Source organism: Suncus etruscus, chromosome 7 (genome assembly GCF_024139225.1).
Source record: "Suncus etruscus isolate mSunEtr1 chromosome 7, mSunEtr1.pri.cur, whole genome shotgun sequence".
Lineage (NCBI taxonomy): Eukaryota > Metazoa > Chordata > Mammalia > Eulipotyphla > Soricidae > Suncus > Suncus etruscus.
In genome coordinates, this window is record NC_064854.1 from 6707331 (window position 1) to 6851509 (window position 144179).

General features: G+C 48.1%; 1 protein-coding gene across 1 annotated transcript; it reads right to left on the bottom strand.

Moving 5' to 3' along the window:
- Nucleotides 1–33925: 33925 nt before the first annotated feature.
- On the bottom strand, nt 33926–105210 carry ZNF831 (zinc finger protein 831). The gene is made up of 14 exons (XM_049777033.1): nt 105095–105210; nt 102558–102612; nt 101879–101993; nt 101763–101791; nt 101504–101591; nt 96781–96837; nt 93675–93745; nt 86409–89495; nt 85570–85709; nt 71856–72007; nt 35276–35421; nt 34833–35018; nt 34469–34711; nt 33926–34153 (listed from the first exon to the last, which is right to left on the bottom strand). The coding sequence occupies exons 1-14, from the start codon at nt 105208–105210 to the stop codon at nt 33926–33928; spliced, it is 4713 nt and encodes a 1570-aa protein (XP_049632990.1).
- Between the last annotated feature and the right edge of the window lie 38969 nt (nt 105211–144179).

The window sequence follows — 144179 nt, forward strand, 5'->3', positions numbered from 1 at the left end:
TGCCACTTTCCCAGGGCTCGCCAGTCTATCTCGGTACTGCGCAAACAGACCCCTGAAACTACCAGGCATCTTGATCTGTTTGTAGAAAGAAAAAATTTTTTTTCCAAAAATGCCCATAATCCTTCCATGAATTCTGCCCCAAAGCTGCATTTTGAGCCAAATGCCTCCGTCTTCTAGAAGGAGCTCTGTGGGTTTCGGGTTCGAAAGAAATAAAACCTTCTGGTCTTAGAAACTCCAGAATTCAGAACCACCTTGAAAGCAGAGTGTTGTCACTCGCAGTGTTAGGGTTCGAGGTGACAGGCAGTGCTGAGTCAAAGACCACCTTTGATAATGCAAGGGGCAAAGGGGAGTTTACTTGGTTAACCAATGTCCGAGCCTCATTCCACTAGGGAAGTCTCGACAAGGACAACGAATCAAATCTTCAGGAAGTTTATATAGAAATTATAAGCATTAACAATACAATCATTTCATTGTATAGATGTCTTCATTAATCACTGATTTTTTCAGCTCAATCTTGGTTGTCTAAGGAGACTCTTGACTCAAACGTTGGTCATCAAAGGATATCGTAATTCGAATCCTGGTTGTTGTTGTTGTTGTTGTTGTTGTTGTGTGTGTGTGTGTGTGTGTGTGTGTGTGTGTGTGTGATTCAAACCTTGGTTGTCAAGGGATATTCTAATACAGAACGTAATTGTTGGGGGGATCTCTGATTCAAACCCTGGCTATCAAGGGCTACTCTGATTAAAACTTTTGGTTGTTAAGGGAGCTTTTTTTCAAGCTCACTCAACCCCTAGTTCCTTATTCCTGGAGGGCACCGACTTTGGTTTTATATCTGAGTTAACTCTCTCTCTACCTTCAGTCAGGAGTGAAAAATACACTTGACTAGGGTTTGGGCTTGTCTTAGTCTAGAGTGCTTATCATAGATTTAGGGGGAGGAATCTTGGTTCTTACAACAGGCTGAAAGTCAAATCAATTGGGATGACCCCTCACTTATTCCTCACCTTAATCAGGTCACTTTATTGTGTCCTCTTTGACCTAAGGTCCTGGCAGGAGATACCCATGGAGTTGCAGTACAGATTCAATGAGAGGATAGAGATGTGGTCATGAGAACCAGCCATGAAAGAAAGAAGCAGCCTCATGCAGTGGCAGCTACAGAGGTGAGAGCCACGTTTGAAGGTCAGCTGGGTTCACGGCCAGTTGACACTGTGGGATGAGAATGGTACACCCCCACACTGGGCCCAAAGTGGATGCCTTGGAAGCTGGCTGGATTCTGGATCCTGAACAACCAAGATGGCAGCACCTAGTGCATCTCCTGTCCTCCCTCAATCCAGCTGGCCTGAGCAGGAGTATCATCCAGAAACAGAAAACCCACATGAGGGAGGGACCCACAAGCCATGAGCGTGAGAAGGCAGCACTCACTGGTGAGGCCAGGGAGGCCAGAAGATTCTACCCCAAAGGATCAGGGATCCCACTAGAGGCCTTGCAGGCCATGCTGCAGTCTTCAGATCCATCATTAATATGGGCCAGCTCAGCCAGGTGGGATCTCCTTAGCTCCAACTCTAAGGAGTCAATAGCACTTATGATTGAACATAGAATAATTAAGGCTGGAGCAAACGCTCAGCAGGTAGGGCATTTACCTTGCACACAACTGACCTGGGTTCAATTCCCAGCATTTGATATGGCATTCCCCAAGCCTGCCAGGAGAGATTTATGAGCACAGAGCCAAGAGTAATCCCTGAATACCACAGGGTGTTTTGAGGTGAGCCTCAAAACAAAAACATAAGGGAAAAAAAGGAATTGAGCCAGGGTGGTCATGCAGGTATTAAGGCACTTGCCTGGGGTCCTGCTCAACACAGATTCAAATCCACAGCTTGATACATGGTCCTCAGAGCACTGTCAGAGGTCACTCCTGAACACAGAGCCAGAAACCACCCCTGTGCAATGTTGGATGTGGCTCCAAAACTAAAAGAAAGAATGGAAGAATAAATTACAGGAGGTGGAGTGATAGTACAGTAGGTAGGGGGCATTGGCCTTGCACATGGCTGACCTAGGTGCAATCCCCAGCATCCCACATGATCCACTGAGCCAGCCAGGTGTAACACCTGAGCAGCACCAGGTGTAAATCCAAAAGCAAAAAAAAAAAAAAAAAAAGAAGAAGGAGGAGGAGGAAGAGGAGGAGCAGAAGGAGGAGAAAGAAAAGGAGAAGGAGAAGGAGGAGGAGGAGGAGGAGAAGGAGAAAAAGATGAAGAAGAAGAAAAGAAGAAAATAAGAAAAAGAAGAGAAGAAGAAAAAGAAGAGAAGAAGAAGAAGAAGAAGAAGAAGAAGAAGAAGAAGAAGAAGAAGAAGAAGAAGAAGAAGAAGAAGAAGAAGAAGAAGAAGAAGAAGAAGAAGAAGAAGAAGAAGAAGAAGAAGAAGAAGAATTACAAGCTTCAAGTGATAAGATGTTACTAGGGCCAAGATCTCAGCTATGTGTGTCTCACATGGAGTGATTTACTTTTTCTTCCTGGGCTCACATGTGACTGTTTTGTTGTTTTGTTTTGTTTTGTTTTATGTTCTCTGTGGAACTTCCTGAGACTTTCTAATCCTCTGGGGCCCCTTCACAGGAGGCTTTGTGGGGAAGTTAAGTCTGTAACCTAAGCATTGGGTTTTTAACAAGCACCACATTTTCTGGTGTGAGAACTATTTCTTCCCAAGACCCAGAGGCTGCCTCAGTGGGGCGTCCCTTCAACAACAGAGAGAAAGAAAGAACTAGACCCTGCCAGGATGCGGTAACTTGGGCTCCTTTTGGGAGACCTACAAGGGTCCTGTCTTCTCACCAAGGTGTAGGGGAGGTAGGTCAATGTTTTTTCTTAACTCCCACAAGTGAAGCTAGCTTCTAGAAACACCCATATGGGTGACAGGAAAAAGACAAATGGAAAGGCCCTAAACAGGCCCCTTGATTCCTTCTGCAGCTCTTGGTGATGTTCGAGCTTCAGGCTCCTGCTACTTACCTCAGAATGGGAGGACACCCCACACACACAACAGGGAAGAAAGTTGGTCAAGGATGGGCTGGCATTGACTCAGCTATGTGGGTGAAGGGCCCCTTGAACCCTTGAGTGAGGGGCACAGGATCCTGGAAAGACAACCAGATCCACTGTTACTCACCCATCATGGAACCCTCGGCCAGTGTGGCCAGGTCCCACAGGCTTACAGGATGCTCATGACTGTCCAAGCTCAGAGAGATCATTTCTCTGATAAGTTGGAAGGATCTCTTGCCTCTGACCTCCCTCAAGGGTGCAGAACCATGTCTCAGTCCCCCTCAATGACTCCAATACCTAATTTTAGGGCCTGACACCCTCAATACCTATCCCCAACTCTATCCCACTCACTTTAATCCTCCATGCTACCTTCCCAAGTAGTAGCTGCCAATAACCTCAGTTCATAGACAAGGAAATGAAGTTTGCAGTTCTGAGGGGCAAAGTGATTTGCCTGAAGTCACACAGAGAGGGTGTCGGGATTCACATCCAGGCCTGTTGGATTATGGATAAGGGATTGATATACATGATTCATTGGCACAAAACTTAAGAGTCAGGCGTGGTCCGAGCTGGCACTTGAGCCTGGGACATGCAGAAAGTGGCTGCAACTATTACTTGCTAGCCAGGAACTGCACATATGGCCAGTGGGGCCATACCATCCTGGAGTCTGTCTGCGCCATGTTTGTCTCAGTAGCTTGGTCAGTGGGTTGTGTGTGGTCCACCATCTTCATCTGCAGACCTGACTTCTGGGCGTTCCCCCACTCCCAAGGCACTCACTCAACAGCCGTTTTCACACACACACATACACACACACACACACACACACACACACACACACACACACACTCTCCAAAGTCCCATCTTCCATGTTTCAACTCCACTCAGAGTAGAACCAGTCCAGGGACCGAGATGAGGAAATTACTGGAAAGCGAATGCAACAAAGGCTCCAAAATGCCCTTCTTAGGTGTCCCCTGAGACTCACTCCTGTCCCAAAGGCCAGCTCTGGGCCGGCCCTCATTATGTGGGCACACACAAAGAGGCATGCAAGGTTCGCTCGCTGCAGAGAGAGGTTGTGTGGGCCAGCCTTGGGAACCCATGCAAGGGAGGCGGTCTAGGAAACAGTTAGACATGAGATGGAATTTGAGAGATCCTGGTCTTTTGTGTATGAGCTGGCTTACTTTGTACCAGTGAACATGGATGGACAATTATTTTGTGCAATCCAACACCTTCATGTGGTACTGTGGGCAAATATGGGCTGTGAGTAGGTGGCTGAGAAAATGCAGGGACCATAAGCATGGGTGGCAGGGGTTCTCTGGAGAAGTCTGTACATCTCAGCGACTTGGTGCAATGGTGCACATATGAGAGGACAGTGGAACCATACATGGCTCTAGGGCCCCTTTGGGTTAGTGGCATAGTATGGAAACACTGCCTTGGTGTAGACATTGCACTGGTGAGCATAGTACCTTATCATGAAGCTTTGCCAACATGGGCAAGATAAGAACCATGAGGTGCTGGTGGCTAGCATAAGCCCTTATAATGAATCTGGATGCTCTGGTCTGGTGACCCCACAGATGTGACCTAGCAGGGTGCAAAGGGAAGGTGGAGGAGGGAAGGCATGGGGTGCCAATCTGTAGGCCTGCTGAGTGTCCATCCAAAATTTCTGCCCAGTGTCCTTTCTCTACCTGGGCTCTGCCTCCACCCCTGAGGTGTGTCCACACAACCCTGCTGTGCTGCTGGTTCCAAAGGGCAGCTGGGGCGGTGCCCGCCTTGCCCAGGTGAAATACTCTGTCCCCTCCCATGAACCTTGTACTCCATGCAGAGCTGCTCCAGACACAACCACACAGCCACAGCTTGTGACCAGCGGTCCCTCAGCCTCTAAAGACATTGGCTCTTCTGTGAAGTAGAGGAGCCACTGAGGAAACTTCTAGAACTCATCATAACAGAGCCGCAGAAAATTCCAGAAGGCAGTCAGAATGAAGCATGCAACTTGGCTCCCAAAGTCTATCTTGAAAATAGCATCCCTCCACAGTGGCAGTTGGGGGATGCAGATGGGGCCTGTATCGGGTGGAAGTTTAGGGACATGGATGGGATCCTGGAGATGGGGCTGTGGCCCTTCCTCAGAACTGGAGTCACCTACGATGATGCTGAGAAGTCCCCCCAAATTTCTGCTCTGTGCCAGGCAGGCCCTGACTCTTGCCTCTGTGGACTGTGTTCAAATTGATCAAGGAGTGAATATTCTGGGAGTGAATATTCATTGCCCTCTGGGAAATGGGGCCACCCAGAAAGGAAGTAAGTGGCCTAGTCCAGCAAACAAAGGAAACAAGAAAGGCTCTGAGCACATAGTTTATTTTGGTCTATTGACCCTCAGATCCGGGACTAGCTCCCTCTGCAGGGGCTGAAACCTGCCCTGCTATGTCCCTTCTGACAGCAGAAAGGGAGTCTGGATGCACCGGCCTCACACTGGATGGTTCAACTCATGTGCCCTCTGCAGAATGGACACACATGCCCACCTGCCCATGAGCACTGGGGAGCTGTGGTTGGTGCCACGCTGAGCCCAAGTCTCAGATATGTGTGAACAAGGAAAGGAAATAACAGGGGGACCCAGCTGTGGGACCTATGTCCCTATGTCTACCGATGGTGCCATTTCAGGGGAGAGAATAGGAACATTTCAGATACCATGGATGGTCCCTCTGTGGAAGTGTGACCTCCATCTCCATTCCTTCAGATCCACACAACCATAAGCTCCAAAAGCCAAGAGGAAAAGCTCAGAAACCTTCGGTTTCTGAACAAACCTGGGGGTAGTTCTAAACACTGCCCCTAAGGCCTCCCTACAAGATAGAGGCTGGTAAGTTGCCGCTGTAGATAATGGGGGAAGCCACACTATCCCTGAGGGGACCCCAGCTGAGGACCATTCTGGCTTACTTGCCTGCACAGGTGCCAGTCATGGCCACCTCCACAGAGCCCCTCATCCTAGAATAATGACGCCCTCAGCCACTGAGAACTTGTTAGGGACCCTTGGCCACAAGAGGAGGAAGTCAGAACAGAGACCAAGAGGCCCAAAGGGTCCTAATGAAAATAAGACCAATTTGGAAAACTCCAAGACCCATTAGACTAATGACAAAATTCAAAGATAGAGATAGAATGTTGAAAGCAGCAATATTAAAAAAAAAAACCTAAAAGGAACTTCCATGCAAAGGAAAGCTCAAAATGTGTACGAAAAGATCAGTCAAATGAGACTTGAGGACTGGAAGAGTGCAGAGGAAGATAGAATGAAAACTCAACATAACAGACCAATAGTACTCTATTCTAGGTCATCAGAGATAGATCATCACTCAAATCTAAAGCATATCTATAGAGCTTCATGGACAGGCAACAGATTAGGGGGTCCATGACTTAAAACCAGTTTTGTTAGAAGTTTTAAAAGAGCTACAGACTAGGAGAACTGTCCCAACATGTGGCATTAAGTCTGGCCTCCCTCACATATGGTGTCCTTTCCTAAACTAAGATAGGTTATGAATATATAACCATTAATCATCACAAGTTGTCTTTTCTGAGTTATTTTTAGATACTTCCATTTGCCATTCCTTTATGTTTTATTGAATTAAGTAAAATGAAATAAATTTGTTATCTGCCTTCCAAAAGGTCAGGTTTCAGGGACATTGGTGGAGAGAGAGGGATGCTGGTGTTAGAACATTTTATGCCTGAAACAACTCTATGGTGAACAACTTTGTCAACCAAGGTGTCTCAACAAACATTCCTGAAAGGGGAAAAAGAAACCAACAATATCCAGCATTGTTGTTGAGAGAATTTTTGCCAGTCCCCCTATCTGTGAATAGACTCTGTAGAAATTATGTGGAACATATTCTAACTTCCCAACCACCACAGAGAAGAGTGGAAATGGCAGTGGGTTTAACATTCACTAAAGAAAATCAGGGAATGAATCAGTAGCACCTGGGGCCACCAGCACCACTGGGGGACCCAGTAGGAGGTGCCTGAGGGATGGTGCTGTTGATGGCAAAATCCAGAGCAAAATCTCGGATTGAAAGCAGGATCCAAACTTCTGATCATCGAGGTGTTCACAGTAGCTTCATCACAGAGCCAGACCTTGGAGGTATCCCTAAGTGTAACTACGCACCCCCAGCAAGCACAAAGGAAAGGGTGTCCAGCCTTGCAAGATGAGAACCATGGCAGAGAGGGGAATGAGGTAAAGGTCCCATTTGGTGTGGGGATCCCTCCAGCATAGTGAGGGGGTGAATCTCAGGCTGCCTGTGTTTCTCTCCAGTATTCAAAGCTCACTCAACCTTGAACTGTTGTGACCCTTTAAGTGATACACTGCAGGATCACCCCAAAATGAGGGAGACAATTGTACCCCAACTCACAGTGGCTTGTTTCCAAAACCACAGGCTTTGACAGAGTACGGGGATGGGAGAAAACCCTCTCTTTTCTGCCCTTCTCAGAGCCCCAGCCATTTGCAGGGGTGCAGGTGGAGTCCCCCTAAATATGCTTTCTCCTCCTTTCCCCTTCTTCCTGGCCAGCGAGGGAAGTGAGGAGGAATCCTTTACCCCCAAGTAGCCCCTGGATGGGGCACCCCTCAGAAAGCTGCTCTACCATCACCCACAGAGAAACAGTCAGGCCAGGGGGTCATGCAAAGCTCACATTGTTTAAGAAATGGAGCTCAGATCCGACATTTCCTGCCCCTCCACAAAAGAGTCCCCCTTAGCCCCCATCAGTGAGAAATGGAGACTGCTCAAGTGTACTGAAAGAATTGCCAAGAATTTGGGGCCAGAGAAATGGTGCAGCAGTAGCACATTTGCCTTGCATGCAGCTGGCCCAGGACTGACCGCGGTTTGATCCCCTGGTGTCCCATATGGTCCCCCAAACCAGGAGCACATAGCCAGGAGTAACCCCTGAGCATCACTGGGTGTGCCCCCCCAAAAAAGAGTTGCCAAGAACTGACTCTTTGTTTTCGGGGTTCCATATTGGAAATGGGGGGCTATGTTGGAGTGTCTTACAAGACTCTCAAGCATTGGGGGTTCACTTCCTTCTAATCCTTGAATCCTGTAGCCTTGCAGTACCACCCACCCTCTCTCAGGGTTTGGGGGTCCATCCATCCCACTACAGGGTGCCATCCAGGCAGAGGAAGCACAGAATAAGAGAGGCTTTCATGCCTTAGTGACATTTAAAAATGCTCCCAATGGAAAGACATGTGAAGTCCAACACACAAAGGGCTTGTTGGCAGCAGGAAGTTGTACAGTTAACTTCCTGTGAGAGCCCATTTGCCTCAAACCTCTCCTCCCTCTTTGGGCTGTTTTCCTTAAAAACTCAACTCTCAGGGTGGAGAGACAGTGAAGAAGGGACTTGCTTTGTATGTAATTGGCCCAGGTTTGATCCCCAGTACCACATAAGATCCCCTAAGCTCCACTAGGAGTAATCCCTAAGTACAGAGTGTGGTATATGTGGGAATGACCCCAAAGAAAATAAACCAAAGGAAACTTTTTCGTGGGAAATGCTCACATCCAGCAGTGCTTGGAGGGACGAGGACAACCATTCCCAGCTCAGTACTTGGGGGTCCTCACTCTCAGGGGTGCTCTGGGGTGTGTCTGCTGCTAGAAACCAAATCTGGTCTCCATGCATAAAAGCTCTTGATGACTCCCAACCCTCAGTTTTTTTCATATAAAATTGCAGGGAATGGGCTGGGTGGGACCACTGGATGGTTCATGGGTTGGACCCAACTTTTTCAGTCTGTGCATGTAGGCAGTGGTCCTTGCTGGGGCAGTTTTTCTTCTGGTTCTTGAACCCAGTTGAAACTGTCTTTCTAGAACTCCTGATGGTTGTTTGGCCCTGGCTGGCTGGACACGCTCTTCCTCCTGGTGCAATCCTTGTGTTTAGGCATCTGGGAATAAGGAGGAGGAAAATCCCTGGAAGCTTTTGTAGGGGAACAAAGGGAATTAAAACGAAGCGGTGCGTGATGAAATAAAAGATGGGGGCCAGGAGCCTTCCTGGCCAGACTCCCTGACAGGCGGCTCCTCATGTCCAGCTCTCTGACTCTCTTTCTGGGAAGTAGAAAAGTGCCTGAGGCCAGGTGAGTGGGTCCTTCTTTTACTTCTGAGGAAGTCTGTGGGACCTTTATTCCATCCCCAATACTTTAAGGAAGGCTATTTCATGATTAGAAGTGGGGGGGTCAGGGGAGCTGGCCCAGGGCCCCTTGAAGAAGCTGCTACAGAAGGCCCTGGGAGGTAGACCACTACCACCATCACCTGGACTCAACATGTTCAAGAGACTGGCTAGACTGCTGCAGGGCTCCTAGCTGTCCTGTGTTCATGACACGACAGTCCTTGGAAATCCCTGAAAGCCCACCATGCTGAGGGCTGATCCAGGAACATCCTGGCAGGCATTTCCGGATGGTTCCACCTGCACTGCTGCGAAGAAGCGCTTCTGCATGACGGGCCGGCCCGCTAATTACAGGATCCATTCAGACACTCGGAGACTCCACACAGGCAACAAGCAAACTTGTCATCTCAGGAGAGAGGAATCCGACATTCCAAATAAATAAGTAGGATCCAGAAGAGAAGCAAACTTCTGCCTATTTAAACCCCTCATTATGGAGAGAGAGAGAGAGAGAGCGAGAGAGCGAGCGAGAGAGCGTGATTAAAACAGAAAGCATTAGGCAAAGCAAACGGGGATTGTGCCTCAGAGGAAGAGAACCCCAACCCATTCATCTCCCAGAAGTTTCTGGAATGGGAGGAAGGAGCTCAGTACCAGTGTCTCTCTCTTTCTCTCTCTGACGGTGGCAAACCTTTTTTGAATCATGAATGACACAAGAGGCAAAAATCTCAACCCTCGTGTCACCTTATTGGTGGGTTTGTTTTTTGTTTGTTTATTTGTTTGTTTTGGCACTTTTCCCTGATCCAAATAGTATTTTTATAGGGATGTTTAATAAATTCCTCAAAGCCAGCTATGGCTCCTCTGGAGATGGCACTACTGTACCCTGGGCATGGTTGGCACGACCAGGGCAGTTTGCAATGACACACCTGGTGTGCTGTTCTGGATCACAGCATCCTGGGAGTCGGGCCCAGATTTATGACACCCCCAAATTGATAAGGCAATGGCCCCGGATCACACTTCCTGCCCCAATGGAGAAGGGCTCTTTCCAGCAGAACGCAGCTGCCAGCTGTGTAAGCAATCAGGTACAGCTCCGGATTGCAAGGAATAAAACCCTGCTCAAACACACTCAGGCCAAGAAGCCCATCCAGGGCCTTCGGGGTCCCAACTGGACACTCCTGTCACTCTACCATGTAGCTTCCTTCAGTCACTACAAGTCACATCTTCTGAAACTGCTGTCAGTAACTTCATCACCAGCCATCTGTGGATTTTGTTTCCATGGCCAATAGATTTAGTAAAATACGGTCTATGGCTTCAATCACTACAACCTACAGTTCTCGGCATGACCGCCTATAATTTTTGTAGCCACAAGTTACAATGATAAGAACCACGTTCTATAAGGTTTTTTTTTTTGTTTTGTTTTGTTTTTGAGGGGTCCACACCCAGTGACACTCAGGGGCTCCTCCTGGCTATGAGCTCAGAAATCACTCCTGGCTTGGGGGACCATATGGGATGCCAGGGGATCGAACCAACCAAAGTCTTACTGCTTGTGCCACTGCTCTGGCCCAACATCCTATAACGTTTGTTTGTTTCGGGTTCTAAGCTACATCCTGCCACAGTCAGGGATGGCTTCTGACTGTGATCAGAGGACCATCTGGGGTGCCAGGAATCAAACCCAGGTCAGTCACCTGCACGACAAGAGACTCGCCTACAGTCCAGTGGTCCTCAAACTATGGCCAGCCGGCCACATATTGTATTTGTATCTGTTTTGTTTCTTCATTGCAAAATAAGATATATGCAGTGTGCATAAGAATTCATTCGTAAGTTTTGTTATTACTATAGTCAGACCCTCCAATGGTCTGAGGGACAGTGAACTGGCCCCCTGTTTAAAAAGTTTGAGGACCCCTGCTCCAGACCCACATTCTCAAGTTTTAGCAACTACAGCAGATCGCCTGAGTAACTCGAGTTTACAACTTAATAGCCACAATCTGTAGCCTAAGTAGTTACAATCCATTGCTTGAGTAGCTACAAGCTATAGCTTTAGTGACTACAGTTTATAATTTAGTAATCATAATCTAGAGCAGGGCTCCTCAAACTTTTTAAACAGGGGGCCAGTTCACTGTCCTTCAGACTGTTGGAGGGCCAGATTATAGTAAAACAAAAATTATGAACAAATTTCTATGCACACTGCATATATCTTATTTAGAAGTGAAGAAACAAAATGGGAATAAATACAATATGTGGCCCACGGGCTGTAGTTTGAGGACCATTGATAGAGCCTTAGTGACTACAGTCTATACCCTTACTACTGACCATCTGTAGCCTGACTAATAACAAGAGTTCTTGTGGCCCACATCTGCCTCCTCCCTAGGACTCAGCTCAGAGTGGTAGAAGCTCTCTGTAGCTTCTGGAAGATGGCTGCAGTTGGACCTTGTCTTTCTAAGGCCAGTGCCGGGTGGGACTCACCTGACTTTCATCCACAGCAGGTGGGAGATAAAAGCAGGTGGACCTCTTTTTCTCCTACTGTGACTGCAGGATGTTTATAGAAGGCTTGATCTTCATGAAATGCTAAGCTCTCCCCTGCAAAACAGTGTAGACACGCTCCTATTTGTGTGTGCCAAAAGTAAAGCTGGACTTGGTGTGATTTCTGTGCCATGGGTGTGACCATGGGCTGAGAGATTGGGTGAAGCTGGTGCCTGGCCAGCACCAGACCTTTGTCTTTATTATTATTATTATTATTATTATTATTATTATTATTATTTGTTTTTGGGCCACACCCGGCAGTGCTCAGGGGTTACTCCTGGCTGTCTGCTCAGAAATAGCTCCTGGCAGGCACGGGGGACCATATGGGACACCGGGATTCAAACCAACCACCTTTGGTCCTGGATCGGCTGCTTGCAAGGTAAACGCCGCTGTGCTATCTCTCCGGGCCCTATTATTATTTTTTTTTAATTTGGGGGGTTTGGGCCACACCTGGAGGCTCTCAGGGTTTACTGCTGGCAGGTTCAAGAGATCCTATGAAATGCTGGGGATCAAACCCTGGCCAGCCACATGCAAGGCAAATGCCCTTCTGCTGTGCTATCACTCTGGCCCTAGCCCATTACCTTTAAACTCTCCCCAAATTGCATCTCCTTCATGTAAATTTCCCCTGTGATCCCAGAATGCTTTAGTGACTAGGAAGTGCTTCGAATATTCTAGCAATTGCTCAGAAGAGATAAGACAGCGGGTAATGCTCTTTTCTTGCATGCAACCAACCCCAGATAGATTTCTGAGCTCACTAGGTGATCTCTGAGCATTGCCAGGCACACTCCTCTAAAAAAAGAAAGAAAGAAAGAAGAAAGGAAGGAAGGAAGGAAGGAAGGAAGGAAGGAAGGAAGGAAGGGAGGGAGGGAGGGAGGGAGGGAGGGAGGGAGGGAGGGAGGGAGGGAGGAAGGAAGAAAGAAAACAAAAAATTTTTAGCAATTTTAATGAGTAACACAAATGTTTATCTATCTCTGTTCTTCTGCTATAAAAATAAGAATAACTGGGGGGAGGGGCCGGAGTTGTAATACAAGGGTTAAGGCATCGGCCTTGCCCGTGCTAGCCTAGGATGGACCATGGTTCGATCCCCCGGCATCCTATATGTTCCCCTAAGCCAGGTACAATTTCTGAGATCATAGCCAGGAGAAACCCCTGAGCATCACCAGGTGTGACCCAAACCCCCCCCCCAAATAAAAAGAAGAATTGGGGATCTAAGCCAGAGTAGGAGTACAGCAGCAAATGGGAAGATATTTGCCTCACACACTGCAAACCCAGGTTTGTTTCTCAGCATCTCCTATGGTCCTCTGAGCCCACCAGAAGTGATTCCTGAGGACAAGACCAGTTGTAAGCCCCAAGCACCCCAGCTGTGGCCCAAAACAAAAGCAAACAATCAGAATAACAATAATAACTTATTTGAGTCGGGCCCTTTGCTTAGCCAAAGCTGCCAGGAAGATTTATTTATATCACTACCCTGGACAAGGCAAAGACAAGAGCCTGAGTTTTGGAGTCACTGTCCCTGGAAGGTCCTGACTACAAACCTGCCACCTCAGGTCATTGTCCCCCAGAAAGTCCCAGCAAAGAACATGTCAACTCAGACTCACTCATTTCTTGGAAGAGATGAAGGCGGTTTCTCATGCATCATGTGGGGGTGGGGGGAAACCCACCCCAAGAGTGACAAGCTCTTGCAATGTCACACGTTGAAGGCGAATTTATCATTCTCCTCAGCACACTAGGGGACAGCTGAACCCTTTAGTCCTATCCCTCAGGGCCCAACTTGCAATAGTCTGTGGGACACGAGCTTGATGCAGACCCCCGAAACACACAATGAAGCCCTCCCAGGCAGCTGTAGGGCCTGGGCTGACATTTCTGGAACTGCAAAACATGTTCATGAAGTGTTGGCTCCCATTTGCAAATGTGCAAAAGAATTGGGTCTCTCAATGGGACTCATCCTCACCCAGTGTGGTGGGGAGGGTTTGTCCCCAAGGTCCCACATCCCCATCACCTCACTTGACTCCCCTTCCAGTAACTCCAGTAACTCGGTCATCACAGTCTCTCCAAGGTTTCTCAGAATCAGACCAGGAAAAGCAACAGGAGCATCAGCATGTTCAGAACTCAGTGTCGGGGTAGGGGAAGCAGCTACCAGATGCCACATACATGCAAAGAAGCCAGAGGGTTGGGTACTAGTGTCATCTGTCCCCCACATGTCCTCTGCTCCCCAACGGCCTCACAGAAATGCATGCATCAGGCTTCAGTCCTTCCCAGTCCCTGAACCTTCCAGGCTGTGGGCCTCAGCCAGGGGGACCCTCAAAGACGCTCCTGCAATCGAGGCACAATGGCAAGTTTCGAGCTGATCTGGATCAAATGATTACTATTGTGACCCGGCTCAAGATCTTTGATGCCACATCCTCGGAGACTGTGACTCTGTTCTGTCTTCGTCGATTTTCATTCCCTAACGGCTTTGTCTACTAAATTCTCTTTGGGTAACTTGCCAAAGTTTCTGGAAATCTCACAGAATGAGGTGGCTTGCCTAGCTCATGGGTCCAAAGGCCCCTCCAGGGCTGGTACTTATGGGCCATTTTGTCCATAAACATTTTGGTTCCTTTCAGGCAAAACTCAGTCCTTCAGTCCTGATCTCCCACCCACTAAGAGCCTTCATGGTTCCTTCACCATCGAATATGAGGGAGGCCAAGCCCAAGTGGGGAGTACCTGGCCATGGGAAAAGAGATAATCTATCTTTCCTCTACTATCTTTCTCCTCCCCTCCTTTCCTCTCCCTTTCTCCTTCCCCTCCTCTCCTTCTCTCTCCCTCCTTCATCTCTTCTTCCTTTTCTTCCCCTCTTCTTCTCTCCGTCCTACCAAGGCCAGTCCTACCAAGCAGGTACTGAAGACTTGCACCCAATACCATGAGCTGTATGTCCTAAACCCACATGTCTTGGGTCTTAGACACAGAGGCCCACTGTTGTATTTTTTCATTGTTCTAATGATCCCCACATCATTGCATATTTTCCTCAAGACTCAAAACCTACGGGAGAACCTGGCATTGGCCAAAGGAGGCACAAACTTGAGGCTGCCTCCCAAGGAGCTAGAAGAATAGCTTTGATGGCTCTCCCTTCGGCTCCTGAAAAGACTTTGGCCACAGAGAACAGTGCAGTATAAAAGTACCCCACATTGGGGCCGGAGAGATAGCATGGAGGTAAGGCGTTTGTCTTGCGTGCAGAAGGACGGTGGTTCAAATCCCGGCATCCCATATGATCCCTGGAGCCTACCAGGAGTGATTTCTGAGTGTAGAGCCAAGAAGAACCTCTGAGCACTGCCAGGTGTGATCCCCCCCCAAAAAAAAGTACCCAACATGCCGTATCTTCAACCCCAGGTGAACAAGCCTGAATCAGGGTCACACATGAAATAATCCAGACTAGGCTGAGGGTAGAACAGGTGTAGTCTGACAGCCTTCTACTTCATATGGTGAGCAAAGTGCCTGCTGGAACTGCCATTTTTATTGAATCCAGAGACCACCCTTCAGTGGGGCAGTAAGGACAGAGTAAGGACAGATAGCTCAGGCTCTCCTGAGCCAGTCCCACCCAGGTTTACAAGAAGACAATCTCTGTTGGGGGGGGGGGTCAATACAAGTTGTAAACAATCATACAAAGGAACCAGGGATGATCTTGGTTTTAGGTAAAATAAGGTGTAACATAACAGTGTAATATGCGGAGTCTCACTACCACACTGCTCTGACAGGTCTGGAGGTAAGGAGGTATAAGACCTAGAAGGGTGCAGGGCTCCAAGTGCAGGCTGGGAAACCTATCCTGACACCAAGACCAACTACCCTTGAGGAAGCACAGAGCTCTGGAGACAGCAGCAAGTTGCAAAGCGAAAGGTGAGCTCAGAGAGGGCTGTTTCCAGCACTGCTTACTTCTGGTCCGGTTCAGTCACTGTTAGGTGTGTGCCAGGTAAACCAAGGCACGGTTTTGCATACACGCCCACCCCCAGCTGAGGTCTCCGTGCAGCAGCAAGATGGGAAGAGCAGGGGTCCCAAAGCTCTTGATTCCCAGTTGCAAGTTCTGAAAAGCCATTGGATTGAGTTTGGGAATGCAAGAGCAAAGTATCCCATTATGAATGCCTTTTCGTTTTCTTCCTGGCCATTTGTGATTGAATCTGGCGTGTTTATCCCCGATGTGGGGCCTTGGTGGCAATGAAGCGAAGTCCCTGGCTCCTATCCGTGGTGAGTTCCACCCAGGGCGAAAACTCCATTCAGCGGGGTGTCGCAGGCGAGTGGGCGGCAGGCCCGAGGCTGGGAAGCATTATGCAAATGTGGGTGCGGTGGCATTGTCAGCCGCTTTGTGATGGTCCCTGGTGGTATTGATGATTTTTCATAGAACAAAGATCTATGCCTTGTCTGGGCTGAATTAATAATTCACTTCTGCTAACAAAACAAAGCCTTCCCGTTGCCAGTCTCAAAAACAATCTCATTTCTTCCCATGAATTCTAATGGGTTCATCTTGTTCCCCTCAAGCCCATCCTGATTTCTATTTAATTGGGGAACAGGAACAGGTGAGCCGCAAAACCTGTGGTGTACTTAGAACAGAAATGCTGCGTTGGGAACAGAAATATAGTGTGAGAAACGCACCCCTTGTGCCTGGCCTTGTACCAGGCCCACTGGTCTGGTGGTGGCAGCATGGAGTTGACCACCTGGCTTGAAGAGGCTGAGTAGGACTCTCAGAATTCAAGGTTTCCAGAACTTTCCAAGTCATCAGATAGACTCCTTGGGAGTGACTTCTAGTCCTGAATACACTGTGAAAGGATTTTGATCATGAAAACAGGGTCCTCATGAGGAAGACCACTTCCCTCCTGATTCTCAGTCCATCTATCAGGTCCTGGGGCCTGAGAGGAGGGGTCCCACAGCAGGGGATGGCACCTCTGTCCTCTGCCCCCTAGCTGTTGTGAGTCTCCGGATTCCTGCTATTGCTAAAGTTAAGGATTCTGTGGGCAAGAGGGGGGCATGGGAGCAAGTCGTCCAGAGAGTCAGCTCGGTCTGCTTCCTCATGTGGCCTTGGGCAAGCATCTCTTTCTGTGCCTCTGTTTCCACATCTGCAAAATGGTGCAAAGGGCAGTGCCAAGCCCAAAGGTGTTGGCCTGAAAAATAGAGTTCACTGTTTCTTGGCCTTCTCCCACTGTGGCCCCTTCTGACCTTTTATCTGTCCTGCTGGGGGTCTCCTACCTGGGTCTGATGTGGCCATATCCCATTGGAATATTGGGACACCCTGGAATTTCCTGGGATGTAAAATCACCCCACACACCATATCTTCAACCCCAGGTAGTGAATCTGAATCAGACCAGGCTGAGGATAAAACACATGTAATCTGGCATTCTTTTAACTCTTCTCTACACCTCCTGCCTGCCAGAACTGCTGTTTTTATTGAGTTCAAAGCCCACCCCTGGGTGGGGCAATAAGGACAGAGTAAGGACTGATAGCTCAGGCTATCCTGGGCCAGTCCCACCCAGATTTCCAAGGAAGATAATTGTGTTTTGGGGTCCATCTAAGTTGTAAACAAACATACAATGGAACCAGGGATGATCTTTGTGTTAGGCAAAAATAAGGTGTAACCCAATACTGAGGGATCTCAGGGGGCTCCGGGTGTCCCTGGCTGAGAAATGTTGATCTCATTAGCCATAGCTCTAGAGACATCTGGGTCTCCAGACCTTCTGAGGGCCTCAGTCACTTCCACCACCACACAGACTTGAACTGTTGGTACCAGATGTTGCTCACACACTGAGGAGGTCCAGAGACAAGGTATCATGTTCTTGCCTTGCATCTGAGGGATGCCAGAGACGCAGCTGTCCCCTCCCCTCAGCCAACGGAGGCTGAACATGATGGATGCTTTCCAGAAGGATATTGAGATTTATTACCACTGCTGAACTGCAGTATTTTTTTTTTATTAAAGTGGTTTTATATGATACCACTCTCTAAGTTTCAGGTGTGTATCATGAAAAACCAATACAATGGGGTTGGGAGATCAGATAGGGGCGAGGACACTTGTCTTTGGAGCCCAGAACCACATCCAAATCCCGAGTTCTGCCAAGACTGAACTCTGACCACAGAGCCAAGAGTCAGTCCTGGGAGCCTCCAGGTGTGGCCCACAGTCTCCTCCCAGCACCTGGCATTAGTGACCCTCACTGAGGTTTCTTCTCTGCTTCCTGGACACCTCTCCCTTTTTTTAATGAATTTATATATAATGTCAAGGTACTTGGGGCTCACCTGAGTTCAGAAAATGCCCCTTGATATCTTGTAACAGAACCTCATTCTGCTTCGTGGTTTTTGTTTTTGTTTTGTTCTGGTTTTGGTTTTGGGGCCACACCTGGTGATGCTCAGGGATTACTCCTGGCTCTATGCTCAAAAATTGCTCCTGGCTCGGGGGACCATATGGGACGCTGGGAGATTGAACCGAGGTCCATCCTGGGTCAGCTGAATGCAAGGCAACACCTTGCCGCTCCACCACTCTGGCCCCGTGCTTCCTGATCTTTTTTTTTTTTTTTTTGAGTAACACCCAGCAGCACTCAGAGGTTTCTCCTGGTTCTATGTTCAGAAATTGCTCCTGGCAGGCTCGAGGGACCATATGGGGTGCCGGGATTTGAACCACCGTCCTTCTGCATACAAGGCAAACACTTTACCTCCATGCTATCTCTCTGACCCCATTTCTTCCTAATCATTTTTAAGGGAATCTACATGTCCTGGGGCTCAAAACCACTTTGTTTATCATGGGGACCCCCATCTGGCTCAGTGGTGGCTGTCAGCACAACTCACCTACCTGCTGCCAACTTTCAGGAGGCGACACAGGTGTGGAGGCATCTGGAAAGCAGAACTGCAGAGTACAAGCAGCCTCGGGCCTGGAGAGACCAGCATGGTGAGTTTTCTGGATGTATGAGAGCCCCTGTCAGACTGAGGCTCTCGTGGATGGGCCACAGGGCTGTGCATGTGCTGGAGCATGTGCCCAGGTGAGTCTGGTGGCATCACATGGGCATCAAGTGCCACATTCAGAGTTGAGTGCAGGACACATATGGGGGGGGGGTATCCACTGCTGCCTCTGAGCAGGATCAGAGCAGCCCATCTCTCCTTCTGTCTGGAAGGAGACAGACCTCATAGCTGAGGCTCACAATGTCTTTTGAGGGCTTGTTCTTCTTGCTACAAGGGGTGACCCTCCAGTCACCCCTCCCACTGCACCCCCAAATTCTGCTCTTTGTTTTGGACATGAGAGGAAAACTCTGCATGCATACCTTCCAAACAGGGACATCTGGGAAGAACTTTATTAAAAAAAAAAAAAAAAAGAAAGTTGGGCCGGAGCAGTGGCACAGTGGTGCAGTGAATCAAAGCATTTGCTTTGCACGCACTAACCTAGGACGGACCACGGTTCAATTCCCTGGCGTCCCATATGGTCCCCTGAAGCCAGGAGCGATTTCTGTGTGCAGAACCAGGAGTAACCCCTGAGCGTCACCAGGTGTGGCCCAAAAACAAACATACAAAAATAAAACAAAACCAAAATAAGTTATTTCAAATCACCTGCCTTGGGCCTTGGAGGTAAGGTCCAGCTCTTTCTGAGGATGCCCAGGGATTTCTGGAGCCCATGAATTCCCTAGGCCAAGACAACTGCAGGGGCTTTTCAGGAAGAAAGTACACCCTCCTCAGGTGACTCCCCTCAGGCCAGGCCTTTAACCATCCCACATAGCTCCCCACCTTCTCCAAGGGCACCCTTTCTAAATTTTGTTTGTTTTTTCATTTTGTTTTGTTTTGTTTTTGGGTCACACCCAGTGATGCTCAGGGGTTACTCCTGGCTCTGCACTCAGAAGTCGCAGGCACAGGGGGAACATATGGGATGCTGGGAATCGATCCAGGGTCCCTCCTGTGTTGGTCACGTGCAAGACAAACTCCTTACAGCTGTGCTATCTCTTCAGCCCAAGGGCACCCTTTTTGGAGTGCTCAGTTAAGCCCTTACATGCTCACAAGCCTCCTGGCCAGACACCACGAAGTTCACATTTGGAACTGAAAATTGTGCCCAGGAAAAATCCGGTATTGAGCACAGTGGTGGTAATTAATGGGGGGCCCCAGTCCCCAGCTTCATCCATAGGATAGAAGTCAGTTCTATTTGCACTGTGAGTTCTCTGCTGCCCAGAACACATATATCATTTTCTCCCATCTGTCAGTAATGTCCAACTAGCCATTATAACCCCCCAGCACAATCTAGGGTTTATTTATACCCCCCCACCTACCCCACAGGTCCTGATTCTGCCAGATGAAAGAGTGTTGAAATCTGCACAATGAGGCCCTGATTTTGCCTGACGGGCACCTACCTACCTCTCTGTGTCTCTGGGAAGTGCATCTCTGACTGCTCTGTGAATCTGGAGGCTCACCTGCACCCCAGAATAGGGGATAGGACTGTAACTTCCCCATTTTGGGGTCACCAGCGAAAATGGTTGCTCCCCATCCTGGGGGGAGCGGGCAGCTCATCCTCCTTGCTTCCCTGAATGGAAGCACTTTTCCTTGGGTCCCTCCACACAGGCCAAAGCAGGTGAGGGACCTCGGGACAGCAGGAGTTGGCGACTGTGCCAATGTGTGTTGTGTTGTATTGTCACGGGGACCCTGATGGTTTCTGGTGTCTGTGTTCTTTATTCCCAGACATGTCCTTGATGAAGACTGTAATATCACCCCACTTGCCGTATCCCCAAGCCCAGGTGAATGGGTCTGAATCAGGGTCAAGCATGAAATAATCCAGACCAGGCTGAGGGTGGAATGCGTGTAGTCTGGTAGTCTTTTACTTCATATCTCCACTTGGCTGACTGCCAGTATTGCCATTTTTATTGAGTCTGGAGACTACCCCTGGATGAGGCAGTAAGGACAGAATAAGGACAGAGATAGCTCAGGCTCTCCTGAGCCAGTCCCACCCAGGTTTCCAAGAAGACAATCTCTGTTTTGGGGTCAATCCAAGATGTAAACACATACAAAGGAACCAGGGATGATCTTGGTTTTAGGAAAAATAAGGTATGACCTAACAGAAGACCACCTTGTTCCTCTTTCCCCAGGTTCCTGCCTCCCTCCAGAGACACCTTCTGACCTAGCAGACAGGATGTTCCAATATGTTTATCTTTCCCCCTAAATCAGAGAAGACTCAGCCACCCTGACTGGGAATGGGTTGTCTCCTTGGGGAGACTCAGTGCCTCACTGCCTGGGCTGAGCTCTTCCAACTTTGCATCTCGGGTAGGTAGAGATAGAATTGTACATAGTAAAGCTAATGCTGAAAAGCTCCATTTGCATCATGGTCTGTCCCTCTATGGCCTTGCTGTCACCATCAGCATCCCCTGAAAGGGAAAAGAAGACAGAATAGGGGCCAGAGTGACAGAGTGACAGCATAGCAGTAAGGCATTTTCCTAGCATGCTGCTGACCCGGGAAAGACCCGGGTTCCATCCCTGGCATTCCATATGGTCTCCCCAAACCTGTCAGGAGCGATTTCTGAGGGCAGAGTCCAGAGTAGCCCCTGAGCACTACTGAGTGTGGCCCAAACCAAGAGAGAGAGACAGAAAGAGAGAGAGAGGAAGAGAGAGAGAATAGCAGGAGGGAGAGAGAAAAGAGAGTGAAGAGCAACTCTGAATTCTCTGGAACAGCAGGGTTCAGTAAGAGCATGGTGAGGTTTGAGCTGTTCCTAAGGCTGGAAGGAAGTTCTTACCTCCCACCACCTGGCACAATAGATCCCATATCTTTGGCCCGTCACCGACACTTTCTCTTTCCCCTTTGAGTGGGTGTGACCACAGTCACTAGCTCCTGCATTAGCGTGCGTGGAGACTGTAAAGCTTGAATCCTGGGGTGACAGGCCTTGAATTGGATTCACAACTTGAATGACGATGTGTCCAAGAGCTTTTATGACAATGACAAGTGTCAAGCTCTAAGTAGCTTCCCTGGGGGATACTTGGAAAGAAGCGCCCACCCGTGCCCACCCACAGCGAAAGAACAGTGTCATCTTTGTCACCAGAGAGGCCACTTACATTCTAACTTGAGGCATTCCAGCCTGAGACAATGCTTCTTGCTTGGTCCCTAACATGACATTGATTTTCTTGGTTTAGTTTAAAAGTTTTAGAAAGGGACACACGCCTCCACGCTATCCACAAAAGTTTCCAGAACCTTCCTCACTTAAGTTTCAGTGCTGGTTCTCCCTGGGCCCAAAGCTCACAACACACTCAGTGTCTGCACATCCTCCTCTTCCTCCAGCTCAGGGATCTCCACCTAGAATACAAGCTTCCTCTAATCCTGAGGGAGGGAGGGAGGGAGGGAGGGAGGGAGGGAGGGAAGGAGGGAGAGAGGGAGGGAGGGAGGGAGGGAAAGAGGGAGGGAGGGAGGGAAAGAGGGAGGGAGGAGAAAGGAAGGAAGGGAAGGAAGGAAAGGTGGGAAGGAGAGAAGGAAGGAAGGACGGAAGGAGGGAAAGAGGGAAGGAAGGAGGGAATGAAGAAAGAAAGGAAGAAAGGAGGGAGGGAAGGCAGGAAGGAGGGAGGGAAGAAAGGAAGGAAGCAGGGAAGGAAGGAAGGAGGGAAGGAAGGAGGGAATGAAGAAATGAAGGAAGAAAGGAAGAAAAAGGGAGGGAAGGCAGGAAGGAGGGAGGGAAGAAAGAAAGGAAGGAGAGAAGGAAGGAAGGAAGGAAGGAAGGAAGGAAGGAAGGAAGGAAGGAAGGAAGGAAGGAAGGAAGGAAGGAAGGAAGGAAGGAAGGAAGGAAGGAAGGAAGGAAGGAAGAAAGGAGAGAGGATGGAAGGAGGAAGGAAAGGAGAGTAAGGAGGGACAAAGGAGGAGAGAGGGAGGTCACCCCAGGTGAGCCAATGGAGAACCACTTATACCTGCAAGTGCAGCCCCTCTGCAAATGGTGCCCCAGAAATTAGGAGGAACCGGCCCTCAAAACTCGGTGTTTGAGGGGCTAATGATCATCCCAGCCTCACAGTCTCTGTAGATGCAATAAGACTTCAACAAATGCCCAGAAGAACCGTGCAAGCAGGCATCTAGAAGCTTCTTCCCCGAGACTTAGTCCTGTCAAAGGATAAAAAGTCACAGAAAATATCGCCTGTGCCTGGTAGCCACTGACCACAGGCTAAATGTTTGCTGAAGCAACCAAAGCTACTGGGCCTCATGTTCTGTGAGTCCCCTAAGAATTTAAAACCAGTTAAAGATAATAAGACTAACACATTCGGCCCCATGCCGTTATTTTGCTTCAAATCACTTGTGTTGAGCACAAAAGGAATAACTACTTGTGATGTATTTTTCCATTATTTCCTTTGTGAGGGAGATTTTTAAATGCATTTATTCTCGCTCTCGGCATCAGCCTGTTTCATAATTGGAGCCAAGAAGTGGATCTCTCCAAAGGTTGGCAGTGATGTCCTTCTTGCTATTAACATCTTCTTTGTCTTCTCTGGCCACCCTTGCCAAATTGCCAGCAGCCAACTTGCCAAAGAGCCAGCAACTCAAGTGCACAAATTACAAGACCACAGAGGCACCACTTTGTAGCTGTTTGAGTTGGAATTGTCTTCGGAGAGAAGTTTCCTTTTTGCAAAGCAAACATAATAAAACCTTGGTTAACTAGAACATTCGGGGAATGGGCTTGTCCAGATAATTCAATATTCTGGGTCATTTCCGGCTATCCAGAAACCCATCCGCATTTCCAAATCCTTTAGGAAAATTCTTAGAAAATATGTTGTCCCCTTGGTGAGGCCCATCACGCAAAGAGTGTGTGGGGTTTTGTTTTGGGGGGTGACAAAATGAATCTCATCCAGTCACATTTACTGGGACAGTGACTGAAGCCTCAATGGCGGTCAGAGCTGAGCCTTTAACTTAAGCCCAGAGAGAATCCTAAGGTGCCCCAAAAGAGAAGCCACACATCAAGGAAGGGGACCATCCCAATCCAATGCTGAATAGAGAGTGCCTGATTCTCCTTAGGTTCAAAGGCCGCATAAGCCACACTTGTCCCACCTGTTCCCATGTCCTGTATCTTTCCCATCACGAAGACTGAAGGGTGAGAAGTGGATGGACTAAAACAACCCTACTGGCCTCTGCTCTGGTAGTGCTCAGGAGTTAGCTCACAAGAATGGTGAGAGATCTCTGCAGTTATAGACAGACATCAGTGCTAGAACACTGCTAGTCCTGCTCAGGGAAGGCCTTCTCCATGTCTCCATGTTGATATGGAACTGAGCAGGGTCAGGTGCTGAAGTGAACTTTGTCTCCCATACTCAGATCCTGGGGTCTTGGGACTGTCGTGGGGAGTATTCCTTGCCCCTATCTCCAAGTACCAACAGTGCCTGAAACCCAAATGTGATATCAAACTGTCCCAGACATGGCCCAAAGTCTCCAGAGTGGAAAAAACTAATACTTTAAAGGTGGTCAAATCTGTTCTGAGATAAAGAGGTCAGAACATCAATGATCTGATGATGTGTCTCAAGGAATTTAAAATAGTACCCAACAGGATTACTCTGCTACCATAGTATCCAGGAAGGGAGGAAGGAAAGAATGTAGTAAGGAAGAAAAAAAAGAAAGGAGGGAGGAAGGGAAGAAGAAAAGGAGGGAAGAAAGAAGAAAAAAAGGGAGCAATAACACAGCGGCAGGGTATTTGACTTGCATGTTGCCAATCTGGAACAGACCAAGTTCACTCCTCAGCATCCCATATGGTCCCCCAAGCCTGCCAGGACTGATTTCTGAGCATAGAGCCAAGAGTAATCCCTGAGGGGCTGGAGAGATAGCATGGAGGAAAGGCTTTTGCTTTGCATGCAGAAGGATGGTGATTTGAATCCCGGCATCCCATATGGTCCCCCGAGCCTGCCAGGATTGATTTCTGAGCATAGAGCCAGGAGTAACCCCTGAGTGCTGCCAGGTGTGACCCCCCCCCCAAAAAAAAGTGTAATCCCTGAGCGCCACAAGGTTTGGCCCCAAAACTAAAAAACAAAATGAAGGATGAAGGGGAGAAGGGAAGAAAGCAAGGGAGAAAGGAAGGGAGGGAGAGAGGGAAGAAGAAGAAAAGGCAAGAAGGGAGGAAATAAGAAAGGAATGAGAAAAGAAGGGTTGGAAGAAAGGATGAAAGAAGGGAAAAGGTGAAGGAATGAAGGATAGGTAGAAAGAAGGGAGGAAGAGTAAAGGTGGAAGAAAGTTAGGAAGGGAAGGAGAGAAGAAACATTCCTGAAAGACTTGGTTCCTGGTTTTCATGTTCAGGACAACACTGGTGCTCAATGACTTCTAGCCTGGGACTCACAGGCCTGCAATACTGCGGTGAGAAGGCAGGTTGTTGGCTTGAAGCACAACAGAAGTGTTTGAGACTCAGGATGTCTTGGGACTCCCCAGGCCAAAACAAAGTGTCTGATTGCCTTGAATGTTTGAACAAAGGAATATCCAACTCCCTCCGTTCCCCTTCACTGCCTTAGCCAGAAATGCCATCTGATCTTGTGACCTTTATGTGTTGGTTTGCCTAAGGGGATCATAAACTAACACCTCCGCTCCCCAAATCAAAGCTCCATAGCTCAGACCCAGCTCACTCCTAGTAACTGCTTAAAGCGCTGGGGCAGTCTACAGTTGCTGGATGATGAATCAGCAAAGTACAGCTAGGTCCAACTTGGTGGATGGTAATTTCTTGGGGCGCTCTTACTCACATCAAATGATCTATCTCAGTGAAGAAAGGGATCAGGCTTATCTCTTCTCCTCAGAATCTTTTTCCTCTTCTTCATTTCTGATGGGGTACTTAGCAACTGTGGGTGGGAACACACATGCTCAGAAATAGGTGTGGATGTTCAGAGCACCAAAAGGTACTTCCATGGGCTTCAACTCCCTCTTTTATCAGTAGAGGCCTTTGGATTGGTCCTCCTATTGCCTTCTAATTAGATGTCTCTCAATTGGTTCCTTTGGTTTTTCTGTTAAAAAGATGTTTCCCCCATTGCCTCCTCATCTGCCTTTTTCCCCCTACCCTTGGGGTGGGCTTTGTTTATCCAAATAAAGGCTACTCAGGCGGCCTGGAGGGTAGGCTGCCATTTTGGATCATGGTTCCATGTGGTGGAGCGACTGGCTTGTGGGTGAATAGCTTGCTGTGTGAGCTTCTGGCCTGAGGCTCCTTCCCAACTGTGTGTGGATTATTTTCTGCATCAAAGTTGCTGCCAGACCTGTGTCTCTTGTCCTACTCGGTCAGGGGCCATGGGGATCCCTTTCCCTCTCTGGGGGTTTTGGAAGGCACAATCCATCATTCAACACTCTCCTAGCCTTGCTTTGCCCATCTCTTGAATTGAATATCAACAACACAAAGGAACATTTTAATTTGGTCCTCAATGGATGATGTGTGTATATGTATATGTGTGTGAGAGAGAAATTCTTAGACCCTAGGTGCATATATATATATATATATATATGTGTGTGTGTGTGTGTGTGTACATATATATATACATATATATATATATATACATAAAGGGAATGATGCTTAGAGAAAATGCATCTGACCAGAATACTGTCTGCAGCCAGTTTGCCAATCTAAATTTCCATATAAAATCAGTCAAATGGCTTCACTTCTGCCCAAATTCCCTTGTAGCACATCAACAAGTAGTGCTCCATGGTGGCCTGAGACAGAGCTGGGTCACTTGAAGTCAGATGCTGCACATTTAAAAACCCCAACTCACTCCCCCCACCCAAATCTAGTGACAGAAACAGATCTTCTAAGAATCTGTTCACTGCAGCCATCTTGCCTATTGAAGTTGTCATTTGTTAAAATGCACCTTATTTTACCCAAAGCAAAGATCATCCCTGGTTTCTTCATATCTGTTTGTACACAACTTGGTTTCACCAACTGGGTGGAGGGACCTGTCATCTCCCTGTTGATGGTACTCACAAATGGAACTTTCTCTTTGGCTTCTACCCCATCAGTGACCTCAATAAACTGATGCAGGTTGGGGGCCTGAGGTCCTCACAAAAAGTGCCTCTAGTAGAAGAAAGGTAGTGGGCATCAGCATTTGAGAAGCTGCCCAGAGTCCTCAGCTCTCTCCCCTTCACTGCCTGCTTCTGTCCTGCCTGAGGGAACCTCTGCTACCATCTGAATGAGGTATCTGAATGTGGGTCTGAATGAGGCCAGGGTATGAATAGGCAGAACCCTATTTTGATTGGGAGCATATAGGTTACCTTTCATTGGCAGTCTGCCAGGTCTGGATAAATTAGCAGCTTTTGGTCCCCTTTCTCCTTTCACGACATCAACCCCACAGTCTCCCCATCTCCAGTGCTACACAGAAGCTTCCAGGGATTGTTTCTTTTCATAGCTGTCCAGTGAACAAAGATGTTCTTTGGTGTCATTTCAGACATTGAATCATTTGACAGCGCTGAGGACTTGGATTGCTAGTATTGACTTGTCAATTGTGGATTACTGGTCCCACCCAAATCAATATTCATATTCCACCCTTCTGTGTGATCTGGTGATGGGATTATTGGAGTATTTCCTATTTGGTATGCCTCTCCCACCCTAGGGTGTGGCCTGGTTCTTGCGAATAAAAACAGGGGTCTGAGGAGGCAAGCACTCATTCTTTGGTCTTCCTCCACTAAGCTGCTTTCATTATTAGGAACAGAAGGCTTGTGTGGTGGGATTTTTAGCTTGAGTGTTAAATTTCCTGAAACTGATCTTGTACCTTTTCTCTTCGTGGATTATTTCCTTTGTGAATCATTATTAATGTTTGCTTCCAGACCCACATCTCACCAGATCCTCATTTTGAAGCCTGGGGCTCCAGTTATAGTCAACCTGACTCCAGGCTTGGAGCACAGGGGTATCTCTGATTGAGCTGTCTTCAGACTCTGAGTCTGCAAAGGTGGTAGCCAGTTTATCATCTTGGGAAATGGGGGTCTCTCTGGTTTATTGTCAGTAGTGAACAAAAAGTTATCAGCCCTGGAAAGGCCTTTAGAGAGAGAACTCATTACAACAGGAAAGACACCCATCCCCTCTTGAGGCATGTGCAAAGGAGGATCTCTAGGGAGCCTGGCACGTACAGTCCTGAGCAAAAACATGCATGTATATGGACCAGAATAACATGAAGCTGTTCTGAACAGGAGGCATGTGCGTCAATGTTCCAGTGAAAGGCACGGTACATTCAGACCAGCTTGAGGGGCCATCATGGTGATTATCCACCAGAGAGTCATCACTCATTGCCATTGGGGTTTTCTTGGGTTCAAGCACCAATTGTAAAATCACCCCATACCCCATATGCCATATCTTCAACCCCAGGTGAACGAGTCTAAAACAGCGTCACTGCATGAAATAATCTAGACCAGACTGAGGGTGAAACATGTGTAGCCTGGCAATCTTCTACCTCATATCAAGAGCAAAATACCTGACAGAAGGTCGTTTTTTATTGAGTACAGAGACCACCCCCAGGTGAGGGACTAAGGACAAATAGCTCAGGCTATCCTAAGCCAGTCCTGCACAAATTTACATGGAAGACAATCTTTGTTTTGGGGTAAAACCAAGTTGTAAACAAATAGATACAAAGGAACCAGGGATGACCTTTGTTTTGGGTGAAACAAAATTTTAAACAAACAAATACAAAGAAACCAGGGATGATCTTGGCTTTGGGTAAAATAAGGTGTAATCTAATCGTTGTTCACCTGCTTCTGGGCTGAATTCACAGGCTGAACCTCAAAGTGCTTGGTCTCAGTGGCATTGAACAAGCCTCCTGTAGAAAGCTCAGGAAATGATCAGAAGACATGGGTCATACATGAAGACAAAGGTCCCAGAGGCACTGGGGGAATCCTGAGCCTGCCATCTAGCCCTGCTACTATCATGGACAGGCTATTCCCTGTTCTCATGGCCACGTTTGCTTCCACATCTAATCTCAGCCTGACAGATTTCACCACCATCTCCTATTTCCTGAATCCTTGTTTCCCACTCACCAATCAACTAGCCAACCGAACAAGCACGTAGATCTCAATCTGCAATTAGATGTTGCTTCTTTCTTTGAGACTAAAAGATGTGATAGTCCTTTGAGTCAGCAAATCAATGGCTCATCCGTCCAGTTTAACTCAAGAAACTTCTGGATAAACTTCCAATTCTATTTTTCATTGGCAGTTCTAATAACTTGGGAAAGGAACTGGAAAAAGAGCCATACTGAAAAACTGCAGGAAGAAGTGGTAGCCTTGAGGGTAGAGCCAGATTTTCTCAAGCATGAGGATTGTACCTCAAGGAGTTGAAAGGAGGTACTTAGTGCATGGATAAGCAAAGTTAATTGTTTTATTTTATGTTGATGCATGTCACAAAGTATACAGAAGTATCAGGCTAAGACAGATTTCATAAATATGACTTAGGGGGAATAACCACTCTTTTTAAACAGGTGGTTTAGAGGTCAGAGACATAGAGTAGCAGGTAGTAGGGAAGGTGCTTGACTTGCACGTGGCCTACCTGGGTTCAATCCTTAGCACCGCAGATGGTCCCTGGAACACCACTGGGAGTGACCCCTGAGCACAGAGCCATGAATAAGCCCCAAGACCAGCCAGGTGTAACACAAACCATTCCTTCAGTAAATAAATAAGTGAAACAAGTTATTTAATGAAAAGTATTAGCTGAAAAACAGATCCATGTGTGAACAACATGGTAGAAAGCATCAGATGGCTGTCCAATGACTGAGATGTGCAAATAATCTATTCTTTTTTTAATCATTATTAGAGTTTCATGAGGTCATACAATATTAAGTTCCATCAATCAGTATTTCCACTTCCATTTTTTTCAGTCACTGAATTGTGCTCCATTGATGGCTCTAGACGATAGAGACAAAGAAGAACATGGTGGTGGCCTATAAAAGAAGTCCATTTATCTTTATGAAGAGTACAAGAATGTTCTACATAAGGAGATCTTGTTTTCAGTTAAGGAGGATTTCTCCATTCATGAATATCCAGAAGGCAAGAGACATCCATTCTAAGGGGTAAGTGTTGCATTATTGCACTGTGGATAGTGCCCTCATGTGGTTCCAACGTTTAGCTACATTCCAAAACTTAAAAACCCACTTCCAAGTCACAAATTCAAAATTATGGCCAACATTAACAAGTGAGGCATGCTGGGAAAGGAAGTTGCACCAGAAATCATGCCCATTGCTCTACCCGAGTCTTCTGTTGAGTAGCATGAGAACCAATATGGCGAACTCATCTCTGTCAACTGCTTGGGAATTATCAAAGACCCAATATTTAGCTTGTTGTGTGTAACAATTCTGGATACGAGGTTAGCCAACCACACAAGAACTTTTCGTTTTCATTTTATTTTTATCAAAACAACATAATTTAAATATCCAAAGAAGGAAATAATCCTCAGCCACTAAAAGTCAAGCATTTCTCTGATTGTGAACAACCAATGGAGCCAGCCATAAGCTCTTAAGAGATGACGTATAAAGTATTAAGTCAATCTCAAGAGCTCCATGGGACAGAGGCTGACTACTTTCCCTGTTGCCTTTTATTTTCTTTTTTCAACAGTTTTGACAGATACTCATATGCTCCTATAGTCTTACCCAACTAGAAAACAATGGTGGAAAAAGTTGTTTAGGTCCATCCATCTAAGCGCACAAGATTTTCTGGGTCCAGATCATCTCTAGAAATGATCTCCGATAAAGAAGGGCGAGAAATTGTGCTTAAGTGTTTAGAAATGTAGTGTTTCAATAGACAAAGAATCCCCTACAAAAGAATTCTGGGAACCACAGGGGAATGAGAGGAAACACAGCCATGTTGGCAGCTGTGCAGCACCCAGGCACCACAGAGCCAGACCACTGAGTCCTCACCATCCTCAGTTCTACCATGGAACTGAGTGGTGGCATATTCCCATTCTGATGACCCTTCCCATAATTCGAACTCTATAGCATCAGGTGAGTTTTGTGCAAAATGCAAATATCGATGCCGGGGATAGAATGACTAATGTGATCGTTCTAAGTGTTGGATGTCAATGCAAGAAAAAGACTTTTTGGCATGAGGCAGGCTCTGATCATTCCTCTGTATGCCAAGAAGTGTGGTCATCAAGCATGTGTGCATAGCTACTCCACCCAGCCAAGCTTCGGAGGAGAGACTTGAGGAAGGGATCGTGCAACCAGCCTCACTTCCCCACCTTACTGTGTGCATGATTGGGTAAGAAATCAGAGGCACCCCTGGCCACTTTTTTTTTTATTTCTTGGCAAATAAAGGCCCATGCTTCTCCTGGGTTGTGAAGCAATGGGATATCAGCTGCATCAGCATCTCAAAGTTCATTCCTGAGAGAAGGGCTATTGTCCATGGCAAAGGGACTCAGGATGCCCAAATCATGTGACTTGAAGAGTCACTTAGCAGCATAGGGTGCTGAGAGAAGGAGGTGAACCCTCTCTTCATCATGCATCATTCAACTGGGGAGATGGGGACCAGGTGTAGGTAGGTTACCCTGGAGAGAGAAACCAGGTGCCAAGTCTGGAGTATTGTGGGCCCCTATACCTTGCCCTGAGAGTCTAGTCATAACTTCCAAGTATTTTTTATCTTAGACCATGGAACTGTTCTCTGTGGAAAAGCTGAGGTTAAGCTGGTTACTTAGTTAAGACCTTGAAAATACAATAAGTTTAAGGGCACTGGGAAATGGCTGGGGGTATTCATCTTGAAGAGCTGCTCTAAGATAGGCTTGTTTTCCTTACTCGTCATCCAGCTCACACTTGGAAAGCAAAATACTGCAGCAAGAATCCAAGGAAATCATGAACATTTACCTTTCCAAATTCCAAATGGGACTCCAGGTTACTGAAATGACCCCCAAAAAAATCACCTTTTCACAGTTGCATTCCATTGAAGAAAACCTATAGGATTCTCTCCCAATAAGAGGACTTGGAAATGTATGAAACCTAAGTTGATCCGTCCCTTTATATAAAAGGATACTTCAATGGAAAAAAAATTTGCGTAACATGATTTTCAGTAGAAAACTCTAGCAAGGTCATTAAAAGTCCATTTTCAAACAAGCTTTGCTCACCAAGACACAATCATACGTACACAGTAAGGGTGTGTTTAGTAAACACCACCACTGCCTGGCTCAGTGGCTGACCAAGAGAGGGATCTGGAAAGCTTCCTGCCCTGGTAAGAGAGACCTCATTGAACTCAGAGGTGGACAGACCACTGCCATGTCCAATTCAGGTTTGGGGCAGTAGCCAGAGACAGGGCTTGTCAAAGTTATGGGTGGCTTGTTGTGGAGGGTTGCCCCCACAAGTGTCACCCACTGTGGTCAGTGGCATATGGAACTATAAGAGGTCCACGGAGCCCAGAAACAAGGACCCAGAAGATCATTTTCACCCCCAATGTCTCCCAGGACCATGTTCTGGCATAGTTCAACTCTGGCATGCACCTTCCACACACATGTGTTCTGCTTGTGCCATATGAGCTATATACCACTCAGAACATGAGGTCAGACCATGTTGTAAACTTGGGGGCCAAAGTAGGTACAGGGTCCCTGAGCTCATATGTTGGTGTTTCACGGCAGTTGTTTCAATGACTACAGAATCCTCCACCAGTGGTGACCACCCCCTGCCAATGAGGCCCCATATAGGGACAGAGGGAGGCCCAGAGCCTGCAAACTCAGTCAGGAAAACTGAGGCACCTAGGTTGTGTGTTAAGCAAGATCTCCTTGTGATTAAGGGCAGAAGTGGGGCCACCCTCTCCTTGTCCTGCCCCCTCGATCTCTCATTGCTGTCATAGAGTTACTTCACTGTCCTTCATTTTAGTTGTCTAGAAATGGGAAGAGGGATGGACCTCACATCCTCCCTTCTTCCCTTTATCCTCCTCCACAAGGTTGGAAACCTCTTGGATATGAACCCAAGGTACCACAGGTGCATGCCATACCATGTTGCTGGGGCAGTTGATCGGACCTGGATGTTTGCACAGCCTTCAACTCTGCACATTATATGGGGTTGCTTGGAACAGGGGGATCCTTGGCCATTGGAAAGGCATCTTCAAGTCACTTCTGCAGTGTGCTATGTTCTCATCGCTGCCTTGGCTGTTAGGCCCCACATGCATGTGGGAAGCATGACAGCAATCATGGTGCCCAAAGAGCTTGGTTTAGAAATGTCAAATTGTCCCAAATCAGACCCAAAGCAGTAGAAAATGGGCCAGCAAGGTGGCCATGTGAGCTACCTTGGGTCTGTCCTCTTCCATTGGGAAGAGAAAGAAAACACAGCTCATCCAAGTTTGAGTCAAGGGCTGCGCTGGCTGATGCACATCAGCTGGAATCCTGGAATTTTATCCATGTGCTCTGACTTGCACAATACAGAGGCTGATTTAATGTGACAGCAAAGTAACACCAAGCCCCCAAAATAAAATTACTGAGATGTAAAACAGCGTCAAAACTCCAATTAGTTTTGTATCCTTGAAGCTTCTGGAAGAAATCTGAAAGGCCCCCGTCACGCTGAGCAGGCATCAATTGAAGCTGCAGAGATTATAAAAATGGAAGTCTCTAATTGAAATTACTCAGAGCACAATATGACAGAAAGAATCAAGAGGAAAAGAAGTGAAAAATTTTCCCCCTCAAAAAAAAAAAATGACTCATTACAGAAGACTGTTCAGTTAACTTCGAAGACAGGGATCCTTGGCAGGAGTTGACAAACCTGGGACTCCAGAGGTTTCATTAAAAAAAAAAAAAGGCACAGGCACTTGGGCACAGAGGTACCCTTGGATCAGACATAAGCATCAACCATTGATTTGTGCCACCTGGAAGGCTATCAGCATGTCACTTGGCAAATGGCATTCTATAGATATTTACAGCTTCACTATAGGGACATACCAAGCCTTCCTACCGCAACTTGGATTTTGGAGGGAACCTTTGGGCCTTTGCACTGAGCACAAATGTCCCCAAGATCCTGTTAGAGGCCATCTTCCTGATGCAAGTGTGTTCAGTATCTTTGAGGCAAATGCTCAGCAGACTGACAGGATGGCCTTGTGCTCAGTCACATCATTCAAGAGCATGGGGGAGGGGGGCATCAAATGCTCTGACTTCATGCCACGCCAGAGCAAGAGGCAGTGGTTGGCTGTGTGAGGGGGCAGGAAGTGGGCAAGGCCAACCCAGTCACTGTGTCACTAGAGCATATGGAGATGTCATTTCACTGGTTCCCTGACCCTGTCTGGTACTGGGGGGGGGGGGCACCAGAAGGCCTTTGTGGGTGACTAACTGGGCAAGTGGGCTGTGCTGGAGGTTGAGAGTGGTATGAAAACAACCCAGAAGTTTCCAGGGGCAGAAGAATCAGGGGCACAGATGGCATGGCGGATGAGCACGGGGCTATGGATGCCATCTTGCTCTTGTTCACAGCTCGATGACCAGTCGGTCTTCATCATCGCTGCTGGTGTCACTCAGCTCCACTCGGTTCTGTTTCCTCATGCCTTCCACACTCCTCCTCTTGATGGTTTGGGAAGGTGTTTCCGGGATAACTGTGGGTTCTGCTGAGTCCAGTGAAGCTGGGCCACCTCTTGGCACCATTGCCCCAGAGTCCCCATCTTTTCTCCCACAGTGATCTTCTCCCACTTTCTCACACTGTATTTGACCACTGGGGGAAAGCCAGGGCTCGTGTCTCACTTCCTCTTGTGGCATACTAGCTGATGGTTGGGATTTCTTGGCAGTGTGTTCCGATGAACTCCCGGGACCAGAGTCACAAGCCCTTGGTCCCAGGAAAGAAGTGGCCAGGCTCAGGAAGAGGGAACCACCCTCTGCTCTGGCTTTCCTGTCCTGACAACCTGGGGTCTGGTTCTCCCCCATAGCCTGGCTGTGGTTTCTGGGCTCTCCCCTGCCCATTCCCAGGGCTGCTGGAGATACTCTTCCCCCAGAGTGAGCACAGGTGCCTGCTGTAACAGAGCTGCTGCTGGGCTCTGAGAAACGAGGCTTTGATGCATCTGGAGATGTGTGTAGTGGTGGAGAGTCTTGATGGGCTTGCTCCAGGAAAGGCAGCTGGGGGATCTCGGCCAGCCCCAGATCAAGACACTTGCCCTGGAAGAGGGTTCTGGTGTTGTCCATGCAGGAGTGGGATGTCAGGGAAGCTCCTGAGCCACTCTTGGGAGTCCGGTCACCAAGCTCACTGGCAGAGAGGGGTATATCCTGCAACAATGTGCAAAGAACAATGTGGGGTCACTAAACTTGGGGGAAGCCCTCTGTGTAAGACAAGTGGGACTTGGTAGAATCTAACATTTCTTCATTAGCCATGAGCCTCCCTTCTGACGGTTTTCATCAGCTCCGTGAACAGCTGAAAGTTCCCCACTAATGTGGCAGAGGAGGTGGACATGAGGGGGTATCTGCCAGCCTTGGGGGGCCCAGGAGTTCCCAGGAGAACACAACAATTGGTCCCAATTGTTACTTTCCAGAGTGAAACCTGGATGAGAGTGTCTATGTCACCCCCTGTTGGGCACTAAGAACAAGAGACAGTCATACCACAAGACTGAGACCTTTGCAGACAGGCCTCACTGTTCGACAAGGTCTCAGCACACCCACTTCCCACTCGGAACCCCTTCAAGAGCACTAGGGACTCTGAGTTAGCTGCCCTCCTTGGTTCAGTGCCTCCACTGCTCAGCCATCCTTTGGCCTTTCAGGGTCCCATAATATCCCTACGAATAGTGCGGAAGAGAGGGAAAGCACAAAGGGGAGAAGACCCACCACAATTCCCACCTTCACAGACATCGGGATGGATGAGATTGGCTTGAATTGGATACTTCCTGAGGTTTGGGGGTCACCATCTTCCAGCATCTCTTCATTCCCACCACCAGGGACTCCTGCAGGGGTTGGGAGAGATGACTCTCCTCGCATAGCACGACCTAAAAGAGGAGGAACCCATTTACACATCTCTGTTGATGTGACATGACAGTTGGGCTTCATGTAATAACACTGTAATGACAGTTGAACCTAGAAATGCTGCGCTGGACATGCCCCCTGGACATGCTCCCTTGGACACGCCCCTTGTCATGCCAGGTATAAAAGGAAAAACTTGAACAGTTGGAAGATAGAGTGGCAAGAGAGTGCCTGTTGGTCCACAGGGGACTAGAGATAAAGCATCAGAGAGATGCTGCCTGCTTTGTATCTATTCCTCCCTCTTTTGAGAACTTGAACCTCTCTTCAGCTACCTCTGGCTGGTGTATCTCTCTCTGTCTCTGTCTCTCTTTCTCTCTCTCTGTGTGTCTCTCTCTGTGTGTGTCTCTCTCTCTGTCTCTCCGTCTCCCTCCCTCCCTATCCACCCACCTCCCAGTCCCAGGTAGGTGGTTGCTACACATACCTTTGCACCCCTAACTAGCAAGTCTCTAGGAGCAGGAGAAACCCCACTCCCTCACACAGCTCCCCAACACCCACTCCAACTGAGTCCAACAGAGTTGGTCCAAGACACCATCCTGGGGTGAAAATCTCCAAATCACACAATTCCTGTGGAAAACAGTCTGGGAGTCCTCAGTAAATTTAGTCAAATGGCTATTTGACTGTTGGGCATCAACCCCAACATTTATTCAACATTCATGAATAATGTGCACCCCATTATTCATTGCTGCACTTGGTAGGATAGCTAAGATGCAGGATCAACCTCAGTTGTGTCAGGCCACAGGTGAATGGACTCTGAAGATGAAGGAATGTGGAGCTATAAGGAACAATAAAACCAAGTGATTGGCTCCAACCTGGTTGGAATGAGAAGATATTCATGATAAGTGAAGAAGTCGGAAGAAGAAAGACAAGCAAACATCTATACTTCAAAGGAAAACTTTTTGGGAACTTTCAAGAAAAATCTTTGAGATTTGTAAAATAATCTTGTCTGAAGTCTGTAGCTGGTTCCTTGACTCATGTTTTTGGGTAAGGACACCTTGGTATTAGGCCTAAATATTTTTTTTTTCCTTTTGCTATGTAAATATCTGTAAATGCTTTTCCTATCTGCTATTTATTTAGTTTCAGTTTTTCCCGCTTTTTCTTTTCAAAGATTCTAAGGATTTATTTTATTTCATGCTATTACTTATTTTTTTATTTTGTTTTCATTTTTTATAGCTTCAAGCAGGGAAAAATGTTGATAGAGGCCTTTCAATTGGTCCTCACATGTATCTCAACTGGTTTCCTTTGGTTTTGTTTCCCCATTGCCTTCTCATCTGACTTTTCCCCCTCCCCTTGGTGGTAGGCTTTGTTTGATCTGAATAAAGGCTACTCAGGGAGAAGATTTCACTTCTCTGTGGTGTAGAGAATAATTGGATGAGGAGATGGCATGGAGTAAAGAGGGGTTACCTAGATTCCCCTTAACTCCAGAGTAGATGAAGGAGGACAGAGGAGGAAAGAAATCAAGGTGGGAAGGAAGAAGATGAGAAAGGGCAGTAACTAACAGGGAAACAAGGGTTGGGTTTCAGGTCATTGAGAATGGGGCAAGGAGTGTAGCAATAAGTCCCAAAGCACTGACTCAACAGGTCTGATTGGGCTGTAACTACTCAGTTTTGTAATGTGCATGTCAAAGTCTTGGGAGGAGATGGAAAAGAGAGTGGGGGAGGAGGGAGGGAGGGAGGGAGGGAGGGAGGGAGGGAGGGAGGGAGGGAGGGAGGGAGGGAGGGAGAGAGAAGAGCAAGATGAATCTGACTGATGCCTCTTAGGCCCTGTGGGAGGCCCCTGACCCACAAGCTCTCCCCTCCCCAGTTTCTTCCTGGACCTCCATTCTGTGATGCCTCTCATTTTATACCTCAGTCAGTTGAGTTATAGGGGAGTGGGTCCCAGTCCTTTGAGAGTTAGAGAGGGTCGTTTTATAGCATCATCACCCCTTAAAGATATAATAGCATTTATACAGCAACATTATCCCCCATTTTTGTTTCATAAAATAACTAAGTAATATATAAAAATAATAATATTGTCCAAATATTATTCTAGATTAGTTCCAGTAAATCCAATCTGGGGAATTGCCTTCGAGTATTGTTCTATATTAGTTCTACATAAATCTAATCTGAAGGGTCATCTCAGCAGTCAGTGAGAGCAATAAGAGTCATGATAGTATTTGGCAAGTCCTCAAGACAGGCTGGGTGCAAACCGCATTTCATCTTCTCTAGTAGTGCAAATTTGAAAGTTCCAGAGTCTGTAAATCTTAAGGATGCTCCTTGCTATTTTTGTTTGAAGAAGTATTTGGAATTTTTTTGAAAAAAAAAATCACTTGAAACGATTTTGACTGGAGACCAATATGGATTATTTTGGTGTGAATGAATGTTTTTACAAGACTGTATTTTGTTTCAATAAAATGGTATATTCTGTTTATGTAAAAATAAAAAAAGGGGCCCGGAGAGATAGCACAGCGGCGTTTGCCTTGCAAGCAGCCGATCCAGGACCAAAGGTGGTTGGTTCAAATCCCGGTGTCCCATATGGTCCCCCGTGCCTGCCAGGAGTTATTTCTGAGCAGACAGCCAGGAGTAACCCCTGAGCATCGCCGGGTGTGGCCCAAAAACCAAAAACCAAATAATAATAAGAAGAAGAAGAAGAAAGGAAGGAAGGAAGGAAGGAAGGAAGGAAGGAAGGAAGGAAGGAAGGAAGGAAGGAAGGAAGGAAGGAAGGAAGGAAGGAAGGAAGGAAGGAAGGAAGGAAGGAAGGAAGGAAGGAAGGAAGGAAGGAAGGAAGAAGGAAGGAAGAAAGAAGAAAGAAAGAAAGAAAGAAAGAAAGAAAGAAAGAAAGAAAGAAAGAAAGAAAGAAAGAAAGAAAGAAAGAAAGAAAGAAAGAAAGAAAGAAAGAAAGAAAGAAAGAAAGAAAGAAAGAAAGAAAGAAAGAAAGAAAGAAAGAAAGAAAGAAAGAAAGAAAGAAAGAAAGAAGAAAGTTCCAGAGTCAAGAGGTAAAGTGTAGGAAATAAATGAAACCACGTTCATATAGGGATAATGTTAATAAATGGTAACATCTTAATCTATAAAAGCTATGACTATTCTAAGAAAATGAAAACTCTGATCCTTTAGTAATGGGGATGCTTTCTGCTGACAAAGGACACAGATTTTTTTTCACCTTTTCTCTTTTTTCTTTCTTTTCTCTTTTCTACCTACGGGGCAAATATCAAAAGGAGAGAAAGAGAGAGAGATTATCATTCACTAATATATAAATCCAAGTGTATCTTGTACCTGCCATATTCTCAATGAATTTCTATTTTCATCTTGAAATATTATATGCCTAAACTCAACTATCAATAACTTTGTAAGCCAAAGTTCTTTGAATTAAAAATTACTTTAGTTGGGGGCTGGAGGGATAGCACAGTGGAAAGGGTGTTGCCTTGCATGCAGTTATCCCAGGCTCAACCCCTGGCATATCATAGGGTCCCCTGAGCCCATCAGGAGTAAAAAAAAAAACAAACCAAAAAATGATAAGAAAAAAATTATTTTTGTTTAAAAAGAGGGGGTGGAGCAGGTCAGGCGCTTGCCTTGCACATGGGCAGACCTGAGTTTGATCCCCAGCATCCCATATGGTCCCCAGCACCCTCCGGGAGTACTTCATGAACACAGAGCCAGGAGTAACCCCTAAGCCCTGCCAAGTATGCCCCCCCCCAAAAAAAACCTAACTAAAAAAAATAAATAAATGAAAATCTCTGAACCACAGGGGTTCCATGTGTTTTCTCTGTGACTCCCAGCTGAGCTCCTCGCCAAGGCTCAGGGTGGCCTCTGTGGTGATCTCCTCCCACACCACTTGACACTGATGTCTGCTGCCCTAGCAGGGGGCCCAGAGCCAGTGAGTCGGGTGGCTACTGTGACTTGTGGGAAGGGACAATGCCCCTCGGGGTGGCCTGGACAAGACTCCACGCCAGCCGGCGCCAGCCTCACCCTCACCCCCCTGCCAATGTTTCATCCAGCCTGGACACGGGTCAGAAGTACCAGGGAAGTCTGAAGGGGCGATGACTTCATGGGATGAGATCAGAAGGACATCCCGGCACCACTGTCACTGGAGAAAGAAGCATGCGCCCTCCTTGAACATAGGCTCTTACTTTGATCGATGGTTGATCGATGGCGCAAATGTGCAGAGTTTGAGGGAACCAAACCTTTCTACTGATTAACAACACAGAGCCCTGTGGAATTTCTCTCCCTTGCTTCCAACCTCAGGTTTTGGGCCACCGCTTGACTTCCTGTCAGTGAGGACAACTGACAGTTCCCTGGGGGGAAGAAAGATTCTCCTTCCCTTCCCTCCTCTAGCCCCTCAGCTCCCTGAGCTGCACCGAGGAGCTAAATTGAGCACTGTTCTGGGAGCCTGCTGTCCTTCACAACACCACTTTGCCAAAAGCCCATCATTGTTCTGCTTGGCCTTTCTCCCCTTTTGGATTCCTTTTCTATGGCTTGTTCTCAAAGGCCTCCTCCTTTACTGTCTGCGATTTCTCTTCCTTAGCAAAGATCATTCTAGAGCCTCTTTCCCCAGAAAAGCCAGGGCTGGGGCCTGCCTTTTCCCTCTTCTCCTGGATTCTTATCTGTTCCCTCTTCCTCTTCTCCCCAATGCCCAGATTCTTTTTCTTCCTTCTTGGGGTACTTTCCTGCCTCCCCATCTCAGGCCCACGAGGTAGGGTGCAGAGTCCTGTCACAGCCTCAACCTCCTGCTGCTCTGTGGGTGTGGTTCTGAACTAGAATTCACGTTCATTGTTGAGGGGGACCCCTGGCTCTCTCCCTCTAGAGTACTCTTCTCAGAAAATCCAGCACGTGACCTTGCTGAGTCATTGGCTAGGATGTCAAACTTTTGGTGTCTTTCTCCATCTGGAAACTTCTAAGTCTCTTTTCCCAGTGCTTTTTGTCTATTTTGATCCATCGATCATTCCATGGATTTGCCAACCTTAATCCCACCCTTCACTTAAAAACAAAACAAAAACACCCTCTCATTTCTTTGATTTTATTTTCCCCTTTCTATTTATTCTTCCTTTCTAAAACTCTTATCACCTTCCAGTATAAAGCTTTACATGTCTGTTTGTTTTCTTGCATCTTTTCTATTTTTATTTAAATCTTTTAATTTAATCAATTTAAATATAATTAATTTATAAAAATCTTATAACATATCTATATATTTTATAATTTATAATATTATAAACCTATAATATTATACAATATAATTTTAATGTAAAGACTTATAAAATTTTATGAAAATTATTTATAGAATAAATGTAATGGATAATCTTCATTAATCAAAATTTAAAAAAATTAAACTATTTTTATTTGAAATCTCTTCAACTTTATATGCCAGTTCTTAGGAGTCTCTTTCTACCATCCATTTTGAGATTTTCTTTGTGTGGTTTCTTTGGCCCATACCAGCTAAAACTCAGGATCACTCCTGGTGGGCTTAGGGACCATATAGAATGCTGGGGAGCCAACCTAGGTCAACTGGGTGCAAAGGGAAGCACCCTGATTGCTATACTATCTCCCTAGCTCCCCATTTCTGAGTCTTGAGAGCCATCCACTCCCCGTCAGCAGGCCTGCTCCTCTCTCTTGGTTCATCTTTTTATTTATTTATTTATTTTTTTATTTCACTTTTTTGGGTCACACCTGGTAGCCCTCAGAGGTTACTCCTGGCGATGTGCTCAGAAATCGCTCCTGGCAGGCTCAGGGGACCATATGGGATGCCGGGAATCAAACCGGGGTCTGTCCTGTGTTGGCCAAACTCATAGCAAACCCCCAACCACTGTACTATCTCTCCTGCCCAAGGTTCAGCGTCTTTGTAAAGTGGTCTGCGCTCAATGTCTCTCTCCACTTTACCTCATCCTTCTTATTGCATTATATAATTAAAGAATGAGCAGGATGGTGATGGATGGATCGAGGGATTTTTCTCTCCCATCCCAGGCCACGTGGCTCCGCAATCCCCATTCAGCTGGCGGGTCCCAGGTTTAGGTGAACGGCGGAATCACTCATCCAGAGACAGGCATCAGGAAGCATCAACTTTATTCATGCCCTATTCACCACATGTGTGTGGCCTATATCATAACCTTTCAAGCACAGCCATTCTTAGCTACCCTGCATCTTAACTCCTTTCAGCCATCTTCCCTTTGACCTCCATGCAGGCAAAGACCAAAAGGGCAAAGACCCAAAAAGGGGCCAAATCCCCTGGGTCAAAGGCTTTATCTATCTTTTCCAAGACCCCTCCCAGGAATGGGCGGGGTCTTGCAGGTAAGGTCAAGTTACCTAGGGAGAAAGGGTGGGGGATGAGGCTTCACTTCTGAGTCCTCACATCCCAATTTGCTTCTGCAAAGCTCAGAGGCCAGGCCCAGCCATTGGACTTGGGTGTACAGAGAAGCTGGCTGGTTGCTCCCGACGGACTGGTCCATGGCACTTTTAAAGCTTTGCCCTGGAGGATTCACAGGACCCTGGTGAAGGGTCTCAGACTTCTTTAGAGACAAGCTGACCTCTGCCTGAAGTGCTAGAAAGAGACCCCAACTTCTGCTAGCCCTGGAGTCAAATCATGATGAACACTGAGCGACACAACATTCAGTGAACCATTTGGTTTTCCGCACCGTTCCCTCATTCTCTGCTGAAGTGACAGTGTCTGTACCAGGGCCACCACATTATGGTCATGTTCCGGAGACAAAGCTCTCCCCCAATCCCCAACACATACACTAGTATTTTTCAAGAAGGAGGGAGAAGAAACTCCAAATCCACAGGAAGGGTGAGGTGGAGACTTGGACATCTGGCATTATCTAAGTCCTTCAATTAATCTTCCTTTTTTAACCCCACTTGGCACCCAAAATTATATAATTGGGGGGGGCACACTGGCAGCACTCAGAGATTACTCCTAGCTGACTCAGGAGACCATATGGGATGCAGGGGACTGAACCTTGGTCAGCCATGTGCAAGACAAATGCCCTCTCTGCTGTGCTATTGCTCTGGCTCTCTCATTTCTTTTTTGTTTGTTGGCTTTTGTTTAGTTTGGGCTTGGATGCCACAACAGCTGTGTTCACAGTTTACTCCTGGCTCTGTCCTTATGGATCACTCTTGGTGGGTCTCAGGGGACCCTACGGAATGCCAGAGATCAAATCCAAGCCTGCTGTGTGCAAGGCAAGCACACTGCCTGCTGTATTAGCTCTCTGTCACGTTTCTGAACAGCCTGTCTTCGTTGTTCCAAGGGAATTACTTCTCCTGGGAATGCTCAGTTTCCACCCAACACTTTGCCCCTGAATTCATTTCCTTATGCACTCCCACCAATGATAATTTACTCACTTCTACAGGGATTTTAGAGACAAGAAGAGGTTTTAAAAAATGGAAATGTGTTTCACCTTCCAGCTTGATCCAAAAAGAACAAACCAATGTCTAGGGGAGTCTCCAGTGCATTGGTGATTGAGAGGAGAATGTGTTGGGCAGGAAAGAACAAAGTTTCCTCAAACACCATCCCAGCAGGACTGTCTCCGGCTCATTTGCTCCACAAATGAGCCCTGGATTCGCTAAGAACCAGCGCTGTAGGATCCCAGGACATGGCAAACGAGTTCTAGCCCTTGAGAGTTTTTGTGAAAGATGAGAAAGAGGATGATGAGAGGGCCAGCTCCTCCCAGGATGCGATGGACATTGCAGCAGGCATGAGTGGGCAAATCCATGGAGTGATCAAAGTGGGCATCAGAGAGAGGAGAGCATGGCAGCTGATGCCCAGAGACATTATAGGAAAGGCAAGAAAGAAGTTGCGACCACAGGCCTGGACTCTGTCAGCATACAGTCTCTCAGCCTCTACTAGAAGTTGATCCCTAAGCACAGAACCAGGACCACGGCATTTTCCTTGTGCCAGGTCAATACCTGGCGTCCGATAAGGTTCCCTGAGCACCACCAAGCGTGATTCCTGAGCACAGAGCCAAGAGTAAGCCCTGACCACCACCAGGCTTACTCAACAACAATAAAACGAAAACATTGGGGCTTAGGGGTTGGAAAACTCTTGTGGAGGGAAGTTGACACTGGTGGTGGTACTGATGCTGGAACATTGTTGATCTAACCTCAACAATGAATAACTTTGTAAAGCATGGTATTTTAAGAAAAGAAAGGGGCCAGAGTGGTAGTACATGGGTGGGGTATTTGTCTTGCAAGTGTCCGACCCAGGTCCAATCCTGGCATCTCATATGGTCCCTTGAACACTGCTGAGTGTGACCAATAAACCAAAAAAGAGAGAGAGAATATTTTGTAGAGGAAGGAAGGAAGGGAGAGAAGGAGAGATGGAAGGAGGAAGGAAGGGAGGGAGGGAGGAAAGGAAGGAAATAAAGGAGGAGGAAAGGAAAGAAGGAGGAAGGAAGGGAGGGAGGAAGGAAAGGAGTGTGGAAGGAAGGAAGGGAGGAAGGAAGGGAAGAAGGAAGGGAGGAAGGAAAGGAGGAAGGATGGAAGGAAGAAAGGAAGAAGAAAAGGAGGGAGGAAGGAAGGGAGGGAGGGAGGGAAGAATGGAAGAAGGAAGGGAGGGAGGGAAGAATGGAAGAAGGAAGGGAGGGAGGGAAGAATGGAAGAAGGAAGGGAGGGAGGGAAGAATGGAAGGAGAAAGGAAGGGAAGGAGGTACTGATTACAAGGAACCTCCTATAGAGCTACCCACCCCCATAGAGAGGCCCTGTGATGGGGAGGAATTTGAGAAGCTAGAGGATTAGGGTATAATGTAGCAAGAAAGAAAGCCAGGCAGGATAAAGCCTAAGTTTGGGATGGCCAGTGAAAGAATCTAGATCTGAACTCCACTCAGGGAGAAGCCATTGTTCCCTGGAGCAAGGCTACATCTCTGAGCCAGCACATGGCTACCCTTTGAGGACTTAGTGGGGGTACAGGAAGGCCAACGGGTAGCCTATGAGTTGACCTGAATGGCAAGCACCACTTGGGCAGCTAATGCAGCCACGAAGGAAACGGCTGGCTGGCTCAAGGCTCTATTTTCATTCTCACCCTTGAAAAATCACCCAGAGATCATAATGATGATAAACGACCCAAAGTTTACCACACACAAGCCCCCCCCCCCTCACCACCACATCCCTATCTAAGTGGATTAAGCTTCTTCCCCACAGTGACTAAACAGCCAGGCAATTCATTCCGTTCAATGAAAAAGTAAAACCAATTAGTCTAGAGAAAGTAATCAGATTGCCTACATGTCTTCTCAACAGGTTGTTCGGTTTTGAAGCTTCAGGGAAAGGCCACGGACACATTTGACCAATAATTCTGATTCGTCTGAGAAAGCCAGGGAGGAAAATCGATTGATTGAATTTGCTTCTGACCTACAGTCTAAAGGGAAAAGGGAGTTATCTTTAATAATGGTGAAAAATGCTGAAATCGGGCCACTGAAGTGTGTTAAACTCATTTGGCTGATTGGAAAAGCAGGCTAACTTGCTTTTAAATCAATGGCCTTTCTCCAAAAAGCGGGGTGTGGGAGGGGGGCATAGCCTGGTCCAGATGTGGGCACGGTTCTCGGATTGAGAAGCTTCTGGAACTCACAATGGATGGCTTCCAGGCTCCTCAGCAAAGCTGTATGCAGACAACCTCAGCCCCTGTGGCACCTATATAGAGCGAGCATCTTATTAGAGAGAGACACGCACATCACCAGCTCTGCTTCCCCTGATTAAAGGCTGCACCCTTAATCATTTTTCTCTGAAATAATTGCCAAGCCGCATTGCGAGAAGGGGGGGAGAGAGAGAGAAATAGAGAGAGAGAGAGAGAGGGAGAGAGAGAGAGAGAGACCGCTAAAAAGTGTTGCAAATTTCAATTGAGCCATCCCAAAAAGGCTGTGGTGAGTTGTCAAATAATTAGAAAGAAAATCGAGTGAAGCAACCCCACTGGGCAGGAAGGCAGCAGACACTGCTGATGTCAAAGCTCTTCCTGGCAGCCTCATCACGGGGCCTTATTACACGACCAACAGACATTGTACTCTAATATCATTATCTGAAATTGTAAGTCATTTGTTACCTTCCTTCCATGGCCCTTCTGCACCCCAAACTCCATTCATTTCAAGTCCCATGAGTAAATTAGGAAAGCGGGAAAAATGGGTGAGCACTCTGGCAATCAGAAGAAAGCAAAGGAACATCCTCTCAGGCTATTCCCTCACCTGCAATTTGGTCCTTGTAGAAAGGTTTCTGGGTCCCTGAAAGATAACTGAGATTAGGGGCTAGCTACTCCAAAGGGTCACTACTTAACTTTTGGAGAATTCTACCGGGGCATACTGTGTAGACAACTTTGTTTCTTTAAAGAAGTTAGAGTCTATTTTGTGGATCCTCAATTTCTGTGCCCTCATTTACTCAGTCATGTGCAAGGCTGAGAGTGTGTGCCTGGAATTGAACTAACCACACACACAAGAGATCTGGTGGACAAGAAAGCTTACACCTTCTGGAAATTCCAGTTGAATGGGGAAGATTAGCTTGAACTTTGCTGATGCCATGGGCTGTGGATGGGATGCCCACCTCTCTCCATGGACTCTAAAATGGCCCAGAACAAGATGCCACCCAACATCAGACCAGGCCATCATTGGGTCTCTTTGTGCCATTTTTCCTCTTTACACTGCAACACTTTTCACACATTTGGAGATTGCACACTGGCTTGAACTGATTGATTTTTGCAATCCAGTTCATTAGTTTCCGCCATCCTGCTTCTGTTCACCTTTATAGAGCCCCTTCAGGCGAGAACATAGAGAGATCCATAGCTAAAAGGAATAAGGCAAAAAAGCAACATGCTGATCCATGGACAGCCATGGACAGCATCACGCTGACTGAAATGAGTCAGAGGGAGAGGGACAGACATAGATCTAAAATATAGTCTGAGAATAATATCCAGAGACCATAGAAACATGTAACAATGGGGTATGTGTAGTTAGGACAGAGAAGGGACCACTATGACTATGATAGTTAGAAATGAGCATTTTGGACAAGAACTGAGTGCAGAAAGGAGAAAAAGTGATATGCATAATACTCCTTCAGTAGCTGTTAGGTTCCACCTTATTTTACCTAAAAAGAAATATCATCCCTGGTTCCTTGGTTTGTTTACAACTTGGATTTACCCCCAAAATAGAGATTGTGTTCCTTGTAAACCTGGGTGGGACTGACTCAGGATAGCCTGAGCTATCTGCCCTTACTCTGTCTCTGTCAAGAGACCAGAGGTGGTCTCTTGACTCAATAAAAATGGCAATTCTGGCAGGCAGTGAGGGATATACAAGGTAGAAGAGTTCCAGACTATATGTGTTTCACCCTCAGCCTGGTTTAGATTATTTCATGCATGACCCTGATTCAGACTTGTTCACCTGGGCTTGGAGATATAGAGTGTGGGGTGATTTTACAGTAGCAGTGTTGCAAAACTTGGTACCTAAAAGGAAAGAGAGAGAGAGAGATGTCTGCCATAGAAGTAGGTTGAGAGCAGGGGCAGAAGGATAGGAGAGAAAATGGGGGCCATTGGTGGTGGGAAATGAGCACTGGTGAAGTGACGAGGTGTTGAAGATTGTATGACCAAAATTCAACTATCAATAGCTTTTTAACTCTGTATCTCACAGTGATTTAATAAAAATATATTTTATAGAAACAGCCTTGCTGCTGCAAGGCAGAAGCTAGGGGGTTTTCAGAGACTATCAGGGACAACTGTACAAATGGGGGTGGGGTTATGGGTTTCCATGGTGGCAGCCCCCCTAGACAAGGGGGGCTCTAGAAAGGACTAGAAAAAATGGAGTTGCCATTTGCTGCCTCCATGTCCCCAGACAGTCCTAATTCTCTCTCTTGAAAGTTTGCCTTTAAGTAATCTCCAGGGAATCTTTGATTCCAGAAGCCACTTTTCCTAGGGGTGGGGTGGGGGGCTTTCATCTCTTTTCTATATCTTTGATGAAAGGCAATCAGGATGAGAATTCTCCATGCACAGAAAGTCTTTGCCCATGATATTGTGATATGTGATATTTCACATCTCGCTGACAGTGCCCAGTTTGATGGTGGGCAGGCAGGTGTCAGGAGAACAAGCGTGTGTGGGTCTGCCAGAGAGAGCAGGGGACCAGGAAACCACGTCACCACGACAAAAAGACCGAGAAGGAGCCCGACTCAGCCAGGGGATGACTCATCCTTTAAAACTTTCTGGTGGTTGGAATAGAAACTGTCTGTGAGGGCCTCTTCCCAGGGACATAATTGATATACTGGCCACGGCTTCTCATCTTTCCTCAAGATTTACATCCTCAAACGAAGGAGAAATTATTCTGCTTCAGCAATTCCAAAGCGCCGTGACTTAACTAATAGCTCTGGGGAAAGAATTAATACCTCTCGATTAATTCTAATGAGGAGAGATGGAGGAAAGCCATCAGCTTCTGTCAGGGGACCAGGGCCCTCCTGGCCTCCTCCTCTTCCTTGCCTCAAGGGGCCTTGCTGGAGCAGAGCTACCAGGGGTGAATGAGGGCCCTGTCAGGGCCACCTCAGAGCTGAGCTCATGACCAAAGTGTTGAGAAAAAGCCAAGGAACGAGGGTACATCTCCCTTGATTCCACCCTTCATCCATGTTAAAAATGGAGTCTTTTATGTGCGTGAGCAAGCTTCTCCTTCGGAAGCTCCAAAGTGTCATGTCTGACTCCACCCACTTCTTAGCTCCTGAGGTAGAATGAGGATGGGTCACACACCAGCATGGAGGAGTGTGAGCAATTCAGGAGAGGTAAGGTCCAGGGTCCTCACCAGAGCAGTGTTCAGGAACTCTAGATTGACCTGATTTAGGGTGAAGGGACCCCCAGTGCTCTGGTGGGCAGAGCGATCAACAAATGACCACAGGAAAGGCCCTGCAGGGGCAGCAGGGCTGGGAGGGAGCACCCTGGCTTCATCGTCACACACCCCCCCCCCCCCCGAGAAGGGGAGACTTGGTGAGGGATGACATGGTGAGGAAAAGACATGGTGAGGGGAGAACATGGTAAAGGGACAGACATGGCTGGTCCCCCAAGCTTCGGCCCACTGCCACTGCTCCAGTGCCCCATTTTCCTAGAGAGTCCAGAAATCTGCATTCCAGGTGTTTCTAAACATGGGTAATAAATTGATTCTCAAGTCATCACATGTGCTGAGCCACCTGGAGTGCAAAGGTGCCTTGGAGAGGCAAGTCTGGGAAGTGAAAAATTAGGGAGCTGGACCAGATGTTAGGGGTCACCAGGCCTTTGTTCTTTCACTAGAGCAAGCTATTTTTCATATGCTGTGAAAAATATTTATGGAAGAGTCAACTGTTTTTTTTTAAAAGCAATTTGTTAGTATCATATAAAATAAAATCAATAATTATAAACCACACTGGGATCCAGCAATAACACAGTGGAAAACTGAACACGGATTTTTTTTTCTGGCGGCAACAGTTGTGATGAAAACACTAACAGTAATCAATAAGATTGCCCATCCAAAGGGGCAGAGGAGAATGAAAACAAGCCCTCTCCACCCTGGGATTTTAGGCAGGGATAGATAATTTATATAATTTATACTATACAATAAAATACAACATACAATTTATTTAATAGAGGCCCTAAGTGGTCTAGGAAGAGATCTAGGAAGAAATAAAGCACTGTGGATACGTAACTCTGATATGACCTATAGGCATGAAACATAGCCCAGTAAGTGCTAATCTGTGTTTATGAGACCAAGAAAAATGTGGGACAAGAAGTTGACAGGGAATTGGTGCGGTGGTGCAAGCTTTGCAGACACTAACCTAGGACGAACCTTGGTTCGAACCCCCAGCATTCCATATGGACCCCCAAGCCAGGAGCAATTTCTGAGCTCATAGCCAGGAGTAACCCCTGAGAGTCACCAGGTGTGCCCCCACTCCCCAAAAAAAGGGAAGATGTTGGAAGACCTCTGACAGCCTTGGGGGATCTTGAGGCTGGGATATTGAAGATACCTCAAAGTGCTCCATGGGGCTTTTTCATCTGTGGGTCCCATGCTACTGCCTTATGATAATGAAAGAAAAACTAAGATACATAACAATCTGGGCCCAAACACTCAGACTAGAAAGAATGGGCAGAGTCTCCATGTACGAAGCATGTTTAGGCCAAGTTCAGAGTCAAGCCGAACCAATCAGAACCCAAGGAAGATAAGTCCTTAACACCTAGTGATGGACCTTTGGTTTCTCCAACTAAAAAAAATGGGGCCATGCACAGAAGAAAGGGAAAAATCATTTTTACCACCACTAACCAAACTTGGAGTATTTTTGTACTATCCTAATTTTTTTTGAAATTGGCCTCTTCTGAGTAATCATGTCTCAATATCTTTTTTCCCAGAAACCACTTTTCTCTCTGGTTCGCATTTCTCTTCCCTTTCTTTGATGAAAGGCAATCAGTTTGAGTACTCTTCACTTACCATTTTCTCCCAGAAAACTATTTAGTGGGAAAGTGTACTTAAAATCTTGGGCAAGTTGAAACTTTAACCATGCTCAGACAATAAAAGAATGCTCTAAAATAAAGAGGGGACAAATTGTGAGCAGAAAAACCAAACAAAAATGGTTAATATTATTTAAAACAGTTTGTGCCAAAACTTATTCAAAAGAACCTACTTTAGGGATGATTAGTTTCCAACTTTCTTAACTCTAAATGAGAAAGTGCAGAGAAAAAAAGTTGAGGCGTTGGAATATAATTGATGTGTTTAAGCAACTGCTTCATCATTTCTTAAGATTTATACTGTGGAGAAGGAGGTGTTAGCCTGTTTCAGCAATTCTGTAAGCAATATTACTTAACTAATGGCTTTAGGAAAAGAATATCTCCCCATTAATTCTGACAGGAAAAATAATGGTACAGAGCCATTAGCTCTAGTTTGAGAAGCAGGGAGGGAGAGAGCAGATGCAGGAACCCTGGCATTCAGGCTGCCATTTTGTTTCTCCTTAGGAAAACAGTGTGAGGTGATTTGTGACAGAGCAACCAGGGCCAGTAACACCCAGGGAACTGCCTGCCCCACCTCTTCTTCAACCAACTGATGGCAGATGAAAGGCTAAACTGAAAAAGAAAAAGATCCAATCTACTTAATTTCAGAGAATTACCTCACCATCCTCCCTTCATATTTACCTAGTCTACCTTTTCCTCATGACAAGGTAAACCTTTTATCTCAGAAAGCAGCTGTCAGAAAAGTTCTCTTTTTTCAGTGAAAGACAGTTGCTTTGATAATGTTAGCCTCAGAGGAATTTTCCCCTAAACTAGGAGTTAAAAAAATGAAGAAAAGAAAAGAAACCCATTAGAATAGTTTAGTCGCTTAAAAACCTAGTTATGTGAAGAATTTCAAAGAAGGAATTTCTGTGAGAGAGTCAATGAGGCTGGGAGAAAAACAGAAGGATCTCCTCACCCTGGAACTGAATTTGGGGTGATCACCAATGGATGAAAAGTTTGCTTGTACCTCATGGTGTAGCATCCGGGGCTGAAGACATGAAAATGAGGACATGTTCTCAGTATCGTGGCTTCTGTGGGAAAGTCTGTGGAAGAGGTCATGGATGCCTCATGTCTGTAGATCAGGACAGAAGGGGCTAAAGTATAACCTTCCAACCATCCTAGGAAAGCCCATCCACTTGCTCAACCAACCTTCCACTTGGTTTTTCAGACAGGACCTCTCAGGAAGACCCCTCAATGCAAAAAATTCAAATTACTGACGATAGTTCTCTCTCTTTAAGCAATTTGCCCAAAATTTGTCTTTTCTAAGCAATCATCAAAAATGACATTTATCTACGTGTGTGGGTGGCCCAGGGACATTTCTATGTCCTCAATTAAAGACAATTTAAATGTTTTCCTTTCAGAGATTTGTTCTTTTTCTCCCTTAAACATGTTAATGGAAACCTATTTTTAGTTGTTTGCGAGCCTCACCCAGTAGTACTCAGAGCTTAGTTCCAAATCTGTGATCAGGGATTACTCCTTGAGTGGTACTCAGGAGACTCTATGGGGTCACTCCAAGCCCAGGTCTGCCATGTGCAAGGCAAGCACCTTTCCCTCTGTACTTACTAACTCTCCAGCCCTGAAAATGATGTTTAAAATCATCTGTCAGTGAAAAGTTAACTATAAGCAAGTACCTAACATTTAGAGAGATGGCACCAGGTAAAAAAGAAAAAAAATGCGACCATTAAAAGTACATCTAAAATCTATAATACTGAGGCAGAAATCGGGAATATCTACTCTGTGAATTATTATTTCAGCGCATCTTATCACTAAATGTGTGTGGAGGAGACAGTCCATTTTTCGAAATATAATTGAAGTATTTGAATGAGCTCTTTTTTTTCCTCAAGATTTGCATCCTTTAAAAAAAGAAGAAGAAATTGATCCATTTTGATGATAATGGCCAGGAAGAAAGATCTTCCCTCTTCTCCTTCATTAATCCCGTTAAAGGGGAAAAATGAACTAATTTTCAAACTCGAAACCAAGAGAAATGATGGGAGTTGGTCTCATCCATCCTGGCTGAAAGTCACCTCAGGATGAATCCCATCTAAGTCCAGTTTCCAGGACAAGACAGGAGGAGCTGGGAGAGCTCTTTCTTCATGCCCAGAAACCCTCATTTGACAAGAATACTCAATATGAGGAGGAGAGACTCTGTCTCAGCTTTTGCCCCTTCTTGCTAAGGTAGTGCCTGCTATTGCTCTGCCCTTTGCTTTCTTCTTCATTTTGTGTCCTAGAGAAAAGACAGTGTGTGGAAAGCTGAAAGCAAACTCTTCCATTCAGACATTTTTCCAAACCACATTCATGGAAGTGCCCATCAGAGCTAGTTGAGGGCTAGAGCAATAGTACAGTGGGCAGGGCACTTGCCTTGCATGCAACTGACCCAGGTTCAATCCCTAGCATTATACATGGTTGTCCCTACCCAGTTCCTCTGAGTAATAACTCCTAAGTGCAGAGCCAGGAGTAAGTCTTGAGCACTGCCAGGTGTGACCCCCAAACAAATAAAATAACCCAACTATTTGAGTCATGAAAAATCTTGTCCTTGCACAGCCACCAAGCACATTTCTTAGGAGACAATAGACCTGAGATAAAGGGGAGAATACTCTTTTAAAAACTTTCATGCCAAAAAATTGGCTCAAGAGTGTAGGCTCCCTGGCTTTTCTTTTCCTAAGTGGAGTTTTCTTCATCATGAAAGAAATATAAGGCCATAATGAAAAACTCAAGTTTGGCGCCTCCAAAGAAAGAGCTTTGTCTCTCACTCAAGTGGTATTTCTGAACTCAAGTTTTTCCATGGATTCTCTGGATCCTGACAAAAAACAAAGGGGATAGCAGCAGTTCTTTCAACTCCAAGCTGAGAAAGTATCTCAAGAGTGGGTCTGCCTGTTTGGCGAAAAAGTCAGCTTGGACGTCATGGCTTCTCAGAGTCCAGTGTCAAGAGATGGCTCACAAAGAAGAGAAGTGTTGAAACCAGAGGAGAAGGACCAATTTCTCACAGAATTCTAAGAGCTTAAGTCTTTTTGTGTCCACAACTAACCTTCGAGTTGGTTTTATGATGTAAAACTTGAATCACAGAAACAGTGTTTTGTTTTGTTTTTTACTTCAGAAACCCTCTCCTCAACTCAAAGTAGACCCTTTCTCTTCTCCATGGAAATCAATTTGGTTAAAAATCTCTGGAAATAGGCTACGCACTACTGATACGTCATCTCAGAAGGCAGGTAGGCTGCCACAGCAGAGAGATAGAAGGCCCCAGAGGGCCACTGCCCCACGCATCATAGGGAATACAAAAATGCTCATATTATTTTCTTTTTTTTTTTTTTTTTTTTTTTTTTTGGTTTTTGGGTCACACCCGGCTGTGCTCAGGAGTTACTCCTGGCTGTCTGCTCAGAAATAGCTCCTGGCAGGCACGGGGGACCATATGGGACACCGGGATTCGAACCAACTACCTTTGGTCCTGGATGGGCTGCTTGCAAGGCAAACACCGCTGTGCTATCTCTCCGGGCCCCATATTATTTTCTTTTAAGAACACAATTAGACAAATTAGAATCATCTAGAGACTAAGTTTTGAGACATGGGAGTCTCCCTCAGCTACCCTCAGAGTCCACTTGGAATCCTAAAGTCAGAGAGAAACATAACTCATGGTCCCAACACATCTGCAAAAGAGTATGAACCAGGGCTGGAGAGATAGCATGGAGGCAAGGCGTTTGCCTTTCATGCAGAAGGTCATTAGGTCGGGTCCCGGCATCCCATATGGTCCCCCAAGCCTGCCAGGAGCAATTTCTGAGCATAGAGCCAGGAGTAAACCCTGGAGTACTGCTGGGTGTAACCCAAAAACCAAAAAAAAAAAAAAAAAAAGAAAAAAAAGAAAGAGTATGAAACACATTGTGCACTAGAAGATTCTGCCTGGAGAAGGAGTAGAGATGGCATGGAGATGAGTGTGGAAGCAGATGTATGACTCTGCCCCACAAAAGCTAAGGTGATGATGGGAAGAACAGAATTTAAAATACACATAAGCGTAGGGCCTGGAAACAACTCAGTGGTAGATTCCCTACCTTCTTTAGAGACCTGGAGTATACACATATATGTAAACACAAACACACACATACACAAATATACTTGAAAAAATATGCAAAGGTTTTCCAAAAGTTCTCAAAGGTTTCCTAGTGGTCTTGGTACTGGTTTCCTGCTGGATTAAATTCTTAAATGAAAGGCCAACAGGGGGACAAGATGACCTCTCTGGAACTTTCACACCACTGAACAAGTCTAATACCCAGAGAGAAATGATGATGAAATCAAGGATGTGGAACCAAGGTCCAAGCAAAGGAGTGTAAAGAAGGGAAAGAAGAAAAGTTATACACACTTTGTCATGGACACTTTGTCATGGACAGAAATTCTTAACTTATCTTTAAAAATGCAGGCCTGGAGAGATAGCACAGCGGCGTTTGCCTTGCAAGCAGCCGATCCAGGACCTAAGGTGGTTGGTTCAAAATCCGGTGTCCCATATGGTCCCCCGTGCCTGCCAGGAGCTATTTCTGAGCAGACAGCCAGGAGTAACCCCTGAGCACCACTGGGTGTGGCCCAAAAACAAAACAAAACAAAAAATGCATTGTGACTAAATCCAAGTCAGGAAGAAGAAAGAAAAGAATTTTCTACTTAAAAGATGGTGGAGTAAACATATGTGGTGTTTCTGAAATAAAGTCACTCATACTATTTCTGTGAATGCTGACAGGAATTTCATAAGGAGATGGCATGAACATCCATCAGAAAATAAGAACTGGGAGTGAAGAAAGCCAGTTTATTGGGATCATCACTCAAAACCTCAGGACAATAAAGAAATAAGGTGGTTCTGAGCAAAGGTCTTCGAGGCAGTAACCTAGTCCTCTCATCTTTCCCTCCCCTATTGGCTTTGGGTCATGCCAAGAAGTTTCCAACATGTCTGCATAAACCCTTTAAAACCACCTCAATTTTGAACAAATGATTCCTCTATTTTGCCTCAACTAGTTGTGATAGAGAACAACAAAGCCAACGATTTTCCTGGCAGAAGTCTCCGAGAGACTTCAGGACCAGGAAAAGTTCTCTCGGAGAAAATCTTGGTCTCTGTCCTCTCAGACACACCAGGTGGGAGAGCAGAGGAGATGAAGTAGCATGAGGTAGATAATGGACGTTAAAATAGTTCCCATGGTGCAACGGCTCCCATCTTGGAATCACAGCCAGACACTGATTACGGCTTCTGAGTAGAAGCTTCTTTGATGATCCTTCACAGATATCAAAGGGACGAGAAGAGTCGCCCCTTTCCTTCCAAGGGTGCGTCTGGCTTTGAAAAGAAAAGGAAAGTGGGCTTTCATGATGAGAGAAGTGATGAGGGAATCTGGAGAGGCCACACATATATTCATTCACAGTCTACTTAACACTCTCCCCACACATGTGTACATACTTACATCCATGCATTCTCACATGCACTCACAAACTCCCATCAATATTCACACAGTCACACACTCACATTCACACACAAACACTCACACAAACATCCATCAGCTCCCTTCCAAGCTCATATACTGGCACATAAACAAACGCACTCTCATATAAACATGCAAACACATATAGAGCTAATTTCTGAGGCCCATAGGAAGAGAGAAAGGGACAGAAAGAGACACAAACAGCTACCGAGAGAGAAAGAGACAGAAAAAGAAAGCAACAGAGACACAAAAAGACACAGAGAGATAGCAACATAGGCACAAAGAGACAATGGCAGATACAGTGACAATAAAGAAAACAGAGATAGACAAACAGCAATAGAGAAAAGACAGCAACAAAGAGAGACACATACAGAGAAAGACAGAGACAGTGACAGAGACACAGAGTTAGAGGCAGACAGCAATAGAGAGACACAGAAGGACACAGAGATGAAGAGAAACAGCAACAGAGACAGGTGACACACACAGAAAGACGGAGATAATGACAGAAAACAGGAAGAGATAGACTGAGACAGAGAGAGACAGCAGCAGACAGACAGAGAAACACACAGAAAGACAGTGACAAAGAGAAAATAGAGATAGATAGTGACAGATAGAGAGATAGCAACAGAGACAAACAGAGACAAAAAAGAGAAACAGCAATAAAGAGCAACACACACACACACAATACTCAGAACTCATTGACAGAGACTTGAGAGAATGTTCTGGGTGGCATTTTAGCATGCAGAGCCCCAGGATCTCACACCAGAGTGGACTCAGTACATGAGAGAAGGCCTTCCTCACACCAATAGACTCCAGACACAAGGCAACTCCTGACAGGACATGAAGGCAGTGTTTGCTGACAATGACTCTGTTTCTCTGAAAATTCAGGTTAGCAGGTGCTCTGGGGTACCAGAAGAAAGAGAGTGAGCTGGCCAGCTTAGGGCCACCTGTCCCCCACCTTGTTACAAGTGCAGTGAGGAAGCACCCATTGGTCAGCCAGAGATGACAGAGGAGCACTAAGGCGACTACTCACTCATACCTAGGAAATTCCAGGGCAGGCAGCAGGGCTGGACCATGAACCAATCCTCAGAGTCTCTTCAAGCACAACCCAGAAAATCAAACCAAAAACCCTGTGTTAGAGCTACTGTTGCTCTCTGCAGCCTGAGACGTTCATCACCATTCACCAAAAGGAAGGTCCCTGGTCCTCTTCTGAACCCACTATTTCTGGTTCTAGAGTGGGTGGGCCTTTGGTGGGGGGGGGGGGAACCAGGACTGGCCCCTGTTGGGTGCCCAGGCATCTGGGCCACAGAGATGGCTGTTGTAAGGAGTCCATTTCAGGGACAAAGCATAGAAAAAAATGCACCCCACAGCTCAGAGGCAGGCCACAGGCAGAGAACTGATTCAGGTCCATTTCCTAGGGGAGTTTCATTCCACTCAGAACTTGGGGTGTTCTTGGTAGGAACACAAGGAGAGAAAGGTTGACATAGACACGATGCTGCAGCCCTGGAGAATTTCCAGAACTATCCTCACCTGCCCACCAGAGGAAAAGACCCTGAGGAGAGGCAGGTTGGTCAACTGGGGAGCTCCCAAGAGAATTCCCTGTGCATCAGGCTACAGAAAGACCCAAAGGTCTGGGAGAGGAGGCCATCAGGGGACCCTATAATACAACCCAAAAATACAAAATACAACATGGGCTCCTTATTCAGCTGCCCACATGCAGCAAAGGCACAGCCCTGGGATGGGGGGAATCTTAGCCCAGGGGGAGGACAGTGGCTATGGGACTTCTTAGGGACCCTTAGAGTCATGTTTAAGAAAGGTCAAGGCTGAACGCTGAGGCTCCTCATACCTGCCAGCCCGCCAGCACCTGACCAATCTCTTCTGCCTTCAAAACTTCTATTCTAAAACTCACTCAGGGTGTTGGCTACAGAAATAGCCACAGACCATGGGGAATCATTCCCCCTGAACACATATACCACCCCATATATCTCAGGAAGGAGTCAGGTCTGAGAAGGTTTTAAATCCCACAGGAGGCTTTGGGTAAAATGAAATGGAGGTTTCTGCTTCTTTGCTGAGTACAGGTTTAGGGTATATTAATCACACGCACTTTCCAGCCATCACTTTTTGGGGAATATCCAAACTATTCCCCCCATAATGTTCTGGTCTGAATACGACTGTGACAGTCAGAGTCTTCTAAGGTAGAACTGATGGGATCTAAGTTTGGGGCTCTCCAGAAGAATCTGAGCCCCTCTGTTGGGGGGAAGAGGAGAGATGAGGACCACATGACCTTGGAGGAAGCTAAGGGCAGGGAAGAGAACCAAAGCCTTCTGGCTTCTGTGGGTGCCTAAGGAGATAGAACTTGGGAAGATGGGAATGGGTTCTGGGGACCTGACGATGGACAGAGACCTCACTAGCTGTTACCCACCAAGATCAGCATTAAGGATCAGGAACCACAGTCTTCACATGACCTGCTCTGGAAGGCAGGCCCTGTGCACTCATGCTCTCCAAACCCATGGTCACCATCTCCCCACAGAAACATGCCAGGTGGACCTCCCCAAAGTCGGGGTGCTCACAGCCAACCACAGCTGTCTAGGGTCCAGGTTGCCTCTGAAGAGCCCAAGAGCCCAGGACAGTTGAGTCCAGAGTCCTGGATGGACCAAAGCAGGTGACCAATTGCCACCATGCTAGAACCGTCCCTCCAGTTGTCCCCTAATTTTGCACTCAGCTGCCCAGAGTGAGTGGAGAGGAACAGATCTGTAGGCAGAGCTGCAAGAAGCCATCAAGGGCTCCCCAGCAGGTCATGAGGCACCCAGACTTCAGGCCTGAAAGCTTCTGAGAGAGGACAGAGGCCTTGCAAGGCACTTGAGCTCAGCTCATGGCACCCCTCACATACCAAACTGCTCACTCATTGTCTGCCCCCAAAGGAGGGGTCCCCACAGTGCTGGTGTCAGGGGGATGGTACCTCTTCCATGCTTCTCTAGTCCTAATGTTCCCTCCAGAAGTCCCAGGACAGCTTCAGAAAATGATCATCAACTTCCTGCCTTGCATGGCAGAGTCCTAGGTACCCTGCACCTGGGTAAGGAAGATCTGCAACCTCTTTATCTTATGAATTCACAGGCTGCTTTCTCCGCCCAATACCACCAGTCTTCTGCCCACTCTTCTCGGGAATTCTAATCAGAGTTAAACACCCTGATCATTTCTTAAAGACTCCATTTAATGCCAATTTGCAGTCATCAGGAGTTGTTTCTCATTTAAAGGGGCAGGAAGGTGGAAGGTAGTAAGCTCTGAGTGGGAAGGTGGTCTGAAGGGGCTGGTGAGAGAGACTGGGTAGGAGCAAGCTAACTGATGTCTGTGCTTTGGTGCCTCTCTCACTCTCTCAATCACTCTCTCTCTCTCTACTCTTGGACCCTTGCAATTCCTTAGAGGGCGTGTCTAGGATAGCATGGCTCCCCTCAGGGATCCTGGGGGTGCCAGGAACCAAAACCCAGAAGTAAAGCTGATCAGGAGACCAATCTCAGGGCCAGCTGCTATGACAACCGCCGCTCCCCAACCACTAAAGAGACTGACAAACAGCAAGACAGAAAAAGAGCAAGTGGCCAGGTGAACCCTAGTCCCATACCTGGTTTTCTCATTTGGGGTTTCAAGAAGAAAACGGAAACGGGAATGTCTGAAAGTGGGCCAGTTTGGGGTAGCAACACCCCTCGCCCAAATCCATCAAGCCAACAAGAGTGCTGAGATCAGACTCCCACAGGTCTAGGTCCAGCTTCTTGAAAGACACAGGAAAGAGAGTGCCTCACAAGAGCTCTGCCTTTTCCACTGTGCTGGGTGACGGTGAGGCAGTTCCTGGAGGACCTGGGAAAGCACAGTGAGGTCCCTGGCATAAAGAGTCACTGAGATTTGTCTCTCTGCTGGAGGAAACTATGATGGGAATACCCATGCAGTCTTGCCGCATTGAAGCACTTAGTACAAGAGTCCAGAAAGGGAGACAACCCAAATGTCCAAAGAAGATGAATTGATGAAGAAGGCTATACGATGGGAGTACTACAAAGCTAAAAGAAAAGATAAAATCATGGGATTCCTTGCCACTCTGATGGAGCTGGAGGGTCTTGTGTGAAGTACAATAAGTCCAGAAGAGAAGAACAAATAATGATGATCTGATTTATCTGTAGTTGAGAGAAATATTGCAAAGAAGTAGATAATGTTGTATGCTAAACCATTGGCCCTGGGGTACAGAACTGAGAATGTAAGGAGGGAGTGGGGGAGTGTAGTAAGGTAGGACAGATAAGGGAACCGGAAGTAAGACAGGAGCATAAGGGCTGGGTCATGGGGACTTTATGGTGGGGTAACTGTGTCCATAAAATCTTCAATATTGGGACTGGAGAAATAGCACAAAGAGAACATACTTGTCTTGCACGTGGCCAACCAAGGTGTGATCTCCTGTACCCACAGGCTCCCCTGCGAATCAGGAGTAATCCCTGAGCACAGAGGCCAGGAGTAAGCCCTAAGATCTTCCGGAGTGCCTTCCATCAACTTAACACTATTATTCATACACATGGGACCTAAAATATAATAATTAAATTTGGGAGGGAAATATAGAAGAGAATGTACCATGCGATTTTCAAGATAAATCAACTCTCCAGAGAAGCTGTGGTGCCACTTCCTTGCTCCCCTCCACTCTCTGGGCTCCAAGGTTATCCCATGGCCTAAGACCAAGACAAAGCAAAGTGACAGAGAACAGAGTAAGGCAGTAGCCAGTCCCTGGCTCAAGGCCAAACTGCTGGGTGTGACCACCAATGGCCAGTGGGTGTCTGGGGAGAAGAAACTTCAGGTGTCTTTAAAGGCACTGTTTTTTGATCTTCATGAGCAGAGTTATTCCTTGTACTCATGGCCATTGTCATCAGAAGTGAGACTGCATTTAGCCTTTTTTTTTTTTTCATTCCTGATGAATCTCTAGGGAAACCTCAGAGATTTTTTTTAGGAAATACATTTTTTATGAAATACAGTTTTATTTATTTTTATTTAAAAAAACAAAAAAACCTTCACCAGTGCAACATTCCCATCACCAATGTCCCAAGTGTCCCTCCTCCCCACCCCACACTGGCCTGTACTCTAGACAGGCTTTCTACTTCCCTCATTCAGTCACATTTTGTTATGATGGTTCTCAATGTAATTATTTATGTGACTGCACCCAACAATCTCTGTGGTGAGTTTCATGTCTTGAGCTGGGCCTTTCAGTCCTCTTTTGTCTCTGAGAATTTGCTATTTTATTTTTGTTTTGTTTTGGTTTGGTTTTGGGGCCACACCCGGCGGTGCTCAGGGGTTACTCCTGGCTGTCTGCTCAGAAATAGCTCCTGGCAGGTATGGGGGACCATATGGGACACCGGGATTCAAACCAACCACCTTTGGTCCTGGATCGGCTGCTTGCAAGGCAAACGCCGCTGTGCTATCTCTCCGGGCCCAGAATTTGCTATTTTTGATACATTGCTCAATTGGATGGATTTGCTGTGTCTACTGACAACAAGAATTCAGCCTTCACTAGAGTGACACACGAACTGAGAACCAAGTCACAGCCTGTGGGTCAAATCTGGTCCTCCCATAAATGTTTACAAGTAAAAGTTTTATTGGAATTCAGCCTTGTCTATTACATCTTTACATTTTACATTTACATTTACATTACAAGTTTACATCTTGTCTACGTCTGCTTTCTCCCTACCACATCAAAGAAGCATGGTGCAATGAGGACGAAAGAGCTAAAAAGTCAAAAAAAATTAATGTCTAGAGCCAGGGATGTGGCTCAGTGGTAAAATACTTGCCTACCACTACCTGTATGAGTTCTGGACTCAATATCCAGTATCCCCTTCAAACACACACACACAAACACACACACACACACACACACACAACAGTCACACTCACACAAGATCTATCTGACATTTCACAGAGTGTTTACTGACACATTATTTACTCTACGCATGAAAAACTATGTTTAATTAACCACTTTTTTCACCTAAGATTCTTTTCTTAAATAAACTTGGTACAGAGAAAGTGCTTCCTCAATACCAATAAGTTCTTATATACTGCAACTTTAAGTGAAACAGTGAACATACCATGACTTAGAGCCCTATTACCCACTGGGTAACTTATCTGCCTTTCTCTCTCCTCCTCCTCTTTCTTATCAGTAGCATCTCAAAAGGTTTCATGCCCTTCTAAGGTCCCTTTCCTAGATTTCCTGTACCAGATAGATGTCAGTAGGAAGACTGAGAACCCACCAGAAAGTTCTATGATGGCTCATCTCATGAGTCAGGGACTTTTCCTTCCTTTCCTAAGATACACCTGGGACTGTGTTAAGATAGATAAATGCCCATATGTCCACAGAATGAAGGTGACAGTGTCCTGGGTTGTTGGTAAATCCTCAACTTATGGACCAGCTAGACCACCTCTCCAGAGCCAATTTGGCATGTGAAAGGCTTGATATGAACCACTGTTTTGAGAGTTCCAGGGGGGTGGGAGAGATGGTATAGAGGCTATGGTACTTGACTTGATTGTAGCAGAGCATACTCCAATCCCCAGAGTTGCATATAGTCCCTCTGAGCTCCATCAGATGTGATCCCTGAGGCAGGCAAGACCCCTAAGCTAAGAGCCAAGAGTAATCCGTAAGCACTACCAAGTATGGCCCAATGCCACCTCCTCAAAATAAATAAATAGAAAGTAACCCTGGGCATCTGTGTTCTAGAATGCTAGCATGTCCACAAATAAGAGGGAGGTGCTCCTGTAAAACATCCAGATGAGGTCATAGAAATAAATGGGAGTTTGGAGGCGAGGGACTCTAAATGCAAGATGGTGACCAGAGGTGAATTCAAAATCAACCTCAGTGATCAGAGAGTTCTTGCTGGCTGTATTCACCCAAGTTGCAGTTCTCAAGTGAATGGCTAGAAAGTTCCAGAAGCCCTAGTCTAGTGGACTGGTCACAAAAATAAACAAAATAGTCTCCACTGGGTTCCTCCTCAGAACTATGCAGTTGGCCACTGGTCGTGGGTGTGGTCAGCCAGACTGACGGGTACCCCACAATTTACCCTCAAATATCCCCACAGATGCAGGGTACCCCACAATTTACCTTCATATATCCCCACAAATGCAGGGTCAAGCCCTCGTGGGAGCCAATAGTACCTTGTGGGAGCCCAGACATTTATGGCAATAAAACACACTGCTCTGGGAGGCAGAACAGTGTTACAATGGAAAGGGCATTTGCTTCCCACATGGCCCACCCAAGTTCAATCCCAGGGACCCCAAATGATCTCCAAAGCCTGTCATGAGTGATCCTTGTGCACTGTGCCAGGAGGAAACCCTGAGCTCTCCCAGGTGTGCCCCACTCCATATACACACCAAAGAAACCCACTGCTCTGAATCCCTATGTTTTAAGGCATATTTATTACCCCAATCCCAAGTCAACAGGTTTGAAATAAGTTAACTACTTCCACAAAGCAGATGAAGGCCTGGCAGGTAGCCTTGCATATTATTTGAGCAAGTAATAGAACTGAAGGCCAAGATTACTTAGTTCTATGTCTAGATTTAAGTTGCTATTTGAAATGTCTACTTTTGATCCTCCAGTTTCTTTCAAGATATTTGTTTATTCTGTGATATAAACAACATAGCAGTGCTGTGTTGGGAAGGCTGGAATGAGCAGCTTAGAAGAAATGGAGACCTTTGTCACGCTGGCTAGTCCCTCCTGCAGTGTTGTTTGGCCTCAGCTAATGAGCTCTCTCTACCTACTTCTCCAGAGAAAATACTAGAACTTAATTTGACGGAGTCCTACTTCTTCATTTTTTTAATGCTGGCTTGTTTTATGAGTCACACCCCAGATGCCCAAGGATCACTTCTGGCTCTGCATTCAGAAATTACTCCTGGCAGTGCTCAGGAGAACATAGAGAATGCTGCAGATTGAACCCAGGTTGGCTACATGCAAGGCAAGTTCATTATCTACTATCCGATCTCTCTGACCCCAAGTTTTATCTTTGCTAATAAACTCAATTCAGAGCATTGAAAATATCTCCGAGATCTATATTCTGGAATATTCTGCCCATGTTTTCCTCAGGGAATTTTATGGATTCTGGTCAAAGGGAGAATGGCAAATCACAGATGACCTCACTTACCTGTAGGGAAAAGAGAAATAAAACCTGGGTACAGATAGCATCAAGCAATGACTAATCTCTGGCTGTGGGTAACAGAACTGAAATTCCTAAGACAATTTGGAGGGACGATGAGGTAAACTAGTGATGATATTGGGTCATGGGTAGAGGGTAGAAAGTGTGAATTCTGTGTGCATCCAGAACACACTTGAATGCAGCCATCAACATTTTACCTGAATATAATAATAATAAAGACAGAAAAGAAGAGTGAGATCAATTCAGTACTTGTATTTCTATCTTGACATTTACAGAAGGATAAATGACTCCAACGTAATAAATACCCCAAAGATATTAGTTCCTATTCTTATTCTTCTTATTAAATAAGCATACACAAGAATTGGAAGGCTCCTCAAACCAAAGTCAATGACAATAGAATCAAGAGACCCAAACTATACCAAGCTAGACACAAATAGGACACTAGCAGTCCAGGGGCCTTATAATTCACATTGGTCTCAATAAAAATTTAAAAAAGAAAGAAAAAGAATATGAAGGCTTGAGCAAGCAATAGAAGTAAAGCCTGAAATTAAGGATAATTAAAGGGAAGGAGGTAAAGATTTGCAAACTGATGACACAAAGGACCCTCACAAAGACCATCACACTGACCCCTACAGTGACCCTCTTATGAACCCTCTTGCTGACCCTCCTGGGGTCCCTTACATGATCCCCATGCTGACCCTAAGAACCCTAATGCTGACCTTCACAGGGATCCTAACACCAACCCTAACAGAGACCTTCACAGAGAACACAACACTAACACTAAAATGAACCCTCATGATGACCCTCACAGGGACCCTCCCACCAGCCTTCACAGGAACTCTCACCCTGACCCTTATGTTCAAATTGATATCGACCCTCACACAGACCCACCAATGGACCCTCATTCTGACCCTCACACTGTCCCTCACACTGACCCTTAAATGACCTTCACATGATCCTCACATTGACCTTCACACCCTGAAATGACTCTCACACTGGCCATCACACTGACCATAACATAGACCCTCACACTGACCCTCATGCTAAAACTCTGGGAACACTAGAGCCTGGGCTTGTCTCCCTGCTCTGGGCCCCCATTTCCACCTGCCACAGTGAGGGTTTTCATGCTCCACAACACCAAATACACCGTGTATCCCCCTGTCCACCAATTCCAGATCACTCCCAGAGCCTCCTCAGCTGGAGTGAAACCCCCTGAGCCTGAACGTCTCCAGATGCATCAATGAGTCCAGGTGGACCCATCAGCTAGGACAGCGCTGTCCCCTAGCATGTTATTGCCCCATACCACAAAAGCCCACTGGGTTGTTCCATCTTGGAAGACAACCCCAAAACTAGCCTCACAGGACCCTGTGCTCAAACCATTCACTGAACTTCAAGACTGAGGTTTTGGGACAGATGCTAGGGTCCCATATACCCTAGAGATAAAGGAATCCAGAGAAAAGCCAACTTATGAACAAAACAAAAGTGAGCTCTGACCAAGGGAACCTGTCATTCCCCAACAAGCAAATCCCCTCAGGAGCCCTCTGCTCTGGCTCCAGTGACCCACACTTCTGCCACGATGGACCATCCTGATTTTCCTCGTGCCCAGAAAGGGGAGTAGGTGCCATAAAAACCAACCATCCCCACCTGCTGGCCCCATCGTGAGGTGGCATGAAGGGTCCCACCCTGGCCCCTCAGGCAGACTGACCCTGCTCCCACCTCCTGGAAAGCCACCCACAGGAGTGAATATGGGGTCTCTTGTAAAAGCACCATTCCCAGAGTGTTAGTGGGACAGCTCTAAAATCCATCAGCCCCCGCACCCTTTCTGAGCTAAAGACTAGGAAAATCAGCCAATTCCTCCTTCTCTGGCTCCACAGAGGGCAACTTTATAACACCCAGACTGGGTAGGGTGGCAACACTGTGAGAAAAAAAAAAAAAGATGCCCTGTGTCCTCAGGAGCAAGCCCAGAGCCCAGGAGTGGGCAGACACAGCCATGCAACAGATCGAACAGGAACCTTCTAGAGCAAACCAGACTAATAGGGATGAGAGCGAGTGGGAAGGGGGGGAGTGCGGGAGAGGGCGGTCTTATCTTTAATGCAGAATTACTTAAAACGCACTAAAAATGTTTCTTATGTCTTAAATTAAAAAATAAAAAACCCAACGTTTTATGCATTGAATCACTAATGTGATGTTACTTCAATGAATTCAAATTAATTGAAATAAAGCCCACCAAAACAGCATCAGATCGGAAAGGTGAATCAGATGGAAATGGATGGAAGAAGGATGAGGGGGTCTCTTGGGCACTTTACTGCAGCCAGACTCCACTCTGTGTTTGGAGGGGGGAGGTGTAAGCCTACCGGGGAGTCTTACAGACTCGGGGAAACAGCTTAAAAGCAAAACAAATTGCTTTCCTATTAAAACATAAAAAAACCCCCACAATTTATTTAGAAGCACTAATGTGTGGATATTTGAAAATCAATAAGTAGATTCTTGTGATTCCACTAGCATGAAGAAAAACATGGGGGCCACACTGACCCCCGCCTGTGTCTCCTCACTCTGGTGCCTTTGGGGTACCCTATAGCATAAAATCGCTGTTGTTCTGCTATTAAACTACAGAGGCTGAAGTCTTCATGTTTTAGGGAGCACAGTGGGGTTCAGCTGCAGGACTCATGGGCAGTTCACACAGTGTAACTGCCCAAGAATAAATGGCCAGTTGTAGCCATGGCTGGAAATCACCTCTGGGGCAGAAGGTATGTGGGCAGGGCATGGGGATGCACATGGGGCTGGGCCCGGAACCTCCACAACTGGAGCATGACATGACTGTCTCCAGGATGAAGGAGAAGTCAGGTGGGAAGAGAAGCCACTAGCCACAGCCATGAGGCAAGAGCAGAAGGTGTAGGGGACAGGTCCCTAGAAGAAGCCCCACGGTCACCTGACACTGGCCCCTTTGGCCATGTCCTCTGGAGTCCCTGATTCGATCCACTCAGAGATGACGGCCTTCCATGTTCTCGGGGGGGGGGGGGGGGGGGGGGGCAGGGAGACACAGCAGTCTCCTTGCACACAGAAAAGTGGGACAGGTTTCTTGGATGTAGGGAAGCAGGTGACAGGACATTTCAGCCTCCTCTCCTTGCCCCTCCATAGCCTTTCCCATCCCTCCCTGCTCCTCCTCATCTCTCTCCCTTTCCTCACCTACTCACTCCTAGGAGTCCCTTCCCTCTCCTCTCCTTCTTCCTCTCACAGTGTGGAAGGGCCCCACCGCATATTACCTGACTGTGTGCTCCTGTGTGTGTGTGTGTGTGTGTGCATGGAAATGTGCGTGGATGTGCATCTCTTATGCATGTGTTTACATGTCTGTGTGCATTCTCAGATGTGAAGAATGCCTCACGCCTAGTGAATTTAGTGGCTGCTTGGGTAAAAGGCTGTTTGGTGGCCCCCAGGTTTTTGTCTCACTAGATAGGAGGCTAAGTCGGATGTCAAAAAAACACACAGCCTGGGAAAGGAAAGGAAACAGAGGGGCAGAGAGCATCTTCCTTTCTTTACCCTGTTCTCAAAGCTGCTTCTCACTCTTTTACTCTTTGCTCCGGGAAAATACAGCCAGTTCCATGAAGAGACTGTCTCCTTCCCATAAGGACACAACCATCTCACACACTGGTCTAGAAAGACCTGCAATCCTGGACAACTCAGAGATCAAGAGCCTGGGTTGTCCCAAGTCAAAATTCTGCAGTCCTGGCCCCTGACAGGGCCCTGTGGGCTCCCATCTTTCTCAAGCCCACCCCATTTTCCCTCTCTCTCTCCTTCCCTCCCTGCTCCACTCAGCTCCAGTGTCTCTTAGAGGCCAGCAGGTTTCACGCACATCTGCACAGAACTGATGTGCAAGCAATGCAGACACCTGTGACCAAGCTGGGGCAGGGGATTGAGCTGAGGGCAGGGTGCCCACCAATACCACCATGTAGTCCCCTCCTTTTCTCTGGCTTCATCCTTGCACAAGTGTGAGCCTTGCACACCACCTGAACCTGAGAGAGCTACACCTGATTCCAACTGGGGAGCCCAATCCCATTCAAATCCGGACCGCCCCTTCCGGAAGGACTGAACCCTCAATTGTAGCCCACCTCCCAGCCTGCCCAGACCACCCCCCAGGGCCTGGGCAAATGAATCCTGGTTGGAAGCCAGTTGGATGGAGGCTGCTGCTTACATCAAGCCGGCGCTAGGGGGCGCCCTTGAAGCTTGCAAGAACAATTCCATTTCCTAAAGCCTTGCTTTTATTATTTTTTTTCCCCATAATAAATTCCCGGGGCTTGTTTTTGAACCCCTACCAGAGGTTAAAATAGTTTCATAAAAAAGTTTTGGTAAATTCATGGGTAACTTTTTGAGGTTATGTAAGGTTGTTGTCAAGAACAAAATAAAAAAATTTTTATTTAAAAAAAAAGAGAAAGAAAAGAGGCAGCAACTCCTAAGGATCTTTTTTTTCCTGCTGTTGCTGCTGCAACCTGGAATTAAAGCCTCTGAGGGGGGTCCTGGGGAGGGGGAACTGTGACCCTGGAGAGATTTCTGGGGGGTGTGCAAGATGCTTCTGAAGACCCTCTGATGAGCACCTGCAGAGTGGGGGGGCCCAGAACAGTCCCCAAAGCTCTACAAGCATACACCCAGACTGCAGTTCCATTCTCTGCAGCCTTTTCCTCCCCGGGGGTCCAGCTTGCCACCGTGCGTCGCACTGCGGATGCTGTGACACTGCAGTGGCTGCGGGTGTCTCCCGCTCCCTAGCTGGCCGCCAGCCCCATGTCCAGCCCAAGTTGTCCTCCCCCAGTGCAGAAGCCTCACACTTTTAGGGAAGGAAGAAGAAAGAAGCCAGCAGACAGAAGGGAAAGAGCAGGGTGAAAGAAGGGGTCTCACGCACCAATTACGATGACTCAGACACACCAATGTACCGGATTCATTTTTCAATCTGCCTTCAGTTAGTTGGGGTGGTGGTGGGGGGAGAGGAAATGATAGAAAATTGAGAAACCAACATCTCTGAGAGTGCTTTGCACCCAGGGGTGTATAATGAACACTTAATCGTTTCAAATGCGGGTACAAGGATAAATGGCTTTTTTTTTTTTTTTTTTTTTTTTGGTCCATTCCCGGCAGACAGAAAGGGAACATTGGAAATGACTGCAAAGGATCCGTAATTGGGGACAGGGGTGCAGAAAAGACTGTGTTTGTGCACCTGTGGAAGTTGGGGTGGGGGGCATAAACTGGTCCTGATGTGCAGAGAATTTTTTTTTTTTTGCAAAAGTGAGGGAAAAGAAGGGCGGGATGGAACTGGAGTTGGCTTTTCCTTTGGGGGTGCACTTGGGAGAGACTCTGATGCGGATGGAGACAGCCCGACGAGGCCTCCCAGGCTGACCCAGGGCTGCTGAAACAGGAGGAAAAACATGGAGAGGAAGCAGGGGGAGGGGAGGCAGGAAGCCAGGCTGAGGGGGGGCCCTCCCTCCCGCCTCAGTTGTCAGGGGGTAAAGGCCAAAGCACACACGTTTTCAGAGGGGCCTCGCCTCCCGGGGCACAGCCTGGGGGAGCCCCTGAGGTGGGGCCTGTCAGCTCCTTTGTCTTCTCTGCCCTAGGGGTCAGAATCACACACACAGCTCCTCCCCTCTTTGTCCCTGGTTCACACGTGGCACTGCCCCTGTCCCAGAGAACTTCCCCCCAATGGAGAGAACTGTCCCCCCTTCTCTCTGTGGTGCAGAGGGTTTGTCCCTGTCTGTGGTGATTTCACCCAACTGCCTCTCTTGGGTCATCACAGCTCCCCAAATCCCCACAACCCTGCCCCTCATCAGCTTAAGGTTCAAGGGCAGAGCAGGAGGCATATGGAGACCCCGAAAATGTGCCCCCTTCACACATGGGGGCCAACCTGAGCCCACCGAAGAGAGTTTGCTTTCAAAGTCTGCATCCAGGGGTGCAACCTTAGGCGAAGGGCTGTCTGAGGCCTTCGTGGAGGGATTGAGAGGGAGGCCCTGAGACGGCCCCGGAGACAGGTGGGCTGGACAGGTGCTTGGGGACACTGGCGCCCAGGTGAGACTTTTTCCATGACGCCAGCCGGAGGCTTAAAAGGATCTCGAGAAGGAACGCGCCGTGCCACGCATGTCCTCAGCCCAGCTCGGCTTCCCCTCAGTGTTCACCCCAGCCCAACAGCACCTGCACCCCACCCTCCATCCAGGCTGCAAGTAGGACCCCATGAGGTGATCTAGGACCCTGGGGGGGGGCCTAGCAGTTCCCAGCAGGAGGCCAAATGGAGGGGGGCAACAACAGCCCCTTCGCATTCTGCCTTTTTCTGCGCCCACACCTTCATTTGGAGGTTTAATCATATCAGCAGCTTCCAGCCACTGTGCTAATGACTTGTTTACCAGCCTGAGTGAGGGCCTCTGCCAGCCCAGCCCTCCCCAAGGAGAAGGGGAGAGGGCCAGCTGAGCGCTACCCAGCCCTTCTCCCACATGCCGCCTGGCACACGGCAGCTCCACTCTGCTGGAGGGACAAATCCATGGCCCAGCAGTGTCTCTCGATCGGCCGGCCACCCCTGGCCCTCTAGCCCTCCCTCCACGCTTGCCTGCCCTCCTCCGTCCTCCTGCCTCAGGGGCAACAGGGGGACACACAAAGTGTGTGTGTGTGTGTGTGTGTGTGTGTGTGTGTGTGTATGTGTGTACCACCGACCCATACCTGCCACCCTCATGCAGCCATGACAGAGTGAGGGGCTTTGCACATCTGGACTGGGTGGTATTTGTTGGCTTTGTTGTGCTTTTGGAGAAAGTATCTCTCCTTGGTTCTTCACTCTCAGGGCTGAGGGGGACCCAGCCCCTGCCTCCCCCACAGAAAGATGCAGCCCCTGTGTCATAGAGAGGAAGCCATATGCTGGACACCCAAAGGCACGACCTTCTCCAGAGCTTCCAGCCACAAAACAAGATGGCCCTGGCAGGAGGCCGCCTTCTAACCTGGCCCTCGAAGGTCACAGGTGAATCTTGTGAAGTCCCATCTCAGGGGCCCACCTGAGCCCACCTGTTACCCGGGTTCTTGGTAACAGGGGTATACTCCTGCAAACAAAATCTTCAGAAGGAAGAGCTGCATAGACCCCACCACCTCAATGCCCCAACTTCATTGCTTCATCACTGATCTCTGCAGAGACACCAAAGGGGCAAAATCTCCAGGAGTGTTGATTTGGGGCTGAGAACTGTGGGGTCTTCTGGAACAGGGTGAGGGCAGGCAGCCTCCCTTGCCTCTCCCCTCTGTACTTCCAGAAACTCTGACAGCTACAGACACATCTAACACCCACCACCACAACCTCAGCTCATGGGCCCACCTCCACAGATTCTGGAATTCCTGGAGTGTGCAGCCACAGTTGTGGCCCCAGGACACCTCTAATTTCTGGTTTTTTTTTTTTTTTTTAAATCTCCAAATTTCTTAAAGACTGACAGCCCAGTAGGAACACACCAATTTAGAGATGGAAGGAGCCAAGAAGTCATGAGTTGAACAAACAAAATCAACAACACAAAAGGGTACAACGAGCAACAAACAGCTTATAAGCCTTCAGATGTATTGACCCCATAGTGAGATAGAACAAATTTCATAAATTTTTTGTTACTGAAGTTTTTCCAATGATTCCATTACCATTGACTTGTACAAGCAATCTATAGTAAATTATTTGGTGCCTGCCAAAGGGGCGGGCTTGGGGGTGGATGGGAAACAGGGGACAATAGTGGAGGAAAGGTCACACACTAGTGGGGGGGATCAATCTTGGAAGACTGAAGGCCCGAAACAACTACATTATGAACTTTGTAGATTAGGGTGTTTAATCTTTGTAAAAAATAAATTTGCAGGCAAAATTCAAATTTGAATAAAGAAAAATAATGGAAGATCTGGCAATAGCTCTCACTTGAACATTGGTGAGATTCCAGAACTGGAGGGGGGGGGGTGTTCTTACATTGGATGCATACACTCTGCTCCTGGGGCATCAAAGTTTCCTCCGTGAAAAGAGCCACTGAGTCCCTACATCTCCCAAGTCTCACACACACAGCCCACCTCTCCCTACCTTCCTGTCATGGCCCACAGAGAAATGGGGGACACCTCAGAGTACCTCTCTGAAGTTTGAAATTCAAACCTGGAGTTTGCTTTAGGTCCAGAAGACACCCATGCCAGCTGCTAGCCTGGTGCTGGCCCTGCAGTCGCCCCACACACGCTTGGACTTGGAGGCACCTGGGGCTTCTTTGGACTCCTTCCCAGAGTGCCCCGTATGTTTAGGGTATGTATGTACAATCCCACCCCAGATACCACAGCCTTGCCCCTGCATCCCTCCTATCCCCTGATGTCCACCCAGCAGCACTGGCCCTGCGGTCCACTTGTGTCCACCTCTCAGGGGACCCTTACCTTTATTTTTACAGAAAGGCCTTGCAGGGGTCCTGTGGGGGCCCGGCCAGGGGAGCATGGGGGCCCGCTGCTCACATTTCAACCCTAGGCGTGGTTTGCGGAGTCGGCTGGCATGCAGCTGTGCTCGGCTCGGCCAGAAGGTCCCTTTGTACCTGTGACATGAGAACACACATATGTGGTGACCAGCCTGAGATTCTGAGCCCCCAAATTCAGGCATCTCAAATGGGAAACGCTGATGAACAAATAGATGGCAGAGATCTGGCATCTGGGGGTTTCTTAGAGGGGACACAAGTTCTTCGGGCATAGGCTCTCCTCACCCTCTATTTTTTTTGGGGGGGCACACAGGGAAGGGATTACTCCTGGCTCTGTGCTCAAAAATCATTCCTGTCACTACTCAGGGACGTTGGGGATCAAACTGGGTCAGACCTTTCCTCCTGTCCTGATAACCTACAGTTGCTGGGGTCACCTGGACAGAGACCTCAGTCCCCAGTATAAGGGTGGTTTGAAGAGATCCCAGGTTCTCTCCCTTGGCCGGAAATCTCTCTAGGAGGAATTGGCACAATCTTGACTGTACAGAAAGGCTGTCCTCTAGAACTTTCTGCCACAGGAAAATCCTTTCACTTGCTAGGGAAAAGGTCTGTGTGTGTGCAGCCCCAGGGTGTAGCTCTGGGGGTGGGAGAACCACATCTGGAGCAGCTATCACTAGAGGCCTTGTTTTTAAGCCAATGTCTGGTCATGAGGAGAGTCTGGGAGCTCCTAGAATGTTCTGGAACAGCCCCACTGCTGGGTGCTGGATGTGCCACTCATGACTGATGGGGAACAGAGCCTTGTGTGGGGGGGGGACTCATGTTGCCCAGGGGACTGGCCCTTTGCTACTGCCTGGCTGCAGGGTGATGATGATTTCTGTCAGCTCAGCTCTGTGACTGGCAGATGCCTTCTGTGGTACCCAGCATCTCAGGAGCTCCCCAGGAGGTCATGAAGGGTCTTCAGCACCTACTCCTGCTTCCTTTGTCCCTAGTTCAGGCTCTGCCCCATCACACCTGCCTCTGAGAGTCCTAACTCAGTCCCCCCCCTCCTTCTGAAATGCAACTCCAAACCCTTGTCTCAGGCTCCACAACCAAGAAGTCCAAGCTCATTCACAGGCTTGGAGGAGCACCTCAGGAGCTCCTCAGGGGTTCCTCACTCACTTGATTGCTTCCCCTAGAGGTGTCAGGTAATTGTCCTCCAATGACACACACCTTCAATGTTCGTCAAGGTCATCACAACCTTGACCTCAGAGCCCTTCTCCTAGGCCTTCTACCCCAGAATCTCCTCTTCATCTCAATCCAGATCTCTCTATTTATATTTGAGGGTCTTTGGCTTGTGCCAGGTAGGTCCACACCTTTATTTTCACAAGCCTGGTTCTGGATACAGATTTCTACTCTACTATAGGGCCATGCTGGACTTCCTCTTCCTTCAGGAATGTGTGTGGTCAGCGCTAACATGACCTTGGCAGCTCATAGACCTCTGGAGAGATTCTGTCCCTTCTGCTTTAGTCTGACACTAATAACCACTGGCCACAGCCAAGCACTCAGGAGAAGCCATTGTACCTGCAGGTACAATATGTTAGCACATATTGTGATAGCACAAGCTCCTGACTCCCCACACACACACACCCCTCTCACAGTGCCAGACTGAGATTAGTAGGGCCAGCAGTGGGAAGTTGGAAGGAACAGGGCTTGGGGACCCTTAGTATCTGCAGCACAAAAACAAGATGGCCTACCAGTCTCTCACATGAGAGATCCACTCCTTGCAAGACTACAAAGTAATCAGCACAGGTGCACACCCAAATAGATAGAACCCTGCTTTCTATAGACAAGCCCCTCTGTGAGGAGAGCTGTCCCTTTGGCACAGGCACCCCCTTACTGCCCACTCCACGACTCAGGTGGACTTCAGTGCTGTGGTACATTGTTCTCCATTGACATACCCCGACCTGCGCCATGCCACAGGGACTCCATGATTCATGGTTTCATTTATCGATAGTTTCCTGAGAGAATCTTAGAGCACACAGTACTCCACACAACACTGTACCACTAGCAAACGAATCCATAACATCCTATTCCATTATGCAGCAACTGGGAGGGGCATGAAACAGATGCACCCTGCGAAAGCCCAGTTTCTCCAGGCCTCCAAATAATGTTAAAACAATAAGCCAGCTTTGTGTGGCATCTCCCCTTTTTCCTAACCTGGCTCCTGCTCCCTTCCCTGAACCCCAGGAGGCATTATGAATGCAAATAGCCCTTTTCAGCTGCTCTAAGGGATGTGGGGTTGGCAATAAGGAGATGACAAACAAAGCCGGAAAGAAGGTGCTGAAATAAGTTTTAGATACAGAGAAAAGTTGAGCACCTAAATGGAAGCAGAAGGGAGGATTTGGGAGTCTGGGAGAGTTTTATGTGGGGGTTCAGATCATAAACAGTCTAGTGGTGCATGGAAGACCTAATCTCCTTTCATAATCTCCTTCTATTTTCTACTAAAACAAAAGGTTCTAAATGCCTATTGTGTGAAGCAGACAAAATACACTTAATTTCTACACAGCAATGACAAAATTTTTTTAAATAACCATGACAAAAATTTCAATCTATGTCATTGCACCAATTAAGAGACATAGAGCGACAAGATGGATTAGAAAACCAAATCCACTCTCTGCTGCCTAAGAAACACATCTGAGCAAATAGGGCAAACACCAACTCAAAGTCAAAGATTGGAAGTATTTCAAGCAAATAACTACTTTTAAAAGGCTAAGATAACCATACTTGGTACCGGAGAGATAGCATAGAGGTAAGGCATTTACCTTGCTTGCAGAAGGATGGTGGTTCAAATCCCAGAATCCCATATGGTCCCCCGAGTCTGCCAGGAGCGATATCTAAGCATAGAGCCAGGAGTAACCCCTGAGTGATGTCAGGTGTAACCCAAAACCCAACCCCCCCCAAAAAAAAAGATAACCATGTGACAAATACTTCAAGTGAAAGAAAGTTTCAAAGAGACAGAAGTGGTCTTCTCTTTTAGTGATCAAGGGGCTTTAGGTACATTAGGAAGAACTCACACTTCTAAATATTTATGCACCGAATGTGGGACGGACCATCAAAATATTTTAAACAACTACCAATAGACCCTGAATGAAGATATTGACAGCAACATGGTAATAACTGTAGAATTCAACACCCTTTATCATCTTTACATAGGTCAACCAGACTAAAACTTCAATAAGAAAACAGGTTTTGAAGGAAGAAATGAAAGATGAGATGGTTTTGCAGATATATAGAGAGCCTATAATCCTGAAGAACATAGATGCAAAGCTCCTCAACAAATACTAGAAAACTGAATCCAATAACATCAGAAAGATCATACATTGGGGATGGAGCAATAGCACAGCAGTAGGGCGTTTGCCTTGCACGCAGCTGACCCAGGATGGACCTGAGTTCAATCCCCGGCATCCCAAATGGTCCCCCAAGCCAGGAAAGATTTATTTTTTGTTGTTGTTGTTTTTGTTTTTGTTTTGGGGCCATACCCGGCAGCACTCAGGGGTTATTCCTGGCTCTGTTCAGAAATTGCTCCAGCCTTGCCAGGAGAAATTTCTGAGCACATAGCCAGGAGTAACCCCTAAGCATCACAGGATGTGCCCCCCTCAAAAAAAGAAAAAGAAAAAAAAGATCATACACCATAACTAAGTGAGATTCATCAGAGGTATGCAAGGATGGTTTAACATATGCAAGTCAATCAATGTAATAAACCATACAAGGAGGGGACGGAGCAATGGCATAGTGATAGAGCATTTGCCTTGTATGTGACTGACCCAGGATGGGCAGCTCTCCCTGAGTCCTATATATTGGTTCCCTAAGCTGGGAGCGATTTCTGAGCCCATAGCCAGGAGTAACCCCTGAGCATCACTGGATGTGGCCCAAATCCAAAAAAAAAAAAAAAAAAAAAAAAAAGAAAGAAAGAAAGAAAGAAAGAAAAAAAAATACCAGGAAAAATAAAAATGATTTCATCATATCAATAGATGCAGAGAACACATTTGACAAGATCCAGCACCCATTCATGCATGACTTAACATGCACCAATAAAGTGGAAGTTGAAGAAATTTTTCTAACATAGATAAGTACTGAAAGTCCTTGCTATAGAAATTAGTTACCCCCATATATATAGAGAGAGAGGATCCCGATAAGAATCAGGTTCACTATTATAGGTTCACTATATAAAGAAGTCAAGTTCACTATTTGCAGATGACATGATACAATATCTTGGGGAAAAAAACCTAAAATCTCTACAAAAATAAAACTCCTAAAAACACAGACTTGTATTAAAAAAAAAAGTGGTAGTCTACAAAATCAATAAGCAGAACTCTGGTTTTTCTAGATGCAAACAATGAAACAGAAGAGAGAAAAAAATTTTTAATCAACCTCATTCACAAGCGTGTCCCCAGAAGATCAAGTACCTAGATCAAGATTAACAAAAGAAGAGAATGACCTATGCAAAGAAAACTATAAAACACTCCTAAAATAAATTAAAGAATAAATGCAAACAAATCTCCTAGTTATGGATTTGGAGAATTGACATTGTTAAAATGGTTATATGGGCCCACTTTCCCAGCTTCAAACTGTACTAAAATGCTGGAATAATTGATTGGAACGTCATGGAAATGAAATAAGGACAGACTCTCAGATGAATGGAGTAGAATTGAGAATACATACTTACTCTTCAGTACATGGACAGTTAATCTTCACTACAGGAGAAAAAATATAAAGTTGAGTAAAGAAAGCCTGTTCAACAAGTGGTGTTAGAAAAACTGACCAGTCACATGTGATAAAATTAATTCTAACCCCTTCCTAAGACCTTGCATGAAAGGTAAAATCAAAATGAATTAAAGACTTAAATATTGACTTAGATCCATAAGTTATATTCAAGAGGAAAATTAGCAAAACACTCCAGAACATCTTCAAAGATTCAATGCCATTGGCCAAGCAAAAACAAAAAAAATAGTCGGACATTAAATTATAAAGCTTCTGCACACCAAAGGAAATAATGACCATAATGTAAACAAACCCCAGAGACTGGGAGAAAATAATTGTTCACTTCTCATTTCATACAAGGGTAAGTATATTAGATATATACTTTGGTAGAACTTTTTTGTTTGTTTTTTGTTGTTGTTGTTTTTTGGGGGGCCACACCCAGTGATACTCAGGGGTTACTCCTGACTATGCGCTCAGAAATTGCTCCTGGCTTGAGGGACATTTTGAGACACGGGGGGATCAAACTGTGGTCAGTCCTAGGTCAGCCGCATGCAAGGAAAACACCCTACCATTGCGCCACCACTCCGGTCCCAGTTTGGTAGTATTTTTGTAAGAAAAAGTCCAACCCATCAAAATATGCCTCAGTCAAGATGCAAACAGGTCAGTACCAGCGGTCAGAAGATTCAGTTGTCTCCACTGAATTTCCTCAGAACCTTTGTCAAAATTCAATTGGCTGTGTGTGTGGTTTATTTCCGTGGTCTTTATTTCATGTAATTAATCTATTTGTCTATTGTCATGTACATACCATAGTCTTGAGTTGATAAACTTCATAATAAATCTTTAAATCAGCAAAATGAAGATACTGTGTTCTTCACATCAAAATACGCAAAGAGAAACAGAAACAAATGGTGCTGAGACCATTATTTAACCACATGCAAAAGAAGAAATGACTTTGTTGTTTTATAATACACTATGCTCTATGAAGCTGAAACAGATCACAGGTCTGAAAAACAGCCCTATAACTTGAAACTCTAGAAGACTTTGCGGGTGAGCTTTAGTAGCTCTGAATTAGGTAAAGTTTTATTTGTATCTTTGTTTCCAATTATGACACTGAGAGCATAGTCCAAAGGGAGGACTCATGATCGGACAAGATCAAACCCAAACATGCTAATAACAAAATCAAAAGAAAGGGTATAGATGGGAAGGCAATGTTTGCAAATCACATCTGTAAAAAGATAGAATCAAAACTTTATCTAGATATGTTTTAAAAACTCTTTAAACTCAAAATTAGGAGCTAAAGAAATAGATAGTACATCTGTACAGAGCAGGTGATTACCTTGCATGCTGCTGACCTGAATTAGATACTGGAACCTCATATGGACCCCTGAGTTCTGCCAGACAGGGGCAGGAGTAAGCTGTGAAAACAGCTGAGAAAGAAGGATAAAAGGAAAGAAGGAAGGACAAAAGGAAGAAAGGAAGGAAAGATGGTCTCCACATCAGACTTCTGAACCACCCATGTCTTCAGATTCCCAAGGAACACATGGGAGTTCATGGAGTGAGAGGGTCTGTTTTGTTAATAACATTGCTGGCCATTATCTTTTTTAAAAAATATATTTTTTATTTAAGTAACATGATCATAGTTGGGTTACAGTCATAACCAGAATACTCCCCTTCACCAGTGTAACATTACCCTCTCCCCCCTTCCCATCCCCTGCCTGTATTCAAGACAGGCATTCTACTTCCGTTATTTGTTTTTAAGTTCAGTTAGTTGAATTTTTTTTCCTTAAAGGATAAGAGTAAAAAAATATATAGTAAAGGTGTGATAGTGGCAATCGCCGTTGTTTGCATAAGTCCAGAAAAATGGAGAAAATGGAAAAAAACATCCTTGGCTTGATTACAAAAAGGCCTCACCCCAGAAGTTTAATGGCATAAGACCGACTCTGGGTTCCAAGCATACCAGTCCATCAAACCCGAGTCATTCTCCGTGGTCCCGGTGAAACTTTTTCACACTTTAGCTATTGTTGGTTTCAGATTCTTATATTTAAAGACTCTGGATTTTGTGCATTTCTTTCACCGATGTCAGGCTGATGTGGAGCATCCTCTAGTTTCAGCATACCATTAAATGCGGAGCGATCTGCCCTGCATGCAGACTGTTGCTGAGTCGTCTGGGTATTGGGAGCACTCTTTGGAGTAAGTCAATGCCAAAGCAGTGGTAGGTCTTCCCTGGTAGAGGCTTGGATCCTGGTAATGTTATAGACAATTGTGGTTGTTTCCATAGATGGTATCCATTGTTCAGGTGTGTGTGGGCGACGCCCATTCTTCTGAGGCCTAAGCCAAATCAAATCATTATGCCAATGTTCAGGGTAAAAGGCCTAATTACTTTACCAAATTTGTGGGCCCGGAGAGATAGCACAGCAGTGTTTGCCTTGCAAGCAGCCGAGCCAGGACCAAAGGTGGTTGGTTCAATTCCTTGCATCCCATATGGTCCCCCGTGCCTGCCAGGAGCTATTTCTGAGCAGACAGCCAGGAGTAACCCCTGAGCACCACCAGGTGTGGCCCAAAACAAACAAACAAACAAAATTACCAAATTTGTGTTCCCATCTCTATTAGATAAGAACTTGTTTGCATATGTATTATTTTCCCATTTTAATGAGCCTATGAAAAAAAGAAGCAATGCCATGAGATATTGTTGGTGTATCTGGGGACCGACAAATAAAGTCCAACATTCCCCGTAACTTGGTTCAAACTTGAAATCTATAGAGATACTCTTCTACCAGTATTGCTTATAAAACAGATCTCAAAGGGGGAAAATAATCAAACAATCAAATAACAAGTCTAGTGGGCAAAATTGTCACTATATGAGGATGTTTGAAAAGAGTTATAGATGTTAAGGAAATACATCTGAGATATACAAAGGAGATACACGTGTCCCTTTTATGTTTTAGAAATAGTCAAAAGGGAAGGGGTTATTTCCAAGATACCACTTTGGTCTGTGATTTGGACAAGCTAAGAGCAAATGGAGCCATGTCCTTCCCTTGTTGCCTGCTGAAGCTTCTGACTCCCCGAGAGGCGTTTGCTTCCTAATTGCTGGAAGTTGAAATTTCACCAGTCCCCTCCCAGCCCCTTGCAGAAACAAGGAAGCCTGGGGTCTCTTTTAAATTGCACCTCACGGGAACCCACTTGTTGGGACCCTGAGCAGGTGTCCAGGAATAACCCTGGGGATGGGGAGGAAGGAGAGAGAAGGCTGTGGAAGGCAGCTGAGGCTGCAACTTCACCTTATCTTGGCCAAAAAGCCTACAGCATGGAACCTTGCCATGACGTGTTGCCTGCTGAAGCTTCAGACTCCACCCAAAAAATTACTGTAAAAGATATGTAATCCACCTTGGTCAAAACAAAAATCATTAGTACAGAAAAATGGTTAAATGTGGGGTAACAAGAGATGGGAGTGAGGGAGTAAAGAAATAAAACGAGCTCCTGGACATCTTTCAGAATATGACAAGCAAATGAAACATAATGATATCTAAATATTTGTTATAGTTTTCTGCGTGGGGGCTATTGCCCCCATGCGGTTTCCCAATGGACAGGTTTAATAAGGAAACTTCCCTGGTAAGTCATAAAGCCAGAACCTATTGTGCTGTTATTCCCACCTTGCTGGCTTGCCCAGCCATGTGGCCAGGAAAAGCCCCTGGAGTTCCAGAGGAAGGAGTTAGGGGGGTGCTGGGGTGACCCATGTCCCACACCCCTTCCTAGGCCTGGTTAAAGAGGCCTTGGCATGGCGGAGGGCTGCCAAACACCATGCTGGCAGAACCTCCTGCTCCCAGGAAGGAGGTCCTTCCCGAGCTAGAGGACCGGAAGGTCAGAGCCCCCACCCCAGACCCTCCCTTTGGAGCCGGGAGGGAAATGGGGAAAGCCTAGGAAAACCCACAAGCTCCTCCAAGGGACCCACCTCGCTGGCTTGCCCAGCCATGTGGCCATGAAAAGCCCCTGGAGTTCCGGAGGAAGGAGTTAGAGGGGTGGTGGGGTGATCTTCAGTTCCAATTTTTCTTTGACTTTGTCAACCCAGTCACCCCGAGACATGGCCATTATCTTTAATGACAATCACAAAGTCAAAGAAAAATTGGAACTGAAGATCAATTGAAAAACCTCACAAGAGGGGGAGAGAAAAGAATTCCGTTCTGAATATCCTACTCCCAGGTTCAATGTGAAGAAGTCATCAAGTGCTCAAGGTGGAAAATGCCGTGACAACTGCTCCGCGTTCAATTTCTCACAAAATGGCCTGAATGGCTTCCATTTAAAATGATGGCAAGATGGGGAAATGCTTTGCTCACACACTACTAGCACGAATGATAAATGAAACAACCACGTTGGAAAACAGTTTGGCAGCTTCTTCAAAAATTAATGATGCATCTGGTGAGGCAACATGCATTTTGAAGAGGTGTGAAATCATGCCCCTAAAACATACACAATCTTATTCATATACAAGAAATGTCAACATTACATCAACAACAACAAAAAGTCATGTGCCTTTCTTAAGAGGCAGACAATACACAGCCTGATATTTCCCCCAAGAGAATTTAAAGCATATAAGCACACATCGAACTGTATATCAATATTTATAGTAGCTTTATTTCTAACAGCCTAAAACCAAAACCAACCAAATGCCAAGGGGAAATGCATAAACAATTTGTGATCTATTCATCCAATGGCTTACTACTTAGCAATAAAAAATAGAATTAATTATTAATACATACAACCACACAGTTGAACCTCAAAATAATTATAAGCTGAGTATAGAAAGTCATGCAGGGAAAAGGATCACATAGAGTGTCATTCTATTTCTAGGAAATGTTTATCTCCAGACCCGAAAAGCACACTTTCCTTCTCTGGGGACAGGAGAGGGATAGAAAAGAGGGGAGACTTTGAAGACTGTATATAGATATGTTACCTTGATTATGTTGCTTCCCCACAGATGTATGGATATCTCTGACCTTATTAAACTATATACTCTTTTTTTATTGGATTTTGGGCCACATCCAGTGACACTCAGGGGTAACTCCTGGCTATGCGCTCAGAAATTGTTCCTGGCTCAGGGCACCATTTGGGGTGCCAGGGGATCAAACTGGGTCAGTCGCGTGCAAGGCAAATCCCCTACCGCTGCACCATCTCTCTGGCCCCTAAACTACATACTTTAAATATGCATCAGATAAAAAACAATTCCATAGGCTTGAACAGGGATCTCAAAACATGCAGTGGATTTAAAATTTTCGTGAGATTTTAAGAACAGAACTAATCAAAGTATAGCAGAGAAACAAAATTATCAAAGAAGAGGTAAAGAGACATGAAAGACAGAGAAAATTCAATATACATTATTCCAATGTCCCAGAAAGAACGGAAAAATGGAATGCTAATGTTTGAAGAATGATGGTAAAGAATGTTCTAGGTAAACATCCATCTAGAAATCATAAAAGCCCAATGGACTCCTAATGGAATAAGTAAAAAGTACCATATGCCTTTATACATCAAAGAAAAACTAGCATATCAAAGATGAAAAGATTTTAAAATGTATCCAGAGATAAAAGACCTTCAAAAGACAGAGTAGACTAACTTCTTAGCTGCAAAATGATAATCAAAGGATGTTGTGGCTTTGATGTGCTGAGAGAAAAGAACTGTCAATCTAAGGTTGTATACCCTGCAAAAATGGTTCAATAACAAGGATGGAATAAATACATTTTCTAGTTACTTAAAATGAGAATCTTTCCCCAAAAGAAATTCTAAAGACTATGCTTCACACAGAAGAAAATAGCCCAAGAAGAAAGATCTGATGATTAACAAAAAAGAACAAAGAAGCAAGACCATTACACAGGTCTTGGTGGCTAGCAGAGGAAGGGCCTTAGATGACACAAAAACCAATGAGAAGATAATAGCAGTTAACAACCAAAAAGTACACAAGTCTCAAAGTTATACAAGTTGTTTCCTCTACAAGTTGTTTCCATTGGGTGGCCAAGCACTGAAATTTTTGCTAATGATCAACTTTAATAAGGATGTGGAGGAAAGGAAACAATCCATCCCAGCTTGGATGCAAATGGATAAATCCAGTCTAAAGGGTGATTTGGAAATAAATTTATAAAGCTGTAATCGTGATTGTCTTATGACCTAGCAATTTCGCTTTTAGGTCTGTTTCTAGAACCCATCTTACATGTGTAAATTCACCATACTGGCCGTAAAATATTTTAGGAACAACTGTTAATATCCACGAGGAGGATGGGGAATTAAATGCATTCTACTCAGGGAGCAGAACCATAGAGCAAGTGAGATCAATGGATCACGTCAGTATGCAGACACATGCAAATAGTCCAAAATACGGCATTTAATTTAAACAACTGAGGGGTGAGGGGTTTTAGTCCAATATTATAACTGATTTTAAAGACACAAAACATTATTATAAGTGAATATGGAATATGGATTATTATATGTTAATAGTGGATTCATTGATTTGCAAAGCATCCATACGTGAGTTGAAACTACTAGTATCCAATACACAAACCACATCATTCTGTGTTGCTTTTTTCTTTTTTTTTTTTTTTTTTTTGCATTGTTCCTTTTTAGCATATGGCACAATTTTGTTTTCTTTACAAACCTCCACACAAACAAACATGATAACAGGACTGTATTCCTTCTGAATACAAATTCTGGACTTTGCCATCCATTTGCTCAACCTGACTGTAATTATCTTTTCATTTTCAAAACAAGAAAGTGGAAGAAAAAGAAAAAAAAAAAGAAAAGTGATCGACCTGGTATGGGAATTCTAATTCTGCTCTGTGAGCAAAGACCTCACAGAGAATTTCTGCTCCATGTTTAGCCCCATTCAGAGTACCCAAGTAAAACTGGGGATGCGAACCAGGAACAAGATTGAGAGCCTGCACCAACTGGTTGCTGTATACCTTCATGGATTTGACTTTCCCAGCCACACTCATTTATGGTGCAGGGAACAACAATCTCATCTCTCCAAGAGGCTGCCTCTTGCTCAGCCTCTGGGTAAGATGCACAAGAAAGGCCAGAGGTGCTTGTCACTTGAAGAGAAAGGTATCCATCCTTTCCCTCAAGGCCCTAAGCTTGCTGTTGATATATTGATCCCTCCTGGATGGTCAGACCTGCCCATACCTGAGGTGGGGGGGATTGGATCTTAAAGTCTAGCTGTGGGTAAGGGAGGAAAGAGAAAGAGTCTAGTAGAGAGCCAGCGGAGAAGCAGCAAGAAGAAGCTGCTTGGCAAAAGCTCAGCATAGAAGCCATGTGAGGAAAAGCATATGGTGGATAAGGCCTTGGAATAAAGCAAGCTGAGTCCAAAGAAACTCTGACTGCCTGTGAATTATTTCACTGCTACAACCCTTCTTCAGACACGCCAGCCCAACAAGTAGACTTTATACTTTATATTTTATATCAAAACAGCAACTGGTGCCTGAACACCAACACAGGACCTGACAACCTGAGAAGACACCAATGATGGTGAGTGTTTTGACCCTATGGCTCTTTTATGCTGGACTGAGGACATAGAGACCAGAATGCATATGGGCTGATAGTTAGAGGAGGAGAAACAGACATGAAGCTGCTTGAAGAAAGAGCTTAGTATAGAAGCCATGTGAGGAAAAGCATATGGCGGATAGGGCCTTGGAATAAAACAAGCTGACTCTGATGAAACTTTGACTACTTGTGAATTAATTTCTTCATTGTTACCCTGAAATCTTCAGACCCACTGGCTGAGGGGATACAGGCTCTGTGCTGATGGAAGTCTCGCCCAACACGTGGACTTTATATATTTCATATTTTATTTATATATATTCATATTTTATATTAAATCAACATGGAGTTTAGCATCAAGAAGAAGGGCCAAATACCTGAGCCTGGGATGGTGCCAACAAGCCATTGTCCTGTGAGGGCTTCAGGAAGAAATGCAAGACCTTCCAACTGCTCTTTCTTTTTTGCCGACCTGGTCTCAGAGTAGAACTCTTGGACCACACCACACAACAGATAAAAAGCCCATTCTAGAAGCAGCCCCCAGTCTCACCACTCCTGCCACTCTCAGCACACCCATAGCACTAAGAAAAGCCTGGCCGGGCAATGTGAAAAACAGGCCACATTTCCTCTGCACAGAGCTGGGGGTGGTTGAGAGGGGAACCATCCTCTCTGAGCCCTGCTACGTGTATTCATTTCTCTGCAGAGGACACAGAGTGTTTGCATCATTTAAAAAAAAAAAACAGGCAATAAAATTTGTAAATAATTAACAAACTCTTTCTGCAGGACTTAAACTAGATGGATGTGCCTGCCACTCCTTCATTTCACATATGCATCCTCTGCATCAGAAAGTGCCAGGAAAAAGACTCGCAGGTGGGAATGGGTACATGGAGGAAGGCTGGAGTGTAACAAGCTAATGCCTTTTACTTTAAAACCCCAGGCAGAGGGGTTGGAACGAAGCACAGGGGTAGAGCATTTGCCTTACACATGGCCAATCCCAGATGGACTCCAGTTTAATTTTCAGCATCCCATATGGCCCCCCCCCCCCCCGAGCCTACCAGGAGCAATTTCTGAGTGCAGAGCCAGGAATAACCCCTGAGCATCACCAGGTATGACCCACCCACCCCCCCCCCAAAAAAAACCAAGCAAATCTTCAGGCCAGAGCAATAAGCCAGTGGGTAGGGTTTGCCCTGCACACAGCCAACCCGAGTTCAATCCCCAATACCACACAGGGTCCACCAAGCCCTGCCACTAAGTGGTCGCTGAGCACAGGCTCAAGTCCCAACACAGAAACTCTTTCCCTACTACCCCAAAGCTGCTGCCTCTTCAATCCCCCCACCCCCAACTTCCATGCATCCTTGGGCTTTTGGTGTAATTTGGCAGTCCTAACCAGATAGATGCACATCTGTGCTGGAAGTGATGGACCACACCCCTACCTTTTAGAGGTGGTGCTCAGTCTGTGTTGCTGGCTGTTCCCACGGGCCCTCTTGGTCCTCCTTCGAGGCTGATTGTCCTTCCAGTCTGGCCCTGGTGCCCAGGATTGGGCATTCAAACCCGAAGTTGGCGGGCAGGAGAACTGAAAAAAGCGAGGTTTGAGCATGAGACCAGGCCCAGCCCTGCTAAAGGGATCGACATACAAGATCTCTCTCCGCACAGACAAGTGTCTGGGGAAACTGCGGCCCAAGACCCTTTCTCACCTAATGGGTTGAGTGTTTCTAGAAGTTTTCAGATGTTTAGTCTGGGATCCCAGAAATGTTCAGACTTTGGGTGTTATCCAGAAGGCCCCAAAAGTCCTGATTATCTCCTGCTCCCCCTCTCCAGAGATCCCAACACCCAACGACCATAGATCGACCTGAGGCCCCCCCTCCGTCCCATTCCCAAAAAGAAGAGTAGGGTATTCTCCTATGTGGCCTTGTCCTCTGCACATATGTGCTTCCTATCCTCTTCAGGGTGGCTCAGGACACCCAAAACTTGGCTAAAGCCAAGTCACAAGGCAAACATTCAGGCACCCCCCAATTAAGACCCCCTAGAGCTCCCAAAATACCTGCAGAAGGTGGGGGTCCATAATTCCTGACTAGGATCTCTCACAAGGAGACTTTTTGGCTTTCAACCTTGAGCAGGAGAGAGCCTCTGCTCGAGGGGGCGACCCACCAGCTGAAAACTCACCAGCCCTCACCTTGTACCCCCTCTACTTTGCCCCCAGTCCTCATCTCACACCCCATGTCCTCCCCAGCCCATACCTTATACTCCCTGATCTGCCCCTGCCAGCCCTCACCTTAATCCCCTGCAGCTGTGCTGGTCCTTTTGGCGTGATGTGGGGGCTTCTTCCTCTTGATGAGGCCACCCAAGGGGCCTGGGTTCTGGTGCCAGCCACAGACGGTGCCAAGTAGGTGGAGGCACCCATGTCTTGGTGCCCCCGTGCCAGGGGCAGGCTCCGGTGCAAACAGCACCAGGTCAGCTGGGGTTCGGTCCTCAGAGAGGGGAAAGGGGTCCTGCAACCCCCTGCAGTCCCTGAGCTGCAGAAATAGGGGCCATGACGCCCCTCTAGCATAGGGGAAGAGGTTCCCTGAGGCTTGTCCAGAGGCTGCTCCTGGTCCCTGCCCGGAGTCCGGGGCCTCTCCCCAACACTGGCCTTGCCCTCCTCCCCCAGGGCATCCTTTGCCCCTTGAGAGTTCCAGGGGGGAGTGGATGAGAAAGAGGCTTCCACCCCAGGACAGTCCCCATCCACCGAGGTGTCAGGGTCCCCCCTTCCATCCTTCTTCTGCAGCTGTCCCTTTCTCCTGCCCCCTGGTCTGTATCTGCCGGATCCCTCTGTGAAGCCATCTTTGCACCTCGGAACTGGGTCTGAACATGGCAGGGGCCCCCGCTCAGAGCCCACAGTGGCTACAGGGTCCTCTAACCAACCCTTCCCACTTGGGAGCTCCTGGTCAAGCTTCCTGGCCCTGTGCTCTCCCTGAGGTAGCCTGAGAAGATATTTGGGGGGGAAAGGGGCATCCACAGGGTCTGCAAGGGGCAGGGTGGCCAACTGGAGACGCCGCCTGGGCAGAGCACCTTCATGGTGCACTGGGGGTTCCTCAGCTCTGGTCCCACTTAGGGTCATGGAAGAGGAGGAGGAGGAAGAAGAGGAGGACACAGCCTGGCCCAGCTGAATGTTGTCCCTGCAGGGGCCACTCTCTGTCTCCTGACTGCTCTGTCCCTGCACTTTCAACTTTTTGGTCTCTGACGGGACCCCCTCCACTGGCTGGGCATCTCTCAAGCTCCTGTTGGGCAGTTCTGGGTTCTGGACACCCCCAAGGCCTCCCTCCCTCTTGGACTCAACTTTTCCAAGAGGATACAGAGCTGGGGAGGAGTCCTGTACCTCCTGGGCAGCCAGCGGGAGGTCACTCTGGCTGGTCACACTGGGGGCTACCTGGCAGCTGAGAGTAGAGAGCAACATGGCCTTGTGCCCCTGAGGTCGGTCAATACCTCCTGCTGTCGTCACTGTGTCCCTCAGCTTGGGGGCCTCCACCACGGAAACAGTCCTGGGGGCTGGCAGGCTAGCTTGGGGCCCAGACTGAACGTGGACAGAGAAGCCCCCACAGGCCGGGTTCCTCTCCACAGCCCTCCGCCCCCCTGCGTGGCCACTGTCCACTTTCTGGTAGAGCCTCTGGAAGGTGTCTTGGCCATACACTTGCCATTTCTCCTCTGAAAACATTCGGGGCTTCCTGGAGGGAGCCTTCCTGGAACCCCGGCCTCTACTGGCCACCCGATCACCCTCTGACTCTTCGGAGGGACAGTGCAGATCTTCCACAGCGGTCTGTCTCACCAGAGCCCTGGGGTGGCTGCTGGGGACAGTCCCCATGGTCAGCCCTGAGCCACCACCCAACCGGGCTGGGCCAGGCCAGGAGCTCAGAGGCCGGTGCTTGCGGGGACTGGGGTCCCAGGACGAAGACAGCTCTGACCAGGTGCGGGTGCCTTCCACGGCAGGCAGTGAGTTGCTGCGGGTGACCGGAACGCACTCGACATGGGTAGATAGCTGCGTGGGCACCGAGTGAAAGAAGAGGGGCCGCATGCGGTCCGGCGGGCCTAGGGCAGAGTGGGCCGGGCCGGGCCTGTGGCGGGGTTCCCTCAGCTCGAAATGGAAGGAGTCCTTGAAGGTGTAGGGCAGAGGCAGGTCCAGGCTGCCCTGCTGGCCCAACAGAGAGCGACGGGGACGCACGTGCTCCAGCTGGGCATCGGCCACCACCTCCTGGTTGTGTGAGATGAGCCTGGCAATACGCTCCTCCAGCTGCTTCTTCTCCAGGGCCAGGCCTGTCCTGGGGGCCGCTGGGGGCCCCCCCTCACCCTCGGACTCAGCACTATGCTCAGACAGACTATGCAGGGGGCTGCCAGGGGCCAGGGCCTGCTCAACACTGTCGGAGCGGGACAGGTACCCCGAGTCCGTGCTCTCACACTTGTGCAGTCGGATCTCGCTGGCCCGGCCATCCCCAGCCTTCTCCCAGGACTGGAGTGGGCCACTGGGCTTGCCAACTGGGGGTGACTTCTGTTCTAGAAGCTTCCGTCTGGGTGAGGGACCCTCTTCATCCCCTGGTGCTTCCAACTTCACATCTAGGATCTTGGGGGCAGGAGACAGGTGCATGATGGGTGTTGGGCCTGGGGACAGGGGTGTCACCGACGGGGTCCCCTCTGTCCTGCTAGGGGTCCAGCTGTCTACCTGGCCTTCTGTGCCAGGCTGAGTCGTGGGGCAGCTGTGGCTGAGGTGGGTCTGGGTGCGCCGGTGTTTGTATAAGTTGCTCTGGGTCTTAAAGGCAATGCCACAGCTGGTGCAGGGAAAGGGCCTCTCGCCTGTGTGTGAGCGAATGTGCTTCTCCAGGACGCTGGGCTTTCCGCAGTCCCTGCCACAGTGTGGGCACACATGCTTGCTGGCACTCCGCACCCTACCTGGGCTGCCCAGTGCAGGACCCACTCCCGGAGACAGTACTGGCAGGGCACCCATGAGGCTCACTGTCAGGGTGGGTGCCCCTGGCTTCCCCGCCTGACCAGGGCTGGACACCTCAGGCTGCCGAAGAGGGCTGAGGATGAAGGGCACAGTGCCCCCAGCATCCAGGCCACCCGACAGCAGAGGGGCACGGGGCTGGAAGGCCCCGGGAGGCACCGTGTGGTACAGAGGTATGGGCAGGGCTTTGAGGAACAGGGCAGGGGCCAGGCCCAGCTCGGGGAGTGGCAGGATGACAGGGCCCAAGGCCAGGCTGGGGGAGGAGGCCTGTCCCCCTCGGTCCCCCACAGTGCTGGGAGTTGGCTGGTCCCGGGCAGGGGAGGGTGGACAGGTGAGCTCCGGTGCCTCCATCCCACAGCATCTGAGCCGATCAGCACGCCGGGCCGCCTGTGAACAAGTCACACATTATCATAGTGCTGCCGGCCTGCCACATCCCTTTCCTCGGTTTGGGGGCCAAGCCCAGAAGTGCTCAGGAGTCACTCCTAGAGGGGTGCAGGGGAGCCGAACCCAGGTCGGCTGCATGGAAGGCATATGGCCTGTCTTGCCCTCTCTTGTCTCTCCAGTTCTTCACCCCTTGAAGACCGGTGATGACCCCCAAGAAATGAACACGAGCAAGGGAAATGAAGATTCTGGGAGCAGAAGTGACGTGTCCTACAGCCAGGTGGGATCTGGATTCAGATCCAGCTGATCCTGGCTCTCATTTGCTGTCATCTGAAGGGGACTCTGGTGCTTGTCCCCTGCCAGGATCCTGAATGTATAGCCAAGAGAAACCTCTGTGCACCATCAGGAGAGGTCCAAATACATACATACTTATCTATATAAACATTATACTCTATATATCCTATTATAACCATAATAAATTATATTATTAAATAGGAATAAATATATAATTTATAAATAGATACATATGAGTATAATTGTCAATTATAATGTATAAACTATAATTTATATTATATTACATTATTATATTTATATTTTTATATATAAAATAAAATAGCTGTGCAGGGGCCAGAGTGATAACATGGCAGGGAAGGTGTTTGCCTAGCAACAGCCAACCTGGATTTGATCCCCGGCATCCCATAGGGTCTCCCAAGCCTGCTGGGAGTGATTACTGAGCACAGAGCCAGGAGTAATCCCTGGGCAGCATGGGGTGTGGGCCCAAAACAAAACCGAGAGAGAGAGAGAGAGAGAGAGAGAGAGAGAGAGAGAGAGAGAGAGAGAGAGAGAGAGAGAGAGAGAGAGCTGACCCTCCTGAGATCTCTGGACACATATCCAATGGTCCAATGTGCAGAGGGGAAATGGTTCTATCGAGCTCTGTGGCATGCCTGCCCATGAGATCCAAGGCCATACTGCAAAGAACCAGGCAAGCTCCCGGCCATGTGAACTCAGAGTAAGTATGGACATCTTTATTGTAAAAGTATCTCCAAGCCCAACTGGGTGAGTTCATTTAGACTGAAAAGTGATGCTTGGGCTGGACCGTTAATACAGTAGGATGTTTACCTTCAATGCAGCCAACCTGGATTTGATCCCCAGCATTCCATATGAACATCAGCATCCCCTGAGTGATCCCGAGTGCAAACCCAGAAGGAACAGAAGGAACCCCTGAGCTTTGGCAAATGTGGTTCAAATTAAAAAAAATAAATAAATAAAGTGAAGCCTGCTAATCTGAAATCCACAGACCCACTGTCAGGGGGGAAGAAAAGTTACCTTGAGGCTAGAGAGTAAAGAGTATAGGGAACTTGCCTTGCATGCCTTGCACACAGCTGACCTGATTCAATCCTCGACACCTCATATGGTTCCCTGAGCACCGCCAAGCGTGATCCCTAAATGCAAAGCCAGGAGTAAGCCGTGAATGCTGCTGAATGTGACCCAAAAATAAAATAAAACCATGTATATAAGATATATAATTATATATCAATATCACATTTATAAGTACATTTATAGAATCATATATGAATAGTATAAATAATATAAAAATTTTACCATCTATAAATATATATTATTGAATGTAAATATGTTTATATATTATGCTATAGGATATACATTAAAATATGCATAGATAAAATAGATGTAGATATGTAATTATATAGAATTAATATTATAAGAATATGATATATATATATGTTCTATATAAGTTGCATTTATATAATATATACAATTTCTTGGGACTCAGAATAAGTCACAGGTCCCTGCTCAAAAGCGGGGCTTCTGCCATCTTCCCAGATCCAACCCAGACATCAGAAAAAGTTGACAATAGATTCAGCCACACTCATCACACCAGGAGAAGGAGAAGTCGAGAAATGGGGCTCTGCAGGTTCCCAGGATTGAGTTCTCCGGGTTCCCCCATCTCGGGCATCCAGGAATTTCCCCAAATACACTTCAACCTTCTCCAATTCGGGTATTTAAAAATAAATAAATAAATAAATAAATAAATAAATAAATAAATAAATAAATAAATAACCAAAAGAATTCAAAGTTGACTGCTCAGTTTTCAGGAATTTTGCAAGTCAGTTTTAGAAAGCACCGCCATCATTCAAATGTTAAATTACCCAAAACCTTCAGCAAAATATCCTATAAAATTTGGGGTCCAGGGCCGGAGCTGTGGCGCAGAGAGGTAAAGCGTCTGCCTTGCCAGCACTAGCCTAGGATAAACCGTGGTTCAATCCCCCGACGTCCCATATGGTCCCCCAAATCAGGAGCGATTTCTGAGCGCATAGCAAGAGTAACCCCTGAGCATCACCAGGTGTGGCCCCCAAAAATAAAAATAGTAAATTGGGGGTCCAGAGAGTTTTATAGAAGGGGCAGAGGATGGCAACAAAGCAGAGGTGACCATTGTGTCACAGGCTCTTGATGTGACACCTCAGAGTAAGCAGAAAGTCAGAGACAGCTCTGTGAAGCCCGTCCTTGAATGGTAGGAACATTCTGGAAAGGGACAGAAATGGTGCCCAAGCATCGTGAAGGAACATGTTTTTGGAGTAGAGAGAAATTAGCTTTCCCAGGGTCTCCAGTCCATACTCAACAGCCCTGTTTCTGCTTCTCACATGCTCGGGGGTCCACACACTGCTTTGGGGTGCTTCTCACCCCACTTGCCCCTTATTGTTGCTATTGTTATAGAATTAGAAAGTGCTAAATTTAGCCAGTCTGTGAGTCTGGTAGAACCATACCTAGTTCTGTGCTGGGGGGCTGGGAATCCCCTGGAAAAGGTTCGGCTTCAGAGAGCCTGTGGTGCCAGGGATCAGGGCCTCTCTCCAGACTCTTTTCATCCCTTTGCCTCTGGAGACACTCCCTTCTCTCCTCCTCACAGTGGTCCACTTGCCTGACTTTGGGGAGAAGTCCCACCACCACGCCAGCTGCCTCCCCTACTCTGAGGCCTGGTATTTGTTTCTGGAAAGATTTCCACACGGAAATCTTTGAAGAGACATAGTGGGGGAGGTGGGCACACAAGTCCCTCAGAAGGTAGCACGATTGGGGCCAGAGAGGTTGCCGGGATTCAATCCCTAGCACCCCATATGGTCCCCTGAGTCTGCCAGGAGTGATTTCTGAGTGCAGAGCCAGGAGTAAATCCTGAGTGCCTCAGGGTATGGCCCAAAGACAAAACAAAACAGAAAGAAGGTAACATGGGTGGGAGACGAGGCCTTGCACTGGGGACCAGATCTGAGTGGGGGTCCTGTTTCACTCCTGAGCTACTTTTAGGAAGTTATGGGGCCCATGCCCCTGGGCTCTAAGGACAGGAGAAGACAGCCCTGCAGGTGGCTTGGAGCTGCCTGTGCTCCCTCGAGTTTTCAGTCAGATGCCCAATATTTGGAAATTTGAAACAACCAATTCCTCCCCCACCCTGCTTTGACTCCTACCCCTGCCTCTCCCTACCCATCTGTATACAAACTCCGAGGAGCCTGCCTTCAGGAAGGAAAGCGCCTTGGGCCCAGCTCTCCCCGCAAGCCATCCTTGAGGGAACTCCAGGAAACTCTTACAAAGGGGAACTGAGATGCCCAGATCTCCCCTGTGCCCACTAGCCAGCTGCATGAACACTCTTGATAGCCCTCATCAGGGACAGACCATCACGCATCAGGGGTTGTCCTGGATCCAGCTGAGGTTCCTGTGGCCCCTGAAGCCATTAGTTAGCACCAGATCTCTTTCTAGAAGCTTCTAAAAGGTTCTCTACCACCAATGCAGAAGGATGGCTGAGAGAACAAATTCCAAACCCTAATTCCTGGGGGGAGCGGGGGCAGGGAAATGAAGGTGAAGGTAGGCAGGACCAGGATCCCTGGATCCCAGTGACCAACTGGGATGACTAAAGGCAGGACTATATTGGGGATAACTGGAGTTCTCCCTCAAGAAAAGAGTGGGTGTCCTCAGGTCCCGTCCCTCAGGGCACAGAGCAGCATGTATCCCCTTGGTGGAAGGTGATTTGCAGGGAATACCAGGCTCCATGTGTGGCAACTGCCAGATCTGCTCATGCTGCCTTGGTGGCCTTGCAGAACCGCCATCTCTTCTTAGCCAGCAAGGCTGGCCCAAATCTAACTTGAAGCAGTGGTCACAGGAATATGGCAGCTGATTGAGTTTCACCGGAGTCTCCTCCAGGGGAGCATTTTGAGGGGAGCAGAGAGAAGACGCATCTTTGGGTAAGCTCCAGGGGCCTGGAGAAACAGGCCTGACCTCAGAGCCCGGCAGAGCTGTGTCTGTAAAAATCTTCAGGATAATAGGAGGACCTGGTGTACTCAGTGCTGGAGCCACTAGGCCAGCATGCCCTCCTTCCCAGGAGTCAAGGGCAGCTGACAAAGAGGGCTAGGGCACCCCGGAGCCCAGAAATGGGGGGACCATCTCATCACTTCTCAGCAGAAGACTGCGAAAGACTACCAAATAACCGCAACCTATTCCATAAAATACATAAAATACCTCCCAATTAATTCAATATGGCTCCGTATTCCCTGAACCTGAAACCAGAGGAAACACACGCATGCAATGTCTTTCACAACCTCACCCCCCAAATTAAATATCACCTTGTGATTCTAGCACAACAAACAGGTTGAAACTACAGAGCACAGAGGAGCAAACCAAGATTGTCAAATAAATGAAGAGTCCCCCATTTGGGGACTGGAAGGCTGACCAGATTCTTTTCTTAAGGCCCTTGGGCCCACACCAATAATCCAGCTTGCTTTTTCTTTCACCTTGTTTTACTGACTATGATTAAAGCATCAGGGAGAATCGCCTTTCTCCCTAGTGACCCCTTTGATTTCCTTCCCTTCTGGACACCCCCCATGGGTCCAGAGTCAAAGTCTGTTGTACCCTTTGGCGGGTTGGTTTTCCTCCTGTACCACAGATGAGAGTGCATAGCTGAGTTCTAAGACAGGCCCAAAGTTTGGGGGCAGGACTTGGCACCTTCACAACAAATAGTGCTGGGGCAGTTTCCCTCTGTGGGCAAAATGTCCACTTCAACCAACACCTGACCCTTGAAGAAATGTGAATTCTTGGGCACAGTATGGCACAGGGGTTTAGGTACCTGCTTTGAGAGCACTAAGTCTCAAGTACACACACACACACACACACACACACACACACACACACACACTGTCCCACATGTGCTGAGCATGAGTCCAGGGCCCTGGCAGATCTATTGTTCCCAGAGGGGCCATTTCCAGCTGCTCCATGGCCTGAAGTGTGTGACCCTCATAGAGAGGGATGCACAGCATGACCCATACCCAACTTGCCTTCTCTGTGCTGTCTGAGCACTGTTGGAAAAGATTTCCCAAAAAGTACTGGAACTGAGTGTAGGCTCCACAGCTGAAGGGGAGAGAGAGTCCTGGCCAGCACTTGAGCTGAGATGGGGAGACACCACAGTCTCTGTGCACCCCTCCATGGACACTCCAGTATGCAATGTCACAACAGCAATAGGAAATGGGGAGAGGGGTGATGTATTATTCCTTTCAACCAACACAGATGATAAAGACTTTAACTTCATGTGTCAATCCTGTGCCACACAACAGTCAGGACATGGGGCGAGCCACCATCTAAGAACTGGCTCATGGGTCCTGGGTGGTGTGTGGCAGCTTAATGGGCCTGAGCACTGGTGCAACTGTCACATCTAAACTAAACTCAATGGACCCTGAGGGATAGTAGAGCAGAGGGAGGGCACTGGTCTTGCATGCAGTCAAGCTGGGTTTGATCCCCAGTATCCCCAATAGTCTCACGAGCACCATCAGGAGTGATGCCTAAGAACAGAGCACAGAGTGAGCCCTGTACATCACCAAGTGATGGAAATAAACTGGAATAAATCCTGGTTTTTCTACTACAGTCATGGCCATGTTCTATAGTGGTCTGGATCTGGAGTCTCCGTGCCCACCTGTGCCATGGAGCCAAGGAGGCTCCATGAAGAAGGGCCATGTCTAAGTGTGGCCATAGATTTTTCCAGAAGGGCCCAGGTAAGCCCATGGCAATATCCCCACCATGTCTGAGAGCACTGCTTGTCAGTAGATGGGGCCTGGGAGTCAACCCAGGAATGGGAAGAAACCAGAAACTCTACTAAAACGATAGGCAAATCCCCTATTACTTTTACCTCCAATCCTCCAAAATAAAAAAAAAGCTCATGAGGGAAATAAATACTAAAAAGTCCATCTAATCAGAAGCAGTTGTAGGTGCACCCACCTTTTTCAGGGCCCTCACATTGACAAAAACCAGGGTCTTCAGCACCACCTACAAAAGTCTTAACTTGGGTTCATGAGGGCCAACATCCCCACACACACCCCCATGCTGAACCAAAGCCCAGAACCTCAGCCACAGACAGAACCCAGGTTACATCAGAAGGAGGGACATTGCCCACAGATCCAAGCAGGCCATGCTTGGAAACCTCCCCGGTTGCCCTGCCTTAGCCTAAAAGAAGATTCCAGGCCCTGCAGATAGCACAGTGGATCTGCCCTGTCCTAGCACAGGGGTGCCCTGGAGGACAGGGCCTTCTCTCACTCTGCAAATCTCCTGAGTCCTCCAAAGCAACCTATGTCTCAACTGTCTGCATGGGCATTCATGGCTGTTAGCTAGAGAAAGGGCCCGTGGGGGGGGCACTTGTCCCTTTCTTCATGCCCCCACCCAGCCTGGCTGCCCTATTGGGGCCCCAGCAGTCGAGCCTGGGTTCCCACGACCTGGGATAACCCAGCCTCCTGCTCTCCCTCGGGGCCTTTGAGCAAGTGGCCCAAAGGACAGACATCAGTCCTGTTTTCCCAGTGGCTGATGCCGTCATTTCTCAGAGCTCTGCCTGCCCCAGGGAGCACCAAGGCAGATACGGTCTTGAGTTTCCTTCTCCCAGAAATGTGTCACCCCAGGAAAGCACAAAACCATAACCTCTTCTCAGCCACTTATGGGAGCCACCGGGCAACCCGGAGCTATTTTGGAGGTTGGGAAAGCAGTCATGGGGAGAACTATGGGCCCAGGGTGCAGGGTCCCCAATAAATCTCGCTGAAAAACCCTCCACGGCCCCACAATAAATCACCTCCAAAGACTTTGATATTGAGATTGTCTCATAGGAGAGTGACATCCCCCACTGCCACCACCGTGGGAGGCCAAGGACACTGAGAGTGGCTGTCTCTCTTCCGCTCAGGCTGCTTTGCTGCTTAACATGACAGGGGGCAAGGCCTGCCCAGGTGGCCACTGAGCACCCCAAGAATACCAGATGCAAACAAACAGCAATCGTGGTCCAACGTGGGCAGGACGGGTGCAGCCTCACGGCCCACACCAGACCCTGTTGGAGCAGGAGCAGAGACACAGGGGAGCGGATCCTATAAAGCTCAGCTCACTGGGCTCAAGTGTGTAGGCACTTACCTCCAGCAAAGTCAGGTTCGGCCCAGGAGCCCCAAAGGGCCACCCGACAAGCATCCTGAGGGCCCAAGCTCGCCTCCCTAAAAGGCCTTTGTGGTTCCTGCTCGCCCCAAGCCTCAGACTGCATATCCAGGACAGGGCAAAATGGACAACAGAGAGACGCCCCTCGCTCAGCACCCTGAGGAGACTAGAAAGTCCCAGAAATAGGAAGTCCCTCCTCGAATGTCTTTTCGGTAACAGAAAACAGGAAGTGGCTGCCCTGGGGGAGGCAGAAAGAGCCACAGCAGGGCCTAGAGCTCAGCACCAGGCAGGGAGCAACCACTAAGGCTCATAGCTAGCTCACTGGGGTACCAGGGGTCTGGGCTTCTTCATTTAGGACCCTCCCACACAAGGACATAACTGACAGGCAGGTCTGTGGTCACACCCAATGTCAGCTATTGCCCAAGGGTGTTACCAGGAGCTTGAGGGAGTCCCCTCAAATCTGCTACATATTTTCCCCTGACTTGTTTGTCCCCAGTCGAGGGTTTGCCTCTTACACCCCCCAGCACAGCCCAAACATGCTTCACTGAGACCCCCCTGACAGGAAGTGTGTCCTATGCTCTGGCCCACATTAGCCCAAATGGAGCCGGGGGTGAAGAGAGGTGAGGTGCAACTTCACCCAAAGCTGCTTAGAGTCCACCCAAGCCGCAGGGATAGCTGTGCACATGGGCCCCCCAAAACATGGGGGGCCTTGGAAACAACCTCCAAGTATTACTAGCTGTGGGTTTCCTTCCTGGGAATAACCAGAGAACCAGGTGGGTACGGAGACAGAAGCAGGTGGGTGGTGACTAGGGATGGGGGACAAGGGGTGGCTGGGGCAAGGGGATGTGGAATTTATCGGAGGGTGCTAAGAAAGTTCTACAGTTCGGGAGCAGGAGATCCAGCTAGAAGTGGCAGTGGTGGCAATCGGTGGAGTCTGTGTCAGGGTCACCCAGTTCTTTGCTTCTAAGAGCCATGATATGATCCAACTCTGAGCCGCATCTAACAGGGTACTAGTGACTTAGGCAAGCGGCAATAGTCACTGCAGAATAAAAGGAAGGGACTCCAGCCTCTGGGCTTTAGACAAATCTGTGACCTGCAATAACCATCCTTGAATGTCTTGGGAAAGGGGCCCAAACCACAGGACAGCCAGGAGGGCACTGGCCTTGCACACAGAACCCTACGGTCCTACGAGAACTGCCAGGACTGATTCCTGAGCATAGGGCCAGGATTAACGCCTGAGCACTGCTGAATCTGACCCAAAATCAAAATCAATAAAGTCTCAGGGAAGAAGCTGGAAGTACAGCAGGGAGAGCACTTGGCCTGTATTGCAGTCAAGCCTGGTTTGATCCCTGGCACCCTGTAGGGTCCCCGAAGCACCACGAAAAGTTATTCCTGAGGAGGGAGCCAGGAGGAAGACCTACGCATCATTGAGTGTGGCCCCAAACAAAACAAAATAACATAAAGTCTCAGGAAGAGGGAATGTGGAAAAGCCAAGGGGCCCCTGGACCAGGCCTCAGGGTGAGCTTCATGTCCAGGCTCTGGACAAGCAGCCGAGAGAGGGGGCTGCAGGCTACAGTGAGTGGCAGGGTTGAACAAGGGGCACCCAAACCCTTCTTGGCACCTCAACCATCCTACCCATCATGGCCTTGAGATGAGTCCCCCACCCCCACCCAGGAACCACCGGACTGCGGCCTGCCTCACTGTTCCACCACAGCATCCCTCCAAGCACCGAGACAGAACCAAATGCCTGGTGCTACTCATCGACTAGTCAGGACATTGAGTCCAGCTCATGAAGAAGGAAGGCCGACCGGACCCTGTCTCTCAGCACTTCGATGGGGCGGCAGAGTCCTCCCCACCGCCCCTCTGGCACCCCAATGCCAGCACCATCATCGCCACCATCACTATCACTGACATCACCACCACCACTCCCATCGTCGCCACCACCACCACCATCACCATCACCACCGTTACCATCATCATTACCATTACCATCACCACTACCACCACCATCACCTTCACCACCATTGTCATGGTCACCACCATCACCACCATCATCAGGACCCCTCAAACAGCCATCCCGCCACATCTCAGCCCTCAGATCCCGAGTCTGAGTGGCATCTGGGGCAATGGAACAACCAGGGTTGATGTGCCATCCTTCAGGCTAAGACCCTGATCTCCCCACTTTGCTCTGTGAGGGGGCTCCAGTCCAGAGAGGCCAGGCATAGAGAGGGTCAGAGAGAGGGTCAGAGGGGACAGATTGAGGGGCAGAGAGGAAAAAGGAGAGACAAAGCACAGCCTGGCTTAGGGCCTGACAGTACAGATCTGGCACAATACACCAGAGCTTGGGACAGCAATTGGGGGTGGAAGGACCCACAGGGAGGCCTGAGAAGAGGTGGGAACTGGGGAACCAGGTGCAGGAGACAAGCCAGGCCTCAAGTGTGAACTCTGAGGCCACCTTCATAGCTGCTTGGCGCAAAATGCTCCAATGAACCCCCATGATGCTACCCCCAGTGACCAAGACTGCAAGACTTTAGTGTATCTCCATTCCTCCACCTTTTTCCCACCCCCTGCACACCTTGGGGGCACCCTAAGTTGACCACAGAGTTCCTGCTGGAAACAGTGGACCCATATATGGGTCTTTCAACTCCTACAACTCTCCTGGGACAAGTCACCCACAAAGGTAAGGATTGGGGGACCACACCACTGGCCATGCTGACTTCTGCTGACCAAGCTAACTCTGCTGACCACTGACCACACTGACCTTCTTGGGAACAAGGAGGGCTGCCATTTTGTAAAGGCCACATGGTGTAGGGCTTCACAAGCCTATTTCCATAGACACTGCCCCAAGGTACCTGGCCATACCAACTAGCCTATCAGGGCAGGACAAGGGGGCAATAGCCAAAGATTTTAGAGATCATCAGAAAGCTGGAACCTCCCTATATCCTTTCCCTATATAATCTTTGTCATGACCTTGGGCAGGGCTCATCTTCTTCAAGAGATAGCCCTAAATGCCCAATGTGGGGGTCTTGGTGGCAGGCAGATTAAAGTATTAAACTTTATTCTAGCTGTGTGGTCTTGTCCTTTGACTCTGGACCAGAGCAACCTCACTGACTCCCACTCACTCCTGCTGACCACAGCAACCACAATGACCAGGCTCACCTGGTTGGTCATTGATTCCCACCCTCTGCTGATCCCTGAGGTCAGCTGTCATGTGTGCAAGAGGAGGAACAGACCTGGGACATAGGCTGATGACTTCTCTGAGGGGACAGTGCTGAACCTTGGCCAACAGCTCCGAACTCACTTCCTGGGGACCCCGATGAGTCCCCGAGTAACAACAAGATGCCAACACTGGCCACAGACCCCAGGGGAGCAGGTCAGGGTGCTGGGCTCAGCCTCGGCAGGAAATTCCTGGTGCCCAGCTGGATGGTTCTGGAGGGAAACAAGCAATGGAGACAGCTCAGGTTGGGCTCAGGCTCCCAGGCTGGCATCTCGGTGGGGAAGAGCCACCTGGCAGGAAGATACCAGCTGCTGGGAGAGGTTCCCCAGCAGATGGGCTCAGAGCCAGCCATGTCATGCACCTCACACCCACAGCCACCTTCACAGCAGCCCCCAGAGCACACACACCAGGCACGTATCCCAGAAACCAGCTAGAGGAAGCAAGAGGGCTCCAGCTGGGCACCTGGGCCAGGAAGGTGGGGTCTTCTGCTTCTCACTCACATGCCCTGGCATCTCCTGCCCATCTAGGCAGGCGTGTGGTCTAGTTCTATCTCAGCTGATGCGGCACAGGATAGCAGGCTGCGGAGGGGAGGATGTGACATCCACAGGGTTCGGGGCCACCCAGGAATCCCACAGCCAATCTTGGCAAACACAAAGCACTTAGCCAGGGGTACATCGGCCCTCTCTGCCTGACCCAACACCTCAGCGGCTGGCCTTGGGTTGCCAACTGCCACCATGTTTGGGCCCAAGGAGATACTTTAGCCCACAGACAAGGGGGTAAGGCAATGCCCTTACACACAACAGACTGCATTTTGATTCCTTCCCATGAGTCACCACATAGAGTCCCCCCCAGGCTTCCCCAGATGTGATCCCTGAGAGCAGAGGCAAAAGAAAGCCTGAGAACATATGGTGTGACCCAAAAACTAACAGAGGGAGGGAGGGAGGAAGAAAAGAAGGAAGGGAGGAAGGAAAGAAGGAAGGAAGGGAGGAAGGAAGGAAGGAAGGGAGGAAGGAAGGAAGGAAGGAAGGAAGGAAGGAAGGAAGGAAGGAAGGAAGGAAGGAAGGAAGGAAGGAAGGAAGGAAGGAAGGAAGGAAGGAAGGAAGGGAGGGAGGGAGGGAGGGAGGGAGGGAGGGAAATAAGAAAAGAAGGAAGAAATAAAGGAAGGAGGGAGGGAGAAAAGAAGAAAAGAGGAAAAAGTGGTGAAGGGCTAAAGGAAGGGTTGAAAAGAGAAGAGAGTGAGTGAAAAGAGGGAAGGAGGAGGAGAGAGGCAGGAGGGTGCACAATGGAAGCTGTGCTACGACTACCAGGTGGACTGCTGGTCACCGTAGAAATTCACTGGAGAATCCCTGACTTGTGCCACTCTCCTGGCCCAGGACAGGGGTCTCAGGTGGGGTCCCCAGGATGAGGGTCCCAAGGGCCCCAATCTCTGCCTCCCACAGCTGAGGCAAGAATGCCTCAGTGTTTGTGAGCCTCCGTGAGACCTAGCAGGGCCTAGCAGTGGGTTCCCAGCTCGAGGCCTCGGGGACGGCGGGGTTGGGGCCAGAGAAGACTGAGCAGCCCTGTGCTCCTGGATGTGTGTCTGTCTTGCACCACGGGGACCCTGTCATTACCGATATCCTGTGGCTGGGCCCCCTGCGTCCTGGGCAGAGAGCAGGGCAGCGGGGTGGGGGCGCAGGAGGAAGGAGGTGAGAGAGGAAGGGGGCGTGGGGGGCCCGGTTTCCGTCACCTGCAGTGCTGCCCCTGCGGGGCCTGGTTATCTGCCTAGTGAGGGGAGGCCCCTTTCCTGTGGGCTGGGCTGGGTCTGTAGAACAGGCAGCCCGGGGCTCTGCAGGATGTGAGGCCTGTGAGGGGGCAGAGGGGAAGAGGGGAGGCAAGCGGGGGTCTCAGGCAGTCACCACGTGCAAAGGAGCACTTCTGGGGGGCCCCCAAGCAGGCTCCCAGGCAGGAGAGTTTCCCTTTCTACTCTGCCTCAGTTTCCCCCTCAGTCTCCTGCTAGTCTTACCCCAGGAATCAGCAGTATCTTCCCATTATCCTTACTGGCACGGCGGTTCTGAGGGACGCGAAGACCCAGGCCAAAAGAAAGAAGGGAATCCACCTATGCTATCCAGGCTTACCTTCTGCCTACCCATGCCCCTGGGGGTTGAGCATAGGCCTGTGGGATGCCGCATACACCAGGGAGAGCCCTGGAGACCCTTTGGGCGGGGGGCTCACTGCAGTGCTCAGAAATCCTGGTTCTGTGCTCAAAAATCACTCCTGGCAGGCTCAGGGGACCATATGGGATGCCCCGAGTAGACCTCAGTTGTCAGATTTTTAAGTTAAAGTGACCCAAGGCAATGGCTGGCCTCCAAGTCAGTTCTGCCCCCCCACAACAGTGTGGAAGACTCAGGGACCCCTTCTGAGCTCACCAGCATTTGTGGGCCCCAACTCTGGCTGAAGCCAGACCGAACGACAGCCTGCAGTCTGCAGAGACAGCAGAGACAGGGACCCCGCAAAGATGCACCAGTCAGGACTGACCTTCCCACAGCCCTGGGGCGACTCTTGCAGCCATGAGCATGCCCCCCCCCCCCAGCCTCTGCCACACACACCCCTGGGAAAACTTTCCCACAGTGCTCCTCGACCTGGCACAAGGCACACCCAGACACCTCATTGGGGCAAGTCGGAACCCCCAAACTGGCTTATCTGGGTGACAGAAGAAAGGGAATATCAGTTGCCTGACACAGGCCACACAAGCGTATGAACATGCGTATGCACCAGTACATAAATACATACAGGTGTGATCACATTGTTTGTACCCAGGTTTGCATACACATGACACATTACATGGGCATGCTGTATGCGTTTACGCACATATAAACATGTGCGTTACACACGCACATGTCCTGTTCAGAGCCTCCTGGCTAATCCCCAAAGAGTGTGACAGTGAATTTTACACACTCAGAGGCCACCTCTGCCATCTTCAATCCTCACAGCAGAGTCCCTAACCCAGGGTGACAACCAGCCAGGCAATGGAAGAGTCTGGGCCTCCATCATGGACAGAGCAACTCATCATGGACTTCAGAGCCTCATGGAGACTGTCATGGCCCTACAAACGGCCACAGATGAGGAGACATCAAGAAGCACAGCCGACTTCAGGAGGTTGGAGAATGTTCCGGAAGGGTCATGGGACAGTCACTTTTTCTAACTCGCTGAGCCACTGTCACACTTGGACAAAGATGGGGGCATCCCCCGGCTATAGTCCCTGGGCATTCGCTCCTGACCCCACCTGCTGATCAAGGTGTCTGAGGCAGGGTCGCCATCTTGGATAGGAGGAGGAGTGGGATGGGAGAATAAAGGGGTGAGGGGCAAGAAAGACAGGAGGATGGGAGGACAAGGGGATGACGGGACTGGGGTGATATGGCTGCATGTGGGCGTCTCTTTGGACACAGAAAAGCTTTTCCCTGGGATCCAACATGTGTGGTGCTCACCTACTGGGGGGAGGACATCCCCGGAGCTGGGAGGACTCAGTCCCCTCAGCCTCGTGCAGGAAGGTGCAGGTGGCCCCCAAAGTTGTGTTTGCTTGTGTTTTGTTTTTTTGTAATGTTGAGCCGTGTCCAGCAGCTTTCCCCCCAATTCCAGCTTACACCGTCCTTTTCTCTTTCGACAAACAAAGCACCACCATCCCATTGGTCTCTTGGCCCAGAGCCAGACGCCCAAATGCTGGAGCTGAGAGATGAACGGATGCACCGGAGAAGGGAAGGACAGAGAATGGAACATTCTGGATGGGTGTTTTGTGTCACATACCAGACCCCCCACTTATGCCTAGGGTCCCTGCTGAATGAAAAACAGGGAAGCCCCCCAGAAACCTGCCTGAGAGAGGAACAAATCCCAGGCAAGACGTAGCAGCAACAGCAGAGCCTGGAAACTAAAAATAGCCCCTTTGCCAACTGAATCATCAGGAGTGTGTGAATGCTGGCTGCCTGCAGGGCTGCCTCCTGTCTCTCTCTCTGTCTCTGTGTCTCTGTCTCTCTGTCTCTCCCTCTCTTACTCGACCCTTCCTTCCCTCCATCTCCTTGGGCTTTGCTCCTTTCCCGCCTGCTTGCCCCCAACCTGGCCAACCCAGCTGGCCCACTCAGCCTAGCTCAGCTCAGCTCAGCTCCCCTCCGACCCAAAAACATGCTTAATAAGCAAGGAAATGGCCCCTCTTCCTGGCCCCCGGGGGGGCTGGCGCTCTGTCTGTCCCTTGCACTTCACATTTTCCAAAAGGATATTCCTGCCCATGGCAGCACCAGGCTTCACTCCATTTCCGATTACAGTCCCTTCTATTTTAGATTTTGTTGACTTGGACAGGGCAGGAAACCTCTTTCATACAGATTAGCGGGGGCTGGCGGCCTCTGATTACCGGGCTGAGGGTCTCAGGGGAAACAGACCTCCCAGAGCCTCTAGCATGGGGGGGGGGGACCAACCCATCTGCTCCCCTCCAGGGCTTGGGGGAAGGTTTCTACAGGCCGGGTGAGCACCCACCACTAGCAGTTTGAGAGCTAGTCCAGCCTCAGGCTGGGAAGGCTGGCAAGGGTGGTACAGGGCACTGGGGGGGCCAGGGAGGTGGTCTCTTGGCCCAAGGCACTCAGGGGACCCTGGGGGTCTTGTGTTAGAGAGGAACTGCGTGTGCTTGGAGGAAAGTGCCCCCCTGCTGCATGAGACATACTGGGTGATCAGCCCCTCCATCAGGGCTGCCTGGCAGGGGGGGCACAGAGAACCCCAAGACCTTTTCTCACCTTTCAAGGATGGTCCCAGCACGCCTGATGTCTCCGCTGGCCAGTGTCTGCCTTGGCTTCTCTCTCTATCCTCTTTAGAGCACCCAGGAGCTGAAGATTCAAACCAAAGCAGGGGGGGAAATAATTAAAAAATAAAAGGAAAGCAAAGCCAAGTGTGCGGGGAGGGGTGGGTGGCAGGGGCAGAGGGCCTGGGGGAGGGCAGCGCCACCCTGGCGTGGGTTCGGGTTTGATGGCCGATGCTGGTCCTGGGTGCGCCTGCCGTGAGCGAGCTGGGTGAGCTTGGCTGTGTGGGCGGCAGCTCCATTACACGGAACCTTTGCAAGCAGGCAGGGAAAACAGCCCTGCAGTAGCCGGGTCTCCTCCAGCCCCTGGCCCACTCCCCTGGGTGGGCTCCTGGCAGGGTGCAAGGGGTGGGCTCTGGCCCCCCGAGGCACCCCCTCGCCAGATCTCTCTCTCCCAGCATTGCCACCTCCGGGCCAGGGTGTGGGTGGGCAGACACGATGGCGCAGACCCAGCCCCGTCACGCAGGCGATGGTGCCCACACGCAGGGGAAGGCAAGTGGGGTCCGCCCCAGCCTCCTGAGAGCCCAGGTTCTGTGTGTTACTGCCACATCAATCCCCAGTGGGGCTCGGGGTACCTGGCCAGGCAGGGGGAGGTGCACTTTTCCACCTGGAAGAGGGTCTCCCGGATGAGCAGGGGGTCTATGGACCCCTCAGGGGTCCCCCGAGGAAAGAAAGTGTGTGGCCATCTGTGTTGTTCTGGAAAAATAAGGGGGACACAGAGCTCGGAAAGGCTCTGAGAAGTCCTGCAAACTGGACTCTGCCCTGTCCCTATCTCCCCAAGTCTCCAGAATGTCCAAGGGTGCAAAGTCCCTGAGCACTGCCCGGTGAGAAATTGTCATTCCACGACAGAGCACACATCCACGCAACCCTGGCAGAAGAGGGGACTTGAGGGACTGTCCGTGTGGGGACCTGTCTTTACTGCTGAAGCCCAGGGAAGGGGTGGCAGGTAGCAGGAAGAGAATCAGGGCCTCTAGAGTGGAGTGACGATACCCAGAATAGGCCTGGCAGGGTTTAAGCCTGTCCTGCTACACATCTGCAGTCCCATCATTCTGTCCTGGCTTACCTCTTGCATTCGAACCTGCTGCCAAAAAGCATAAAACATATTCCCAGAGAGCTTTGGGCTATGTGGCCACACTGAATGGGCAGGATGCTGGGAAGCAGGCAGTGACAGACAGAGCAGGTAGTGTGCCCCCCTTAAAGGCCTGTCACCGGCTCTGTCCAGCGAGGAGGAGCTGCTCCAACATCTGGCAATGCCTGGAAACCTCTGGGCTGATCACATGCAAGAGACAAGACTCTGGGCTTCCTGAGGACAGAGTCCGGGATGGGGAGAGTTCCACTTCCTGCAGGTAGGATTGCCCTGTGTCAGCGGGGCCAGGGATCAGCTGATACCATGAGGTGAGGGCACAGACAGGAGACAGTTCAGTCACTTAAGTAGCACTGAATTTCCTACAGAGCAGCAAGGTGCAAACAAATGCAAAGTGCCAGCTCTGTGCCTCCAACCAGCCAGAACGACCACCTGCCCCCAAGACTGCAAAAGTGCAAAAAGGTGGAGAAATCAAATTGTCACCACCCTCTATAGGAGGCAAAGGAATGAGGCAGAGTCAGGAACTAGAACTCTGCAAATCAAAGCAGGCCAAGTAGAAATGCTGAGTGGTTTTTTTTTGGGGGGGGGGGTGGGGTGGGGGGTTGTTTGTTTTTTTGTTTGTTTTTGCTAAGGAGTTATTCCTGGCTATGCACTCAGAAATCGCTCCTGGCTTCCCCAAGCCCTATAGGAAGCCAGGGGATCAAACAGTGTTCCATCCTAGTTAGCTTGTGCAAGGCAAATGCCCTACCGCTTGTGCCACTGCTCAAGTGCTCAGCACGTGTGTTTTGTTTTTGTTTTTGTTTTTAGGATCCATGCAAGAGGTTTAAGCAAAGCTCCAGTATGTTGGCCTCAGGGCAGAGGCTGGGTGGCGCTGACACTAACCACTAACGTATCCAGCCTGGTAGGGCGGGTTCCCTCGGAGAGAAACCTCAGGGTCTGGCTGACAGAAAGAGAAAGTGAAATCCAAGTTGAGACTCAAGTTTTAGCCGACTGCGCCAGCCCCGAAAAGGGAGTTGGGGGGGAGGGGAGGCCTGCCTCACTGTACCTTAACTCTGGCACCAACCCTCCTCCCTCAGGTAGGTCGCAGCATTTCAGTGTCAGGAAATTCTCAGCACAGTGCTGCCAGCTCAGAAGGTGCTTCCTGGAGGGCCACAGACGGGATGTGTGGGCTCCCCGAGCTCCCCCAAAGAGGCTTTCGAGGAAGGGATTCGAGCCAGGTTTCATGGCCAGGCGTTTCCTCCAGTGTTGAATCGGCATTTCCCACCTCGGGCTGAGTTCAGGCACCTTCTGCCCTCCAGCAGAGCCCAATTGGGCCTCAGAACCAAACAGAGGTGAAGACGATGAGGAGAAACTGGAATGGGCCTGAGAGGCAGTCCAGGGCTCGAGGACTGGCTTGGGTGCAGAAAACCCACCAAGTTCCATTCTGGAAGCACATGGTTCCCCAGCATCGAGGGGGATAGCCCAGGGTGGGTATGAATGAGAACTTCTGAGGCCCTGGTACCCCAGGGCCCAAGCAATACAGCATCCTCAGGCCTGGTTCTGTTCTGCTTGCAACATTGGCACAGAATCCCTAGAGGGCTTCCCGGGCACCCCCCAAAAATGTTTTCCAGTGTTCAATGGACTGAGTACAGGCTTTCTGTTCAAGGTGTCCAGGTAAGTGCAATCCCTAGCACAGTTTGGAACCCTGAGCATCACGATGTGCAACCCCCAAATCAAAGGAGAGTAAAAACAACATTCGGGGCCATCCCGTAAGGCACAAGCGAAGCATTAAATAACCATCCAAAGCACATAAAAAATACAAAAGGGGGTCTTAGAAAGTTCTGGCTAATGTCAACAGCAGGCCATGCACTGTCTGAGCCCCTTACCTGGCTCCAGCCTGAGGAAAAGCCTCTCCTAGGTCCTCAGGAAGTGTGGGCTGGGAGAAAGGGAGCTTTGCCCCCAGCTCATGCCACTCACCTCCTCACCATCCCTATAAAGCCCAGGCTTGTGGGGGTACCACCTACAACATGGCAGAGTGGTCCAATGGAGAATCCCATCAAGTGGGCCTGAGCTTTTGGGAAGGGCAGCCGGCCAGAGCCAAAGACAAGTCCTGGGCCCAGACTTCTGGGCCCTGATCTGCCCAGGCCAGATTCTTCTACTCCCTCACTTTCTGTTGTGGTGTAGAGGTGTGTCCAAGGCTTAGGGAGCCTCACATGAGTGTCTTTGAATTCCCAGGCCTCCTCCACAGCAATGAGCACATAGGCCAAGGAGCCTACAGCTGGGCAGAGCTGTTCTTGGCTTGCCTCTCAGTTGCCAAACCCAGTCAGAGCCTGTGGAATCCAAGTACATCTGACTGCTAGGGTCTGAAATCAAAGGACAAGACCACTTAACTGAAATAAAGTTTAATACTTTAATTTGTCTGCCAAAAAGAGCCCCACACTGGCCAGCCAGGGCCATTTCCTGAAGGAAATGAGCCCCGCCCCAAGGTCATGAGGAAGATTATATAGGGAAGGGATATAGGGAGGTTCCAGCTTTCTGATGATCTTTAAAATGATTGGCTATTGTCTAGGGGTACCTTCCTACTGCCCCCTTGTCCTTCCCTAATAGGCTACCTGGCATGGCCATGTATCTTGGGGTGTGGAATGGAATCATGTGTCATGGAAATAGGCTTGTGAAGACCTACACCACGTGGTTCTTACAAAATGGCGTCTCTCCCTGCACAAAATCCAAGTCCCAACACTGACCTCAAGGGAGAAAGCAGAGCAGGAGGGGCACGCCCATACCCCCTAGGGAAGGGACTGTAGGCACACAGGGCAGAACCAAGTTGTCGGTTGAAATGCCACTCCTGAGTTTATTGGTGAATGTTTCCTTGTAAGAATGTTTTTATTCTAGAGAGACACCAACTACGCTAGCTAACAGATCAAACTCATCTACTTCTCTTGAAACTCAACTGTCATTTCACTTTTGTTCTGGATTTGGAGCCATACTCGGCAGTGCTCAGGAGTTACTCCTGGCTCTGTGCTCAAGGAACACTTCTAGGGTGATCCTATGAGATGCCTGGGACCATATGAGGTACTGAGGATCCAACTCAGGATGGCCATATGCAAGGCAAGTGCCCTTTCGACTGCACTATTTCTCTGTACTATCTCTCTTAATTCAATTTTAATAATCACTTCTTAAAAATGAATTTTAAAAAAATTCTGGGCCATACCAAGCAGTACTCAGGGCTGTATTCCTGGCAGACTCAGAGGACCAAATGGGGTGCCAGGGATCAAATTTGGTCAGCAGCATGCAAAGCAAACATCATACCTACTGTGCTATCACACCCTAAACAACTCTCTAGACCTTACCCTAAGACTTGTGTGGAACTCTAAAGGAACTAGAATCAGGTAAATGACTTTGAAAAAGAGTAAAACTGGGGCCGGGCGGTGGCGCTAGAGGTAAGGTGCCTGCCTTGCCTGCGCTAGCCTTGGATGGACTGTGGTTTGATCCCCCGGTGTCCCATATGGTCCCCCAAGCCAGGAGCAACTTCTGAGCGCATAGCCAGGAGTAACCCCTGAGCATCACCGGGTGTGGCCCAAAAACCAAAAAAAAAAAAAAAAAAAAGAAAAGAAAAGAAAAGAAAAGAAAAGAAAAAGAGTAAAACTGAGGGAACCAAGAGCCCTAACTTTGAGACATACGATATAGCAAAAGTAATCAAGACTGTTAGACTGATAGAAACCACAAAGGCAATAATAGAACATAAAGAACCCAGACATGAATCCAAATAAATACACCAAACTTATTCTGACAAAGGTGACAAATCTTTCAACAAATAGTGGCCACTGAATGGAGAGGGGAAGTGAGGGGGAGGAGGAGGAGAGAAGAATAAAGGAAGAAAGGAAAAAAGAAGAGAAAGGAAAAAAGAAGAGAAAGGAAAAAAGAAGAGAAAGGAAGGAAGGAAGGAAGGAAGGAAGGAAGGAAGGAAGGAAGGAAGGAAGGAAGGAAGGAAGGAAGGAAGGAAGGAAGGAAGGAAGGAAGGAAGGAAGGAAGGAAGGAAGGAAGGAAGGAAGGAAGGAAGAAGGAGGGTTCACCTGGGTTCAATCCCCAGCATCCCTTATGATCCCCCAAGCCTGCCAGGAGTAATTTCTGAGTGCAGAGGCAGAAGTAACTTCTGATCACTGCTGAATGTGGCCTAAAAACAAACAAAAAAACGCAAACAAACAAAAATAAGACAAAGCTATTCTAAAGCTCCCCCCTTATGCAAATCTCAATTCTAAATGAACAGTAGATGCAAATATCACATTTAAAAGCTGGGAAGAAAACAGGGAAAGATCTCTGGCACCTAAAGTTATGACAAGTCTTAGGCATGGCACAAAAATAGAATCCACAAGAGAAAATAAAACCGAAATTAGACTTTATTAGTATCTAGACTTTTGTTGGGCAGAAAAAGAATTTCATTAAGAGAATAGAAAACAAGCATTATTGAGCAAATGGAAAAATAATCTGACATCCACATTGTTAAAAATTAATCCCAGACACAGTTCACAAACTTAATTCAGAATGGTTCAACACCCCCTTGGAACAAAGCAAAACTGGAAACTCAGAAACTCCTAGAAGATAACAGAAGAAAACCTCAATAACTTTGGGCCTAGCAATGCCTTCTTGTTTTGTTTTGGGGTCACACACACCCAGCAATGCTCAGGGGTTACTCTGGCTCTGCCCTCAATAATCACTCCTGACAGGCTTAGAGGACATCAAGGATTATACCCAAGTTAGCTGCATGCAAGACAAGTGTCCTATATTGCATTATGGCTCTGGCCTTCAAAGCCCAGTAGAGTCACCAGCAAACGCACAATCCCAAATGGCTTCATTCAATGCTCCTCCAAACAGAATCAGGAGCCAGAAGAGATATCAAGGCATATCAGATACTTTTTTGTGAAAAATTAAGGCCAAAAGTGCAGAATGAAGGCCTTCACCCATGGGCAAGAGCCAGTATCCAAGACCCACTGACCCTGTGCACGGACGAAAACACAGACTCTACAGGTCATGCATTGTCACCTCAAAATGTAAAAACATGACTAAATATCTGTTTAGTGAGTTCTGCACCAATCACATTTCAGAGCTTTCTAGATCTAGAAGAATGAAGAAGTTGCTCCATGTCCCAATCTAAAAGCCCAAGAGCATTCGCTTGCAGCAGTCATAAACCAGAATTCAACCCTTGTCCCTAGGAATGGGTACAAAAGCTGGGAGAGCTCAAAGTTTGGTTATACAGAATTGGGGACACCCGACCTTGAATGCAGTCTACTTCTACACAGGTAAGAGGCGATGCAGGGCCACCTGCAGGGGACCAGGTAAGTGAGTGGCTTCGACTACAAGGAACAGAGAGGAGGGAGGAGAGATGCACAAAAGGGCCATGAAAGGAGCTGGGCTGTTTTGAACCTCTGCAGTGCACACAGTGACCACCTTGAAGAGCACCCCCACACAGTTGCCAAACCTGGAGAAATGAGTCCCAGGCTGGAGCTTATAAGGGGTGCGGAACTACCTCCAGGCCTCACTATGGGGCATTATGTCATTGAAATGTGGCAAGGTCCACTGGGCCTCTGGGCCTTGACTTCTGAGTCTAGAGTGATGAGAAAAACACAAGTTTTCATTAAAGAAAATGAAAGAACTCATCACACAGGTGATTCCTGAAAGCGGGGTAGGCACATCGTGTCCCAAATGCAGGTGTTCTCCCGAGGACTAGCCCCAAAGCCCCTCACAAAGCAGAACAGAAGGGCCAGAGTCTTACATAATCAACAGCTTCAGGGGCAAGATGCTGCCTCCTCCAGCTCAGAGGAAGTGGAAGCTAAAATGAGGCAAGCTGCTCAGTGGTCAGAGACCTTGTTGAAACTCAATGGACCGGAACTGAGTGATTTGGAAGATGTCTCCGTGATAGGCGCAACCTCTGACAGAAATACCACATCTCATCAACTCGAAGACGTACAACTGCAAAAGCACCATTATTTTTTGTTCCCCTCTGAAAGGAAAATATGCTGCCAATTAAACCGTGACACAATGCTTTCTTATCGCTGCGAGTTTTTAATTTTACTTATTGAAAGAGCTCTTTGAGGCTTAATTAGACTGATTTTTTTTACCACCTATGACTATGGTACATACATAAAAATGAAAATACAGGGGAAATAAATTGGCTGTTCTTCCTCAAACTTCAATAGACTTGAGGCCGACTTCTTCTGAATCACATTTCAATTCCTAGTCATCAAAGTCTGCTTTATTTTTCCTCACTCTCTGACTCAGTGTCTCTGTCCACAGCACTCAGGATGGGAAAGAAACTCTTTTAAGGGATTTAGAAAGGAAAAGACGTGATAGTACATACACAGCAGAATACTATTTGACTCTAAGCACAAACTTGACCATGCCATTGGTCACTACATGACTAGAACTGGAGTTACATGCTGAGTTAAGTCAGCCAGAAGGTGACAGACAGACAGACAGACAGACAGACAGACAGACAGACACAGGGCCATTGCTTAGCTGCAGTGCATAAAGAAACATAGTGAGGGAAGAGTAAATGAACCCAGACAAGAAAACCAGAGAACTGCTTTCCAGACTCAAGCTCACCAAGGTCTGGGTAGCCGGAAGGAGCCCCAGAAATGCTGAAGCCCCTATCATGAGTGTATATCAATGTTTCCACAAATACTAAAAGTCATCCAAAGAAGCACAGTCACTCTTAGTGAGACTTCAGAATTAATGTACTGTATGTGTGCTCCGGTTTCCCCCTTCAGTGATGCTGGCACACCTGTGTGATATGCCCCTGTGCTCCCTGCCATCTCTATAAGTCTGACATTCATGGAGGCTGAAGAAGCCACATCTGGCAGCCCAGATTTGTCCCTTGGGCAATGCCTCCATGGCTGGTGCCGCTTCCCTATGCTCATGGCAAATGGACCCGGCCCTGTCTCCAAACTCGGATCATGCACACAGCTCAATGCCTGCAAGTGGGTTACTTCGAAATACAGAGGGGGCTAGAAATCTGTCATTGGTTTCAGAACCAAGTAGAAGTAGAAGGTTCATCCTACAAATAACAAGACACAGGAAGTGAGCCGGTGACCAGAATCCAGGTTGGCAACTTGAGAGGCCATGAGAAACTAGGGTGGAGGCTTCACAAGGGGCTCAGTGGGGCTGGAAGGTGGGAGACGATTTCAGAGAGAAGGTAGCTGATCCTTGAGAATGATTGGGAAGACTCAAAAAAGATTAACTGTAAGATCATAGATAGGTCCATTTGCTGGTCTGTCTGCAAGAGACATTAGATCACGTTGCAGAACAAGCACTCCCAAGTCTCAACCGGGGGAAGAGTAACTCTGTGTCCTCAAACAGCTGAGCTGAACTCTCCTTTTCACACCAAGATCTACAATGGGTCAATGGGCCACAACCTGGAAAGTCACCGCTGCCGAGGGCAAAAAGCAAAAGATACCATTGCATGCTTCGGAACTGGGTCTTCCAACGGTTTATCCTTCCGGGTCATGGATGTACCACTGTCCAGAGTGAGAATGAGCCACTTGGGGCTGCCTATCTCTCCACACAGCACTTCCACACAGGTGGAAGGTGGAAGAAGCAACTAGTTCTAATGCTGGACCAAGATTCAGGTCACACAATAGAGCAAACAACTCAACTGCAAGGGGCAAAAAAACTGGGATGGCCCAGAGCCAGGGAAGAGAGCAGGTGACCCTGCATGGGAACAGGGAGCATCCAGCCAAAGCCACCGTGTCATCCCAAAGACGACCCCCAAGCACCCCCAAACGCCCGGAGACAGAGCTGATGGGCTAAATGGATAAGGAGGTGGTTGAACCACACCTGGTTTCCGAAAATGCCTTTGTTGAGCAAACATTGCCATGCCAGAATATGGTTTTCAATCATTTAATTAATCTTCCAAAATGCTCAAAATCAGGTGTTAATCACAGTTTTAAAATAATACCATTAATGTGTCCTTAAATTTGGTGCGTGTCTGAGCATTAATCCTGCAATTAAGGAGGTTGAATAACTGAGACACATTCACACCTGGAGCGGGACTGTCGAAGCTAAGTGTTTCTGAGAGCAGAGCGGGGGGCCTCTCTGCAAAGGGGTTCGACAGGAGGCAGGTCAGAAAGTGGGGTACTGGGCGGTAAGCTTTTGAGTGAGTGCAGGCAGCCCATGTGGGATGAGGCAGGGCTCACAGAGCACAGTTGGGGGAGCACCTGCCCACCTCGCCATCTCCCTCTGCCCAACTCTGGTTTCTGAAAACCCCACTGGCCAGAAGATGGACCTCAGAAGGAGCAAGAAGGCAAAATGGATGAAGAGTGGGAGGGGAGCCATGAAATGAAACCCAAAAAGCTGAGCTCGAGACTAAGGTAAGTTCAAAGGTCCCTCCGCATGCCAAGATCTCGGCCCAGGGGCCAGCGAGATGGCGCTAGAGGCAAGGTGTCTGCCTTTGAAGCGCTAGCCAAGGAAAGACCACGGTTCAATCCCCCGGCGTCCCATATGGTCCCCCCAAGCCAGAGGCAATTTCTGAGCACTCAGCCAGGAGTAACCCCTGAGCATCAAACTGGTATGGCCCCAAAAACAAAAACAAAAACAAAACAAGATCTTGGCCCAACTTCAGCAGTGAGCAGAGGTCAAAGGTCACAAATGCCAGGAAACACCCTCATCCCCTAATAAATAAGGTGTGCAGCGGGAGTACAGGGAAGACTCCTCTGAAGACTGCAGATCAAGCACTCACAGTTGGACTAACCCCCCACAACACTACTGGCCTCAGCAAGACACCCAGGTCTACAAGACACACCATCTTCCAATGACAGGAGGTAATAAGCACTTGCTTTACCCCCAAAACACGTGATCCCTGATGGCTCCTTCCTCAGCGCTGAGCCTGTGCTCAGCAATGGTTTCTCTCACAGTACTGACCAGGTGATCAGCAATGACCCAGAAGCTTTGGCCACATACATCCTTTGACCATATGATCAACAGTGCCTCCTCGCACAAGTTCTGACTATTAGAATCTAAGATTTAGAATTAACTGTAACCTAAATGTTGATGTTAGAATAGGGTGTGCCTTTGCTTAGAGACAGCATTGCTTTGGCTTCTGTACTCTGCTTGCTTGAGGAAGTTAACTGCTGGAAACCTGACTTTGCTGTGAGCCAAAGTGCAGCCATGACAGGCTGCAGTCTTAAGGTCGAAAGACTAGGCCTAGAAGATCAGCCAGTTTCTGGAACCAGACCCTGAGGGTAAATGCCAGGAAATACATTCATATAAGGCCAAACAGCAGCTGACAGACAGCCAGGTGACAACCGCACCCTAGGTCTGGCCTAGGTACCCCTTTAAATGTGACATGTGAGCCATTCTCGAGGTCTTCATTTCTTAGGAGATGTGGGACCCCAGCATGCTGGAATAAACTCCCTTACATTTACATTATTGCTTGTCCTTGGTGGTGTTTTGGGTGGCAGATCCTGAGCTCCAGATTCTGACACTGACCATGTGGTCACTGTGGCTCCTCCCTCTAACTCTGACTACCAGGCACTGAGGTTTTTCCCACAGGCTCTGACCACGTGGTCACCGATGACTCCTCCTCCATAGAAGTCCCTCGCCTACATGAAAGGAATCTGTGAGGGTTTTGTCCATATTCTGGCTGTGGGAAATACAAGGAAGGTGGTGGTCCGAGGGCAGACAGGGGCCAGCTCTGCCTCATCGATTCCCCAAGTCTATACCTGCCCATCAACAATCCATCACAAGCTGTCCCAGAACAGCATAATCACAGGGATATGGTCGATGGCAATGGGGAAAGGTTGTGTCCACCAGCTGCAGGAACTTTGGGGGCCTCCTTGAAGCAGGACCTTGCCCACCAGGGTGTCCCTGGCCTGCCCATCACCAACACAGGCTCAGGTCCAGCAGGGGGGATGCCCAAGCTAAAAGGATAAACTTGTAGGTCAACCACAGAAATGGCACACAGAGGTTGAAAAGTCAGTCTGAAAAGAAACAAAAATCTCAGCTGAAAGAGAAAAATGTAGAGCAGCAAACAAAGATAGCATTGCTCCAAGACAGGTGAATTCCCACAAAGCTCAGAAAAACAGGATGTCCTTTGAACTGTTAAGAGGAGACTGGGGCCAGAGCAGTGGGACAGTGGCAGGGCTTTTGCCTTGCATGCGGCTTACCTAGGATGGACACCAGTTCGATCCCCCTGGAGTCCCATATGATTCCCAAGACAGGAGCGATTTCTGAGCTCATAGCCAGGAGTAACCCCTGAGGGTCACTGGGTTTGGCCCAAACCCCCTGCCCCCCCCCAAAAAAAGAGAGGAGACTCTAAGAGAATGGAATGGAAATGGGCCCAGGACCAGTGCTGTAGCTGGGAGCAGGGGTCAGGGGACCTGAAAAGCAACTGTGGGGAGAATATGCCCCTGCAGCACCTCTGCTAACATCTCTACTTGTGTTCCTGGCCCTAGGAGAGGCAGATCCCTCAAGTGTGGCCAGTGCAGTTTGTCGGACCTAGAGAATTCAGCCTCCACCCTACAGCCCTTCAGTCCCCTCCAAAAGGCAGAGCCTGAAAAGCTAGCTGGGTCTCATACCACCTAGGGAATGGAGATTGGGGGCTCTAATGAGCCCTGCGGAAGGGGAAGGGGAGGTCAGGTGACTTGGCTTCAGGCTCTCCTTGGGTCCTTCCTCTCTCTTGAGGTCCACAGGCTGTGTACCTGCCACCCAGTCTTTCCCAGTGGTCTTTCTTCCATGGGGCGCGGGCTCTGAAAGGAACCCTTGAAAGCCAGCGCCTGATGCTTTTCTTGCACTGACCTTGCTACAAGCTTCTTCTACCCCAGCCCCATGTTAAGCCCAAAGCTAGGGCTTAGCCATGTGGGGACCACAGAGAGGACATTTGCCTGACATGGGGTGGGAAAGGAACTGAGGTGTGGTGGGTTGATAGCTTCCCTCCCCACAAGAAAAGCAAACAATGTGCTGGGTACCCCCTTGGCTGCCAGCAAGAGACTACATAGACACTGGTTCTCTGGGATGTAGTGAGGTCCTGAGAAGCCTGGACAGAAGGGTCTCTACCACCTTGCAGTGACAACGGCATCAAACCCAGACCCCAGGGTCTAACTCAGTCCTTGGGCTCCAACAACTACACGACCGACCAGCAAGCATATCCCTGGGATGGGGCCAAGTTCTGCTGTCCCCTTTGAGAGAAGGGAGCCCAGAAACTGGCCTCTGGTTCACTCAACTCCTGACATGGCCCCTCCACTCTGTGGGCCTCAGTTTCCCTTTTTGTTCAGAGAAGGAGCAAGAACCGCTGATGAAATCGCTTCCTGCGTGGGATCCTACCCGGAGAGACCTGGTGGGAGGAAAATCACAAACGAGCTACTAAGTGCTACGTACCTTGCTGCTGCCCGCCAGGGAAGCTTCCTGGGGCTCACTCTGCACCCCAATTCAGTACAGGCTGCGTCTACAATTGTTGCCCCCCCCCACAGAGACTAATCATGGACAGGGGTAGGGAATATTTAGGCTAATCTTCCCCCCTACCTTCCTGTTTGAGGTTTTGTTGTTGGGTTTTTTGTTTTGTTTTGTTTTGTTTTTTCTGATAGAGTCTTGCCTTGCCCGACATGGGTTTTCAATCCTGTTGTCAAGGCAACTCAGGGTTTCTCTCCAAGCACACTAATGTCTCTGTGGGGGTATCCATAGCAACAAGAGTACCTGTGATCTCCTCCACAGTGGGCTCCCAACGCCCCCTAACCTGCAGAGAGGGGTGCTGTTTAAGCACCTTGAGCTTGCTGGCTGCCGGAGGGCCCCTATAACAGCTAGCCCCTGCCATGTAACAAGCAGCCCCAGTTCAGTTACACTGGCTACTCGGAAGGTTAGCAGGGCCCATGCTCAGAGCTCTGCAGCCTTGGCAAATAGGAGCCTAGCTCAGCTTATCCCCTAACCACTCAGAGGTGGAGGCCTCTGAGAGAGTCCCTGGTGGCCAGGACTGAACACTCTGTAGACTTGGCCAACATCTGCCCCCAACCCTAACCCTCCCAGCACAGGGGTCTGAAGGAGAGGGGGATGGACAGTGCTGAGCCTTCACCATCTGTTTGGCAAACCACGGGCCCAGGCAAAAACCAGCAGTGAAGAAATATGCTGCCTACTTGGGGGGGGGGGGGGGGCAGGGAGGGCATTGAGAGCCCCCACAGAGGGTATGGGTGCATGGAAGTGCTTGGCCATTTCTGCACCCCTGAGACATGTACTCTCCTCTGGCCTCGCAAAGATTCAGTACCACCACACAGGAACCAAGTTTCTATAGTCCAGACAAGAGTGGCTCTCCGTTTCTTCTCCTAAGTTCCTCAGAACTTACTCTGACCATGCAGTCGCTGCACAGTTCAAACACCAGGGGTGCTGAGGTAACGGAGGGTTCCCTGCAGAAAAGCGATGCATTGCCCCCAAAGAAGATAGCAGAGCAGGTGGGCAGTGTCAGCTCTCTCTCTCTCTCTCTCTCAAGAGTGGGGTATAGGGATGTCAGGAGGATCAGAATTACCAGAGCCTGTTAGGTTCCACCTTATGTTACCTAAAACAAAGATCATCCCTGGTTCCTTTCTGTTTGTTTACAACTTAGATTTACCCCAAAATAGACATTGTCTTCCTTGTAAACCTTGGTGGACTGGCTCAGGAGAGCCTGAGCTATCTGTCCTTCCACTGTCCTTGCTGCCCCACCCAGGGGTGGTCTCTGGACTCAATAAAAATGGCAGTTCTGGCAGGCAGTAGGCTCTCCATACTAGGTAGAAGACTGCCAGACTACATGAGTTTCACCCTCAGCCTGGTTTGGATTATTTCATGAGCGATCCTGATTCAGGCTTGTTCACCTGAGGTTGGAGATACGGCATATAGGGTGATTTTACAGGAGTGGGGTCCAGGGGTTTCAGGTGACACCTTATGAAACTACCAGAACTTGCAGAGCCAAAGCATCTCAGATCTTGGAGGCCCGAGGCCAGTGCTACAAATGAGAGTGTGGGGTCTCAGGTACTGCTCTTTTCTGAAGCTGGTGATGGAAGTTATGTTCCAGAACACTCTAGAAGGGAGGTTCCTTATTTTGCTAAGGATGTGAATTCAAGTGTAGTTCAATATTAACTTCAGCATAAAACTACAGTTTTTTGTAGACCAGATAAAATTCTTTGTAGAGAAAATACTTTTTTAAAAAAATAATTTCAGGTTGTAGCTTTGTGAGGAGCTACATAAACCATATAACTATTTAAAAGTTTCTGATGTTAAATGTTTCTAAGTATTTAATGGTTTCCTTAATTTCTTGACTTGTGTATGGTAGGACCAAAAAAGTGTAGGAACTAGTATGATAGGACATTCTGGGTTTTTTTTTTTTAGAACATTGCATTTTGCTTTAAAAGAATTGTAGGTGCTGGAGAGATAGCACAGTGGTAGGGCATTTGCCTTGCATACGGCCCACCCAGGACGAAGTTGGTTTGATTCCCAGCATCCCATATGGTCCCCTGAGCTTTCCATGAGTGATTTCTGAGCACAGAGCTAGGAGTAACCCTTGATCATTGCTGGGTGTGGCCCAAAAAACTAATCAATTAATAAAATAAATAAACTGTTTTAAAAATTGTAATAAATTGTGTATATTAAAAAATGATAAAAGGGAGGTTCCTTCTCCATGAGTGTATGAGTCTCCCAGTGGCACTTGGACCCCAGATTAAAGAAAGGGGCAACCTGCTTCTCACCAGCAACACACCTGTGAGGGGAGGGGCCTGCCCTGAGCCCCTTTCCCTGTGTCTGCGCTCTGTCCCCCACTCCCCCAATTTGCTTTACACAAGCAAAAACATCATAGAAAACTGCCTAGTAAGGAACCCTGTGCCCTCCTCTGTGCCTTATTAGAACCCCCAGGTTCATCCCCTTTAAATTCTTCCCCCCACACACTCCCATCCTGGAAGTGTCAGGAGCAACACAAAGTTAGAAAACAAGGTTTTTATTTTTACTTATTTTAAGTATTTACTTTTACTGATTTGGGGGGCCACACCCAGTGGCTCTCAGGAGTTACTCCTCACTCTGTGCTCAGAAATCACTCCTGGCAGGCTCAGGGGATCATATGGGATTATGGGAATTGAACCTGGGTCTGCCCTGGTTTGGCAGCATGCAAGGCAAACACCCTACCACTGTGCTATTGCTCTGGCACCAAAACCAAGGTTTTGAAAAGGCTGTAAACAGGACCAGAGTGGTAGCACTGCGGCAAGGCATTTGCCTTGCATGCAGCTGACCTAGGACAGATGGGGGTTCGATCTTCAGCATCCCATAAGGTCCCTGAGCCAGGAGTGATTTCTGAGTGCATAGCCAGGAGTAACCCCTGAGCACCACCAGATGTGGCCCCAAAATACAAATAAACAAACAAAAAGACTGTAAGCAGAAGTCCAAGCCCATGCATGAATGCATGAGTGGGGGGCGGGTAATGGGTATGTTGTGCAGGGCCCAGGTTGGGGGACAGAAGGCAGAGCCGATGGATTGGACTCCAGAGATTCCCCCCACCAATTGTTGATCAAAGAGCTTGCAAAAGGCCCCAGGCCTGGGAGACTGAGGATGGATGGCCTCACCCAAGTAGGGCAAACAGCGTCTGAAGCTCCTTGCCTCAAATAACCCTGCTGGCCTACGATCCTCGTGCAGACACTAGAAGAGGCTCCAACTTGATGGAGCCCGGTCCAGGACAGAGGCTGGGGGTTGCGTGCCCCATGAGGGACAGTGCTGTTGTGCTGTGGCCCTTGCTGACCCCCAAGTGCAAAGATGGGGTCCATTTCCCTAACGTGACACTGAGACACAGGCCGGGAAAACAACAAACAGTGGCAACCTCAGAGGTCAGAAAGGAGCACAGTGGGAACTGGAGCTATATTAGTACAGCAGGGGCTGGAAGAAAGCACTTGCCAACCCGGGTTCGATCCCCGGCATCCCATCCCCCAAGCCTGCCAGGAGTGATTCCTGAGTGCAGAACCCAGAGTGAGCCCTGAGCACGGCCGCTGCCAGGTGTGTCCCAAACATAAATAAATAATAAGAAAGTCGCACGATAGAATTAAGACTGAGTCTGGAGTGTGTGTATGAGTGAGCTAGTCTGACACTGTGTGAGAAATTGGAAGTGTGTGCAAGAAAGTGTGAACATGCATGTGAGTATATGTGTGTGAGAAAGCATAAGTATGTGTATGTGAGAGAGAGAGACAAAGAGAGAGAGAGAGAGAGAGAGAGAGAGAGAGAGAGAGAGAGAGAGAGAGAGAGAGAGAGAGAGTAGGAGAGATTATCTGGACCTTCCTGGATTCTCCCTATGGAACTTTCCAGACGTTTCTTTTATCAGAAGAGCATTTGGGTGAAGGCATGTGGGGAACAAGGGCTGGGATAAGGAGGAACAGTGGGGAGGGGGGCATGGAGCATGTCTAGGCACCCTTCGTGCTTGTTTGACTCTGTTCTCAGGCCTGACTCGGGCTCCAAATGCCACCGTCCCTGGCGACGTGACCAGGCTCATGCAGGCCCTCCCTCCCAAGCACGGGTGGAGCCCCTCGGCGACAGACACAGGGTCCCCATCCCAGCCAGCGGGTCACACGGGTTCCGTCCGGCGCAGGCTCAGGAAGCCCCTTGGTGGTGCACATTGCAGGCCCATATCCTCCGAGATGATTAAGGAAGAAAAACAATGTCTGTGGAAATGCTCGTTAGGCAGAGACAAGGCTGGGAGCTTGACCATCAGCTACCTCATCAGCAGGCGGAGGGGGTCTTTCCTGGGGCAGAGACTGGGAGGCCAGGGAAGGGGGAAGGCCGGCAGTTCTCTGCACTTTCCAAGCCTTTCCCAGTGGGCTGGGTGGGGGGCAGAAGTTTGAGAACTGAAGAGTGTGGAAGAATGCGTCCCAGAAGCAATGCCATAGCACAGTGGGGAGGGCTGTTGCCTTGCACATGGCCAACCTGGGTTTTATCCCCAGCACCTCATATGGTCCCCCAGCCAGGAGTAATCCATGAGCTCAGAGCCAGAGAAACTTCTAGGTGTGACCCCTAAACAAAAAACAAAAAAACAAACAAAAGAGCAACGTGACCTCAGCTTCATGGCACCCCAGTTGAAACAGTCCCTGCTTCAGCTATTGGCCTGACTGCTGAGACCAGCCAGGTGAGGAGTCGCCTGCCTCCCACCTGGGCATCCACACCAGTCTCCTGGGAACCCGAAGATGCTACTTTTACATGCCCACCCTCTTGGCTTGAGCTTTAAGCAGGGCTGAGTTAAAATCCAAGATGTCACCCCACCCCCAGAGAGCTGTCAACACAGAGAACCTTCTGGAAGATGCCACAGCCCACTTGCACATCTCCTTCACACCGTAAATGAATTTGAAAGCTAGAAGGTGCATTATCTCCCTCTCTGAACAACAAAGAACTTGGGATTCTATCTGTTGTCAAGGCAACCCCATACTCTTCTCCCTGACTTCGGCTGAGTTCCCTGTTTCCATGGTTACCACAAAGTCCCAGGTCTTCTGGGTAACAAAAACTGACCCATCCAAACTTTCAGGCACTCGGACTTCGTAGAAGCGCCCTGCTCCCACAGTCCATAGACAGTTTGGGCTCCCTCGGTGCTCCAAGAGGGGACTCCTTCAGGGACTTCCAGAACCAGAGGAAGAGGCAGCCCAAGTGCACCCCTAAACCAGATCTGGAGCTTGCCCCCCACTTTAGGGCCAGCCCCCTACCAAGGGCATTGTGGGGTGACTTGCAAAACCCAAGCGATGCACCAGGACTGGCCTATAGCACCGGAGCAGAAGAACAGGGCCTGGGGTACACTGAGGCTGCAGAGAGAAATGGCCAATGCACCCCAGAGGGAATTCACCCCAGGTTTGGCCATGTACTTGCATTTGCAGGCTTCAGGGAAGGAAAGTTTTCTCCGAATCTTCAAGCTGACCCACTGCTGACCTCCTAGCCCCAAGGGCCAGCCAGGCTGGCTGAGGCTGATTGAATAATCAATCTTCCCCTCAGGTATTTCTGTGACCCATCGACCCTTCCCGGAGCTTCATTACTGCCAGAACATTCCAGCGTCTCCAGGGGTCTTCTGGAGAGAAAAGCAAAGCCTGCTAACTAGTGTGTGTGTTGGTGTGTGTGTGTGTGTGTGTGTGTGTGTGTGTGTGTGTGTGTGTGTGTGTGTGTGTGCATGCACGGACCAGTGTACTAACACATATGGGGGGGGAGGATTGGACAGCACAGGGAGTGTGTAAGGGGGAGACAGCTGGGGACATAGAAACACCTTAAATTTGGAGATGGAGTACCCTCTGTTTCTTCTCAACCCCATCACCTCCTAAACCACACCTCACTGCTGCTGCAGAGTTGCTGAGACTGGAAGACTTGGGTGACATAGGCAAAGAGCCACCAATGAGTAGGCCAGCTGGCTGGGTTGGCCAGAACCAAGGCCCTTGGACAAGGGCCCCAGTGTGGCAGGATCCCCCAGCTAAACTGAACGGAGGGCATGGCCCTTCTCCCAGCCCCTGCCCTGTGTCCCCTGCTGCCCCCTTGCAGTTGGCTCCCCCTTCTGCTTCTCTCCTCTAAAGTCACAGGACTCCCTAACTAAACTCTGCCCACCCAGACTGACAAAGCGTTACCACTGGGCCATTTGCTTACTCAAGACTGAAAGTCCTGGCCCAGAGAGATATGTGGCCATCCCCGGTTCAAACCCAAGCATCCCATATGGTCCCCTTGAGAGCCATATCACCAGGAGTAATTTCTGAGTGCAGAGCCAAGAGTAAGTCCTAGGCACTACTGGGTGTGGCCCCCAAACCAAAATAATCTTAAAAATGTAAGTAAAGACTGAAGGTTCCCTTATCTTGCTGAGAGCCCAACATTTAGCTCTGGTTCTTAAATACAAGGAACAAAGTTAGACCAAATTTCAGCATGTCACAAAGGAAGTGGTTCTGTCCACACACCTGGTGGGTGCATTGCTGACTGAGCCTGGTTAGCAGCGCAGCCAGCCTGGTCCATCCCATGGAGCCAGCCTGGAACCTCCAAGCTTTCAGAGCTGAAAATTCTGGGCTCTGTCCTTTCCTCCATGGCAGCACATTCTCAGAATGTGTCCAGCACCCCAGCACCCCGTCCTCTCTAGTGCACACACTCATCTTTAGAGTCACCTTCGTCAGCTATGGGCCACTGGCTTTCCCGGGTCTTCTCTTTATCCCTATTTTCCACAAAATGTTGGTGCTATCTACATGGACAATGTGTGTCCTGGACACCATCTACTAGCAACAGTGTTCTGGGCTGCTGCCTTTCCAGTGTCACAATGAGTAGACCCTTCAAGACGTTTTTCTCCCTTCCAGTCCTTTTTGCTGCCTTCATGTCCTTGCCTCTGGCCAATGGTCAGCCCTAAGTGCTTCGTTCTTTTTTCTTATGAGATTCTACTGGTCTTTGATGCTTTCTCACTTTCTGGAAGAATAGCGTTTTTTCATGTTCACCCCAACAGCCCTAGGACACCCATTTCTCCAGACCCACTCATTCCCTTATGATCACCATCTTGGACTACAAGCTCAATGTCCTCTTCAACTCAGTCATAAACTTCCAGGGCTTTTCAGAGGACAGAAATAAAAAAAATATTTGAACCTGAGTTCTGACTTTTCTGGTTCTGATGTGACTTTTACAGCATTTTTACTGCTTTGGGTTGATCTTTTCACATTGTATTGGAATGTTCTTTTCTGAAGGATATTAACATAATTATCCTTTGTTTTAGCTCCTTTTATCCATCTAATAATTCTAAAATAGCAAGATAAATATTATTACCAAAATAAAATATCTTTGAATACAAACGAAGACTTACTTTTATAGTGAGGCTCTCTTCCAGGAGAAACAGTGAGTGAAATATTGTATGTTAAAATCAGAACACTGTTAGACCCTGGAATCTGAGTGTAGTGTTTGAATCTATGAGCGGTCTATATAGTTGGTGTGGCATGTACTTTGGATGTGAATGTGTGATGTGATGTGTGTGGTCTGGATGTAGTGATGTTGCACCTGTCTCTGTGTGCTGAGTTTGTGGTATGTATATATGTACTGTATGTATGGCTGTGTGTGGCATGATGGTGTGTGTAATGTGTAAATGATATATGGTATATGTGGAATGTATGACATGAGTGCCATGTTTTTCTATGTGGGATGTATCTCTATGTGTGAGGTAGCTCTGTGTGGAAGTGTATAGCATGTGTGTGCTAGGTATGTGTCACACGTGTTACAGGCATGGCATATTGTGCTCTGTGTGTCATGTGACATATCTGTGTCTATCTCTAAGCAGCTGTGAGTGCCAGATGTATAATTGAACATCAATTTGCTATCTATTTCAATCCCTTATCTCTACTAATTTTAAACTTTAGGATTGAGACTTTTTTGTTTATATTTTTAGGGCCACACCCAGAAGCACTCAGGGATTACTCCTGGCTCTCTGCACTTACACTTGGCAGGCTATGGAAACTATATGGGATACTGGGGATCGAACCCAACTAGGCTGTGTGCAAGCCAAATGCTCCCTTTTGTACTATCACTCTGCCCCCCAAAACTCTTTGGGTTTTTATTTTTGGCTGTGAACCAAGTACAGAAGCTCCTAACTCGATTCTGTGATGGGACACACTTTCTGTTGGTATCTGTGACCCTTGGGATCTCCCTATCCCATAAGCATTTTCGGATCTATCTCTTTGGACCTCATCAAAACTCTACAAAATGCTTACTGCTCCCCCTTTTCCACACAGGAAGTGGAGTGATGCCCCACTGCTTCTCGAGGCTGAGGTGAGCAGTGGGCAGCTCTCTCAGCCACTCTCTGTGACCCAAGCACTGCCTTCGTTCTAGTAAACAGTCTCTTAAATTCTCTTGTGGGAAAAGATGCTTTTTTTTAAAAAATTAGTCCATGGTGATAGTGGAAAAGGGGTGCAGGACATGTTTTTTACAGCACGGATCAGCCAGGAGGTCCGCTAATACCTATTTGGCCTCAGAAGGCTCAGACTCAGGGGGTCCGCTAATACCTATTTGGCCTCAGAAGGCTCAGACTCAGGGTCCCGTGTGCAGGGTGGAATCTGAGGGCCTGAGCTTAGATGTAGACCCCTACTGGGCTTCATAGGGACCTGTACATCCAGAACCCATCACCCCAGGCCCAGACGATGCAGCTGAACCCAAAGAGCTCATGATCTGGATGCGGGCATCGGACCAACCGCAGGAGCTTGGCACTCACTTTCCCTAACTTGTAAACATCCCGTTTCAAAACTCGAGGCCCCAGATGGAGTGGAAGGTCCTTCCAAGCAGGCCAACAGGCCCTCCTGTGGCGCAAGGCTCCCCAACCCGATCCCCGCCCCAGCATTAACGAGACTCAAACAACAACTTCGCACTAAATGTCCCCAAGAGGCTCCACGTCTCGGGCCCTCAGTTTGGAAATAGAAATACCATGGAGACTTTCTTGAGCTCAGCAGGGATGCAGCTAAATAAAGATTGACTTTGAGGACCACCTTGAGGACCACATCCAAGCCTGACTACCCTTCTTTGGTGGAGCCGAGCAAGCCAATGTCCTGAGCTGTCCAGGGCAGCCACGAACTTCAGAGCCGTGACTCCCTCCACACCGGCCTCCACAGAAGTGTCGGTACAGAGAGGCATGACTTTCCAAGAAAAAAAGAGGCCACCGCCAAGGATGGAGAGAGCCGACAGGCCTTCCCTCAGCTGACCTTCCGTGGCTGGCACCCAGGGGCCTGAAGCAGGGCACGCTGGCCCGGACCGAGGGCATCTGTGGTCACGGGTGCTCATGATGCCACAGGGCCTCGAGGGCCTTGCAACTTTGGAACTTCCCGAATCAACAGGCCAGCTAAGGAAACTGGGCAGAGTAAGCAGAGCCTGGCCAAGCACATGCAGCACATTCCAACGGGAAGGGCTGGCCTGGCAGGCTAGATTGGGCCAGTGGCTGCTGGGCCAAAGGACATGGATTTGCCCCCCGCCAAAATACACACACACACACATATGATATGCACACACACACACACACACACACACACACTATGCCCTGACCCAGCAAAGGAGTGTCGCCCCTGGAAATGATCTTTCAGCTGCACCTGGTCACCTGACCTGCACCTGCTGGTTCCACATGTCTCCAAGAAGGATGCAGCCTCAAGCATATTGTGGGGGTCCAGCGCACACCTGGCTCAAGGTTCAAGCCCACCTGGGGTCCAGGGAACCTGTCCACCTGATCTTGGGTCCATGGAATCCCTAGCCTTCCCCAAAGCACTATTAGCACAGACATGATCAGGATGGGCTACTCGGGGGAAGCCCACTGGAAGAACACAGGCCCCCAATCCAAAGCATTCTGGGCTCTCACAAAGAAATGCTGAGACTCAGGCCAGAGTCTTTCATGGGCTGCCTGCTGAGAGACAGACCGGGGATGGGCTCAGGCCACAGACATCCATGATCTTCCCACCAGCCAGCACTATTGACCCCATAAAGCAGTGTGGGCATATCCCGTCCCCACATACGGCTGCCATTTTACCCCCAAAAGCAAAAGCCAGTGAGGAGGGGCAATACAATACCCACATTCTTGGTTCCTGAGCCCAAAAAGGGCCTCACCCAGGGGCAGAGTCAGACCCCCAGCAATGCTGAGCCCACCCCTCGGGCAGGGGTTTGGGAGAAAAGCCAAAGCTGACCAGTTCCTGCTGCCCCTCCAGGGGGCAAAAAAGAAACCCTGGGGAAAGGATGGCTGATTGGGTAGCAGTTTGCTCCCGGTCAACTGTGACCCCTGTACTAGGTCACTCAGTCCTTCCCTGAACCTTGGGGTGAGCCCTTGTTCGCACACAGGGTCAGTGCAGGTGGGAAGAGTTCATAGAAGGCCGAGGTGATCTCAGGGGGAGAGAATGAGAGGAAGGAGGGGGACAGCAAGACCCAGTGCCAGCCAGGTGCTGGCTACCACACTCAGTCCTCACCAGCACAACAGTGACAGTAGCCAGCAGACCCCGTTGGTGGGTTATATTAGCAACAACCCCCTCCTAAGCTGTATAAGCCTCTAGCTGGGGCCACTTTATTCCCGCCCCTCAGGTCCCAATGTCCTCCTCACTCCTGCCTCTGAGACTCCTAAATTCCTCAGGTCCCACAAGACCCATTGGCCCGTCCTCCCAGGAAGGCCTCCAGGAAATTTCCTTGTAAACAAACATGCCTGGCACCCCTGAATGTCCTTTGTCCTCTTTTCCACCAGCCGTGAGCTGAACCATCTTGCACCACTCTGGGAGGGAAAGGTCGTGAGACAAGGCTCACCTCAGACCTGGTGGCCCCGAGTGGTCTAATGGCCATCCTGGAGATGCTCCCTGCAGGGGCTGGTCCATCCCAGCCAGTGACTTAGCACTTGGGCCTGGGACACAGAGCGAGGATGAGGGGAAGATTATGTGTAAAGCAACCTGGTTCTGAGAGCTTTGTGGGCCTGGGAAGAGACAGCTGGCCACTACTCCTGCCCTCCCAGATAACTCAATGAACCCCAGTTTTGGACGGTCTTTCTGGAGCTTCTAACCTTATGCTATCACCCAGTGAGGTCCAGCATGGCCCCTTCTACACCTCTGGAGTCTCCCTGCTGCAAATGTCCATGACAAAAGAGGCTCAAACATAGGACTAGTGCCTACAACTTTACTCCAGTGGAAATGCATAGCCAGGGAAAGGCGCTGAGTGCCACCCCACCCCACTTCCTTCTGCAGCCCCCAGACCTACTATGTATGGCCCCAGAGGTCTGCACAGCCGACTAGAGGAGCCAGAACTCAGCATGGACTACCCTCAGCAGAGGCCCTATGGTTTAACAACCACAGAGACACCACTCAGTGGCAGGGAAGATGCCCAGGTTCAGGCACTGGGGGGCTTTTCCCCCACCACACTCACACTCAAGGATGCCCCTCCTACCTCCTGGTGGCCTCAGCCTTCCAGTCTCTTTCTTGGTCACCTGGCCTCCTCATCACCCTGAGGATCCCAGGCCCCTTCCTGGCTCTCAGGAGAGCAGCTGTCACGTTTTAACCCCTGCCCTCAAGTCCAGAGCCATCTCAGAACCTTGAATAAGAGCAGTTGTGAGAGGCCAGCGAGGAAGAACAGTGGTAGGGCTTTTTCCTTGCAAGCAGCCAATCCAGGATGGATGGTGGTTCAAATCCCAGCATCCCATATGGTCCCCCATACCTGCCAGGAGCGATTTCTGAGTGTAGAGCCAGGAGTAAACCTGAAAGCCACCAGATGTGACCCCAAAACAAAACAAAAAAAAAAAGAGAGCAATTGTGATCTATCCATGCTGGGATGGGCCCCCAGAGTACCCTGAGAAATGGAGGGGAATTAGTCATGGGACTTATTCTGAGATGCAATTTGATCACTTTTCTAGAATCAGATTTGTGTACAGTCTGGGCAGAGAGAGATAACCAATGACTAGCAATGCCAGTCAGGTAGAGAGCGTATGTATGCAACCAACCTGCACCACATGCAGAGCCCTGAGCACCACCCAGAGTGATGCCTGGGCACAGAGGCAAGATTGATCCCTGTGCACGACCAGGTGTGGCCCCAGACCCAAAGCAAACAAAAAACAACCTCAATTGAATAGATCTCATGCAGGAAATGTGTACGGTCCCCCCTTGCCCCGTCCCCCTGGGGGGACCCGATGCGTGCGTGCGCGTCTGTGCGGCTGCATCTATAGAGGCCATACGTGTGTTTTCATAGCCGTGGACTGTTTATGGAACATTCCCAAGTACGTGACCTCATTAATCTAACTCAGAAACTCCAAGACTTGACTCCATACGTGCCCATATGCTTCCTTCAAAGTCTCCAGTTGACTTGTGATTAAAAGCGGAGATACCACCATCCCATAAGACTGAGAGGAGAAGTGGCAATGAATTGGGGGCAGGGGGGGCAGGCCCCCGGGCTCTGAGAGGTCATGGGCTGGACTGTGGAAAACTTAGCAGGGAAACGCACCAACTTACTCAAAGCTTCCTGGAAACTAAGGCAACAAGAAGCACAATGCTAATTGTGACCGGGCTCTTATTGTCTGAAGAAGAAGAAGAAAAAAAAAAGATAGGCAAGTGGGCCAAGAACAGCAAAACGTTTTCCAAAGCCTCTGTTTAAAGAGCCTTTGACTCTGAGGGCCCCGGTGAGGGCCCAGAGCTCCTCAGGAAGCGCCTCAGAAGAGAGGCCTTGCTTCTCCCCAGAGACAGAGCAAATGCTCTCAGCTGTGAAGTCCCTGAATGCTGTGGCATTCTCCTGCAACCACCTTTCCTGATGTGAGGGAGGCCTGTCCCTTGGGGCTGTCACTCAGAGTTTGCCACTCAGACGAGGCCAGACACAGGTCCCACATGGAGGCGCATCTAATGGGGCCCCAGTGGGAGATGGGGTCCTTTACTCCTTGATGAAGTTACCAGCTGCCACCTCACTGTCCTTCGCTGAGGGAAATGATGTCGAGTTTCCAACTCGTGCTTTGCCAACTACGAACCCCCCCTCCCAAAACATCGTGGATGTTCTATTGTCAGGGTTATTTCCTAAAGGGGGGGTCGTGGGGACCAGTCTATACTCCTAAATCAGGTATCGACATTGTTTGTGTCAGACACATCTGATGGGATGGAAAAACCCACTTCCTCAAGCCTACTCTTGGCCTTGTTCCCCACTGAGGGGAGAGCTTGGTTGCTGGGGCTTTGCCTACCCCCCACTTCCAGCCCCTCCCGGGCTGATAGATGGGTGACCAGGCTATGGTTTAGTCCTCATCCCAGGGCACCTTGGCCCCATCCCTACTCCCAGAGGTCCCCCCCCCTTTTTTTCTTGCCACTGGAGTACGGGGCTTTCTTCCCAACTTGCAGAGTATAGCCAAGCTGTGGAGAGGCCACAAAGTGTCTCATCTCAGTAGAACTGTCAGATGTCAGAGCCTCAAGGGCAGAGGTAGAGATACGGTTCCTGTACCCAATCCTGGAAAATCCACCATGGCAAGCCCCTATCACTCCTAGCAGCTCCTGAAGCTATGGAGGGGAAAATGCTTCCAATGAGGGAGGCATTTCAGCCATAGAAATTCTGGAGTTTTGGGGGTCAGAGCAATGGCACGGCGGTGGGAAGTTTGTCTTATACGTGAGCAACCCCAGACAGACTCTGATTCTATTCCCAGCAACCCATTTGGTTCCCCCAGCCTGCCAGGAGTGATTTCTGAGCACAGAGCCAAGAGTGACCCCTAAGTGCTGCTGGATATGACCCCAAAACAAAACAAAACAAAAAGAAATTCTGGAGTTTCTGTCTTTATAAAGTTGGTCTGGATTTGGGGTCACCCTCCAACCTGATATTAATTGGTTATCAATGGAGGATCCATTTGTAAATACAGTCACAATCATGGGTCTTGGCAGGGTCAGGAAGAGCTCCATAGCTTTGGGGGATGCCCAGCAAAGTGTAGGCCTGGGGTAGCCTCCATCCACCAGGAGACATGCACGGGGGGGGGGGAACCCCCAAATCCAGTTGGACAAAGAGAAAGACTGAGTCCTTTCTCAGTCTATGATAGCTTAGAAGAGTCTCCCCCCAAGCTAGGCCCCAAGCCCTGAGCCCCAAAGCAGCCTGAAGCCCTATGTGTGTCCACGATGTTCCACAGGGACACAAACACAGACACACACACACACAGACACACACACACACACACACACACACACACACACACACACACACACACACACACACACACACACACACACCGTCACTGCCTGCTTGCTTTCCTCCCTGGCCTTCTCAAGCCAGAGCAGGGAGGACCCAGAAGCCAAATTCCTCTACTGTGGGTGTGGTGCTGGAGTTTGCAGGTCTGAGTAGGCTTCAGGAAACTGCACTGTGTGTGTGTGTGTGTGTGTGTGTGTGTGTGTGTGTGTGTGTTTGTGTGACTATGTGTCTGTGTGTGTATGGAGCCCCAGAGTGGGTTTGGGGAGCCTCTCCCCATCTACGCAGAAAAGTAATGCCCAGGGAAGCATGGAGAAAGCTCAGAATGCCCTAAAGCCTGCCAGGAGAGAGGGAACGATGGGGTGACTGCTAACTCCCTCAAACTCATAGAGCATTTCACTGTCTCTGAGGCGCCCACGTGATTGCTTCAAACCCTGATCCCCTTACTCAGAACCTCAAAGCCCAGGAAAATAGCCTGAGACACAGTACTGTGGGCAGTGTTCTTGGCTTGCATATGACCAATCTCAGTTTTATCCTGGGTCCCACATCAGGTCCCCCAAGCCCCTATCAGGAATGAGTATGAGAGAGAGAGAGAGAGAGAGAGAGAGAGAGAGAGAGAGAGAGAGAGAGAGAGAGAGAGAGAGAGAGAGAGAGTGAGAGAGAGAGAGAGAGAGAGAGAGAGAGAGAGAGAGAGAGAGAGAGAGAGAGAGAGAGAGAGAGAGAGAGAGAATGAGCCAAACAGTAAGTGAAATGAAACTAATAGAAATCTGGTGGTGAGAAATCCAGAGCAAACAGGCCAGGAGAAGCTGACAGCCCTTGACTAATCCTGCAGTGCCACCTGCTCTCTCTGTCTCTCTCTGTATCTCTGTCTCTCTCTCATTAAGCTGCTGTCCAAGAACCTATGTCCTTCCTGCAACATGCACTCAGCTCCCAGAAGTGCCATCTGTCCATTCAGCACACAGCCAGGCACAGATAGGGCTCAACAATACTCCCCTCATCCCTGTTGGACTCACAGAGCTCTGTCCAGAGGCTACAAAGGAAGAGCAGAGCAGTGTGTGTGTGTGTGTGTGTGTATGTTGTGTGTGGTATGTGTGTGTGTGTGTGTGTGTGTGTGTGTATACAAAGCCATAGGTGGGGTGGGCTGGAGGACAGGGATCAGGTGCCTAGAGAGAGAGGGTCATGTCACGTGAAGTCCCTCCTCAAAATCCTCAAAGTGGGCTCCCTGCTCCCGAAGAGCCAGTGGGCAGGACTGCTCAGTTATTGAACTAGAATCAGCCCCCATGAAAAAGACAAAAATACATGCTCATGAGAACAGAATTGGACATGATCTGTCAGAACTATCTACTAAAGACTGGTATTGTTTATGAGCTAGAGAAAACTTTGGCAAGGTGACATTTCCATCCACAGGAAGGTGATGGGTCACCTTGGCATGTTGGTTCTCATGTTTAAAACAGGTGGGCTGAAAGCTGTAGGCAGGGAGGGTCCATGGGCTTCTGGGACTGGCCACAGGAAGGATCTAGAGAGAAGCTTCTCACAGCAGCCTGCTGACAGCTGTTCCTGAGGGCCATCCCCTGGCCTCTCTCAGCCAGCCGGCGACAACTTCCCCCTAGCTGGAACAACAAAAAATTTGTCAGGGCCATGGCCAGCTGTCCGCTGGAGGGCAGAGTCAGCCCTGCTGAGAAGCCGGGCCCTGCCCTGCACTCCCACACTTGTCTCAGGTCCAACAAATCTGTCCACACTCACACTCTGGCTTCCTTCTTTGTCAGAGGCTCAAATCTACTCACCAGCTCAGAGCTTGGGAGAAGATTGGGCCTGCTCGGGACTGGGATTTGCTGACCCTCAGAGGCTATCTGTGAAGGTGAAGGGCATCTAACAGGCAGGTGATGGGGACCAAGATGTCTTCATTTCTTCCTAGCCACCGCCCTCTTGTCTTGTTTGATAGTGATTCCTGCTGTCCTGAGCAAGCCTTGGTTTCTGGAGGTGAGACCAGAGTTATTATTTCCAACACTAAGACCCAGTTCTGGTTCTGAACCACCACATATACCCAAAAAAAACATGGATGCCCACTGCATTGACAGGGTTCTGTGCCCCAAAATCATGAATCTGGGAGTTTATAGTGAGGGGTTCACATGAATCTCTCATTTCTGAGAGACAGCATTTCCCTCCTTGTCGTCTTGTCCTTATTCTTCTTCTGTCCTTGTTCTTCTCTTTCTCCTCTTCCTCCTCCTCCTTCTTCTTCTTCCTCCTCTTCCTCCTCCTCTTTCTCCTCCTCCTCCTCCTTCTTCTTCTTCCTCCTCTTCCTCCTCCTCCTCCTCCTCCTCCTCCTCCTTCTTCTTCTTCTTCTTCTTCTTCTTCTTCTTCTTCTTCTTCTTCTTCTTCTTCTTCTTCTTCTTCTTCTTCTTCTTCTCATTCTTGTAGTTATTCTTCTCATTCTTCTTGTTGTTCTTGTCCTCTCCTCCTTCTCATTCTCCTTTCTCATTTTCTTTTTCATTCTCCTCATTCTCATTCTTCTCTTCATTCTCTTTCTTCTTGTTGTTCTCATTCTCCTCCTTTTTCTTCTTTTTTCTTTCATTCTTCTTTCTTCTTTTCTTATCCTTTTCCTTCTTCACCTTCCTTTTTTCTCTTCCTCCTTTTTTCTCCTACTTCATCTTCTCTTCACTTTCTTTTTCTTCTTTCATCCCATTCCTTTTCCTCCTCCTTTTTCAGCTTCTTTCTTCTTCAAGAAAGACTTTTTGTCTGACTCAAGTATTTGGCAGGGGAGGAAGGAAGCTTTTCCTTCTCTTCCCTATGATGTTATTGAGGAGTAACTCTGCATTGATCTAAGGCATGACATCATGATTGGATATACACATGCATGGTTGTGGAATTGTGGAAAGGTTCATCCACATGCCTCACCCCACAGTCACCCATGTGACATTTAAGATCCATACTTAGCATCTCTCAAGTCACACTCAAACTGGTTCACAAGTCAACACTATAATCAACAAAAAATGTGGTCATCTCACTACTGGAACTTGACGAGCGAAGTTCCTCCTTGGCCCTGGTTGCCCCCTGCCTCCACAACCTCCAATCTACTTTGAGTCCAGGGCTTTGTTCTCTCAGAAATCCTACAATATCCATCTTCCTCCACTTGGCTGATTCCAGTGTCTTCAAGGCTCCTTTATGTTGTTGCAAACGGCAGAATCCCTTGCTTTGAATGACCAATATTCCAACATACAGGAATGGCTAATATATTTGGGGATTGTGGGGGATTCCCAAGAAGTTTTCTGAAGCAAGGGCTAGGAACCACTTCTTACAGTTCTTGGACAACCAGAGCAGAGTTTAATAATAGAGACCATGGAGTGGTCTGTGATATTTGGAAGGGGATTTGGAACAATTCCTCCAGCTCTTCATATATCCATAGACACTTAGCATGTTTCCTGTCTTGGGTATGTGAATAATGCTGCAATCAATGTCAAGATTTATAAATCCATATATCCTATCCCAGAAATAAATCCCATTTTATTGTGGTGTTGGCTCCTTTTTAGTACTCTTGAATTCAATTGGCTTGTATTTTTTGAGATGTTGCTAGGATCCAAAATTGAAGGATAAGACCACTCAGCTGGAACAAAGTTTAATACTTTAATCCGTCTGCCAACAAGACCCTCACGCTGGCCAGCCAGAGCCATCTCCTGAAGGAGATGATCCCCGCCCAAGGTCATGAGGAAGATTATATAGGGAAAGGATCTAGGGAGATTCTAGCTTTCTGATAATCTTTAAAATGATTGGCTATTGTCTAGGGGTGCCTTCCTACTGCACCCTTGTCCTTTCCTGATAGGCAACCTGGTATGGCCAGGTAGCTTGAGGCAGTGTCTATGGAAATGGGCTTGTGAAGACCTACCCCAAGTGGTTCTTACAAAATGGCATTTCTCTCTGCTCAGAACCTGAGAAGAAGCCTGCAATGTGACTTTACAAAATGGGGTCCCTCCTTGTTCAGAATCCACATCCCAACAATGCTTTGCAAGTATATTTATCAGCAGTAACAGACTATTATTTTTCTATCCCTTATTTTTGTTATCGGAGTAATGCTAGCCTCAAAAGATGACATTTTCAAGGGGCTAGAGTAGAACTCAGAGGTAGAGCATATGACTTGCATGTTTGTGGCCCTGGTTCCATACTGAGTAATCTCCCCAGTCATAGAAGTACTGCCCCCTTCTCCTTCCTTTTTGGAAACTCTTGCAAATAAATGGCATCAGTTCTTTTTTAAATGTCTGATAATCTTCATCAGAAAAGCCATCTGGTCCTAGACTCTGTTGGAGGGTATTTGATTGCCAGTTCCTTCTTCCTACTCATTAGTTACCAGGTCACAGTTTCTGTTCATCATTCTTTTAATAGATGATGTTTCTGGGCTTATCCATTTCTTCAAGGTTATCCTGCCTGCTGAAATGTCATTGTTCAGTGGAGTCTCTTAGGACTGTTTGTGTCTATGTGTTATCACTTGCCGTGACCCTCCCTTGCATTTATAGGTTGACGCCTTTCTCTTTCCTTGTGACTCTAGCTAGTGGGTTATTAATTTTGATGGTACTTTTAAAAAGCTAGCCCTAATCCAGAGAGATAGTAGTGGGGGTAAGGCATTTTCCTTGCATTGAATCAACAGGTTCAACCCCTGGCACCACGTTATGGTATGCGGAGCATAGAGCTAGGAGCAAGCGTTGAGTACAGATGGATGTGCCCCCCCCCCCAAAAAAAATAAAACAACCTCAAGGGTAGAGAAGTTGTACAAGGGTTAAGGCACTTATACCTTGAGTACACATAACTTTGATTTGGTCAATCCCAGACACTATATGGTCCCGCAGCTCTGCCAAGAGCAACCTTGAGCACAGGTACAGGACAACTGCATGAGCAGCACTAGATGTGTCCCCAAAAAATAAAAATAAAGAAAAAAAAGCAACTTAGTTTCTTTCATTTTTCCATCTTAACTTCTATTTGCTTCAATCTCTAGTATGTCTTCCTTCCACTAACATTGTCCTCAATTAGTCCTTTTTCTAGTTATTTGAAGGTTGGGTTATTTAGTTTACTGTATTTTCCGCGTATAAGACGACTTTTGAAACAAAAAAAAGTCAACCGAAAATTGGGGGTCATCTTATACACTGAGTATATCCCAAAAAATGTTTCGATATGCCTCTAAACAAAAATTGTCTGAATATTGCCATGAAACAAATTTTCCAACTCGATCCTGCACCAATCACTGCCAGGCTGCTCGGATGCCTCTCTCACTCAGCCAATCCAAGCAGGCTTTTGAAGCATGCAAATTAGACAATATTCTGTATCGAAGCTACAGTCAAAAGCCTGCTCAGATCAGCCAGAGTCAGAAAGGAAGTCTATTACAGTAGAACCTTTGAGCCTTTGCTTGTTGTGATTGGCTCACTGTGGTACATACAGTTGCAGCACAGGAACATTCTGTCTTATACAGCAAATAGAGGCCTAAACCTATGTTTTAACTGCAAAATTAAGGGGTCGTCTTATACGCCCAGTCATCTTATACACCGGAAAATACGGTAGATCTTTTTTTTTTTTCCTCATGCAGGCATTCATTACTATCATCTTCCTCTGAAACAGCCTTTTCTGAATTCTCCCTGTGTAGGTATATCGTGTTTCCATTTTCATTTGCTTTAGATATTTTCTGATTTCTTCTTTGACCCTCTGGCTAGCCAAGAGTGCTATTAAATTTCCACATACTTCTGAGTTATCAAGTTCAAGTTCTCTTCCAAGTATTGATTTCCAGTTCCCTAACCTTATGGTCAGAAAATATACATGCAACTATTTCAATCTTGTTCCATTTGGTTAAATCTACCAACAGAAAATGTACTAAGGTATGTAACTCTGGGGAAAATGGGATTCTGGAGCTGTGACTGGAATGTTATAAATTTATTTGACTCATAGTTCAAATTGGTCTGAAGTGTTAGATTAGATAGACTTTGAACAGCAAAACTCACTTTAATTGCCAAAGCGTATTGACCAGTCATATTTGCTCATACACTTTAAGTAGGGGCCAATATGCAAACACTCACTTCTGACATCTAAGACACCCCTCTTCCCCCCCAAAAAATACGTCATCTCTTCTCTCATCTTTCCTTCCCCTGGTTTCCTGTTCTGTCCACCATATCTCAACGCATCTCTTGTATATGACTGTGCCACTTCACCCCCAGACACTTCCTTAGTAGGGAACCACTTTCTCCTCTCCTGAACCAGCCCTGCCAACATCCTTGATGTCCATCCAGCTGGACCACTCTGTCCATGTGCAAGGTCAGAAAGAATTGGTTCTTCTCAAGACACCTGTAGGTGGCGCCCTTTTTTAATCTTTTTTTTTTTTTAATCTTAATCTAATGGTTATAGGCTTTTAAAATATTTTCCTTTTTGTTTTTATTTTTTTGTTTTGGGGTCATAACAAGTGCTTCCTTGGAAATGTTATTTTTTTCTAAATCTTCAAAGAACTGTTTCTTTCAATGGACATTTAATAAAAAATAATTGGCATGAAAAGTTAATCTTTTCTATGAGTCCAGAAAACTGTGTGTTGAAGATTGAAAAGGTTAACTACAGGTGGCATTACTGACTGACATCCATCCACCACAATCTCTACATTCGCTGCAGACTACTGACAGTGGAATGTTTGGGGACTCTTGGGCTTAGTTCTTGTTTTGTCATCTTTCTGCTTGGTCACAGTGGCTCCTGAGGAGACTGGAGGCCACCAGCAGGCCTGCCTAAAGTTGCTTCATGACTATCTAAATGGACTTAGTGACCCACGTCACCCCACCTTGGCTGCACCCTGCCTGTTTCCACCTTGCACTTACTGGCACAGAAAAGACATTCATAAAAGGCCAATCCTGTTGTGCTGATGGTAACTCCCCAAAATGCCAAATGTGTATTTGGAGAAATACACAGTGGGAAGGGTATTTGCCTTGCACGATGCCAACCTAGATCCAATCACTGGTACCCCATAGGGTCCCTGAGCTTGACAGTGCAGAGCCTGGCATTGCTGGGTGTGCCCCAAAACAAAAACTACAAAACCATATCAACTGTTTCCCATTAGCAGAGACCCTCAAACATAATTGGCCAGGAAAAAAGATCACCTGGTCCCTGTCCCCCACTCCTGAACATCTATCTTCTTTTCCTCAACAAACAGAAAAAAACCTCCACCCACCAATTGTCCCAAGAATTTCCTGTGGTGAAGGGAGGTCTTACCACTTTTGTTTGGGGGTTAATTTTTTTCCATTTGGGAATCATACACAGCAACTCTCAGATTTTACTCTGAGCTTTGTACTCAGGGATCACTTCTGGTGAGGCTTGGGGGATCCATACGCAGTGCTGAGGACCCAACCTGGATCAGTGATATGCAAGACCAACACCTTCCCTGCTGTGCTATAATATAATGCCCACCCTGCAGAACCACCTGCTTTAGGGAGTCACAGTTGAGAATACTGTTTCCTCATCCCAGAATGACCTTCCTAACCCATCCTCAGGCATTTTCACTTATACTCAAGACCCTTTCCAGGCCTGGAGAGAGAGAGGACAGCGGGTAGAACATTTGTCGTGCACACAGTTAGTCTAAGTTGATCCCCAGAACCCTACATAAATGGTCCTCTGAGCACCTTCCTTGGTAATTCCTGTGTATAGAAACCCCTGGGCATGGAGAGGTGCCTCTCACTTATGACAATTAAAAGACCTTTCCAGGCTAACACCTGTATGAAGGGACAGAATCTTCCTTCTCATCTCGGAGATGATGAAACCAAGCAGGGCACCAAGAATTTCTGAACAATGAACAGTGATGGTAACTGGAACACCTACCCTCCCAGTGAAAGGAGAACTCCAGACATCCCCCACTTTACAGAGGACCAAAATGAGAGTTCAGTTCATGTCCTCCGAATCAGGAAGCTCTGAGGTGATCCCAACAGATCCTTAGAAATCCGCTCTCACCCCCAAAGCGATAACTAGTGTGTCCATGGCGAGTTGAGGACTACAATCTTCTTCCCACCCTCCAACCCCACGAACAACACCCAAGGCAGGCATCCAGCTCACCCCTCTTTGTAAAGTACTGCCAAGAGACACCCTGAAACCCAAAAGATGCTCACTTCACAGTTGTGAAGACACTGATGTCTTCTGTGGCTGAGACTTCCTTGGCATTTCATTTTTCATTTCCAGAAGCAAGATCAGCTTATCACTGAACCATGACAAGACACATCCAGCAAGAATAACTGCATGGAGAGCCCAGAGTTCTCCAAGTTGTTTGCCACTTCCCCCACCTCCAAGGAAGTCAGCGTGGGAATGGAAATGATCTCTGTGGAGACATCAGAGAGAAAAATTCACTGGACTGAAGATGATGAACAAGAAAAACCTCCAAGAGTATAATCTGACCCCAGGCACGTCTGCTACCTATATCAGACAGGTGGGATTAAGTCTTTCACCTGGTTTACCCGACAGAAATCCAGCCCCAAGCTGAACAGAAAGCAAAAACTGAGCTATTTACTTCTTAAAAAAAAAATTTTTTTTTTAAAGACTAGATTTTCACCTTATAAAGTATGGCAAAGAAAGATAACAAGTTGATTTTCTGGTAACTGAATTGGGAAGGAGAGACAAATTTCTTTTTATCGGTTTCTCATTTGCGCATGATGGCGCTTTTGAAGTTAATGGTGGGGCTGAGAGATAGAGCCCGTGACAGGCGACACAGACACACACACAGTCCTGGCTGCCAGCCTACAGACACCACAGGAAAATGACAATTATTCCTTGCTGCAAAATCAGTATCACCTTGCCTCAGGGAGCCCTAGGCCGTATTCAAATCACATTTAAACACCAAATTAAAATTTTAACTCTAAAAAAAATATCAAGGAAGAAACAAGGGAGAATCATATTAGGCTATTACATCTGCCAAAGGATGGCAGGAAGAAGGAAATGGGTTTTCCCTTGTGGCCGTGATGCCATTTCTATCAAAATCCCAGGAAGCATATGGCTCTTAGCATCCATCTTCCTCGGGGTCGCATTTAGGGGGGGACCCATGAATATCAGCCACTCTCCAAGGCCACGTCCCAGGAGCAAATTCCTGCACACAGTTTCCTAATGATGACTCATGCCAACCTCCAATTTCCTATTTTTCAAGAGTTGTTTTCAATGAGAATAGAAAAAGGCGACAGGCCAAGGCTACCCAATGCTTGGCTTCCCATCCAGATTTTCTGCCCCCCCCACCCCGCCAAGGGGTTCTGACCCCTTGTGTCCCCCTTCCCACCCCCAAGGCACAACTGGCTCAAGTTCTTATGGAGGTTTTTTGTTTTGTTTTTTTGGTCTTTGGGTCACACCTGACAGCACTCAGGGGTTCCTCCTGGCTCTACGCTCAGAAATCGCTCCTGGCAAGCTCGGAGACCATATGGGATGTTGGGATTCAAACCACAGTCCTCCTGAATGCAAGGCAAATGCCCTACCTCCATGCTATTTCTCCAGCCCCGCTCTTGTGGATTTTTAAGTAAGCAGATACTGGGAAAGATTGAAGGACAGGTGTCACAAAAAAGTTGGTCTCTGGACTGACTTCTGTAAACGGTGCCACTTGGCTGTCTGTGGTGGGAGGTAAAATTCGATGCCAGAGAGCAGTGCCCTATGTGGGACCCCTGACTTCTGGCTTCAACAAGAGAGTCAGAAACCCCCTACAACTCCCATTTCATTGTTCGGAGAGAGCTGATGAGAATAAGCCAGTGGTTCACATGTGTTTGAACAAACTTTTTCTGCTGTCCCGCCTGCCCCAACCAATGAGCTTGGTCACTCTTTGAAAAAAAAAAAAGAAGGGGGGGGGCATCCAGCATAGCCCCAGAGGGTTAGGGAGAAGAGAATTCTTTAGCAGCTACACAGAGATGGAACTTAAAAAGGCCTGTGCCACCCCCCTTCCCCTGAGGGGCTGGCTGCTCAGGTCTGGAGTCGAAGGATGAGACCACACAACTGGAAGAAAGTTTAATACTTTAATCCCTCTGCCAAAAATGGCCCCCACACTGGCCATCCAGAGCCATTTCCCAAAGGAGATGAGCCCAGCCCAAGGTCATGAGGAAGATTTTATAGGGAAGGAATATAAGGAGGTTCCAGCTTTCTGATGATCTTTAAAACTATTGGCTATTGTGTCAGGGTACCTTCCTTACTGCTTCCTTGTCCTTCCTTGATAGGTGACCTGGTATGGCCAGGTAGATTGGGGCAATGTCTATGGAAATAGACTTGTGAAGACCTACCCCATGTGATTCTTACAAAATGGCATCGCTCCCTGCTCAGAACCTGAGAAGAAGCCTGCCATGTGGCCTTAACAAAATGGCGTCTCTCCTTGTTCAGAACCCAGGTCCCAACACTTGCTTTTGTTTCTTAAAGGTTGGGGATCAGCAACAGATCTGATTGGGGTGTCCACACTGAGTCTGGCACGTTGAGCTGCCCTTGGGTGATAGTTCTAGCTCCATTTACTAAAGGAACCAGCATGCTTGCTCAGTCCTCAGCACTTAGAGTAATATTGAAGGAGCCCAGGGCTGGGCTGTCGAATGGGAGAGGAAACTTGGAAGCAGAGAGAAAAGTGTCCAGTGAATTCAACTGATGGAAGGCTACCTGCCACCACCATGGGCAGAAGCAGGATGGAAGGATGTGGGAACAATAGAGGGCACCTAATCTCTGCCCCCAGGAGTCAAGGGGCTACTCCTGAGACTGATTTTTTTTTTGGTGTGTTCACAGAAGGGACAGAAAGAACTTCAGGCTGACTCTAGACCTACCCAGCTCTAGAACTTGGGAGTGGAGGACAATGGATGAGGACACCCCCCCCCTTTTTTTTCACATATGGCCGCATCCTGAGGAAGTCGGGCTTCCAGAAGATCCCATAGGCACCAGCTACAGTTGAGAGTAACAGAGGAGGGGCCAGGCGGTGGCGCTGAAGGTAAGGTGCCTGCCTTGCCTGCGCTAGCCTTGGACGGACCGCGGTTCGATCCCCCGGCGTCCCATATGGTCCCCCAAGCCAGGAGCAACTTCTGAGCACATAGCCAGGAGTAACCCCTGAGCGTTACCGGGTGTGGCCCAAAAACCAAAAAAAAAAAAAAAAAAAGAGAGAGTAACAGAGGAGAGAAGAAGAAGTGAAGGGAAGCGACAGGGCCCATTTTTGTGGCTGGCCCATCGCAGCTCCTCCTAGGACCAGACCAGTGCAGGTGCCCGGAATAACATGGCTTAAAACTCAACTGTAGGGGCCAGAGTGATGGCACAGCGGTAGGGTATTTGCCTTGCACACAGCTGAGCCAGGATGGACCTCAGTTTGATCCCCGGTGTCCTTTTTGGTTCCCCAAGCCAGGAGTGATTTCTGAGCTCATAGCCAGGAGTAACCCCTGAGCATCACTGGGTGTGACCCAAAAAATAAAAATGTAAAAAATTTAAAAAAAAAAGCACCTTGGGGGCCGGGAAGGTGGCGCTAGAGGTAAGGTGTCTGCCTTACAAGCGCTAGCATAGGACGAACCGCGGTTCGATCCCCCGGCGTCCCATATGGTCTCCCCAAGCCAGGGGCGATTTCTGAGCTCATAGCCAGGAGTAACCCCTGAGCGTCAAACGGGTGTGGCCCAAAAACCAAAAAAAAAAAAAAAAAAAAAAAAAAAGCACCTCAACTGTAGGCTTGTTTTTCAATGTCGATGTTGAAAAAATGTGGGAGATTTACTCAAGTGTGAAATCAGTGATCCAAGACAGTGGGGAAAAATGTATATGTGGATTTATATGCCAATTAATACACACAGAGAAACTTAAAATACATCCAGCTAAATATCCAAGCCAAAGTCAATGATAATAGAATCAATAAACTATCTAAACCCAAAGGGGCCTGTTACACTAGAAGGCCAGGGGACAAAGGGTGGTGTGTTGGGATGCGCTCTGGGGCCGTTGGTGGAGTGACGTTACCACTGATGGTGAGAAGGGCCCTGACTCCTTGTATAACTCAAATGCAACTATGAAGGATTCTGTTGATCACATTTGTCTCAATAAAATAAAATATTAAAAAATGCATTCAAATGAACATACTCACACAAACACACACACCCATTTAACTCACGTACACTCACACATATTCACACATGATTCAAACGCACATTAAACACACACTCAAACTCACACATATTCTACATTGTCCAGACTAGACTTCATGAGAGATTATTTGGCTGCCTTTTTCTTATCAATGCCAAATATAAATCAAACCTAGAAATAAATCTTTTGTATTTATTGCATTATCTTTGTTTGTTTGTTTGTTTGTTTTGAACCACACCCCCAGTGATGCTCACAAGTTACTCCTGGCTCTGCACTCAGGAACTTTTCCTGGTGAGCTCCAGGGATCATACAGGATGCCAAGGATCAAACCTGGACTGGCAGAGTACAAGACAAAACGCCCTCCCCACTGCATTATTGCTCAGGCCCATCACATTATCCTTTGGGTCTAGTGCTTGTGATCCAAAAACATCCTGTGTTTTATCATCGAAGACAATCTAAGTCCCAGACATTACTCATCTTGTAAACAGACAACATAGACTT

Coding starts and splice junctions, on each gene's coding strand:
- ZNF831 (XM_049777033.1), bottom strand. CDS start 105,210: ATGGAGCTGCCGCCCACACAGCCAAGCTCACCCAGCTCGCTCACGGCA. Junction 102,613..105,094: donor GTGGCGCTGCCCTCCCCCAG/GCCCTCTGCCCC, acceptor CTGTCTCTGCAG/ACTGCAGGCTGTCGTTCGGT. Junction 101,592..101,762: donor GGCCCAGCCACAGGATATCG/GTAATGACAGGG, acceptor TTCTTGCCTCAG/CTGTGGGAGGCAGAGATTGG.